The sequence below is a fragment of the Alnus glutinosa genome, chromosome 9, assembly GCF_958979055.1.
Source record: "Alnus glutinosa chromosome 9, dhAlnGlut1.1, whole genome shotgun sequence".
Lineage (NCBI taxonomy): Eukaryota > Viridiplantae > Streptophyta > Magnoliopsida > Fagales > Betulaceae > Alnus > Alnus glutinosa.
The window spans coordinates 2,102,101-2,208,802 of record NC_084894.1 but is presented as its reverse complement, the minus strand read 5'-3'; the positions used below and the strand labels follow the sequence as shown (position 1 = coordinate 2,208,802).

At 36.0% G+C, this 106,702-nt stretch overlaps 4 protein-coding genes across 5 annotated transcripts; 3 read left to right on the top strand and 1 right to left on the bottom strand.

Moving 5' to 3' along the window:
* Window positions 1-23,629: 23,629 nt before the first annotated feature.
* Window positions 23,630-25,829, bottom strand: LOC133878505 (uncharacterized). The gene is made up of 7 exons (XM_062317059.1): window positions 25,774-25,829; window positions 25,300-25,544; window positions 24,966-25,199; window positions 24,764-24,856; window positions 24,548-24,649; window positions 24,035-24,455; window positions 23,630-23,927 (listed from the first exon to the last, which is right to left on the bottom strand). Exons 1-7 carry the CDS (start codon window positions 25,775-25,777, stop codon window positions 23,755-23,757), a joined length of 1,272 nt encoding a protein of 423 aa, XP_062173043.1. The 5' UTR covers window positions 25,778-25,829; the 3' UTR covers window positions 23,630-23,754.
* Window positions 25,830-58,033: 32,204 nt separating this feature from the next.
* On the top strand, window positions 58,034-67,826 carry LOC133877380 (linoleate 13S-lipoxygenase 2-1, chloroplastic-like). The gene is made up of 9 exons (XM_062315656.1): window positions 58,034-58,421; window positions 60,613-60,872; window positions 62,591-62,828; window positions 64,475-64,801; window positions 64,900-64,985; window positions 65,140-65,250; window positions 65,441-65,742; window positions 65,980-66,246; window positions 66,974-67,826. The coding sequence occupies exons 1-9, from the start codon at window positions 58,061-58,063 to the stop codon at window positions 67,731-67,733; spliced, it is 2,712 nt and encodes a 903-aa protein (XP_062171640.1). The 5' UTR covers window positions 58,034-58,060; the 3' UTR covers window positions 67,734-67,826.
* Window positions 67,827-70,890: 3,064 nt separating this feature from the next.
* LOC133876665 (linoleate 13S-lipoxygenase 2-1, chloroplastic-like) lies at window positions 70,891-89,664 on the top strand. Its single transcript, XM_062314921.1, has 10 exons — window positions 70,891-71,268; window positions 71,357-71,625; window positions 73,997-74,234; window positions 75,555-75,884; window positions 75,980-76,065; window positions 76,348-76,458; window positions 76,930-77,231; window positions 77,663-77,929; window positions 78,049-78,125; window positions 88,678-89,664. The coding sequence occupies exons 1-10, from the start codon at window positions 70,917-70,919 to the stop codon at window positions 89,358-89,360; spliced, it is 2,715 nt and encodes a 904-aa protein (XP_062170905.1). The 5' UTR covers window positions 70,891-70,916; the 3' UTR covers window positions 89,361-89,664.
* A 4,206-nt stretch (window positions 89,665-93,870) lies between these two features.
* Window positions 93,871-101,768, top strand: LOC133877381 (linoleate 13S-lipoxygenase 2-1, chloroplastic-like). Of its 2 annotated transcripts, XM_062315657.1 has the most exons (9): window positions 93,871-94,346; window positions 94,440-94,708; window positions 96,177-96,414; window positions 98,028-98,357; window positions 98,453-98,538; window positions 98,805-98,915; window positions 99,482-99,783; window positions 100,394-100,660; window positions 100,795-101,768. In XM_062315657.1, exons 1-9 carry the CDS (start codon window positions 93,998-94,000, stop codon window positions 101,552-101,554), a joined length of 2,712 nt encoding a protein of 903 aa, XP_062171641.1. In that variant the 5' UTR covers window positions 93,871-93,997; the 3' UTR covers window positions 101,555-101,768. The 2 variants fall into 2 exon arrangements, with proteins under 2 accessions (XP_062171641.1, XP_062171642.1); XM_062315658.1 differs by lacking the exon at window positions 100,394-100,660.
* The last annotated feature ends 4,934 nt before the right edge of the window (window positions 101,769-106,702 follow it).

Here is a 106,702-nt window from a genome sequence, read left to right as displayed (position 1 = left end):
ATCGATGTGGGGAAGTTTTCCCTCAATGAGGACGAAAACGAAGGGGTGTCTTTGGATGTATCTGAAATAGAACCTATGGTTCATAGGGGGAAGGTATGTTTGATTGGGAAGATTTTGGCGGAACGTATTGTTCCGAAGGAATACTTCAAGGCGCCATTGATGCGAGTTTGGCATCCCACAGAGGGACTCACGTTCCAGGTGATAGGAGGCAATATGTTCATTGCAGAGTTTGAGCATGAATGGGATAAGGCGCATTGAAAACTAACATATATTCTTGTAATTACCAAAATCTTGCATTGAAAACTCTAAGAAAGAAAGAGTTGCTTAGACGTTGTGACCGAGACAAGATTAATTAAAAGATAGACTTAAAAAAAAAAAAATTGATTAAAAATATGACTAACAAAATGAATAAACGATTCATAAAACTACAATTATATATTCATACAAAGATAATTTCATTACAATCAGTGGGTCTTTTATTAGCATTTGTTTGTACATTTCCCCACGTGTTTTGAGAAGCTAGCATAAACGTACAACTTTAAAAACAAAATATTCGTGAAATTCTCAAAATTAATTTTACATTTATATATATTACATTAAAAAAAGTAGCACTTAAAAGGAAAAATTACAATTTTTTTTTTTTTACGAGTAGTAAAAAAACAACTTACAAAAAGAGTGATTTTTTAAAATGATTAAATCTAATATTTTTTTTAAATGAGTTCATATTTTATTTCGAGAAAAGACAAAAAAAAATTAAAATAAAATTTTACTCCACTGAGATTATTCTCAATTTAAAAAATAAAATTTTAGTTTATTTTAGTTTTTAAGTTTTTAAATTTATTTATTTATTTATTTATTTTTAAACTTAATTTTTTTAATCAAAAATGACACGTGGCAGTCAAATTGGGCATTTTTAAAACTTTTTGATAGTTTGGAACAACGTTGATAGTTAGGAGGGTTATCCGTAGAATGACTGATAACTTGATCGAGGAGCTAAATTGTAATTTTTCTTAATTAAAAAGTTCTATCTAGCTCATTCTTACGGTCAATCTAGCAGCTATAGATGATGGTATATAAAATGATCCATAAAAGAACAATTGATTTTCCTGATCAATGAACAATTGGTTGATTAATTTGTACGTACAGATCCATTGTCGGAGAAAAGGAGCAGTGGAACCGCGTATGTTCCCCGGGATGAAAGCTTCTCGGAAGAAAAGAGGCTAACGTTACGTTCTCAGCGAAGACAATATACTCAGTGTTGCATGCACTGGTACTGTCCTTACAGACTGCAATCTTTGACTCCGAGTTTGGATTCCCCAACTTCACGGCCATAGATTCGCTTTTCAACGAGGGGGTTAACCTGCCTCCCATTGAAAACCAAGACAAAGGCTTCCTCTCCACCCTCCTGCCCAGGCTCTTCAAGGCTATCGCTGATTCTGGAGAAGATGTGTTGCGGTTTGAGACCACAGACACAATGAATAGTAAGAACTAATTTACCCTTAATTAATCACCTCGATCGATCTCTAAACGGTAGTTTTTGCATGCACCATGCAGGAGACAAATTCTTTTGGTTTAGAGATGAGGAATTTGCTAGGCAAACTCTGGCCGGTGTCAACCCCTACAGCATACAGTTGGTCACGGTACGTAATGATTTTTAGACACAGTGCCGTTGGGAGTATTACGATTGTTACTACAAAATTCTTTACAAATGGATGGCGTTAATGGATTAAGAAAAACATTTAAGAGTAATTTCACACTGGCTGATATATCGTGTTTTAATTAAGTGGTTTTTCAAATTAATATGCACTTTCTCCATACTAAATATTTGTATGAATTAATTCATATGCAGGAATGGCCATTGAAGAGTAAACTTGACCCAAAGATCTATGGCCCGCCAGAATCAGCAATCTCTACAGAAATGATTGAACGAGAGATCAAAGGCTTGATGACTGCCGAGGAGTTAACAATATCGATCATGTAACTTAATTATAAAGAAAAATTTCACTTAATTGTCTTGAACTTCTATTACATTTAATTTACAGTTATCTCCTTAAACTTTAAAAACTCTCAATCATTATATTCATATTTCAATTTTTTTTTCTTCCAATTTTACCGATCCGTTAGGATTTATTGTTAAATTCTATCAAAATTTATAAAATACCCTAATTTGTTTTTAGGAAAAAAAAATTGAAAAAAAAAAATTTGCAAGGATTTAGGCGTTGATTAGGATTTAACGGAATTTGCCTATATATATTTTAAAAAAACAAGGGTATTTGGAAATTTTGACAAAATTTAACGGAAAATCCTAACGGATAGATGAAATTGAATAAAATTGAAAGATAGATACACAAAATCGAGAGTTTTTGAATTTTAAGAGGGGTTATTGCAAAAACGGTGATAATTTAAGAGGATTAAGTGAAATTTTTTCTAATTATAAAATCTTATCGACCCTGCATAATCATTTCTCTCTGACACATACATTTTTCTTGTAATTTGTATACATGCATTCAGGCCATAAATCAAAAGAAGTTGTTCATACTAGATTACCATGATCTATTTTTGCCATATGTAAGCTGATGAGTGCCAAATATTGTGTATTTGGACCCCTTGATTTGCACTAGTTAGACCTTTAACCTTGTTATTTTCTAATGTTTTTGTTAGTTTTTGTGTTTTCTGTTTCTGTAGGACAATAAGAGAGGAATGACAAATTTCATAAGGAAATAGCTGGAAATTCGGAGACCCTGACAAGTCGATCGATCGAACTTAAAATTCGATCGATCGAATATTTGCCCGAAGTCGATCGATCGAATTTTCCCAGAAACTGCTTTTGCAGAGCGCGCCAGAATGCCCAATCAGAAGCCAAAAAGCAGTCCTCCCTCTGATTTCCGCTGCAGAACACGCTGGTTTCGTGTTTATGGTTGTCTCTAGCTGCAGAGGAACCCTAGAGGAGGGTAGATGAGTTATTTCTTGCCATGGCTTGCTTCTATAAAAGCCATAGCCCTCCCCTTGTTGAAGAAGATGAATGGAGAGTAGGATAGAGCAGAAACTCTGTAGTTAGTTTTAATTTCGTGCTTATTGTAGTAGTTTATTTTCAGATACTTTCTCTTTGTAGAGCTTTTCTTTCATTTCCATGGTTGTTCATCATTTTCTTGTGGTGTTCTTAGTCATGGAAGGCTAGTAACCTTAACTAGGGTTGAGGATGAAACCTTTCCATTGATGACACTCACAACCTTGCTGTACCACTTGCACATTTAATGATATATCATTTTAGTTGTTCAAGTTCCATTCATTTAAAGCTTTATCTTTTGCAATGAATGTGGTTAGTGGTGGATAGAGGACATTTTATGTGTTTCAACCGACTAATACATTGTTTTATCCGTTTGAATGATGACATCCATTGTGATTGAATGATACATTAGATGTTTTGATTTCAATCGGTACTTTTTGTGATTTGTCAATGAGTTGGATTCATTTAATGGTCCTTGGGTTTATGGTTAAGAAACTTGAATAACACCCTAAGCTTAATGTTCTTTGGGTGTTCAAGTGGAAACCAAGAGTGTGAGTTGTAAGATTTGGTTTGGTGGATTCCTTAACCTTAGTTCCTTTTAATTTGCATATTTCATTACAATCTCTTTTATTTAGTCTTTTGTTCTTCAATCATTTCTCAAACCTTTGGAACTAGGTTAAGATGAGGTTGATTAAGCAAGATACCAATATTTGACCATTTCCCTGTGGGATCGACCTCGCACTTGCATAACACTATATTGCAAATCGATTCGTGCACTTGCGAGTACTATTTAAAACACACATCAAGTTTTTGGCGCCGTTGCCGGGGAAGTCGGTTCAAAAATTGGTTTTTGTTTGATTGATTTTGTTTTTCTACTAGTTAGATAGATTTTTGTTTCATTTTTGCTGTTGTTTAGCTTTTGTTCTGCATTCTAAGTCTTTTCTTTGTTTTTCCCGGATCTGTTCTGCAGCTTCTGCAACTTTCTGGGTGCCCTGAAGAATCGATCGATCGAAAATAAATTCGATCGATCGACTTTCGATCGGTCGACTTAGAATCTGCATTATAAAAAGACGATCGATCGACATTATATTCGATCGACCGATTTCCTGCACAGCAGCAGCTCGGAACTAGGTGAGTATCTCTGTTCCAGTACCTTTTTTTTTATCCATTCTATTCATATTTTGTTCATTTTTGTTTCTGTTTAATAGTATTTTGCTGTTTGTTTAAATTTTCTTTTAGTTCCCTATAACTTAGTTCAAATTCTGTTTAGTTTGTGTTTTATGTTATCCTAGATTTGCGTTATTTTGTTCTAGCAAAAAAAAAAAAAAAAAAAAGAGATTTTCTGTTCTATTTCTGTTTCTGGCCCTGCAAAATTTCGAATATTCGACTGATCGAATATTAGTTCGATCGATCGACTTTCGATCGATCGACCATTACATTCGATCGATCGACCTCAACTCAGAAGGCAGCTCCTGGATAAGATCAGTAGCAGAAAATTTTTACCAAAAATTCTTTTTGGTCCCAACTTGTAAGTATTCTTATCTTTATTTTTACTGCTGTCTTAGTGTAAATTGTATGCATTTGTGTTAGTCTTTCAAATTTATCTTAGTTGTGTTATTTTTCTTTGTTATAAAAAAAAAATAATAATAAAATAAAATAAAATAAAATAAAAAAAGAGAAAATATTTTGCTAGTAAGGGTACTTAGCAATCTAAGGGCAATGTCAAGGTGAATTCTGGCAAGGATTGGTCTTGGGATTTAAGTGTGTCCATTGTGACCCCCCTCACCTACCTGGGAATTAGCCTAGATTGTACTTTGGAGAACTTGGTTCCCTATTAGCAAATTGTTTTCTTTATTTTTGTTTGATTGCTTTCTTGGGATTAAACATTTGTGTATGTTTGGTGTATGCTTGGTAGAAGATCATTGAACTTAGACTTGACATCTTTAGATCCCGAAATTGAAAGAACTCTTAGGAGAAATCTTAGAAATTCTGTTGAGATGGGAGATAACATGCATGCAAATGAAAATGAGAGGAATCGGGGAGAAAACGTGGATCATACTAGAACACTTAGGGATTTGTTTGCACCCGTTGCAACAAATTCTCCTTCATGTATCGTGTTACCCCCAACCAATGCCACTCATTTTGACCTCAAGCCTCATGTCATTCAACTCCTACCCGCATTCCATGGCTTAGACCTCGAAAATCCTTATAGCCATGTGAAGAAATTCAAGGACATCTGTGCTACCTTCAAATTTCAAAATTTTTCTGAAGAGTCTGTGCATCTTAGGCTATTTCCTTTCTCACTCCATGATAGGGCCAAAGCATGGTTGGATTCAAACATGCCTGGTTCCATCACTTCTTGGGAGAACTTGCTCAACAAGTTCTACAACAAATTCTTCCCCATGTCAAAAGTCAATGAGTGTAGGAAGGAGATAAGCTCATTTACTCAAGAAGAAGATGAGAAATTTTCTGAGAGTTGGGAGAGATTTCAAGATATGCTGATTAAGTGTCCTCCACATGGATACGAGAAATGGAGACTGGTGCAATTTTTCTATCAAGGATTAACTCAATCCAATCGTAGCATGATCGAGTCGATGAACGGAGGCGCATTTCTGAGTTTGACGGGAGAGGAGGCGTATAGGACCTTAGATCAGTTATCCGACAATTTCCAACAGTGGGATTTTTCAAGCTGTCGAGATAGAGCTGCTTGCATTCAGAAAAAGGGAGGCATCTATGAGGTTAAGGAGGATGTAGAATTAAAAATGAAGATAGATGCCCTTACCAAAAAGGTCGAAGCCCTAGTTGTTAGCAAATCCATGAATGCTGCCAACCCGTTCCATGTTGACTGCTGTTCCATCTGTGCTAGTCCCTTGCACTTAGCACAGACTTGCCCATCATTGCCAGCTTTTGCCGAGTCACCAATGGAGCAAGTGAACGCTTTCAACGATTACCGAAAGCAAGCCAATGGACCTTTCTCCGAATCGTACAATCCAAGATGGCGGAACCACCCTAATTTTTCTTGGAAGCAAAACCAGCCTATGGCTCAAGGGGGAGCTCCTCACCAATCTCATACTCAATACCCCCCTGGATTTCATCAGCCGGTTCACCATCAAAGCCGTCTAGCCCAGCCAGCACCATCATACCAGTCCCCCACTCAAGCCCCTGCCTCTTCTTCACAATCATCGTCGGAAGACACTCTTAAGGCCTTCATCCAGATTACCGGCCAATCCATCAGTGACGTGAAGAATGCTACCATGGTGAACACTCAAGCTATTGCCAAGATGGAGACCCAGATCGGGCAAATTGCTAGTCACCTGGGGGAGAGAGAGAAGGGAAAGCTCCCTAGTCAGCCTGTGCCGAATCCGAAGTTGCAATTTCACGAGGGAGGATCATCAAATGTAGTGCATGGACAGGAGCATGTGCAAGCCGTTGTCACACTTAGATCAGGGAAACAAGTGGACAACCAAGTGGTTCATCCGGAAGAGAACCCTGCTGCACAAGGAGAACAAGGAAGCAGGAGCGTCGAGAAGAAAGATGCCGAGCCATCTACATTAGCTCCGACCGTAGAGACTCCTCCTCCTAGGCCGTTTATACCTAAGGCCCCTTACCCTGATAGACTTCTCACGCCCAAGAAAGGAGGAACATTCGAGGACATTCGGGAGGTATTCAAACAAGTGCAGATCAACATTCTATTCTTGGATGCCATCCAGCAAGTGCCGTCTTACGCCAAGTTCTTGAAGGACTTAATCACCGTCAAGCGGAGGAACAATGTCCCGAGGAAAGTTTGTTTGACCGAGCAAGTCAGCTCCATCCTCCAATACAGGCTGCCCATCAAGTACAAGGACCCTGGATGTCCTACCATCTCTTGCACGATAGGAGTCAGCCACATTGAGAAGGCCCTGCTTGACCTTGGAGCCAGTGTCAATCTCCTACCCTATTCAGTTTACCTGCAATTAGGATTAGGAGAATTGAAGCCCACTTCGATGACATTGCAATTGGCTGATCGGTCAGTGAAGATACCACGGGGAATTGTGGAGGATGTTTTGATTAAGGTGGATAAGTTTTACTTCCCCGTGGATTTCATAGTGCTTGACACCGAGCCGGTACAGAACGTTGGAGTTCACATACCGGTAATCCTAGGGCGACCATTCTTAGCTACGGCTAACGCCCTGATCAACTGTAGGACTGGGGTAATGAAGATCTCTTTCGGCAACATGACGGTAGAGCTGAACATTTTCACCATCAGCAAACAGCCGAGGGAGTGTGATGAGATCAACAATGTCTGGTTGATAGAGGAAATCCTGGAGGAAAGCATTGAAGAATCAAGCACTCAAGACCCCCTGGAAGCATGCCTTGCTCAATTTGGAGAGGATCTGGACTTGGATGTCTTGCTTGAGCAAGCAAATGATGTTTTGGAGTTTGCTCCTCTGGAGAGCAAGAAGGAAGAGGAGGCAGCAGTACCTGAGCCTCCAAAGAAGGAACTTAAGCCCTTACCAGACAATCTCAAGTATAAGTTCCTCGGTCCAGCAGAGACTTTGCCCGTAATCATAGCTTCAGATCTTCACACCGCTCAGGAGGAGAGGTTGTTAGATGTCTTGAGGGAGCACAAGGAAGCTATAGGCTGGACCATTGAAGACATTAAGGGAATCAGCCCCTCGGTGGTGATGCATAGGATACACTTGGAAGAAGACACCAAGCCATCAAGGGAGCCACAGAGAAGGCTTAACCCGACCATGCAAGAAGTCGTCAGAGGAGAAGTCATCAAGTTGTTAGATGCTGGCATCATCTACCCCATCTCTGACAGCAAATGGGTGAGCCCCATTCATGTCGTGCCCAAGCGAGCTGGAGTTACAGTCGTGCAGAACAAGGAAGGCGAGTTGGTTCCAACTCGAGTACAGTCTGGATGGCGAGTCTGCATTGACTACCGCAAGCTAAACACCGCCACCAGGAAAGATCACTTTCCTCTTCCATTCATTGATCAAATGGTGGAGCGGTTGGCCGGGCACGAGTATTATTGCTTTTTGGACGGTTATTCTGGATATAACCAGGTCCCTGTGGACCCTGAAGACCAAGAGAAGACGACCTTCACTTGTCCGTTCGGAACGTTCGCCTACCGACGCATGCCCTTTGGCTTATGCAATGCACCCGCTACGTTTCAGCGGTGCATGATTAGCATCTTTTCTGATATGGTGGAGCGTTTTCTGGAGGTGTTTATGGACGACTTCTCGGTTTTCGGGTCATCTTTTGAGGAATGTTTGCACCACCTCACGTTGGTTTTGGAGAGGTGTAAAGAGAAGAACCTAGTGCTCAATTGGGAGAAGTGCCATTTTATGGTACAACAAGGAATCGTGCTCGGGCACGTCATTTCTCGTCGGGGGATAGAAGTCGACAAGGCAAAGGTAGATCTGATATCCAACCTTCCTCCCCCACGGACGGTGAAAGAGGTTCGCTCTTTTCTGGGCCATGCAGGATTCTATCGGCGATTCATTCAGGATTTCAGCAAGATCGCCCGGCCCTTGTGACTATTGGTGAAGGAGGCCCCTTTCATTTTTGATGAAGATTGTAAGAAGGCATTTGGGGCCTTGAAGGCAATTCTGACGTCCACACCCATCATTCGGCCCCCAAGCTGGGGTACACCTTTCGAGATCATGTGTGACGCGTCCGATTACGCCGTTGGAGCTGTATTGGGGCAGCGCATTGACAAACTTCCCCACATCATTTATTATGCTAGTCGGACTCTGAACGACGCCCAGCTGAATTATTCGACCACTGAGAAGGAGCTGCTGGCAGTCGTTTTTGCTCTGGATAAATTTCGATCCTACCTACTAGGATCTAAAGTCATCATCTACTCGGATCACGCGGCATTGAAGTATCTTTTTTCCAAAAAAGATGCTAAATCTCGCCTCATCCGGTGGATTTTGCTCTTACAAGAGTTCGACATTGAGATTCGGGACAAGAAGGGCTCTGAAAACGTGGTGGCTGATCATCTCTCGAGGATTACCGTAGACTTCACGGAAGAAGCCGCCCCCATTTCTGAGACCTTCCCCGATGAGCAGTTGATGCATATCGCTCATGCTCACTCACCATGGTTCGCTGACATAGTGAACTATCTTGTCACCGGTCAAATGCCTTTGCATTGGGGACGGCAAGATAAGTCCAAATTTATGTCCATGGTGAAGAATTTTTTCTGGGACGATCCTTACTTGTTCAAGTATTGTCCCGATCAGATCATTAGGAGATGCATTCCCGAGCCTGACCAATCCAGTGTCATCTCCTTCTGTCATGATCATGCCTGTGGAGGCCACTTCAGTGCGAAGAAGACCGCAGCAAAGATTTTGCAGTGCGGATTCTACTGGCCTACCATCTTTCAAGACGCTCACACTTATTGTGTTGCATGCGAGCGCTGTCAGAAGCTAGGGAGTATTTCATGTCGAAATATGATGCCCCTCAACCCGATTCTTATTGTTGAGATTTTCGATGTATGGGGCATTGATTTCATGGGACCTTTCCCAAACTCCTTCGGCTATCTGTACATTTTGGTTGCTGTGGACTACGTGTCCAAATGGGTAGAGGCAGTTGCCTGCAAGACCAACGACCACAGAGTTGTGGTCCAGTTTCTAAAAGACACTATATTTGCTCGTTTTGGTACTCCTCGAGCAATTATTAGTGATGGAGGAAAGTACTTCTGCAACCGGGTCTTTGAACAACTGATGAAGAAATATTGCATCACGCACAAGGTTGCCACTCCCTATCACCCTCAGACGAGTGGACAAGTGGAGGTTTCAAACAGAGAGATCAAGAGGATTTTGGAGAAGACGGTGAACCCGTCAAGGAAAGATTGGTCTCTCCGGTTGAACGATGCATTATGGGCATACCGGACAGCGTTCAAGACACCGATTGGCATGTCACCTTACCGTATCGTGTACGGGAAAGCATGCCATCTGCCTGTGGAGTTGGAGCACAGAGCCTATTGGGCTATTAAGCAGCTGAATTTTGATCTCACAAAGGCTGGCTCACAGAGGAAGCTCCAACTCAATGAATTGGAAGAGTTGAGGAACGATGCCTATGACTGTGCTAGGATGTACAAAGCACGGATGAAGAAGACTCACGACCAGAACATATTGAGACGATCTTTTGAGCCCGGTCAGAAAGTCCTTCTTTACAATTCCCGTCTGCATCTGTTCCCAGGGAAGCTTCGATCTCGATGGACAGGCCCTTTCATAGTTCGATCAGTGTTTTCTTATGGGGCCATTGAGATTGAGGATCCAAAAAATGGCAGCACGTTCAAGGTGAACGGGCAACGACTGAAGCCATTTTTGGAGTTACAGAGCTCGGAGGTTGAGACGACCCTTTTAGAGGACCCGAGTTACTCGGAGTGATTGTCGTCAGGATGTAGAGTCTGGCTGAAGACTGAAAACTTAGCGCTTGTGGGAGGCAACCCTCATCATTTTGTCCCTATCATTTGATTTTCTTTTTTGTGTTTTAGTTGTTATTTTCAGGACAGTGTCTGCCGTTCAAGTTTGGGGGAGCGCTTCTCTTACAGTGTGCCCAACTTGCATCACCCTTCGGTATTGTATCTCTAGCCACATTGGGGACAATGTGTTATTCTAGTTTGGGGGTGGGGTAGACATTTCTGTCTGTTTTCATTTAATTCTTGCTTTGTTGCCTTGTTAATATTCATTTTTTTTTAAAAAAAATAATAAATAAATAAATAAATATGCTTTATTGTTAGTTGAGCATGGTTACATCTTACTATGGTTTGCATCTCATTGGTTTGTTTAAAATGTTAAATTTTTCATATCATTAAAATCTGAGATCTTTTGACTCATCTTTGGATTAGAGAGACTTGACATGTTTAAACTGTTCATCACAAGCACGTTAGCATTTGTTTCTGTGGGGTATGAGATTTGAATTAAAATTTATATGTCTTGAGATTTGTAGGATGACTTGTTGATGAATCCTTGGCTTATTGTTAAAAAAAAAAAAAAAAAAATGCTTAGAATAATATCACCAATTTGACTTTTCATTGAGTAACCGGGCCCCTTGCCTCATTAAGCATTGGGTGTTCACGTAAAAAGATGAAAATTTCAGTTTGGATGATTGTTTGGCTAGTTTAACTTCGTAGCCTTTTTGACTCGAGTAATTAAGCCCTTAGGGATGTTTTTACATCTAGTGCCCTAAAACCATCTGGTTTGGGAGTCACTGGCCCAACACTCGTTACATGGGTCAATTAGAAAGCTTAAAGGAGTCAAACATTGCACATCCGACACAAAATAATAATAAATGATAATAAATGTAAGATAAGCCTTGGTTATTTGACGGAAGTCCTGCGAATTTTTGGATATATATGCTTTGAGGAAAATTGAAACCCCATGATTCTATGTTATTCACACTTTACACTTTTGAACATGTGTTGTCTCAATTTTTCATCTATGAGTTGATCGATTTTTGATAACATGATAATGTGATATTCATTTTGTTAAACATACTCATGATGTGTGAACCATGTGTTTAAATGATGATTTTCGCTCAATTGATAATACGGCATTTCAGTGTTTGTGGGTACCACTTCTGGCAAACCTTCACGAGACTTCACTCGTCCACTAGGGAGTCCTAGGGGTTTAAAAGGCTTGTTGCATATGCTAAATGCAATCGTTTCTCCCACGAAAGAGGACTTATGTTTCATGCTTTGATTTTGTTTTTCATTTTGTTTTTGCTAAGGGACTAGCAAAATGTAAGTTTGAGGGTATTTGATGAGTGCCAAATATTGTGTATTTGGACCCCTTGATTTGCACTAGTTAGACCTTTAGCCTTGTTATTTTCTAATGTTTTGGTTAGTTTTTGTGTTTTCTGTTTCTGTAGGACAATAAGAGAGGAATGACAAATTTCATAAGGAAATAGCTGGAAATTCGGAGACCCTGACAAGTCGATCGATCGAACTTAAAATTCGATCGATCGAATATTTGCCCGAAGTCGATCGATCGAATTTTCCCAGAAACTGTTTTTGCAGAGCGCGCCAGAACGCCCAATCAGAAGCCAAAAAGCAGTCCTCCCTCTGATTTCCGCTGCAGAACACGCTGGTTTCGTGTTTGTGGTTGTCTCTAGCTGCAGAGGAACCCTAGAGGAGGGTAGATGAGTTATTTCTTGCCATGGCTTGCTTCTATAAAAGCCATAGCCCTCCCCTTGTTGAAGAAGATGAATGGAGAGTAGGATAGAGCAGAAACTTTGTAGTTAGTTTTAATTTCGTGCTTATTGTAGTAGTTTATTTTCAGATACTTTCTCTTTGTAGAGCTTTTCTTTCATTTCCATGGTTGTTCATCATTTTCTTGTGGTGTTCTTAGTCATGGAAGGTTAGTAACCTTAACTAGGGTTGAGGATGAAACCTTTCCATTGATGACACTCACAACCTTGCTGTACCACTTGCACATTTAATGATATATCATTTTAGTTGTTCAAGTTCCATTCATTTAAAGCTTTATCTTTTGCAATGAATGTGGTTAGTGGTGGATAGAGGACATTTTATGTGTTTCAACCGACTAATACATTGTTTTATCCGTTTGAATGATGATATCCATTGTGATTGAATGATACATTGGATGTTTTGATTTCAATCGGTACTCTTTGTGATTTGTCAATGAGTTGGATTCATTTAATGGTCCTTGGGTTTATGGTTAAGAAACTTGAATAACACCCTAAGCTTAATGTTCTTTGGGTGTTCAAGTGGAAACCAAGAGTGTGAGTTGTAGGATTTGGTTTGGTGGATTCCTTAACCTTAGTTCCTTTTAATTTGCATATTTCATTACAATCTCTTTTACTTAGTCTTTTGTTCTTCAATCATTTCTCAAACCTTTGGAACTAGGTTAAGATGAGGTTGATTAAGCAAGATACCAATATTTGACCATTTCCCTGTGGGATCGACCTCGCACTTGCATAACACTATATTGCAAAACGATTCGTGCACTTGCGAGTACTATTTAAAACACACATCATAAGCAAAGTAAGACAATCTAAAGGGACAACTCTGTATGGATCACGGACGTACGCTGTTCTTCCTAACCCCAGACGGCACGCTAAGGCCGTTTGATGCAGGGTGAAACAAGAATTAATTTGTCGTTTTAGTTTGTTTAGATTATTAGTTTTATTTGAATTTAATTATGGGCTTAGTTCAAAGTTTAAATTATTTGTTGTTCAATAATGGGCTTAGCCCAAAAGTGAGTCACATTAGCTTAGGTTATTTGTTATTTAATAATGGGCTTGGCCCTTTGCCCAAAATTAGTCGCATTAGGGTTAGGGTTAGGGTTTAGTCTATGAGGCTATTTAAGCATATTGTTCTATTGTAATAGACAGATTATGATAATTTTATGCAAAAACAAATGTTTGTTTCTATGAGGTGTGACTCATCTCTTCTTTCTTGGTGGTGAGACGTTGCCAAGGCCAGTGAGACGCTGGTTTGTTCTTTTATCTTCGTTAATTTGGTGAGACTCTGAATTAACGTAGATTTATTTTGAATTTTCTGTTTGTTTTGAATTCCTGCTGCGCCAAAGTGGTATCAGAGCATTTGCGATTGTTTTCTATCAACAATTGCGAGATCCAATTCTTGTATCTGTCATGAGTTGGCACCATCGTTGGACTTCATACAGGTATGATCAATACCCCCAACCCCCATCTAGTTACGATTACAAAACTGTCCTTCTGAGGAACATAGCTAATCCCTCCACCACCACCAACCAGCACCATGAAACAGAAAATCGCACAAAGCCCCAAAGCCTAAACCTTGCACCCAATCTGGTACTGTCAGATGCCGTCTCCCTACAAACCACACCAGATTCCACCACCACAGGGCAGACAAAGGAAGCCGAAAATCAAACAAAGCCACAAAGCCTAAACCATGTATTGAACCAGGTACGCCTTTGCACTGTACGGCTCGATGATGGTATCACAAACTTGGAGCGGTATGTCTTTTCTAGGAAACCGACAATCACTGCTGTTCATAAACCACACAAGCCATCCAAGCCACTATCGACGCACAACCGAGCGTTCGGTCTGTCCCTCACTCCGCCACCCCCCATCTCCACAAATCAAGCAAATGCCCAAACCCAAAACGAAACCCCATCAGGCATGTTGTCACACCCAATACCGGCAATACCCATACCCCAGCCGCCCTTGATCTCCACACATCCAAACATCACAATCCACCTCGAATCATCAATCTCAGCCATTCAAAACCCAAAGAAAATCCCATCAGAAAATATCAAACAGCCCACCTTCGTTCCACACCCGCGAGTAGATACCCAAAAATCAAGTCTTTTCAACATCATTCACAAAGCCATCCAGGCACAGCAATACACCATCACACTAGAGTTTTTGTCTCTGCCTCAACCCAAATCACCACCGTTACCACCCAAAAATCCAAAACCCACCACCACGCAAGAGTAAACCAAACAACCCATACCCACCGTCGAATAATCCACCATCAAGAAAACAGCAACCCCAACAGCAAATCGACGTCCTTTGGCCCCCACGGTACTGCAAGACCCACAAACAAAAGCCTACAAACCCAGCCGCACACTGCAATCCACCACTGCACCTGAAGTGGTGTTTCTGCCTCAACCCAAAATTTCATCTTTCCTGCCGGTCATCTGTGCCATCAACTGGTCCTCCGGTGATAAGCCAAAGACCGTTACCCAACCGGTCCTCCGGCGATCTGCTCCGCCAACCGCCACCCTCAATCGCGCCAGTCCGCCAGCCCACCGAACCACCTTGTAATGTTGCCTTCCATCAGCTCATCATTTGGCCTTCAAGAAGCAACTCTGTTGTGCGAGTCCAGCTGAACGAAATGAGAGAGAATTTTTAAGACAAAAAAAGAAAAAAAGAAAAAAAGAAAAAAAAAAAAAAAAAAAAAGAGCATGTTTTCAAGTTTTGTTAGAAGCAGAGCACATATTTAATTTCTTTTCAACTGGTCCATGTTCAAGCATAGTCAGCAGGCGCAACAACTATTTAAATTCTTTTTGAGACTTGAGGAGGCTACAAAAAAAAAAAAAAAAAGCATCAACAAGAGATTATGGACTTGGTCAACCGGTCAAAGCTTTTGCTTCACATGTTGTCAAAATTGCAGATTGCTTCCAGGTTTCACAAAAGCAAGAGCAAACAGAAGACAAAATTTCTATTGGGCTTCTTACAACAATGGTCATTATTCTTCGGCCCATATTCAACAGAAAGTTCAAGAATCAAAAGGAAAGTCCGTCTCAGAATTGCCAAATTAGGCTTTGTTCGAAGCATTCTCATTTTAAACTCGAGGTCGAGTTCTTTTCGAAGAGGGGGAGAATGATGCAGGGTGAAACAAAAATTAATTTGTCGTTTTAGTTTGTTTAGATTATTAGTTTTATTTGAATTTAATTATGGGCTTAGTTCAAAGTTTTAAATTATTTGTTGTTCAATAATTAGCTTAGCCCAAAAGTGAGTCACATTAGCTTAGGTTATTTGTTATTTAATAATGGGCTTGGCCCTTTGCCCAAAATTAGTCGCATTAGGGTTAGGGTTTAGTCTATGAGGCTATTTAAGCATATTGTTCAGTTGTAATAGACAGATTATGATGATTTTATGCAAAAACAAATGTTTGTTTCTATGAGGTGTGACTTCTCTCTTCTTTCTTGGTGGTGAGACGCTGCCAAGGCCAGTGAGACGCTGGTTTGTTCTTTCATCTTCGTTAATTTGGTGAGACTCTGAATTAACGTAGATTTATTTTTAATTTTCTGTTTGTTTTGAATTCCTGCTGCGTCACTGTTGGCCATTGAGCTGACTTGGCCACCAATGGATGGGAAGCCACAGTGGAAACAAGTTTTTCATGCCCTGTTGGAATGGTACAGGTGTTTGGCTTTGGAGGCTTGCAAAAGCTCATGTCCTTGCCCACGACTCCGGACATCACCAGCTTATTAATCACTGGTATGTTCTGCTTCAAAATTTTGTCTACCATTTGCCCATCACTCTCATTGTAACACCTGGTTACACATTCAGAAGATGATTAGCAGAGTGAGTAGACTACACCCTATATGTCTAGTATATGAGAAGAGTTTATGGGAGTTAAGTTTCACATTGGTTCCTTATTAAGTGATACTAGGTTTTATAAGCAATTTTAGAAAACTCTAATTGCAATTTGACTAGTCATTTTGTAGTGATAGTACAGATGTGATTAACTCAATATTTTTCTAAGTCGTTACAAATTAATGGTATTAAAACAATTTAGTAACGTCACGTGGTACTAAAATACTGTATGAAGTGGCCTTGATAAAAATGTGAGTCTTATGTTGTAAAGATGATCATTATCCTACATATTAAGTCTCGCTCACATGCATTGTGGATAGCGCAGATATAACTAGCATTTTTTCCCTAAGTTGTTACACCCACCTTATTCGATATATGCATATAATCTTCTATTAACAATATGTTTGAGTGGGCGTTTAGAGAAAATTGATCTATTAACATGGAGAGTTTTGATTTGCTTTGAAGGCTAAGAACTCATGCTGCTGTAGAACCTTATGTAATTACGACAAATAGGCAGCTCAATGTGATCCACCCAATCTATAGACTATTGCGCCCTCATTTCCGGTACACTATGGACATTAATGCTCTCGCCCGACTTATACTTATTAACAGAGGGGGATCATTGAGTCCTCTTTCTCACCTGGCGAGTACTCCATGGAGCTTAGCTTCGTCGCCTACGACCAGCAGTGGCAGTTCAACCTCCAGGCATTACCAGCTGACTTAATTAACAGGTTATTTCATAACTAACCAGCTTCTACAACCAAGCAATACAATCTTCTACGATTAATTAACTGTCCCAATATGTTCACCAAGTACTTGGTTGATTTTGGTAGGGGAGTGGCTGTTAAGGATCCAACTGCTCCACATGGCCTAAACTAAAGCTGACAATTGAGGACTACCCCTTTGCCAACGATGGCCTCGTCCTTTGGGACACAATAAAAGAGTGGGTGAGTGACTATGTGAACCACTATGATAGGGATAGAGGGTTAGATATGTTTAATAGTTGAGTTGGAATGGAATTCCAACTTCTTAAGATTAGATTATTTAATATTAGGATTAGAGCTTATTTGAATTTGAATATTTGAACTCTAAGCATTATCACCTTAGGTATTATCTACTTGTATTTCTATTTAAAGACCATTTGGTTGTTAATGAGAAAAAAGAAAAAGAATTGATATACACTTTTGTCTTGTGGTTTGATTCCAGCCTTAATTAGATTCACTTAGGGTCTGTCTCTAGCCATTAATTGGAGTTCACTATCATCTTTCCATTCCATTTCTACATTCATCCTTATTTTTCATACATCCAATCAGAAAGTGCGCATCAATAGGTATCAGAGCCAGGTTGACCAACAAGGACCAAATTGGGAAGCTTGAACTTGCCTTTCAAAAGCTTGCTGAAGAGACTAAAAAGCGGTTCGATGATCTAGAGAAGTCTTTGGAGAATATTACAAGTTCTCTCAAGAAGGGTTTTTCAGGGAGCCTCCAACGATCTATCAAAGAGATCGTGGATAAAAAATCCAGCATTGAAGACTCTTCACTGCAAAACACAGTGCAAATTTCATCGCCTAAGTCAACCCCGCTCATCCAACCCGTGACCTAGTCCACTGACAACCCACAACCAGTCCAACTGTTGAAAACCCACAACCAGCCCGCAGTCAACACACCTACTCATGCCTGCAACATCGACGTGGAAACCACCCCCAAAAACCCATACAAAATCGTCCTCCTGCGAACTAAACATATATATTCCTATCAGAGTTTTTTCTTTCAAGAAACTGGAGATGGACGGGAAACCACCAAGTGAAAGACCACCGAGGAAGCGGATGAGGAGCCTACAGATCTAGCTGCACAACCACCAAACAGTCAAACACCGCTCATGAAAAGCACCTGGAAGAAAAGCAAAGCTGAAAATTTTTGCTCTTTTTCTAGTACTAGCGGTCTAGATGCGTCAAAGAAAAAGAAAGGAGAAGCAACAAAAAAAAAAAAAAAAAAAAAGGTTGACGTGTTTGTAGAAGATCGTGGGATTCTCATAGATGTGTAGTTTTTATTTTTAATTGTGTAATTGTGTAATTTTTATTTTTTCAATCATGTGTACTAGGTTAATTTCATTTTGTTAGACCTTGAGGACAAGGTCCTTTTAAGGATGTAGGATTGATAGGGATAAAGGGTTAGATAGGTTTAATAGTTGAGTTGGAATGGAATTCCAACTTCTTAAGATTAGATTAGGATTAGATTATTTAATATTAGGATTAGAGCTTATTTGAATTTGAATATTTGAACTTTAAGCATTATCACCTTAGGTATTATCTACTTGTATTTCTATTTAAAGACCATTTGGTCGTTAATGAGAAAAAATAAAAGAATTGATATAGACTTTTGTCTTGTGGTTTGATTCTAGCCTTAATTGGATTCACGTGGGGTCTGTCTCCAGCCATTAATTGGAGTTTACTATCATCTTTCCATTCCATTTCTACATTCATCCCTATTTTTCATACATCCAATCAGAAAGCGCGCATCACACTATTACCCAAACCCAAGGCTGATAGAGTCGGATTGGGAGCTAAAAGCATGGTGGACAGAAATCCGAACAGTAGGCCACGGTGACAAAAAGGACAAGCCATGGTGGCCGATTCTGCAAACCCCAAAAGACCTGATCGAAATCATCACAACGATTGCATGGGTGGCATCTGGACACCATGCAGCCGTAAACTTTGGACAATACTCATACACAGGCTATTTCCCTAACCGGCCTACCATTGCCAGAACCAATATGCCCAATGAAGAGCCTTCCAAAGAAAGTTGGGACAATTTCTTGAGAAAGCCCGAAGGCTTGCTCTTGGAATGCTTCCCTTCACAAATTCAAGCAACAAGAATGATGGCTGTTATGGACATCCTATCAAATCATTCTCCAGACGAGGAGTATCTGGGGGACACAATAGAGTCAGCATGGGTTGAAAACCCGTATATAAAGGGGGCCCTTGAACGGTTTAAGGGGAGGTTGATGAAGCTTGAAGGGATTATTGATGAGAGGAATGCCAACAAGAATTCGTTGAACAGAAGCGAAGCTGGGATTGTGCCATATGAACTTTTGAAGCCATTCTCGCCACCTGGAGTGACTGGAAAGGGCATTCCCTATAGCATCTCCATTTGAAATACTTTGGCCCCGTTTAGTAATCCTCCTCCCCTCCCCTCCCCTCCCCTCCCCTTCCCTTATGGGAGAATATTTTTTTTGAGTGTGAGTAAAAAGTGATTGATGTGATATAAAGTAGAAATAATTTATATGAAAAAGTAGAAATTTTTTGTTTTATAGTGATTTTTTATTTAAATAATAATAAAAAATTGTTGATATGATATAAAAAGTAAAAAATGTTAAGAATGTTTTGAGTTGATGTTTTTTGGGAAAGGTAAAAATAAAGGGAATGAGGAGGGGAGGGGGTTATTTACGTGGGTAATTGACACGTACGGCTGCACATCCAATTTGTTCGAATCTTTGTAGTACGGGCCTGGTCAGGCCCTTAATAATTGGAGCCTGGCCTACGGCCTGCCCAACAATGAAATCTCAAGCAGCCAAGCTGAACACGTCCATATATGAAAAAAATAGTCAGAATGCATTCTACAATCTGCACCAGCTTACTTTCATTTGCAGCTGTTGCACAGTATTAATTTGTTTCAAACAGAATAAACCTGTAAAGAGGGAAAAGTCAAAGACTCTTTCTTTGTGAATTTCTTAAGCACTAGCTCATTTCCTTCGCCTGCAAATACTAACTTAAACATCGAAGTGATTCTATCGAAACCCTAGCATGACGCTTCGTGCTTGATGTAGGACAATCCGAGGATGCGCGTCGGAAGGTTGACAATGACGTCTCAGATATTATCCGAGATGAAATGTCAGATTCGGCACCTAGCCGAGATGTGCCGGGATTTGTCTCGATAAAATGCCATGATTCCACCTTGTCAAATAATCGAGACTCAGCTCGGTCCCTTCCAACAAATAACCGAGACCTAGCTCGGTAAATCGAAGTGGAAGACTTCTGCGGAAGGAGTAGCCGAGCGGATTTTCTGGAAATTTCTTGCGGAAATCGTGGAAGAGTTGTTGATTTTCATATTTTATTTTGATAATCATTTTGTAGTACTTTTCCTTAAATCTTGGGATTCCCCTTGTCCATCAAATCTCTCTCATTAATGAGGATTTGATGACAGCTTTTATTTATTATTTATTTCCTTTTACAAGCCTTAAGGCTTCACTATAAAAGGGAAACAATGGAAGAATGATTAACTTGCGAGTTGATTGTTTATTTCCTTTTACAAGCCTTGGGTTTTTCCCTTCTTATCAACTTGCGAGTTGATTGTCTTGTGTCTGAGAACGAAGTTTCTCTTTCACTGTTTATCCTTTCCGCCTGCGCTACGTCAATGCTCGACTTTTCTTTCCTTGCAAGTTCTCTCTATTCATGATTTGATTTACAACTAGCTAATTCTTCAGAAAATAACTACGAAGTTGAAGAGTTTTTTTTTTTTTTTTTTTTTTTTTTTTTTAAAAAAAAAAGGAAAAAGAAAAAGAAAAAATCATCTAAAAAACAAGTTGAAATTAATTTCTTAAGAATCCCTTTGGTTGCTGATAAAAAGTCAGATACAAAAGATGGAATTTTTATTCCTTTAATCTACAATTTCGAAGAGAGACACATTAGCAGGAGACTAAGAGATTGGCAGATTGAGGCCTCTCAAGGCCCAATTGACAGATTGAGGCCTCTCAAGGCCCAATTGACAGATTGAGGTATGTCATCAAGAAACATGGGTATTGGTGTATGAGAATGAGAAATATGTTTTGAGGTGCATACTTTTTGACGTGATAATTAATGAAAATTACAATTAGATTCAAAATTCAATGAAGATTTATTCAAAATCACGCCAAAGAGTGTACTTGAGAATGCATGTAGCATTTTTCTTGGCATATTGGCAACGCAATTGTCTACGGTTGAGATTTTGTTTTATCGTATTTAATGGTGTATATGATATCACGTTATTTAATTTTTTTAAATAACGTGCTAACATATTCACCACAAAATAGCATATACATCATTAGACTTGTAAAATTGAATCTATCCAAACAATAAAATAAACGGTCTCAATTTGGTTTGAAATTGAGAGAATGAATGAAAAGAAGACTTCATGAATGGAAATGGCAGGAGGAGCAATACTTCAATTTGCACGCGTATTCTTCTGGGGAACCATTGCCTTCTGCCATTATCTGTGGCTAATGCATCAACCCAAAGGCCCCTCCATCCCTTGTTCATCAGGCATGCTTGTTCATATTATTATTATTTTATTAAGAAAAATCTAATTTCACATTCTTGTTCTTAATAATGCTAATTAAATTCCAATACGTCGCTCTAAACTATTATCAAGGGTGAACCCAATATGTCTCACATGATTAAATAAATAAACAAGGAGAAATCATTTAGGAATATTGCCTGTTGACTGTTCAAAAAGGAATATTTTGGGATAAATCAGTCGGTTTGGTTTTAAGTGTCAAAATGTTTGATTTGAAAATGCTATTTTTTTAAAAAACGCATTGAATTGTTTGGCCTTTGAAAAGGCATTCCTTTATTATGATTTGAAAATATAAATTTTTTTTACGTTTTCATGCAATAATTTTTAAAATATTAAATTTAATTATAAAGAATAATACCAGAAACATAACATTACTTAGGAAACCAGCTAAACCAAGCATTTTCTTTCTTATTCCACCTCATAGCACTAAAATTATGGTTGAACTGAGCTAATTAGAGTAAGGTCATAAAAGACTTAAAGTACTCCTATTCTTTAAAGCTCTTAAAAGCTCTAATTAAGAGCTAGTTAAGGGAAATCAAAGACTTCAAAAAAGAATAATATCAAAAACATAGCACTTAAGAAACCTAGTCAAAGCAAGCATCTCCTAGGGATTATGAATCCCCCGAGGGGGAAGAGCGTGGCAAAAAGAACCGAAGTAACGATCCTTCTATCTGATAGGTTGTTCTTGTACCTATGCTCTAGTTAAGATTGATGTGACAATTTCACACTAGTTAATTTGTATGTTCAACCTCCTATATATACACTATGTCAACCAATTGTTGAAACAATTAAATTTAGATGGTGCATGTGAATCATAAGGGATTTAGGTACGTACGGACAAGAGACGGGAGAGTCGAGGATGGCAAGTTTAGGCTCAAATATTGTATGGAAGTAATTGAAATCATGCCACATATTTCTTCCTTCGTCATGGACTGATCAATTATCATCAGAATTTCCTATGGTTCAACGAATGTAGCTTCTGACATGATTGTAATGTACGTAGAGAACTGATTGATACATAACAATTGTGCATTTTTATAGACATATAGAGTAGGATCCATATAATGGGTCTCATCATATGAGTCTCACTTTACGTATTTATAAACTTTTTGAATAATGATACATTCACAATCTCTCTCACCCAACTCTCACACAATCCTTTTATATTGTATGGGTCTCATGCATGTGGATCCCACATGTAGAACCTACATAATGTGAGAGGGGATTGTGTGAGAGTTGGGTAAGAATTGTAATTTTATCATTTTTCTTTTTACATGCATGGATTGCTAATTAACGCACGGGGTTGCAAACATGAACCGTACCTACCTGGCCAGTTGAAACCTTTTACGTACGTGCAGAGTTAATTAAGGTGGACCACCTCTTCCTTTTGTTTCCATGCAGGAATCTAAGAATCTTACCTTTTCTTCTCTGATTGTATTGGACGGCCAATAGCGGGCCCTCTGTCTCTATGGACCAATAACTCGTACATAGCTAGTGTTATAATATGTATGAAAAATAGGCCGAAATAGGGCATGGCATTGGCAGCCCATATGATCCTTTACATATTAAAATGTGGATGAATATGCTTAAAACATTGTTAGGAAAAATACCCATATTTTCTTTAAACAAACATTCACTACAAAAATGTATGCACTTTGACACGTGCATTTTGACACGTGTACAGTGCTGTACACGTGTCAAACATTTAGACACGTGCACTTTGACACGCGTAAGACGCGTGTCAAATGTGCACGACATTAAGTGTACAAGTTGACACGTGTATTGAGATACACGTGTCAAATTTGACACGTGTATCTTAATACACGTGTCAAAGTGTTTTGACACGTGTATTAAGATACACGTGTCAAACCGTTTGACACGAGTATTTTAAATACTCGTGTCAAAACACTTTGACACGTGTATTGAGATACACGTGTCAAATTTGACACGTGTATCTCAATACACGTGTCAACTTGTTTTGACACGTGTATTTAGATACACGTGTCAAATTGGTTATATTTTTTTAAAAAAAATCCAAATCGAATTTTTCATTTAAATAAAATTTTAATTTAATTATTTAATTGTATTTTTAAATTAAATTAAAAATACGATTAATTAATTAAATTAAAAATTTAATTAAATAAAAAACCCAATTTGGATTTTTTTTCTTCAATTTAGTTTTGGTATTGGTTATTTAAAATTATTTGGTATAATAATTTTAATAGTTATTTCAAATTTTATTATTTCCGACCACAAATAACAAAATATTGATTTTACAGAAAAACTACACAAAATAATATTACACAAATCATAAGTTAATAACGTATTCGTTAACTAAGCAAATATTTACACATAAAAATTAATTACACAAAATATCTACAAATCTGAAGGGCGTCCCTGCGAATGAGGAGGTACCGTCCCAGGCGTGTTATCGCCAACCGGCGATTGCTGAGCAAGGAATGGTGTAGCGGGCGAAGGTGTAGCGACAATGGAATGCTGGGTCAGCCGTCGTCCAACAGGCGACAACGTACCAACCGTTGTCGAATTACCTGCAAATCATATAGACAATTAAAGTATATAATATTACTTGCAAAATTAAAGGGGTAATTAAAATAAATTGAAATTAATTTTTTCCTACACACAGTATAAATCATACCTGCAGATGCACTACTAACAGACGACGTACTACCTACGTGTGCAGGTGAAGGCGTACCAAGACATGGTGCTGATGCTCCCATGGAGGACATGAAGACCTCAACCTGTCGCAGGCGCTGCTCCAACAGGTCATTCCTCGCTCGCTCAGCCTGTAGCTCCGCTTGCATCTCTTCCATCTTCCGAGTGTTTTCGGCCCAATCCCGAGACGTGCCCTGAGATGGTCCCCCTTGTGACCGAGGCCTATATGAGAAACATGTCCCCCGAACAGGTGTGACGTTCGGCCCAACCTGCCGAACCCTCCCTGCATACTCAGGCCTCCCAACCGCCTGTTCGTAAGCGTCGTTCGGTGCCCAACGCACCGTGTCTGCGGAGACGCTTTGCGTGGCGGCTGGATCACTGGATAAACTCTGCGTCATCCTCTCCTGTACGTCGTCAACATGAACAAGTCATATATTGAATAATGACAAATCACACATAATTTTAAAAATAATAGTAAATTAAATCAGTAGCATACGCATAGGACCCGTGTACGTTCGTTCACGTGAGTGCCGTCCTTCCTTGTGTGGGTCTTCACGAACGACGCGGCGCGAGTGGGGGGCGTGCCAGATGTACATGTCTGTCGTCATGCAGTTGACATATATAAGAAACAGATAGCGATAAAAATAGTATAAATAAAAATAAAAACAATTATCAACAAATATATATAACATAAACATATATATTTTCATACCTCCTCGTGATTAAATCTGGCATAACTTTTAGATCCCGTACAATGAGGAAGGTCATTCTGCTCACGCAGCCTCTTCATCCGTTCAGAGGTTGCCTACGCATTTAACATGAAAATAAAAATGTAAGCATTGACACACTTAAATTAAAACTAAAATTAAATAAATTGTTATTAAAAAACCACAACATTTTCTTGGCCTACATACGATTTTTTGCTCACGGCACCAATCTCTCAGCAGGAACTCTACATCTTCTGCGTCATAGTTGCCAAAAAAATTGTCCGGCATTCTCGCACGGATAATCTCGGGCGTGTCACCGTCTCTAATACGTAGTTTGGTTTTGAACCTCGACTTCCACGAGCGGTGCTTACGGCCAATATCACATAAAGCCTCCTGTTGTGCCCTGCGCGCGTCTACTGATACAGGTACATAGAACTCCTCCTGCACATTCAACACATTTTTATAGGTTTAAAAACTTCAAGAAATACATTAATCTCAAGTTTAATTCAAATAAATAATTAAATTATATTCATAGACATACCATCAGCGCGTCCCACATTGCCTGCTTAATCTGCCTATTTACCTTCGCCCATTCGTCCCGCATGTGTATGTAGGACCCACTCCTGATCATCTTGCCCTCAGCCCGCCGAAATCGATTGCAGGCCCGTCCTACAGGTTGTATAGCAGCATTGTACTGCAATACAACCTTCTTACCCCTCGGGAGGACCCAGTTTCTCGCTGGGTCGTCAATCACCTCATAATAAATGGTCCCGTCTGGGTTGTACCCTAATGAAAGAAATATTCAACATTAATGTTAAATATTTAATCATAAGATTAAAGAACATATATATATATATATATATATATATATATATATATATATATATATATATATATATATATATATATATAAACAATTTCTAATCAAATATTTATTTATTTAAAAACCAAAAAAAAAAAAAAAAAAATTTGGTAAGAGAATCTGAGTTTTAAGGATGTCTAAATATGTACTTACCCATCAACCGAATCTGCTCAATCCGTATGTGCTGGGTCGCTGGGTCGCCCGCAACCTCCTCCCTAACCCCTCCGGCTTGTGGATCCTGCTGATCATCATCTGAATCCATATCCTGGGGACTACCGGGGGCCAACTGATCGGTACCCAACATCGCAACGTCCTCCTCATGGGTACTCTGGCTCCCCCCCACATCTGGCATCTGACTCTCACCGGAAAGTGGCATCTGACTCTCACCGGAAAGTGGCATCTGGCTCTCACCAGATAAAGGCATCTGGCTCTCTACATGCCTCGGGCCCTGACTCGCCCCCGATGCTGGCATCCGTCTCGGCCCCGGGCCCTGACTCGCCCCCGATGCTGGCATCTGTCTCGGGCCCGGGCCCTGACTCGCCCCCGATGCTGGCATCTGTCTCGGCCCCAAAATCTGGCCAGGCATCGCCGCCTGTGCCGGTATCTGTCCCAACCCCATAGCCGGCATCTGCATCTCCCCGGTCTGTGACAGTGGAAATCCTACATCCTGCGTCTCACTATCAGGGTTACACGTCATAGGTCCACTATACGTATACGGAAAGTACGGCGCATAACCCTGTGACCCCATCCCTTCTCGCAGCCACCATCGATATGCGTTACCCGGTTGGGTGAACCCTATCTGAGATAATGTCGGCAGCTCCGACAATGGAGAGCTGCAAGGTCCAGCTGTGCTGCTCTGTCCGTGATCTGACGTGGGCACGACCACTGTACCCGGCAACAATGGTCTATAAGGCCCGTCTGGGTGGTGTGGCCACGCTGCAGAATACAATGCCGTCGAAACAGTGGGCGTGGTCATGGGGGGCACGGGTGGGCTAGGTGCCCGATACGCATAATGAGGGGGTCTCTGGTCCATCAATACCTGCGAACAAATGCAGACAAATTAATTAGAATATATTTTTTTAATATATTTTTAATGAACATACTAAAGAACAGCGAAATTTATACAATTAATAAAAATTTGTATTCAGTACAAGCGAATTGTACAAACAATATATATATCAGTCAAGTGTATTGAGTTCAAGCTAATTATACTCACAACAAATACATCAATCATTGTATCACGGGAGCTTCAATAGGATCTACGTCGGGCCTGTCGTACTCGAATTCGTCATTCATATCTGGTAGGTCAGCAGTGGCTAGTACGAGCGGTACGCACTCATGGTAGGTTGTACCATCCTCATTACTCCCATCCCCCTGTCCAACGTCGTACACGTTGCGCGGTTTGGTCCTAACCGCACAAACCCAATTTGGGTTCCTTCCATCTTCTACGTAGAATACTTGATCCACCTGAGATGTAAGCACGTACGGCTCGTCCTGAATCTGTTCTCCCCTGTGGACGAGGTGATTGAAGTTGACAAACACTAGGCCATACTCGTCTATTGTGAATCCTCTGTCCATTGTGGGGTCTGCCCAATTGCACTTAAATAAGACGTACGTAGTCCTGTCATAGTACTCGACCTCAAATATATCGGTTAACTGTCCGTAGTACGTTTCGCCTTCAACGGTAGGAACACAGACGCCGCTATTCTGAGTCCTCCTTCCCACATCATGAGCAAGCGTGCGAAATAATTTTCCATTTACCACGTACCTGTTGTACTTCACCGCTGTCTCCTTTAGCCCTCTACAACGCATAACCAACTTGTGGCCCAATTCCTCCCTACGTTGATCGTCCAGGCCATCGACCTATGTTTTAATTACAAATAGTAAACATCACATTGGGTTATAATCCTGAACCCGCATAAATTTATCCAATTTAAAATTTACAACTATTTCCTTACATATGCACGGTACCATTCGCAGAACTGCTCATGATGTTGTGCTTCAATAAGAGCCTCCGTAATGCGACCCCTAGTGCATGATCGCCTAAGCGCGTCTTTGTGCATCCTACATTCAGCGTATACAATTATGTAATAATTGTTATTAATACTTTTACTCGAATTCTGCTAAATATAAGGTTAGGACTACTTACGTCCGCAAATTGTGAAACTCTTCAGAGTTGAACACAATATAACGATGAATCTGGTGCATTATCAACCGGTTCATGGTAACACGCGTGCCCGCTCCCTTGGATCCATCAGGATTCCTCTGAGGTCTGTTGTGGAATGTTGGTGCGTTATTCAGATACCTTGAACAGAACGTTACCAGCTCGGTCGCTATGTACCCCTCCGCAATGCACCCCTCAGGAGCTGCTTTATTGCGCACATTATTTTTGAAATTCCCCAGACTCCTGGTTTAAACACATACACGACAATTTAATTGTCGTCAATTAGGATTACAATTAAATAAAAATATTTATTTACATATTACGCCGAATTTTACCTCTCTGCCGGGTACATCCATCTATACTGCACGGGTCCGCCCAGTCTACACTCGCGCACAAGATGCACAACCAAGTGGACCATGCTGGTAAAAAACCCTGGAGGGAATATCTGTTCTAGCTTGCACAAAGTGATACAGACGTCACCCTGCAGTCGGTCCATATCTTCTTGTGATAGCTTTGTTGAGCATATGCCTCTAAAAAATGCAGAAATCTCCACAAGAGGTCTAACCACTTTATCAGGCAATGACTTACGCAGTGCAATTGGAAGAAGCTGTTGCATCAGTATGTGGCTATCATGGCTCTTCAAGCCGGAAATTGTACGGTCCTTGAGCCGAACACATCGTGAAATGTTCGAAGCGTATCCGTCCGGGACCCTAACATTTCGAAGAACCTTCAGAAAATTTTCTTTGTCCTCTCTAGACATTGTGTGACAGGCAGCGGGAATATACGTTTTACCGTTGGCGGCCGTGAACGGATGCAACTTAGGTCTCAACCCCATTTCCTGCAAGTCCAGCCGAGCTGCCAAGTTGTCCTTCGTTTTCCCTTTTATATCCAAAATAGTGCCAAATAGCAAAATTTGCACCCGTTCTTTAAGCGTATAGAACGCGTCGATTGCATACAGCAAGGACATGCCTTCGCACCCCTGTTAGGCCAACCTGATAAATCTGCATACGCTGGCAAGTCGTTTATCGTCCACATCAACTGAGATCGCATAATAAAATTTTCCTTCTTTGAAGCATCGAATGTTCGTACCCCTACATTCCACAGTTCCAGCAACTCATCAATCAATGGCTGAAGGTAAACATCAATATCCATACCTGGTGAGCTCGGTCCAGGGATAACCAAGGAAAGGATGAAGGACGACTGTTTCATGCACATCCAAGGTGGCAAATTGTACGGCACAAGCATTACGGGCCATGTGCTGTGAGATGTGCTCATGTTCCCAAATGGATTAAATCCATCTGCTGTCAAACCAAGCCGGACGTTTCTACTCTCTGCCATAAAATCTGGATGTAAAATGTCGAACGATCTCCATGCCTCACCGTCGGCCGGGTGCCTCAATACGCCATCCCTAGTGTGGCCTTCTGCATGCCATCTCATATGGGGCGCAGTATGCTCAGACATGAATAACCTCTGCAACCGTGGGATGAGTGGAAACCACCTCAAGATCTTCACCGGGCGTTTTTTTCTCGCTGATATGATCTCACCATCATCATCTACATGTGTATCAGCCCTCCACTTAGACTCTCCACATACGGTACATGAATCTAATTCTTTATTGTCTTTCCAGAATAACATACAGTCGTTACGGCACGCCGGAATCTTCTCATACCCCAGACCCATGCCACTTAGGAACTTCTTCGCCTCGTACGTGTTATCTGGCAATGCCTCATCGCAAGGAGGCAACAACTGATTGATGAATTCCAGAATGTCTGAAAAAATCTTGTTACTAATACCTCCAACGCACTTCAAGTTGTACATGTGTACAGTAGCACTCAATTTACTGTGCTTTGTACCAGGGTGAAGGGGCTTCTCGGCAGTCTTTAACAGCTCTTGGTACTTCAATGCGTCCCCGCACGACGTATCTTCATCAACTTGTTGCGGAAGAGTACTTGCGGCTTCAGGAACATCGTGCACGCCGAAGGCGTCACGCAACATGGCGTGCATGTTATCATCCTGTTCCACGGCGACACCCTCCTGTTCTGTGACTTCACCATGTTCAGTGCTATGGTCAGCGGCCTCTGTGCCACTGTGATAACTCGAACACTGACCAGGAATAGTGGACCCAGTCGTAGTCTCACCGTGCATATACCACAAATGGTATCCCGGATTCATCCCCCGACCTCCAGTCAGGTGGGCAAGAACGTAATCAGGAGTGTGACGCTGGTTATTTCGACAATACTTGCATGGGCAGTAAATTTTTCCATCGACGGCCGTACAGTTACGAACGGCAAATGTCACAAACGCCCTACACCCGTCGTTATACGTTGTCGTACCCCTAGGTGCTGACATCCAAGACTTGTCCATATTCCTCTGTATAGGGTTAAGAGGACAAGACAAATCATACGTCAAACAAATAAACGTGTAAAAAAGTTGAGCATGTCACGCAACATGGGGTGTACGAATTTATTTCCCTTTTAAAGGGTTTATGGTTAGAGTTTAGGGTTTTAGTTTTTTTGTTAGAGTTTAGGGTTTAGGGTTTATGGTTTTTTAGGGTTTAGGGTTAGGGTTTGTAAGGGTTTAGGGTTTAGGGTTTAGGGTTAGGGTTTGTTAGGGTTTAGGAGGGTTTAGGTTTTTTTTTTTTTTTTAGGGTTTAGGGTTAGGGTTAGGGTATAAATTTAGAAAGTGTAAGATTTTTTTTTTTTAAAGGGTTTAGGGTTAGGGTTTGTTAGGGTTTATGGTTAGGCTTTTTTTTTTTTAAAAAAAAAAAAAGTGTAGGATTTTGTTTTTTTTTTTTTTTTTCTTTTCTTAAGGGTTTAGGGTTAGGGTTTGTAAGGGATTAGGGTTTAGGGTTAGGGTTTGTTAGGGTTTAGGAGGGTTTAGGTTTTTTTTTTTTTTTTTAGGGTTTAGGGTTAGGGTTTGTTAGGGTTAGGGTTTAGGGTTAGGGTTAGGGTATAAATTTAGAAAGTGTAGGATTTTTTTTTTTTTAAAGGGTTTAGGGTTAGGGTTTGTTAGGGTTTAGGGTTAGGGTTTGTTAGGGTTAGGGTTTAGGGTTAGGATTAGGTTATAAATTTAGAAAGTGTAGGAATTTTTTTTTTTTAAAGGGTTTAGGGTTAGGGTTTGTTAGGGTTTAGGGTTAGGGTTTGTTAGGGTTAGGGTATAAATTTAGAAAGTGTAGGATTTTTTTTTATTATTTAAAGGGTTTAGGGTTAGGGTTTGTTAGGGTTTATGGTTAGGCTTTTTTTTAAAAAAAAAAAAAAGTGTAGGATTTTGTTTTTTTTTTTTTTTCTTTTCTTAAGGGTTTAGGGTTAGGGTTTGTAAGGGATTAGGGTTTAGGGTTAGGGTTTGTTAGGGTTTAGGAGGGTTTAGGTTAATTTTTTTTTTTTAGGGTTTAGGGTTAGGGTTTGTTAGGGTTAGGGTTTAGGGTTAGGGTTAGGGTATAAATTTAGAAAGTGTAGGAATTTTTTTTTTTTAAAGGGTTTAGGGTTAGGGTTTGTTAGGGTTTAGGGTTAGGGTTAGGTTATAAATTTAGAAAGTGTAGGATTTTTTTTTTTTAAAAGGGTTTAGGGTTAGGGTTTGTTAGGGTTTAGGGTTAGGGTTTGTTAGGGTTAGGGTATAAATTTAGAAAGTGTAGGATTTTTTTTTATTATTTAAAGGGTTTAGGGTTAGGGTATAAATTTAGAAAGTGTAGGATTTTTTTTTTTTTTTAAAGGGTTTAGGGTTAGGGTTTGTTAGGGTTTAGGGTTAGGGTTTGTTAGGGTTAGGGTTTAGGGTTAGGGTTAGGGTATAAATTTAGAAAGTGTAGGATTTTTTTTTTAAAGGGTTTAGGGTTAGGGTTTGTTAGGGTTTAGGGTTAGGGTTTGTTAGGGTTTAGGGTTAGGGTTTGTTAGGGTTAGGGTTTAGGGTTAGGGTTAGGGTATAAATTTAGAAAGTGTAGGATTTTTTTTTATTTTTTAAAGGGTTTAGGGTTAGGGTATAAATTTAGAAAGTGTAGGATTTTTTTTTTTTATTATTTTTTAAAGGGTTTAGGGTTAGGGTATAAATTTAGAAAGTGTAGGATTTTTTTTTTTTTTTTAAAGGGTTTAGGGTTAGGGTTTGTTAGGGTTTAGGGTTAGGGTTTGTTAGGGTTAGGGTTTAGGGTTAGGGTTAGGGTATAAATTTAGAAAGTGTAGGATTTTTTTTTTTTAAAGGGTTTAGGGTTAGGGTTTGGGGTTAGGGTTTGTTAGGGTTAGGGTTAGGGTATAAATTTAGAAAGTGTAGGATTTTTTTTTTTTTTAAAAAGGGTTTAGGGTTAGGGTTTGTTAGGGTTAGGGTATAAATTTAGAAAGTGTAGGATTTTTTTTTATTTTTTAAAGGGTTTAGGGTTAGGGTATAAATTTAGAAAGTGTAGGATTTTTTTTTTTTTAAAGGGTTTAGGGTTAGGGTTTGTTAGGGTTTAGGGTATAAATTTAGAAAGTGTAGGATTTTTTTTTTTGTTAGGGTTTAGGATATAGGGTTCGTTATGGTTTAAGGTTAGGGTTTGGTTATAGAAAATGTAGGAATTTTTTTTTTTTTTTAAAGGATCTAGGATTAGGGTTTAGGGTTTAGGGTTTTAGTTTCTTAGGGTTTAGGGTTTAAGGTTAGGATTTTTGTTTTTAGTGTTAGGAATTTTTTTTTTAGAAAGTGTAGGAAATTTTCTTTTTAAGGGTTTAAGGTTAGGATTTTTGTTTTTAGTGTTAGGGTTTCTTTTTTTAGAAAGTGTAGGATAATTTTTTTTTTTAGGGTTTAGGGTTTAGGGTTTAAGGATAGGACTTTTGTTTTTAGTGTTAGGGTTTCTTTTTTTAGAAAGTGTAGGATATTTTTTTTTAGGCTTTAGGGTTTAGGGTTTGTTAGGGTTTAGGGTTAGGGTTTTTAAGTGTAGGAATTTTTTTTTTAGGGTTTACGATTTAGGGTTTAGAGTTTAGGGTAAGGGTTTTTTTTAAGAACGTGTAGGATTCAAAGTTTATTTAAGGGTTTATTATTGTGTTGGTTTTATGGTTATGATTTGAAGATATAAAGTTTAGGGTTGGAGTTTAAGTATTTCTTAAAAAGTAGACAGTCAATTTTAATTTTTTTTCTTTTTTTATTCAAACCCATTTTATTTGTTGTTCCTATTTATTATTTTCAAAAGTGTCATCGTTGGTTTATAACGTTAAACTAATATCGGACATTGTTTGATTTTGTTTGACTAACAAAAAAACATTGTAATCCATAATAACACATTCAAAATATATATATATATATATATATATATATATATATATATATATATATATATATATATATATATATATATATATATATAACCTCTCAAATAAAAAATTAGGACAGGAAAAATTAAAAACATAAAAAACACAACATGGCAAAAAAGAACATGGCTTTCAAAAAAATAAAAATACATATAACACTAAATGACACAAAAATACAAACGCCTACACAATTTCTAAATATCAAATGTGTACTAACACAAAAATACATGCAGCATTGTTAAAAAAAAAAACACAAACTATAGCAAAAATGAAATACCTACTCCAAGAAAACCCCCCCAAAAAAAAAAAAAAAAACAGTAATTTAAGCTTACACTGATTCAGCAAAATTGAAAAAATAAAATATAACACAGTCCAAAAATTATTACAATTATCAATCAAGAACAAATGTCCAAATTATTACAATAAAAATTATTACAATATATATTCAATCAGTATTTCATTTACATGTTGAAAAAAAAAAATGAAATACAAATTTAAGGGGAAATTACTCACTGTCGACGGTAGGTTGTGGATTTAGGGCTCCTTCTTTATATATATACCTGCATATTCAGATATACATTATGGAGAAAGGAAAAAAAAGTTAGCAAATGTATATATATATAACACTAAATTTATCTGCAATATATATTAAGAGCACCGGCGACTGAACAGAGAGAGAGAGAGAGAGAGCCACTGACCGGACCGGAGGAAAGGGAACCGACGGCCTAGCCAACCCCTGCCGGAGGGACGTCCCAGTAGAGAGAGAAAGAGAGAGAAAGAGAGAGAGAGAGAGAGAGAGAGAGAGAGAGAGAGAGAGAGAGAGAGAGAGAGCGAGAGAGCTAGAGGGAATCGGTGAGAGAGAGACAGTCGGTGAGAGGGAGACGTGACGACACCGGAGCTCACCACACCGGCCGGCTGAGCTCGCCGGAGAGACAGAGAGAGAGAGAGAAGAAATGAGAGAGAGAGAGAGAGAGAGAGAGAGAGAGAGCGAGAGAGAAGAAATGGGTAGCTTCCTCTGGAAGCTACCCATTTCTTATATATAAATATAAGTATATAATTTATATAATATAATATATATTTATATTATTAATTAGTTTTACGTATATAATATATAATGTTTGGCCAGGTGGCGCGCGGGAGAATTCCCGCGCGGCATCCGGCCAAACAGTTGGAGACGTGTTTATAAATACACGTCTCCACATGCTATATATATTTAATATTTAATATATATATTATATCTATTTTATATAAACCCATGCAACCCTAAGTTCATGCAATGCATGTACTGCATGTACATGCACTGCATGAACTCATGTTAATTATTATTATTATTTTTTTTGGGTCTACATATATGCTTCACAAAGTTGGTTTAATTATGCATATAGTACAATATGTCAATTTAGGGTTAGGGTTTACGTACTTATAAGTACACCATATATATATATATATATATATATATATATATATATATATATATATATATATATATATATATATATATATATATTTATATATATATAACTCATCATATAAACCCTAATCATAAGTGTATGTATTTTGTATAGCAAACAACCATAACCCTAACTGTATGTACTATATATAGCAAAAAACCCTAACCCTAAAATACACGTCCCCCATAGTAGAAATTGTATTTAATTTAAAAAGTAATAAATATATCTATATATATAATAAAAAATAATTATATATAGAAATAAATATATTATTTAAAAAATAATAATTTAATGGTCCAAAAAATTAAACTATAACTCTAAGTGTATATACTATATATAGCTATAAACTATAACCTTAAGGGTACGTACTATACTAAAACCTAAAACCATAAAAAATAAAAACTAAAACCTAACCATAAAATTAAACTCTAACCCTAAGTGCTAGACTATATATAGCTATAAACTCTAATCATGAGGGTACGTACTATATCTAGTCATAAACCCTAACCCTAATCCTCTATCCAAAAGTATATAATATATATATATATATATATATATATATATATATATAGCTATAAAACTAAACCCTAAGTAAATGTACTATAACTATAACTATAACTATATATATATATCGGAACAATCTAATTTTGAACTGCTCATGATTTAACTTATATATATATATACTTAAAAGTGTACAATAATGACACGTGAAAAATATATTGACATTATTATTCATTAAACGTAAAATCAATAAAATTATAACACATAGCCCTAAGTGTATATATTATATATACCTATAAACCCTAAAACTCAAACCCTAAGTGTATATATATATATATATATATATATATATAAAACTAAACCCTAAGTAAATGTACTATAACTATAACTATAACTATATATATATATATATCGGAACAATCTAATTTTGAACTGCTCATGATTTAACATATATATATATATACTTAAAAGTGTACAATAATGACACGTGAAAAATATATTGACATTATTATTCATTAAACGTAAAATCAATAAAATTATAACACATAGCCCTAAGTGTATATATTATATATACCTATAAACCCTAAAACCCAAACCCTAAGTGTATATACTATATATATCGATAAACCATAATCCTAAGTATATATACTATATATAGGTATAAACCCTAGCCCTAAGTGTATATACTATATGCTATAAACCCTAACCCTAAGGGTATGTACTATATATAGCCATAAATTTACGAGGGACTAAACTATAAGTATTTAATTCATTATGTAGCGCAGAACTCTAAAAATAATTGCATTTACTATATATAGACATAAATAAAAAGGTTACTGTATATAGTTTCTAAACCGTTTACATGCATGCATATCTATATATATAGTATTAATTATAGGTTTTTTAACTTTGTTATGTTTAATTTTTTTTTTTTTTTTTGGTTTCTAAACGTAGATGGTGTACAAAACTAAACCCTAATTTAAACTATTTAGTTTAATTATATATTTAGCATCAAATTTGTATAATTATGCATATAGTACAATATGTAAATTAGGTTAGGGTTTACGTGCTTAATAGTATACTATATATATATAAATAAGGAACCTAAAAAGTATAAATTCCAACCAACAAATTTACATATAGCATATAGTACAATATGTAAATTAGGTTAGGGTAATCTACACCGTATTTTTGGATTAGATTTGTATGATTAATAATGTAAGGAGTTTTTTTTTTTGATTTTTTTTTTAAATAATTAATACAACACAGAATTTTTTTTTTTAATATATATTTGGCGAATTAATAAATTTTTGACACGTGTATTAATACACGTGTCCATTTGGACACGCATATGAAATACACGTGTCCAAATGGACGCGTGTATTCCATATGCGTGTCCAAATGGACACGTGTATTCCATATGCGTGTCCAAATGGACACGTGTATTAATACACGTGTCCATTTGGACACGTATATGAAATACACATGTCCAAATGGACACGTGTATTTCATATGCGTGTCCAAATGGACACGTGTATGTCATACACGTGTCCATTTTGGACGGCTTCACAAATTGACACGTGTCTAAAATGACACGTGTCAATTTGGACGCGTGTCTACAGTAACGGGTACTGTAGACACGCGTCAAAATGAAGGTGTTTTTGTAGTGATTCAATTGTTAATATTCTCTCAAACTATCAATTATGTCGTTGAAGGGTATTTTGTCATTAGGGGGGACATTGACATTTTTTAATAGTTTGAGGTAGGCTTGACAAAACGGGTTGGCGGGTTAACCCGTTGGGTTGGCGTTTAGTTAATCTGATAAAAAATGTGTCATAAACGTGTCGTAAACATGTCATAAACAGCTGGACGAGTCATAAACGAGTTATAGCCTAAATTCAAATTATATATCTTTGTGTTGAATTCGCTGGTCATGTCAAAATTGTCAACCCTAGTTTAGGGGGAAGGGGAGACATTGACACAATTATTAGATTGCCAATTGAACGGCAGTTTGAGGGGGATATATGTATTTTTTCCAACATTATTTGTCCATCGTTCAGTTCATTCACGAAGTTCGAGCAAAGAAAATGTGTTATGCATAGTTTTAAGAAAAATTGAGATTAAGATTAAGATTAGATTTTACAAATTTAATAATGCACATGCTGTTAGTAAATAACTTGACATCATCTATTAAATACACCGAAACAAAATTATTTAGAGATATAATTTGTGTCACTCTAAGACACAATTTTTGATCACCTTATTCATGTAGTAAGATAGTCTTCTTTAAGGTTTTTTTTTTAAAAAAAAAAATAAATAAAAATTACTATGTAAACAAAAATAATAAAAAATTATATCTTAAGACGGCAATAAATCATATAATTCTTTATGTTCTTCGTTTCATAATTAGAGGGGATCGTACTCTGTTGGGAGGCACGTGCACCAGTGGTCCAGTACTATCTATTTTCGTTGAATCCCTTTAATAATTATTTTTGTCTTTTGTGTTACTTTTTTTTTTTCTCCGGAAGGAAAAATTAATCTTCTGATAAATTTATTTTAAAAATATTAATATATTAATTAATAAGTAATATTATTTAATAAATTGGTATATATATATATATATACAACTTCCATATCACTAGAATAATATGATAGTAAAAAGCAGTCATTGATTTTTTTTTATTTCTTTTACAAGCACTTGTTGATCTAAATGCTTATTTTTATTGTCATGTTTTTGAGTTGTATAAAATTGTATAAAAGTCTATTAAATAATTTTTTTTTAATTAAAAAGCTGAATTTAATATCATTTTTCTTTTATCAGTTTAAATTTGTTTGTTAGATTAAACTTTTTACCCATTTAAGCTAACGATATATCGTCGGTGTCAGCAAAATAATTACGAAAATTTTGGGAGATTTTGCTCCACGTACGAAAATTTTGGGAGATTAAACTGGCCACAACTTGAAGATATATATTATTAAGAGGGAATTAGATGGGATTCCACGAAGACATTAAGGTTATCATGATCGATCTACGTACATCAAGGTGGTCCCAGATCGATCTACATGGTATGCTCAAATCATACGACAAGTTAAAATAAATGAGGTGAATTATACGACAAAGTGTTGCCATAGGAAGGTGGAAACATACTAAGCGATGTGGTACCATTCATCCTCTACTTGTAGAAGGGTACCATTCATCCTTGACTTATAAAAGGTGGAAACATATATACTAAGCAATGTGGTACCATTCATCCTCGACTTGTAAAAGGGTACCATTCATCATTAACTTATAAAAAGTGGAACATACTAAGCGATGTTGTACCATTCATCCTCGACTTGTAAAAGGGTATACCATTAATCCTTGACTTATAAAACACTGCAAAAAAAATCACAATTGGCCCCGTGTCTACAGTACCGGTTACTGTAAACACACGTCCAACTAGCCACGTATCTTTCTGACAACGTGGCTAATGGTATAAACAACCCAATTGGCCGCGTGTAATTAATCCACGAGGCCAATTGGACACGTGTATTAAATACACGCGTCCAAGTAAATGCGTGTAGTTAATACACGTGTCCAGGTAAAAGCGTGTATTAATCCACGCGTCCAATTGGACACTTGTATTTTATACATGTGTCTACCTGGACGCGTGTATTAAATACATGTGTCCAATTGGACGCGAGTATTTTTACACGCGTCCATATGTTGCCACGTGTCATAAATACATGTGGCCAACTGTTATTTTTTTCCAAATATATATTAAAAAAAAAAATTGTTTTGTGTTCATTTAAAAAAAAACTCCTTATTTTATTAACTATATATCATAATCTTAAATTTGTGCTATATATATAATTACGGTGTACATAGCATATACACATAAGGTTAAGTTTTAAGGCTATATGCTATATGTAAATTTTATACTTAGAGTTTACATGTTGAGTTCCTTATTTATATATATATGGTATACTGATAAGTACGTAAACCCTAACCTAATTTACATATTGTACTATATGCATAATTAAACCAAATTTGGTGCTATATATATATAACTAAACCAAATAGTTCAAATTAGGGTTTAGTTTTGTACACCATCTACGTTTAGAAACAAAAAAAAATTAAAAAAAAATTAAAAAAATTAAAATTAAAATTAAAAAATTAAAAAAATTAAAAAAATTAAAAAAATTAAAAAAATTAAAACATAACAAAGTTAAAAAACCTATAATTAATACTATATATATAGATATGCATGCATGTAAACGGTTTAGAAACTATATACATTTATAATGACTTGTATATATATACCCTAACCTTGCTATTTATGGTTATATATAGTAAATGCAATTATTTTGAGGGTTCCATGCTACATAATAAATTAAATACTTATGGTTTAGTCCCTTATATAGTACATACACTTAGGGTTAGGGTTTATAGCTATATATAGTATATACACTTAGGGCTAGGGTTTATAGCTATATATAGTATACAGGGGCGGTCCTACATTGGGGCTAAGGGGGGCCAGGCCCCAAAATTTTCCCCAAATTTTTTTTTTTCACAAAAAAAAAAATAAATAAAATTTACCCCCTAATTTTTTTAAGTTTTTTAGTTTTGCCCCCTCAAATTTTTTTTCTTTCGATTTGGCCCCTCCATTTTTACAAGCCTGGGTCCGCCACTGATAGTATATATACTTAGGGTTAGGGTTTATCGCTATATATAGTATATACACTTAGGGTTAGGGGTTTTAGGGTTTATAGGTATATATAATATATATAATTAGGGCTATGAGTTATAATTTAATTGATTTTACATTTTATGAATAATAATGTCAATATATTTTTTATGTGTCATTATTGTACAGTTTTAAATATAACATTAAATCCTAGATTGATTATAATTAGATTGTTCCGATATTATAGAAATTCGAATGAATTTGGCTTATGTGCTGTTACAAAAAACTACAGTATATTTACTTTAATTTTGTATGAGAAAGATTGTGATATTAAATCTAAACAGTTGGAAAAATGAAAAAAAACTATAGCGTATATCTTATAGTTTTTTTACGGTATTTAAATCGAATTTTATTCAATCAAGTTAAAGAGAGAATCTCCTCAAACAATTAAAAAATTAAAAATTAAAAAGCTAAATGTTGATTTTTCTCATTCTTTAAAGAGAAATGTTTAATTTCATTCTCTTACACATCTCTTATCCATGTTTGTACAAGAGATGTGTAAATCGATCATTGAATTTATGTACTATACGTGGGTTTTATAAATACAATATTAAATTTCTAAAAAAAAATGGGAATAAAAATGATATATATATATATATATATATATAGAGAGAGAGAGAGAGAGAGAGAGAGAGAGAGAGAGAGAGAGCCATATACACTTAGGGTTAGAGTTTATGGCTATATATAGTACATATACTTAGGGTTATAGTTTATAGCTATATATATAGTACATACACTTAGAGTTATGGTTTATAACTATATATATATATAGTATATACTTTTAGGGTTAGGGTTAGGGTTAGGGTTTATGGCTATATATAGTACGTACACTTAGGATTATGGTTTATAGCTATATATAGTATATGCACTTAGGGTTAGGGTTTAATTTTATGATTAGGTTTTAGTTTTAATTTAGGGTTTAATATAGTATATATACTTAGTGTTAAGGTTTAATTTTAGGGTTAGGGTTTAGTTTTAATTTATAGTTTACGGTTTAGTTTTAGAGCTTAGGGTTTAGCTATATGTACAGTACATACACTTAGGGCTGCATGGGTTTGTATTTTTGTTTACGTGGTTAAATTATATAAATATATATATAATTATAATATAATTTTTTTTATTAAATACAATGATTGGACACGTGTACTTAGTACACGTGTCCAATTGTTTGGCCAGGACAGCTGTGCGGGAGTTCTCCTGCGCGCCACCTGGCCGGATACTGCGAATTATATATATATATATATAAATTATTTAAAATTCAAATAATATATTATTTTATAAAATATATATATATATATATATATATATATATATATATATATATATATATATATATATATATATATATATATATATATATATATATATATATATATATATATATATATATATATATATATATATATATTTTCGAAATGGAAGCTACCCATTTCTGAGTTTTTTTTTTTCTCTCTCTCTCTCTCTCTCTCTCTCTCTCTCTCTCTCTCACAGCCACACCGGCCAGCTCCCCGGCCACTGCGCGTCTACCCTTTCTGCCGGTGACATGCCCTCTCTCCAGCTCTCTCTGCTCGGTTCTTGCTCTCTCTCTCTCTCTCTCTCTCTCTCTCTCTCTCTCTAATATCTCGCTCTATCTCTCTCTCTCTCTCTCTCTATTTCTCTCTCCCTCTCTATCTCTCTTTACCTGTCTAAACTCCGGCCGGCCACCACTTAGGGTAAGGGTTCAGTACCCTCTCTGGCCCTTTTTTTTTTTCTCTCTCTCTACCTCTCTCTCTCTCTCTCTCTCTCTCTCTCTCTCTCTCTCTCTCTCTCTCTCTCTCTCTCTCTCTCTCTCTCTCTCTCTCTCTCTCTCCCTCTCTGTAATGTAATGTTTGTTTTTTTTTTTTTTTTTTTAATTTTTTCTGTTAGTATTAATTTTTTCCTCCCAAAAAATGCAGGTACAAAAAATACAAGAACCATATATTACACCACAAAGTACAGGATTGTGAGAAATTTTCAAATTTTGTTTCCTTCATTTTTTTGCTATAATAAATTTCATACATTTTACTGTATTTGTTTATATATTTTTCTTAATTGTTTATCATTCCAGTATTACTATATATTGTTGAGTTTGTATATATATTGTTGTGTCATTTTTTTGGTTTTGCTGTGGTTGATTATTATGCATGGGAAATATGCATGCGTACAGTTTTATGTTTTTTGGTGATATATTTTACCATTTACAAATTTGTGTTGTTATTATCATTTTTGGCAATTATCATATTTTGGTTTTTGGGAATTCTAAAAAACCGAAATATGGAAAAATGACTCATAAAAATGGTCCTCATATACAAAATCACTTTTTAAAAATAAAATTATAGAATTGTTTAAAATAAAATTGAAACAAGTATATCGTACTATTTCAACATTTTTGGCTATAGAGAGAAAAATAAAATTGAAGGAACCCTTTTTGGTAATTTCTTACAAAAACCATTTTAGAACAAACTCCATATCATTTTATAATAAAATGACCGTATCCGACAATTTCAACCAAAATTAAAATCAATAATTAATGAAAAAAAAACCTTTTAAACCCTTAAAACAAAACAAAAACCCTAACCCTAAAAAAAAGACAAAAACTCTAAACCCTTAAGAAAAAACTAAAACCCTAACCCTAAAAACAAAACAAAAACTCTAAACCCTTAATAAAAAACTAAAACCCTAACCCTAAAAACAAAACAAAAACTCTAAACCCTTAAGAAAAAAACTAAACCCTAACCCTAAACCTTAAACCGTAAACCATAAACCCTAAAAAAATACAAAAACCCTAAACCTATAACAAAAAAAAAGAAGAAAGCCCTAACCCTAAACCCTAAACACTAAAAAAAAACCAAAAAATCCTAAACCCTAAACCTACAAAAAAAAACCCAAAAACTATAAACCCTTAAAAAAAAAAGAATTACAAAAACCATAAACCCTTAAGAAAAAATGCAAGCGATTGGGCCGAACACGCTCGGAAGATGGAAGAAATGCAAGCGGAGCTACGGGCTGAGCGAGAGAGGAATGACGCGTTGGAGCAGCGCATGCGACAGTTTGACGCCATGGAGTAGCGCATGCGACAATTCGAGGTCTTCATGTCCTCAATGGGAGTATCACAACCATGTCTTGGTGCTCAGTCTTCACCTGCAAACGTAGGTAGTACGTCGTCTGTTAGTAGTGCATCTGCATGTATGATTTATATTGTTTATAGGACAAAATTAATTTTAATTTGTTTTCATTACCCCTTTAATTTTGCAAGTAATATTATATACTTTAATTGTCTATATTACTTGCAGGTAATGCGACAACGGTTGGTATGTTGTTGCTTATTGGACGACGGCTGAGCCAGCACTCCCATGTCGCTACACCTTCGCCCGCTACACCATCCCTTGCGCAGCAATCGCCGATTGGCGAAAACACACCTGTGACGGTACCTCGTGCTCCGCAGGAACGCCCTTCGGATTTGTAGATATTTTGTATAATTATTTTTTGTTATTAACGAATATGTTTATTTTTTGTAATTATTTTTTGTTTGTAAAGATTTGCGTAGTTAACAAATACGTTATTAATTATTGGTTTGTGTAATTTGATTTTGTGATATTTTTGGGTAAAATAAATATTGCGTTATTTGTGGTCAGAAATAAGAAAATTAAAAAAAAAAAAAAATTAATTAATTAACCCAAACAAATTTAAAAAAACAATAACAAAACTAAATTGAAAAACAAATTTTTAAAAAAAAATTCAAATTGTATTTTTTATTTAATTCTTTAATTGTATTTTTAATTTAATTTAAAATTACAATTAAAGAATTAAATAAAAAATACAATTTTAATTTTTTTTTTAAAAAAAAAAATAGACACGTGTATCTTCATACACGTGTCTGATAAAATACACGTATCTGTCAGTCAGACACGTGTACAAGAGTACACGTGGCCAGGTGGCCATGAGTATTTGAATACACGTGGCTGACAGTCAGACACGTGTATTCAAAAACACGTGTCTGATTTGCCACGTGTATTAGTATACACGCAGCAATTTGGTCAGTTAGTCACTTTCAGATCCAACACGAGCCTCACACGTGGCCATGCACACGTGGAGAACAGTTTGCCACGTGTACTGTGTCCGAACACGTGGCAAACTGTAAGTGGCCAAATGCCTCTATTTTTGTGTGAAAGCATGGAAACATACTAAGCGATGTGGTAACATTCATCCTCGACTTGTAAAAGGGTACCATTCATCCTCGACTTGTGAAAGGGTACCATTCATCCTTGACTTATAAAAGGTGGAAACATACTAAGCGATGTGGTACCATTCATCCTTGACTTGTAAAAGGGTACCATTCATCCTTAACTTATAAAAGGTGGAAACATACTAAGCGATGTGGTACCATTTATCTTGGACTTGTAAAAGGGTATACCATTCATCCTTGACTTGTAAAAGGTGGAAACATACTAAGCGATGTGGTAGCATTCATCTTCGACTTGTAAAAGGGTATACCATTGACTTATAAAAGGTGGAAACATACTAAGCGATGTGGTACCATTCATCCTCGACTTATAATTTTTGTTTGTTGATTGAATGAGGATGCCGCCCCTACCTCACATCTTATCATGGACCACCTTGATTGTCTCTTTCCGGAGAGAGAGCCAAATGATTGAAACAACTCCCCCCCTGTTTGGTAAACATGCATTGTGGGAGAAATTTTATTTTATTTTTTTATGGAAAAGTGAACAAATTTTGTTTTGTAGTGGGTTTTTTTTAAGTTAAATAATAATAATAATAATAAATTATTAATGTGACAAAAAAAGTAAAACAAATTTAGAATATTTTGAAGTTAATTTTTTTTGGGAGAAGTTTGAAATTGATGTGATGTGCTTGTTGGGATTAAGATAAGACAATAATTAACGGAATTATTTATTGTGGAAGAGTTAATATAAAGAGAAATGATATTTACACAACAAATTTACATAATTTTTACACAACACACTCACATAAGGTGAGACCCATGTGAGTGTGACTCATCACATTGGTTTCACTCCATGTAAGTGTGTTATATAAAAGTTTGTATAAATCTTGTTTTGTAAGAACTTTGATCTAGATAGATGATTTTGACGATTTAAAATCATTTTGTGTAAGTAGGTTCTAGGTGTACACTCTTAGGGCTCGTTTGGGTGTACGATTTTTTTGTATTATATTCTACTATTTTTTATTATATTTAAAATTGTGAATACCAATAAAATTTGTTTTTTAAAATCATGTTTGGATGGTTTAACAAACCTGAGACAAAAATTATAGAAAGTTAGATAAAACTTTGAGTAAAATTTTAATTACAAAAAATAAAAAAATAAAAAAATCCAAACATGTTGAAAAATAATTAAATATAATAATAATAAAAAACAAGTATTACCCAAACATACCCTTACTTACTATAGCAGTACGAATCTCCATCCGTAAAGTTGTGGTGTACAACTTACAAATGAAAAGAGGGAAATGAGTACTGTACGGAAAAGCAATTTTAGTAGCTCATAACATTATGAAATAAATCCTATTTACCAAAATCAGTGAAAAGCGAAAAAATAAGAATGAAGTAAATAGTAAAAAAAAAAAAAAAAAAAATTACAAATACAGAAATTTATATGGTTCACCACTAAAAGCTATGTCGACCGAGTTGTAGCGAGGTATCACCATTTGTTAAGAAATAATACAAAAAAACGTCAATCACGCATAGGCTAGTAAGCCTCAGAAAAAATCCATTTAAACCATCTAGCACTTTCAACATTGAACCGAGTCGGATGCAAACCAAATCCCACATATATAGCCTAGCTAACACAGAAGGGAAAGGGTAGAAATATTTTTAGAAGAAGAGCTTTAGGATGTAATAGATATTTATACTACCATATATCACTTCAATTATCAAAATCACGAACTCAAATACGTCAGAGAAAAAAATTTACAGTAAGAATAGTAAATTACCCTCATCTTGAATCTTCAATGATTTTGACTAGGGTTGCTAAAACTATCCAAGAGAATTTAAATATGCATTGGAATGCAAACATCTAAACTTTCATTGATGAGAAATAATTCTGTACTATTATTTTTGTTTTGTGGGAAAATTGTAATTTTCTCAAATTACTACCCAAATTGTAATTTTTTCTTTAAACTTTAAAATGTTACAATTAACCACCCAAATTATCTAGTCTTTTTTTTTTTGAGCAAGTAAAAGTGTTTGGTAATTTGGGGTCAATTGGAACTTTTTACAATTAGGAGAGAACGTTATAATTAAATTGGTTAGTAATTTGAGGAGGATAAATATAATTTTTTTCCCCCTTTTTTTTTTTTTTTTTTTTTTTTTTTTTTTTTAATAAGGGCAGGTGAAAAAAACAAGTAAAATATTGCGTAAGATAGAATTAAATAATTAAGGTAATTGACAGCGGACCATTGTATTATTTTTCAATTATCTCTCTTAATCATAATTAATCTTGTTTGCTAATTCAATAAAGGAAGGTCCAATGCCGCTTCAAACGTACTGTTTTTTTTTTTTGCTTCGAGGTTTCTATTCCTTTTCCTCCATAAACAAGAATCACAAGATATTATAATCCTTAGGCATGATCAGCATGTTCAGTATTTTATTTTTTATTTTTTTTTAAAAAAAAATTAATCTTTTGACTTCTCGGAGAAGAGATATATATATATACACACATGAGAACCAATTACACCAAGAAATAAAAAAACACAAAAACCAATTACACCAAGAAATAAAAAAACACAAAAAGGCCTGGGCAACTCAAAAATAAACTTAAGAAAGTAAGTACGCAAGGGTAATGCTTTCGAAGATGCAGACCATTTAGCTTGAGGCATGGATGTCATAAAGCCGGAGTCACCATTAAAGGTAATTTGACAAGTGTATTGAGTCATAAGGACCCAAATACAAAAACAGGGGTGAACATGGGGAGAGGGGTACAACAAAAAAGCTCAGAAATACATAAAAAAAAAAAAAAATACATCACAAACAGCAGCACTTGTATGGGTTGGGTGGGAGCCGTTCCTGGAGGCGTGTGAGAACCACGCGCCGCCCAAGGGCGGCCTCTCAACAACTGGGAAAACTGGAATCATTTGGAGCCGCCGAGGGCTGAAGCGGATGGTGGAGGAGGAGGCAGGCGTGAGCTCCTCACATTGGTTGTTAAGAACAACGCTCGGGCGCGTGGGAAGCACCCGCTGACATCTAGGTGGCGATGGAGGTAGAGAAGACATCGGTGGACACTTGAGACTCTGGAGAACCCGTTGGCAAGGAGCATGTCTTGAAAGAGAGGATGGAAGTGTGAAGATCTAAGTCCAAAAAACCAAAACCAAACACTAAACGAAAAAATCTTCAAAACATGGTGGGTGATGGGGGATAGTGTGACGTCCCACATCGCCTGGGAATAAGGATGTGCTTATATGTATAAATGCACCCTTTTATGACACAACGCGTTTTAAAGCCGTGATGGCCATGAACCGATCAGAACTCCGCAGTTAAGCGTGCTGCTGCGAGAACAATCCCAAGATGGGTGACCTCTTGGGAAGTTCTGTTTGGGGAGCCAAAAGCGGACAATATTGTGTCATTGGGGGTGGGTCGTGACAAATGGTATCAGAGCCATTGCCCAGCCTGAGATGGTGGGAGCGTGCACAAGCCCAATGAGGGACGCCAGCGGGGACGCTGGGTCCAAAGAGGGGGTGATTGTGACGTCCCACATCGCCTGAGAATGAGGATGTGCTTATATGTATAAATGCACCCTTTATAACACAACGCGTTTTAAAGCCGTGATGGCCATGAACCGATCAGAACTCCGCAGTTAAGCGTGCTGCTGCGAGAGCAATCCCAGGATGGGTGACCTCCTGGGAAGTTCTGTTTGGGGAGCCAAAAGCGGACAATATTGTGTCATTGGGGGTGGGTCATGATAGATAGGCCGAAGAAAACGCATATATATATATATATTTGTATTTGTAAACAAAGACAAACCCTAACCCAGCCCTAAGTGTATGTATTGTACATAGTGCTAAACCCTAAGCCCTAAAACGTTTTAGGGTTTATATAAACACTAACCCTAAAACTAAACCCTAACCCTAAAACTAAATCCTAAACACTTAAACTAAATCCTAACCCTAAGTATATATACTACATATATAAATTTTTTAAAGTGAATAATTTAAAAATGTATATATATAGTATATATAATTTACAACGTCACAAACTATATAATATTTTGTGTAAATTTAAAATACAACATATATATATATATATATATTTGTAAAACGCAAATTCGAACCCTAACCCTAAGAGTATGTACTATACATAGTACTAATTAAGCCCTAAGCCCTAAAGCATAAACCCTAACCCAAAAACTAAACCGTAAACCTTAACCCTAAAACTAAACCCTAACCCTAAGTATATATACTATATATAGCACTACCCTAGGGTACGTTAGAGTTCAATAAATATTTATATACCCATAAAAATTATATATGTTGAAATATATAAAGTAATATTAATTTTTTAATATGAATAATTTTAAAACACACACATATATAGTACATAAAAGCAAACTCGTACTATATATACGTATGCATACTATATATAGCACAAATATAAGGTTAAGATGGTATATAAATATTATATGTACAATATAAGGAACTAAACCCTTAAACCCTAAGTATACTATTTATATATAGCACAGAACCTTAAAACCTAACCCTAAGTGTACATACTATATATAGCCATAAACCCTAAGGTTAGGGTATATACGAGTCATTATGTATGTATATAGTTTCTAAATCGCTTACGTGCATTATGCATGTATATAGTATTAATTATAGGTTTTCTATTTTATATATATATATATATATATTTGTACAATATACTTATAGCACTAAACTGGGGTTAGAGTTTTATTAGTAAAATATACCATTAACACTTATATATGTATATGTATTATGTATATATATATATATAATATACAAGGACTTATATGAGATTTGACTAAATGAGGAGAGTTGAAATAAATTAGTACTACATTGTTGAAGTATAAAATATAAAAATTTATTTATAGTACATCCACAAATGTAAACTATAACCCTAATTAGGGTTATGGTTTACTTATATTATATAAGGAACTAAACCCGTAAGCCCTAAGTATACTATTAACATATAGCACATAACCCTAAAACCTAACCATAAGTGTATATACTATATATAGCCATAAACCCTAACTATATATATATAACACAAATCTAAGGTTATGGTATATACGAGTCATTATGCAGGTATATAGTTTCTAAACTGCTTACGTGCATTATGCATGTATATAGTATTAATTATAGGTTTTCTATTTATATATATATATATATATATATATTTTGTACAAGGATTGTTAAGGCGATGGTGTACAAAACTAAACCCTAATTTGGTGCTATATATATGAGTCTTGCTACACAGGGGACGGTCATCCGTCCCTTGTGAGCCTTTTATAATATAATAATAATTTTTTATTAAAAAGTAAGCTTTGATGTCACATCAAAGGTTACTTTTTAATAAAAAATTATTATTTTATTATAAATGGATGATGGGGGACGAATGAGTGTCCCCCATCAAGCATTTCCCTATATATATATATATATATATATATATATATATATATATATGACACCAAATTAGGGTTTAGTTTTGTACAATATGCATATAGCATTGAACTAGGGTTAGAGTTCTATTAGTAAAATATACCATTAACACTTGTATATGTATGTGTGTGTGTGTAATATACAAGGACTTATACGAGATTTGACTAAATGAGGAGAGTTGAAATAAATTAGTACTACATTGTTAAAGTATAAAATATAAAAATTTATTTATAGTACGTCCACAAATGTAAACCATAACCCTAATTAAGGTTATGGTTTACTTATAAATATACTATATAAGGAACTAAACCCGTAAACCCTATGTATACTATTATATATATATATAGCACAGATTTAAGGTTAGAGTATATACGAGTCATTATGCATGTATATAGTTTTTAAACCGCTTACGTGCATTATGCATGTATATAATATTAATTATAGGTTTTCTATTTTTTTATATATATATTTTTTTGTACAAGAATTGTTAAGGCGATGGTGTACAAAACTAAATCTTAATTTGGTGCTATATACTATATATATAGCACCAAATTAAGGTTTAGTTTTGTACAATATGCATATAGCACAAAACTAGAGTTAGGGTTCTATTAGTAAAATATACCATTAACACTTGTGTGTGTGTGTGTGTGTGTATATATATATATATATATATATATATATATATATATATATAATATACAATGACTTATACGAGATTTGACAAAATGAGGAGAGTTGAAATAAAGTAGTACTAAATTGTTAAAGAATAAAATATAAAAATTTATTTATAGTACGTGATAAGTCTTGAATTATTTGATTCAAGACCCATTAATTTGCATTTGTTAGACCTAGTTTGTGTTGTACATATAACGTTTTGTTATAGTTTTGTATTATGTCTTATTTTCAGGTCTTAGTTGAAATCTAGTTCAAAACACTTGAATTAGACTTGAAAATACATCAAGGGCAATTTGGTCATTTCTAAAGTTCAAGGTTGATCCTGAAAAGATGAAAAATCGTCCAAGGCATTTCAATCGATCGATTATTTGTACAGTCAATAATTCGATCGATCGACATTCAGTCGACCCAACTTCGATCGATCCAGATGCGATCGATTGATTCTCAGCATAAAAAATCAATCGATCGATCGATCGACTTCGCGTCTTGCAGAAGGTCCAGATATTTCAAAATCTTTGTGTGATCCAAATCAAAAGTTAAGTTCTATGGGCAAAAATGGACGCCGAACTGCTCTGAATACTTGGCTAGAATTAACTCTTGTAATCTTTTTGTAAATCCAATTCTCTATTTATATGAGAATTATGATTTAGGTTTAGGCTATGCACCTTTTGAGGGTTTCGGATTTTCTCAGGTGTATCACTTTAATTTCTTGTGCCTTAGTTTACTTTGATGCAACTCTCTGGGTTGAAATCCACAGAGCTTAATTCCTTGGTATTTATTCTTTAAATTTCATATTCTTAGCTTAGTTTATTTTTCTTTTCCTTTCTTTTCTTGTAATCCAAATTTTAAGTTCAATATAGTTGTTGCTCTTCAATTTTCTAGCTTATTCTTTACTGTTTTCATTAATTTTCATGTTTAGATTAGATTCAATTATGCCTAGCTAAACTCTTTCTTAGGGTTTGATCAAAATCTCTTCCAAAGTCAAAATCTCTTCCAAAGTCATGGGGTGTTCTTGATGTTCTTGAGATTTTCTTGATATGTTTGATGATTGTGTAAGACTAGAGGATTATAAAACCCATGCTAAAATGTTTTGTCTTCAATATTCCAATCCATTTATTCATGAAAAAGAGTTATGCTTGTCTATGAGTTTTCTTAGATTCATGAATAAAATCAATATTTTTGAAAGAGAATGATGTCTTGTGCAATGGTTCTATTTGACATGATGCATATTTACCTATTAGAGTCACCTTATAGGGTATGCTAGGGAACACCGGTCATTTCACACCTTTGGTAGTCTAAAATGCTTTTCAATTGTAGAATAACTTTTACATGGAATAGATCGGTGTAAAACTAAGATACCTTATCATTGTGGCCTAACTAGGGTTTTCACGTATTGTAAATACTTGTTAGGATGTTTTATAGAGTAATAAGCTAGGGAGCATTATTCACCCCACACAGTGGCGGAGCCAAGATTTTTGTTGAGGGGGTCAAGATTTTTTTTTTGATAAATTAAAATAACAAAAAGTTAATAAAAAATATAACTAACACAATAAATAAATAATTCAACAAAATTTAATTATCGCTTAAAATATATAAATGTAACTTACAATTTCTTTTGTCACTTTTTTAAACCCTTGAGTAACAAACGAGTTTCCTCCTACATGTAGCATCTTCTAAAATATTGTATTCTAGCCAATTAACATATTCTATAAACCATGCTGGATTAAAACGACATAAAGTTTTTTCAAATAATGTTTTTGGAAAATCATGATTATGTTGACAAGTTTTTTTTGTGGATATGCTCTTCGAATTTGATCTCTATCACTTAAATGATAACCATAAATTTGTTTTCATAAGCAAAGATCTCCTAGCAGATTTACTAAATCTACCTCAACATGAGCTCGTTTAGAATTTAATTAGAGTTCAATGAAATCATTGTTGTTCTCCCTAATCGCATGTAACTACAATTATATCTTTCATACAATTAAAATATGTAACAAAAAGTTTATGTATATATTCATAAACAATTAATTTAAAATAACAATTTAAATATAAAAACTTAATCAATGTAAAAATTTAATTACATAACTCTCAAGCTTTAAAACAAAATAGTTAAATAATTAATTTGAATTGTTGAAGGCTTCAAGTAGAAAGTAACTGTCGGAAGGAATCTCAAATTGTAGAATTGTTGATGGCTTTTTTTCTTTTCTTTTCTTTAAAAAAAAAAATAAAAATTATCGGCATCCTACTTCCTCAAATTAGAGTAAAATGAATGGACATATATGGCCAAAGGCTAGCCTTTAAAACTCAATACCCAGCTTTTTGAAACAAACGTCGCATACTGAGAAAAAGCTCCAAAAGAAAAAAAAAAAAATAAATAAAAAATTCAGTTGGTGTTGATGTAATGAAATTAATGATGTTGTCATTATTGTCAAACTTGAAAAGAAGTCCCATTAAAACTTTTTACTTTAGAAGTAGATGTGTCCTCCTCTACTCCACAGAAATTGCCTTCTTTAACGAGTCTCATCCTTTATCTTTTTTCTTTTGAGTGAAGGGTTAAACGAACGCAACGTTTTATTAAAAACAAACTGGTGCGTTTTTATCAAGGCAAAAAACATATGCCTATACGTCTTCATCCTTATCTTCTTCAACCTTTGGGCTGTGGTGATTGGTTTTAGGTTAAAAAAACTAGTGAAAAAATGGCATAACGTGGTGTGACTCATGAAGCTTGATCATCTTGAAAAAAATTTGCCCCTTAATGAGTTTTTGAGGGGGCCAACTAAGACTTTCGAAAAAAAAAATTCAAGATTAGAGAAAATTTTTGGGAGGTGAGGTGGGGGGGGGGGGGGGGGGGGGCATTTGACCCCTCTCGACCCCCCCTCCCTCCATCCGCCCCTGACCCTACACCTTTTGTAGTGTAAACGTGTGCTTTATTATTTCGTCTTAACGAAAGTGTTTTCATGTCGAGGTCGTCGTAATAGTTGAATCCCATTACGCGCTCATATCATGCATGTTAGGAAGATCCATTTAGACTTTAAGTATTCCATTGGTTGAGGATTGGATGAGATCATTAACCTAAGTTTCTCTTAAATTTGTTTGCATTTTCCGTTTTTCTTCACTTTACTCATTGTAACTTCAATTTTACAACTTTACTTTTGTTTTTATTTTTAAGATTAAGTTAACTACGCTCTTTAAATATCTCGTTATGCAAAACAACCCCCCAATTTCTGTGGTTCGATAATCCTTACTATAGTACAATTGATTCGTACTATTGCGAGTGGTAAAACATATAAATTTAAAATTCACGTAGTCGAAACGACTATCAGTACGTCCACAAATGTAAACCCTAATTCTAATTAGGGTTAGGGTTTACTTATAAGTATACTATATAAGGAACTAAACTCTAAATGTGCTATTTATATATAGCACAGAATCCTAAAATCTAACCCTAAATGTATATATTATATATAGCCATAAACCTTAAGGTTATGGTATATACGAGTCATTATGTAGGTATATAGTTTTTAAACCGCTTACGTGCATTATGCATGTATATAACATTAATTGTAGGTTTTTTATTTTATATATATATTTGTACAAGGATTTTTAAGGCGATGGAATACAAAACTAAACCCTATATATAGCACCAAATTAGGGTTTAGTTTTGTACAATATGCATATAGCACTAAACTAGAGTTAGGGTTCTATTAGTAAAATATACCATTAACACTTGTATATGTATATGTATATGTATTATGTATATATATATAATATACAAGGACTTATACGAGATTTGACTAAATGAGGAGAGTTGAAATAAAGTAGTGCTAAATTGAAAGTATAAAATATAAAAATTTATTTATAGTACGTCCACAAATGTAAACCCTAACCCTAATTAGGATTATGGTTTACTTATAAGTATACTATATAAGGAACTAAACCCGTAAGCCTTAAGTATACTATTTACATATAGCACATAATCCTAAAACTTAATCCTAAGTGTATATACTATATATAGTCATAAACCCTAACTATATATATATATATACACACATACTATATATAGCACAAATCTAAGGTTAAGGTATATATGAGTCATTATGCATGTATATAGTAATAATTATAATTTTTTTTTAAAAAAAATAAATAAATAAATACAAGGATTTATATGCATAGTGTACAAAACTAAACCCTAATTTGGTTAAGGATCAAAATTTAAATACAAGCAACAATATATATATATATATATAAAATCCAATAGTTGGCCATGTGGCATATTGACACGTGGCGGACATATGGCCATGTGTCCAAAATCCACATGGCTATGTGGCCACGTGCATTTGATCAAGTGGCCATGTGGCCACATGCCCTAATCCACGTGGTTGATTTTGGCCACGTGGATTTCAGACACGCGGCCACATGGTCGCATCCCATAATTAAACGTGTCCACATGCCACATGTATTAATCCACGTGACCATGTGGCCACATGTAATTAATACACGTTACGATATGACCACGTGGAGGCGTTACACGCGGAAATATTGCCACGTGCACTAAATACATGTGGCTAGAAGGCTATTTCGTCTTTTCTGCTACATCTTGCCACGTGATCATTATGACACGTGGCTATCTGGCCGCGTGGCTACAGTAACGGCTATTGTAGCCATGTGGCGAATACCTAGTTTTTTTGTAGTGAGATGATTTGACTATTGAATAAGGAAAAGTTTAACTTATAATCTTTGAACTTTTATCCATTTTGAAAGAAGGTACCTAAACTTTAAAACGTCTTAATTCAGGGTATCCATTTTTCAGAAAGTTTCAATCTCAGTCCTCATTTTTGCCAGGAAGATTATTATTCGTCTCTAAGGCTAGTTTTTTACTCGTCTCTCTCGAGAAAACCCTAGCCGCCAGGGGGGCTCTCGTTTTGCTAGTTTGAGGAGGGGGGCTTGCCCCCCCTACCCTCTGTTTGTTTTCGACCCTCTATTCGTTTTTGTCCAGTGTTGGGCTGCTATCTTTTCTTCTCTCTCGGTGTTGTTCTATGACACCAAGAGGAGAATGTCTTATTTTCTAATCCTTCTGAGGATTGGGAGTTTGAAGTGTTCAATCTACTGTTGGGTTGTATGGGTAAGGTGCCAGTGGCCACCCATTGGAAGAAAACGTGTCACCCGATATTTTTGGCTCGGTTTTCAAGCTGCATCTTTGAAACCATATCTATGCTTTCCCGCCAGTCTCTGTATGACACGCGCCTACCCATGGCGTTCGCCGTCATCCTCGATCTGCCTCTATCGCCAACGGGCACACTTTCCACGGCCATTCGCGCACTGGAGCGTGGTCTGCACGAGCTAGTGAGTGCTCCTCACTCGTTGGCGCGTGATGGCCCCACCATTTCTTTCAGTTCGCGGTTGGCGGTTCCCGAAGGTTTCAATGGTTTCTTTGATGGTGAGAGGTCTTCTGGTGAGAGCGCGTGGTCTTCACACGCCGTCACAGGCGACTCCCTGTGGTCATCTCAGTCGGTTAATTAGTGTTGTTTTTGTTTTTGTTCTGTTGTTACCCTTTACAGCCTGTCCTGGTAGACTTTAGATATAAACTGGACTGTAATGGCTATTTTTAGATCAGAATCTGCACTCTCTTATCTCCTCTAGTGGAACTCATATGTAAAGAGAGGCCTTTACTATTGTCCATATGCTTAGGCAGTTGCTCCCAAGTCAGGATCCAGTCTCTGACTTGTTTTTAGAGAGTCTTTGTACCTCTAATCACTGTCACTGGCCATTTGGGTCTCATATTATAATGAATGATTTATTTGATAAAAAATAAATAAATCTCAGTCATCTGTTAGAATTTTCCGTTAAATTTTGTCAACATTTTCAAAATACTCCTCATTTTTTTTTAGGAAAAAAGAAAAGAAAAAAATTGCTAGGATTTAGGTGTTGGTTAGAATTTAACAGAATTTACAAAAATACCTATGCTTGAATCTTTGAAAAAATTTATAATTTTTTTTAAAAAAAATAAATAAACTTGGGTATTTTGAAAATTTTGATAGGATTTAACAGAAAATTCTAACGGAGAACTAAGATTGAAATTTTCTGAAAATGAATACCCTAAATTGAGACGTTTTAAAGTTTAGGTACCTTTTTTCAAAATGAATAAAAGTTCAGGGGTTATAAGTGAAATTCTCTCATTAAATAATTGATATGTATAAATACGTTATTACTTATGTCTGTAAGTCCCTTGTAATACAATTAGTGATACTCAAAGGCCCATAAAAAAAAACCTCTTGGCTTAGTTTTATTTGCTTTAATTTCTTCTCGTGACTAGCATATAGTTTTCTCTCTCTCTCTTTTTCACTCTTTTTTTGGTGGTCTTTTAGATGAGTAAGTTTTCGGTTGAAAGAGAAGGAATGGAATGTGGTTAATTTCCAATGGAATGTGTCGTCTTTTGAGCTTCTTTTCTAGTCATTTTACCTATATTAATTGCACCGTTGGTCCCTGTGGTATGCCATAATTATTTTTCACTCCCTATGGTTTAAAAAGTGCATGGAAGGTCCTTGTGGTATGCAATAATTACAAATTGATCCCTCACGTCAAATTCTGTTAAAATTTTTAACAAATTCTGTCAAATACCACGTCAGCGCCACATGTTCTTTTTTTTTTTTTTTATGGTGACATGTGGCGTTGACGTGGTATTTGACGGAATCTGTTAAAAATTTTAACAGAATTTGACGTCAGAGATCGATTTGTAATTATTGCAGACCACAAGGACCTCCCATGCACTTTTTAAACCATAGGGAGTGAAAAATAATTATGGTATATCACAGGGACCAACGATGAAATTATTCATATTCTTAAACTTGAAAACTCTTTAAACTACGACATGTTTTTTACTACAACTTTTTAAGTTAGCGTGAGAACATTAATTAATTGATGAATCACATATGATTTTCCTTTCATCATGCAGCTGGTTGTATAATTAATAGAGCCTTATACGTATTAAGAAAATTATGAGGATACTATATATGTTATATATACCATTTTCCTTTGTCCGTTTGTAAGGCGGCAAAGTGTCAAACTAAGAAAATGAGATGGGGATTGAATCATTCTACGCCACCATTGACTTGAAGTTCTATCACGTACGTTTTTTCTTTCTTCATATATTTAATTTCCACCCTTATTTTTTTTTTTAATTATTATTATTATCTCTAAAAGGAATATATGGACCATAGCGTACGTTGTTCAAGAAAGAAATTTAAACATGTGATCTAGGAATACTGAAAAGTCTCATCTAAATGGATATGGTTGGATTAATGGGATTAGTTGTTTTTAAGAAACATCTATGATGAACAGATTTTTTTCACAGTCGGGCTGGATAAATAGACTCTAGAAAAGTAAGAAGAAGGTCATTGAAAAAACACTAGTAGCTTGCTTCAATAACTAAGTCAGTAAAAAATTCTAAGAAAACAGTGAAATAAAAAAAGTTTTGAGCTAAAAAAATGAAATTACTTTTTATTTTTATTTTTAATGTAAAACTCTTTAGAGGTGGTTCTTGATGATCTTTCTGACTGTTTGCAAGTAATAGGCTTGTTTAATTTGGGTGGCCCTTAACTATTTATTTCCCAACTCTATATAAAAAAACTATAGGGGACAAAAAAGAAACAAGAAGAAAAGCCAAAAATAACTTCATTTTCATTATTTATTTATCCCAATATTCTATTGAATCAATCCACATAGATAATATAATATCCTTCTAACTCAATGAGGATAAAATCAAAAAATTTAGTTTGACGATTATTTCATTTGAGCCTCATTTCCCAACACGTGCAAACGACTTAACAAAAGCGCGTATGAATAACATGATCATATTTCTCAATGTCCCCGTTTCTACAGATTACGTGCGCCAATCAGCCACCATAACTCCTATAAAACCCTAACACGCGCGTACGAGCTTCTCTAAAGCCTAACCACGTACATACAACTTAAATATCTCCCACAAAGATGTTGAAACCACAGCTAACCCAACAGTCGCTGTACTCCACCCAAACCCCCTTCCTACAACACTTCAAGCCGTTCATCCATGGCCATGGCAATGGCAATGGCAATGCTTCACTTCCAATCTCAAGGCAATCATTCCACAAAATGAACAAAAGTGTTCCAGTCGGCTTCATTCCCGGCAACATAAAAGCTGTGGCAAGCTCTACCGAGAAGGCCACTTCTGTTAAAGCCATTGTAACTGTGCAATTTACTGTTGGTGGCTTCCTCTCAAACCTTGGGATAGCCCGAGGGCTTGATGATATAAGAGACTTACTTTGTAAAAGTGTACTCCAATTGGAGCTTGTTAGCACCGAGCTTGATCCTAGTAAGTACCCATTCAAGAAAATTATACCGCAACGTACAATTTAACTATATATATATATATATTCATCAAAAACAAAAAACGAAGAACGGTTTAATTTCAGTTTTTTCCCTCCATTTTGATGTATAAATCTGAAGTTTAATTGGTTTGATTTTTCGAATTTATACTTTGGTATGAAAATTTGATTCCAGCTATCAATATATATATATATATATGATCAGTTACTATTTCTTCGACTCACACTTCTCTCAAAAAATCTTCAAACTAGATTGGGGTTAATTAGTACCTTCACAGGAGGCCGGGCTCTACTGAGGATTACCTCCAACTTCATTCAGCAGTCTTTTAGAGTATATTTTAATTTACTTTATTCGGATTATGAATCCCGCAGCTATATATTTTGGGTATTATATTTTGTTTTCTTCATCAATTTTTTAACTGTTGTGAAAAATAACTTTCGAGAATTAATTCATTTATTAAACAATAATGGATTGGTTTGATAACCTTTTTTTTGTTAGACAGTATGTTTTATGTCTTAATTTGAAAAAATATTCTGATATAACATAAATGTAAAAATAATTTTTTAATTTTTATTTTTTATAGAATGTTTTATGTTTAAAATTGTTTGCTAATATTTTTACTTTAGTTGGTAGAAACGAGAAAAATGGAAGAGATCTTAATATTTCAAGGGATAATTGCACTACTGGTCCCTGTGGTATGCCATAATTATTTTTCACTCCCTATAGTTTAAAACGTTTATAGGAGGTCCTTATGGTTAACAATAATTACAAATCGATCCCGGGAGTCAAATTCCGTCAAAATTTTTAACATATTTCGTCAAATGCCACGTCAGCGCCACATCAGCGCCATGTGGCCACCCACCCCTAATTTGCTCCCCTTTTTTATTTTTATTTAAATAAGTATATTTATATATTTTTTGATAAATTTATACTTTTTTATTAAGATGGACAGGTGTCGCCAATAAGATAGCGACATGTGGCGTTGACGTGACATTTAACGAAATCTGTTAAAAATTTTGACGGAACTTGACTCCAGGGATCGATTTGTAATTATTGCTAACTACAAGGACCTCCGATGAACTTTTTAAACCATAGGAAGTGAAAAATAATTATAGCATACCATAAGAACCAATGGTATAATTATCCTAAATTTCAATCTTAAAAGAGTCGTAGGTACACACATGCATTTGATAACCCATATTTTTAAGATCGAGGAGGTTTCTGTATTTTGATTAGCAAAGGTTTGACATGACATAAAGTCGAAAGGGGTTTCGAATTTTTTTTTTGAGTGTTATGTAGGAAAATTAAATTGTTTTTAATGTTTTCAACTTTTTTTTGATAAAAAGAAAAAAATGAAAATGAAAATGAGGAGGTTTATTAACAATCAAGCCCGTAATTTCAATTTTCTCTTTGAACAGATTATAATTAAACTTATGATTTTGAGTCTTCAACCTTGCTAATTATTGAGAAAGAAAAAGATTATTAGCAACCAACTCACTCATCGAAGCGGTACAATTAAGAATATAATATCTCCACCACTCGACACAAAGATTAATTAGAGTTGTTTTGTTTTATTTTTATTTTCTCGATCAGTACACAGTTTGACCTCGTCACCAATATTGTAATTAGTACTGTACATGTGTGTTTATTTATGTCTATGTACGTCGGAGAAAGTGAGAGAAAAAGATATATCATATCGCCAGCAACCAACTTGTGAGTTTTCAAACCAGCACGGCTAGGCAGTACTGAAATGAGAGGGCATGCATCTAGTACCGGTCCTTCTCATGGTCTTCTCGTTAGGATGGATAATGCTAAAAATACAACTTTACTTAATTATTACATAATTTTAAAGCACATTAGAATAAGACCTACAAAATAGTTGACTCTAGCCAGTTGTACATGAATCAGGGTCGGCTAAGATATATAGGCAAAGTTGAAAATGTCAATGGTCCCGGCCATGTGGCTAGGATATACAGGCAAAGTTGAAAATGACTATGGTCCCGGCCAGTTTGTCCGAGAAAGCTAGGCTAGGTTTTAGTTAAGTACCAATTAAGGAAGGAGGACATGAATAAATGCAATATGTTTGTACGTGCCCAATGGGCTATGGGCATATGGCTATGGAAGTATGGATTAGTGTAAACTGTGCATGTTAATTAATGTATTTGTGTATTTTGAAGGGACGGGATTAGAGAAAGAGACAATTAAAGGGTACGCACACAGGACATGCGAAGCGGAGAAATACGAGTCAAGTTTTGAAGTTCCAGCAGATTTCGGGGAGGTTGGGGCCATTTTGGTGGAGAATGAGCACCGCAAGGAGATGTTCATCAAGGATATTAAACTCAATGGCTTACCTAATGGTCTCGTTCATATAATCTGTGATTCATGGGTTCATTCAAGGCATGACGATCCCCAGAAGAGGGTCTTCTTTGCAAACAAGGTCAGCCTGCAGCCTCCTCCTCCAAGCTTTAATTACCTCTTTTTTTCTAATTACTTGCGCGCGATGTTATATATATATATATATATATATATATATGAACACGCATGCATGCTATGTGATATGTTGCCAATCATGATATAATTATGGACTCTTTTTTTTTTTTTAATTAAACAAAAAATTACAAAATCATCAAAATGAGTTGGGTCTGATTTTTTTTATTTTTTTTTTTAAAATAATAATTATGCCAAAAAAAAATTTTTGGGCGGCATCATACGACGATATGTCATATGAGGATGAGTCTAATCAACAATGATTCGCTATATCAGTGATGTGACAATTTTGCTTTTATTTATCTTTAAGTACAAAGGAGGAGGGCCATTAAATTAATGTTGGGCTTTGATTCATGTACGAATGATTTTTCATCTAATGTTATAAATCTAGAAGATTAAAGATGATGAAAAATATGGTTTTTGTTTTTAGAGTTGGGTTTTCTTCTTCTTCTTCTTTTTTTTTTTTTTTTTTTGATAACTTGTCGCTAAATGATATGGAATTGATATTAGGTGCTAATATGAAATATGATTTTTCCCTCTCTTTTTTAATGTTATGCAGCCTATTTCTAAATGAAGTTTTAATTAAGTGTTCATGTACGTGCAAGGGTTAATTGAGGCGGGTCCGGTAATTTAGCCCACACAATAGGTTTCACCCTATTGTGTTTTGGAGTTGTACAATAGTTGAGTAGAGGTTGTAATTTTAACATTTTCCTTAGATCGATGTCATATCTGAGTGCAAAAAAATAGGACAAGCATCCTCTTTCATTTGAATAGTATATTTTTAGGAGTAAAAATAATACATTCACATTTTTATGGAATATGAAAGTACATTTTTATCCCTAAAAATGTACTAACCGGAGAGGTTCCTCTCCATTAGGATCCAAATGCCAAAAAAAAGTTGAAAGTACTGTCGTGATCTGAGTGTCAAGCCTATGAGTAATGATATATATAAATAAAATTATTTTATAACTTTTAATACGTGTCATTATATAATTAGAGAAAATTATATAATGACACGTATAATTTTAATTTTTTTTGCCCACTTTATCATTTTCTTCGTTGAAAATTTTGCCCAATTGCAAAGTGATTTTCTCTTGAACAAAGCTTTAATTAATAAAACTTGTAGTAATTATGGCACGTTCATGATGACGATTCTGTGTGAGTAAAAGAAATTAAAGAAAGAAAAAAACATACCTAACAATTTTCTTCTCAATCTTCTTTCACCCTCGATAACACGTCGCAGTAATCTAAATAAATTGATCTAATTAAGATTTTATGTAGGTAATTGTAAACGCTTCTGACTTTGGCATGCATTCACGTACTGTATGGTCCAGCTAGCGCAGGAAATTTCTCAAGTTTTTTTTTTTTTTTTTTTTTTTGAAATTCAAAATTGGTCCCCTTCGAAATGGAATATGTCCTCTCAACCACTCAATGCATGCACTTATCCTTCGAAGCAAATAAGATTCCGCATGAATTGATTCTTTTATTTTTATTTTTATTTTTTTAAGCCTTTAACCTAACCAACTTATAGAATAATTCAAAGCCAATTAATCCACCATTTTTTTTTAAGCCTTTTATGGGAAATAAATAAAATAAAATCACATGCATATCATAATTTTTATTTTTTATTTTAGATTTTGAAACTATCGTTTGATTTGTGTGAAGCAGTCATATTTGCCATTCCAGACACCAAGTGGGCTGAGGAGGCTTAGAGAAGAAGAGCTTGTGAATTTGCGAGGCAATGGGCAAGGAGAACGCAAGACCTTTGAGAGGGTGTACGATTACGATGTGTACAACGATCTTGGAGATCCTGATAGTAGTGCTGATCTTAAACGACCCGTGCTCGGCAGCAAAGACCACCCCTATCCTAGACGTTGTCGGACTGGATGGGCGCGCTCTAAAACAGGTGTCATATTATTAGTACAAACTTAATAATTTTAAAGACTTAACTACGATATCAAACACTTAATTATATTTTTAAAATTCCAAACCCTTACTTAACAAGGAAGACGATAATTGTGAGTCCCATGCAAGCAATTGTGTGGCTGTAAGATAAAGCATATGGATATGGTAGAGCTTAATATATTATCATCTCTGTGATCTGATAGTGATCAATGAGGTGACAAGGAAGCCGTAGTAGCTCGATTGCAGTCGACGCTGGGTCCATCTAGTGCATGCATCCAATTGTTGAGAGAATTTTCTAATTTAGGCCCCGTTTAATAACCCCCTTCCCTCCCTCTTCCCTTATTTTCATCTCTTCCAAAAAACATTAACTTCAAAATATTCTTAATCTTTTTTACTTTTTATATCACATCAACAATTTTTTATTATTATTTAAATAAAAAAATTCACTACAATACAAAATTTTTCCACTTTTTCATATAAATTATTTTTACTTTATATCATATCAATCACTTTTTACTTTCGTTCAACAAAAAAATTCCCCCTTAAGGAGAGGGGAGGGGAGGTTAATCTCCTTGTATATGGCAAGTTAAACATACGATGTTGAATTTGTTTTGTCCTTTTTGTCACATTGTCGTCACCTTCTCGATCATCAGTGGTTGATGTGATAATTTAAGGTATTATAAATTTTAATAGATTCATTTACAAAAATTGATACCATAGTTTATAATTTATAAAATAAATAATAAAAAAAAATGGTAAACTAACTTTTTTCTTTCATTATTATACTAATTATAAACTTTCACGTCAATTTGTATATTGTAGAGTTTGTTTGGATGTGAGAGTTTTTTTATATTGTTTTGAATTGTTTTTAAAATTGTGAATATTAAAAAAAAAATTGAAATTATGTTTGAATGTTTTAGAGGGTAGAAAACAAAACTAAGAAAAGTAAAATCAAAACTGAAAATAAAAAATAAAAATAAAAAAACTCAAAAACCTAAAACTAAAAAAATAATAATATAAGGGGTGGTTTTCGAACTATATACTCCAAGTGTTTGGAGGTAGTTGGGCCAAAAATTGTTTGAGAGTGGCTCTCGGCCACCCCAGGTGTCTGAGGGTGGCTTGGTTTAGATATTCTTTTATTGCCCCCCCCTTTTTTTTTGTCTTTTTATCTTTTTGAGATGTGCTACATATTCTTTTATTGTTTTTCTTTTGTCTTCCCATTTTAAAAAATTATTATTAGATCTGTGGAGTTCATATGAGAAATTCATATGAACTCCACGGATCTAATAATGATTTTTAAAAGTGAGAGCAATAGGATGGGAGAAGATTAATAGGAGGAAAGGAATATTTCCCTTCTAAAAATAAGTAAAAATAGTTGAAAATAATAGGGGACCCAAATTTAAGTATCCTTACTCTATTCATAAAATAGGGTTGTGCCGGAGCCCATGGTCCATATATGGTCGTCTTGTTTTGAAAGACATGAGACGCCTATGCATAGGTTTTTTTTTTATTATTATTATTATTTTTTTATCAATTTCCTAGGGTTAGGGAAAAAAAAATAAAGAACAAATAAAAATATATAAAAGAACATAAGAGTAATTCTGTAATTATAGGCATTCATGCATTTCAACTGCTTTGTTCATATAGATCCATCGTCGGAGAAAAGAAGCAGCAGCGTCTATGTTCCCCGGGATGAGAGCTTCTCGGAAGTAAAGCAGATAACGTTCTCAGTCAACACAGTATACTCGGTGTTGCATGCATTGATACCGTCGTTGGAGACGGCAATCATCGACGCTGATCTCGGATTCCCGAACTTCACGGCAATCGATTTGCTTTTTAACGAGGGGGTTAAATTGCATTCCCTTAAAAACCAAAACATACAGTTCCTCCGCACCCTCCTGCCCACGCTACTCAAGGCTTTCTCTTATTTAAGAAAAAATGTGTTGCAGTTTGAGACTCCGAAGACAATGGATAGTGAGAAAACAACATATTCATTAAACTTAATTTACGCTTAATCGATCATCTCTTTATGCTCTTCTCTCTAAATGGTTGTTTTTTGCGCGCGCATGCAGGAGACAAATTCTTTTGGTTTAGGGATGCCGAATTTGGTAGGCAGACTCTTGCTGGTCTCAATCCCTACAGCATACAGTTGATCACGGTATGATTTTTGGACATTTAATATTATGAAAGCAGTGACCATAAATGGAGGCCAAGTCTATATATATATAAATGAATTCTTAAATCTTTGGTCTAAACACAAAAGTACGATATGCACCTTCTCGATACTAAAAATTTGTATGAAAATTCTGCAGGAATGGCCATTGAAGAGTAAACTCGACCCAAAGATCTACGGCCCGCCAGAATCAGCAATCACTACAGAAATGATTCAACGAGAGATCGGTGGTTTAATGAGCGTCAAGGAGGTAAAACAATATCATATATATATATATATATATATATATAAAAATATATATATAACTTATAAATGGTAATTATTATGGAGTATGTAAGATCCTCTCCATCTGAAATGAAAGGGATAATATTCATTTTATGGTATTCAACGTTGACCTTTAATTTGTTTAAAAAAAATTTGTGTCATTTGTGTACGTACAGGCCATAAAGCAGAAGAAGTTATTCATTCTAGATTACCATGACCTATTGTTACCATTTGTGAGCAAAGTGAGAGAGATTAAAGGGACAACTTTGTATGGATCACGGACGGTGTTCTTCCTAACCCCCGATGAAACCTTAAGGCCGTTGGCCATTGAGCTGACTCGGCCACCAATCGATGGGAAGCCACAGTGGAAAGAGATTCACATGCCTTCTTGTGACGCTACAGGTATCTGGCTATGGAGGCTTGCAAAAGCTCACGTTCTTGCCCATGACTCTGGTTATCACCAACTTGTTAGCCATTGGTATATATGCTCGATCCGTTTCTAAATTTTGCTTAGCATTTGTTCTCATCTATACCCTGCAAGGTGTCGGTGTACCAATGACTATATATACTTATACCAATTTAGAAGGTGTCGGTGTACCAGAGATTTTTAATCTAAATTTTGCTTAGCATTTGTTCTCATCTAAATTTTGCTTAGCTTAATTACCAATGACTATATATATATATATTAACATGGAAGTTTTCATCTCTTTTGTAGGCTAAGAACTCATTGTGCTGCAGAACCTTATATAATTGCGACAAATAGGCAACTCAGTGTGGTGCACCCTATCTATAGACTGCTGCACCCTCATTTCCGGTACACTATGGAGATTAACGCTCTCGCTCGAGAAGCACTTATTAATGGAGGAGGGATCATTGAGTCCTCATTCTCACCTGGAAAATACTCCATGGAGTTGAGCTCCGCTGCTTATGACCAGCAGTGGCAGTTCAACTTGGAGGCATTACCAGCTGACTTGATTAACAGGTGATTTGATAACTAAACCTTTTTATGACAGGTCGTTAAATTATTACTTATCCTAAAATTTAAACTTATAAAAATAATAAATTTAAGATAAATCCAAGAAATTAACCATAATTATCATATAATGCTGATTAACTGTCACATCTGATCCAAGGGATAGTTCAGACCCATATATTAACATTGTAAAATAATTGTGGGATACAAATATAGTTTCTAACATTACTCTAAATTTAATTATTTATGGCATGTTTGAGTTTTTGAAATCTAAATTAAATTATAATTTACAGTGTGAATTTTGAGAAAAATAAAGTTAAAAAAGATGTTTAGATGGTTTAACTTCTTAAGATAAAATTAAAAAAAAAGTTAAATCGAATCTGATTTGTTTTTAAAAAAATTGTGAATACCAATAGAATTTGTTTTTGAAAAACAATGCACCCAAACATCCCATTAATCAATACCAGCCTCATGTGTGAGTTCAAACTCTCATTTAATAAATAGGGCTTAACACATGAAATATTTAACTAAGATGAGATGAATTGACGAAGACAACGTTTGAACTTATGACCTTAAATATTTACTTTAATACTATATTAAATCATTATTTATCCTAAAAGCTGAACCTAATAAAAAAAAATATAAATAATCATTTAAATTATATTATTACGTTATTCTCCATGGTGAAGACCAATATATATATGTTCACTAACTTGTTGATTTTGCTACTTGCTAGGGGAATGGCTGTTGAAGATCCAACTGCTCCGCATGGCCTAAAGCTCACAATTGAGGATTACCCCTTTGCCAATGACGGCCTCGTCCTTTGGGACGCAATAAAAGATTGGGTGAGTGACTATGTCAACCACTATTACCCGAACCCAAGGCTGATAGAGTCTGATCAGGAGCTACAAGCATGGTGGACAGAAATCCGAACAGTAGGCCATGCTGACAAAAAGGATGAACCATGGTGGCCGGTTCTCAAGACCCCAAAAGACCTGATCGAAATCATCACAACGATTGTATGGGTGACATCTGGTCACCATGCAGCCGTGAACTTTGGACAATACACTTACGCAGGTTATTTCCCTAACCGGCCTACCATTGCTAGAACCAATATGCCCAATGAAGACCCTTCTGAAGAATTTTGGAAAAACTTCTGCCAAAAGCCTGAAGGTGCACTCTTACAATGCTTTCCTTCACAAATTCAAGCGACAAGAGTGATGGCTGTTTTGGACATACTATCAAATCATTCTCCAGAGGAGGAGTATCTAGGGGAGACAATAGAGCCTGCTTGGGCTGAAGACCCGATCATTAAGGCGGCCTTTGAAAGGTTTAACGGGAGGTTACTTAAGCTTGAAGGGACTGTTGATGAGAGGAATGCCAACAAGGACTTGAAGAACAGAAACGGAGCTGGGGTTGTGCCATATGAGCTTTTGAAGCCATTCTCGACGCCTGGAGTGACTGGGAAGGGTGTTCCCTATAGCATTTCCATTTGAAGCTGAAACTAATGTGTATTTCCAGAACGTATATCAATCGTATCAGATGACCATATTAGGAGAAATAAGAACATGTATTGCTTGATATTTCAATGGGATGAACCAGATGATCTTTTTCTTTTGGGTTAATCACCTTTTTAGTCCCTGAGTTTTCACAACTTTATTTTTTAGTCCATGAATTTCAAAAGGCACCACAAATAGAACATCAATTTTAGGAAAAGACTGAATTGGTACTTCGGTTAAGTTTTCCGTCTAAAAACTAACGGTTCGCTACGTGTCAACTTTTGAAGTTGACACGTGACATTATATAAAAAAAATTAAAAATTAAAAATCTTTAAAAATTAATTAAAAAATAATAAAAAAAAAATATTAAAAAAAACTTTTGCAAAATTTGATTTTTTTTTTTTTTTTAAAAAAAATGGATAGCTCAGCCACCCCCTTGGCCACCATAGGGTGGATCGGCCACCCCCATTTTGACCAAGGGGGTGGCTGGCCGGTCTGGGGTGGCTGAACCACCCTCGTGGCCTATGTGTGTGACTGATGACAAATTTTTGATAACAATTAATTGGGTGAGGTTCTAAGAACCTGTGGAACGCTGGATGCCTCCAGTATTTCCTGGCTGCAAATTCAATTTTGATACTGCTATACGTGATACCTTCTCAGCTCAAGCCGTGGTTTGCCGAAACCATCAAGGTCATATTATTCATATGATCTCCCAAATAAGCCCTCCCTGTCTTCCCAATTATGGTGATGCCTTAGCAGCACGCTTAGCTGCTTCTCTGGCATGCTCTCTAAATTTCAATAATTTTACCATTGAAGGTGACTCTCAGGTGATTATTTTGTCTCTGCAAGATCCTCAGAACCCTCTTGACTGACGCATTTCTCCTATTGTATATGATGTCATTGGCTCTATCCCGGCATCCATTTCTTGGAGTGTTAGGAAAGTCAATAGAAGTGTAAACTTCTGTGCTCATTTAGTAGCACATTGGGCCGCAGCCAGATCTTTTTCTGGCCGCATTCCCACTGTTCCTCCTCCTCCTCTTTTTTATGTTCCTATTGTAAGTGGGAAAGATCCACCTCCCACTAGTTTATTAGGTTTATAGTTCTTTTATTTGCTTTTAGTTTGATTTGTAGTTCGGTTTCAATGTATCTAAAAAATAAAAATAAAAACTACTCTTTTATAGATCAAGTATTACATAAGAAAGCTATGGCAACCTCTAATTAACTGTGTAATCCTAGGTAGCCGTAGTACTATAGAGAACATTTTTTTTCGTAATATTCTAAATAGACAAAGGCAATAAAATCACATTTTTATTTCATAATTTAAAAATTGGTTAAAAATCAATACGAACATTATAAAATAATTAAATAATAAAGTCATAATTTACTAACAATAATAAGTGTTTGGAGGATGCGTGGTCCACGTTGATTGGAGCAGCAGATCTACATCCACACCGGCCCGCCAATTAAAGTGGTCCACGTACAGATCCGCTTGATAAAGTCCTTTCAACAAGATTTCAAAATACATATTATTTTTGACAGAAACTTCCTACAAATCGATTTCTAATAAATTTTATACAAATCATATTTAAGATTGACATGTGTCCCTTGACATGTGAGAATCACATGTTATTTCAATAGCATATACTTCTCACATATTTTTTTAATAGCATTAATATAAAAACATGTGACTCTCACGTGTCATTCTTACACGTGAGTTATAAATTTTTTTTTCTAAAAATCGGTTTCTAAGAAATTTCTGTCGTATTATTTTTGAATTTTCTTTCGAAATTATCCAAGTTGAAACGGAAACATTCTTCCACATGCCGCGCTGTGGTACCATTCATGGCCGCTATCTTTTATGTCTGAATCATTTTTTATTTGTTGCTTCTACTTATTCATCACCTAGTGTTGTCGCATACGGAGGGCGTGGAAATACCCCAAAAGGGAACAAAACGCAACTCCAATCAAGGACAAGAACGCCAAAAGCCTGTTCTCCTACGGAAAGATCGAGTTAAAGCCACTTACGGAATGAACTCTCATCCTATTCACGTACGAGGTGCCAATCAGCCACCAACAGTATACAATAATGTCTTGTTTTTATTTACTTATACGTGCCCATTTTGTGGACGGGTTCGCCTGGCCGAAGAAAAGTTTTATAATATTTGAATAGTATGTAGCTAGCAGCCTAGCCCTAATGAGCGTCAATTGGGTGGACATTGGCGGTCTATCTATAATTTTCAATGGGGAATGAGGTGACAATGAGAAGATTAATATTAATGCCTTTAGATCGAAGCAATTGACACTATTGGCCTAGCTTGTGGAACTACAAGATAGGCTTCCCAAATTTTTTAAAATAAAATTTTTATATACCCACGATCACTTAATTTCTTTTAAAAAACATTTCATTCCCATATTTAAAATCCTAATTCCGCCAGTACGGTGGAAACATTGACTCACATATATATGATTTTTCTAACCTCAAGGAGTTGGCTCAAGTGGTAAGGATTTAAGTCTTTGTAATAGTTCCATGAGGTCTAAGGTTCGAATTCTCTTGAGTGCAAACAATTTTTTGAGGCCAGTCTGTCGACAAAGTCAGAGTATTATCCGATCTATTTGGACGATTCACTTTACATGGGTTCGATGTTTATCTGTCAGTGACGGATACACGAAGTGGCCTTGTCTTAAAAGAATTCTTTGTCATAAAAAAAAAAAATTGATTTTCCTCTCATTTGACTTAATAATTAATAGAGTTACCGTACACGCATTAACAAAATAATGGGAATAGTGTGCTTTGTGATTTTCGTCTAGATCTCTTGACGTATTTGTACATTAGCAAAGGGTCAAATAAACTTTAAGACAATGAGATGGGGAATGAATCGCTCTACGCTAGCTCACCACATTCGCACTAACTTGAGGTTGATAAAATTTGGTTGGACAATTATACATCGCTTAAATTCTCCGTTGTTTTTCACGGGCAAACAAATTATTTATTTATACGGCAGGTAATTAACGTGCAAACGACTTAGCAATGCAAGATCATATTTCTCCACGTCCTATTCTACACAGATACGTGCTAAATAATTAACCAGCATAACTATTATTATATAAACCCTAATAAGATAGAGCTGCTCGATCGATCTAAGCGCAACTCAAATACTCCCAAAAAGTTCACCCAAAAACATGTTGAAACCACAGATAACTCAACTGTCGCACTCCGCCAAAACCCACTTCCTATTGCACAAGCCACTCGTCCATGGCAATGGCAATGGCAATGCTTCATTTCCAATCTCAAGGCAATCATTCCAGAACAAGAAGAAAAATGTTCGAGTCGGCTTGATGCCCAGCCGCAACATAAAAGCTGTGGCAAGCAGTACCGAGGAGGCCACTTCTGTTAAAGCCACTGTAACTGTGAAAGTTACTGTTGGTGGCTTCCTCTCAAACCTAATTGGGATAGACCGAGGGCTCGATGATATAAAAGACTTGATTGGTAAAACAATCCACCTGGAGCTTGTTAGCGCCGAACTTGATCCTAGTAAGTACCGGTTCAAGATCAACAATTTAGCTATTACATATATAAGAACGTAAACTGTATGTTTCTAATATATTTGTGTCTTTTGAAGGGACGGGAGTAGAGAAGGAGACAATTAAAGGGTACGCACATTGGGCGAGCGAAGAGGAGGAGGAAGTGAAATACGAGTCAAGTTTTGAAGTTCCAGCAGATTTCGGGGAGGTTGGGGCGGTTTTAGTGGAGAATGAGCACCACAAGGAGAAGTTCCTTAAGGACATTATCCTCACTGGCTTCCCTAATGGCCCCGTTCATATAAACTGTAGTTCATGGGTTCATTCAAAGTTTGACAATCCCCATAAGAGGGTCTTCTTCGCAAGCAAGGTCAGCCCCCTTGAACCATTTGCTGGCCTGTTTAATTAATTTATTGTGAAAATTAATTGAGCACAAGCATAATTAATTTGGTTTCCTGACAATATTGAAACATGTATATATATACTTCAACAAATATGCATGCATGCATATGTAAGTACATATCAGTACATGCACATGCTTGCGCACATGCATGGATATAGACAATTCCTGTTTGGTTGTTTGTTAATGAAAATTGATTCATCAAAAAAAGAAAAAGGTGGGGGAGAATGAGTCCAACAATGAATTGCTATCTATGATGTGAGGATATAATTGAGTTTCAATTGTAACAACTTTTTCCTTTTAGTGTATTTAATTTGAGACTGAACTCATCAGATCGGATCGAGTGCAATAAAGTCTCTACTACAAAAAAATCAGGATTTTTGGACGGTTTGAAACCGCCAGAATTAAAGTGAAAAAAACCGTCTGGAAAACGTTGCAGACGATTTTTTCTAGACAGTTTCAAACCGTTCAGAAAAATGCGTCGCTAATTCAGGTTACAGACGGTTTGGGCAAAACCGTCCGCAATTCCAGACGGTTTGGACCAAACTGTCCGGAATCTTTTTTTTTTTTTTTTTAATAATAATAATGTCTCTTGGTTCGAAGATCAATCCCGCATCAAAAAATTTCTCCTTTTCCTCGCACTCGTGAACCTCTTTTGCATCAAATTTTCTCTCATTTTCCAGTTTTGCACTCCTTTTCCCATTGGTACTTGGCGAGAATGAGAGTACTCCTAAAGATCTGGCCGGCTGTGTCCCAGATCTGTGCCTTGACACTCTTGTGCTGGAAACGATGCCGGATATCGGTGGTGGGTGGACCGAGGGGTAGTACGCTGCTGAGGGGAAAAGAGAGAGCATGAGAGAGAGAGACTCGAGATCAAAGACGTGAGAGAGAGCTAGTGCAACCTTACTTGCAGTTACCTCATGGTGGTCGACCTGGGTCGCTGGGTCGTTGAACCGCCGGGAGAGAGAGATAGAGAGAGAGGCGTTAGGGGAGGAGGCCGAGTGTATGGGGAGGGTCGGAGGGACATTGGGGATTTTTGCAGGGAAAGTAAAGGAAGGGCAGGAGATTAAGAACGAAAAATTCATAAAAATAAATCCAGATGGTTTGATTCAAACCGTCTGGAATAAATTGAAAAAAATTTAAATTTATATTTTTGGACGGTTTTTAATCAAACCGTCTGGATTTTTCCAGACAGTTTGATTAAAACAATCTTGATTTATTTTTTACAGACGGTTTTCAAAAAAACCGTCTGTAAAACTTTAATTCTAGACGGTTCTAAAAACCGTCTAGAAAAAAAACCGTCAAGAAACGGTCATTAAACTATTATATATCTCTATATGTTGCCTTTCAAAAATTTAATTAAGGCGAAATTTTACTTAAGCCTCTTTAACTTTTATCATATTTGCAATTACCTCATCAATCTAAAAAACTCTCAATTTAGTGTATTACTCCTTCTATTTTAGTTCCAATTTCACAAATCTATTAAGATTTTACGTTAAATCCGGTCAAAATTTTTAAAATACCCCTCATTTTTCTTAGGAAAGAAAAAATAAAAAAATTGCAAGGGTTTAGGTGTTGGTTAAGATTTAACAGAATTTGCAAAAATACACATACCCACGCCTAAATCTTTGAATTACTTTTATATATGTTATTTTTTTTAAAAAAAAAATGGGTATTTTGAGAATTTTAACAAAATTTAATGAAAAATCCTAATAGATGGGTGAAATCGAAAAAATTGAAAGTTTTTAAGTTTATGAGTGTAATTGCAAAAACAGCGACAATTTGGTGACTAAATGAAATTTTCTCAAAATTTAACTTATTAGGTACATACAGTCTTCAAATAATCTAAATTTTTAAAGATATAAAATTTGTGAAGTGCAGTACTCAAGTATTATTTATTAAGAAGTAAGAACTGTATATAATATTATTTTGGTTCAAAATCACTTTCTAAATAAATTCAGAATGTCTTCCGTATAGTTATCATTTGGAAACAAAATATGAAAAAGAGTACGTAGAAGCTAAAAATTAATTAAGCACAGCTTCTATATATACTTGCAAAAATTAAGTTCTATGTTGATTGTGACCATTATACTCTCTGTAATGATCGAGTTTCTTATTTTATTTTAAGCCTTTTATGGGAAACAAAATTAATAAAATCACATGCATATATGTATGTCATAATTTAACATGCAACAATTAATATTGGAAATTTGGAAGCTAAGTTTATTAATGTTGTCTCTTCTAAGAAGAGTACTTTAATATCGATTTTCTTCCTTTCTGGATTAATTGTGACACTTATGCGAGTATGTCTGTTCTGTGTGGTGGACTGGTACTGGAGCAGTCATACCTTCCACCCCACACACCAAGTGGGCTGAGGAGACTAAGAGAAGAAGAGCTTGTGATTTTGCGGGGCAATGGGCAAGGAGAACGCAAGAGCTTTGAGAGGGTCTACGATTACGATGTGTACAACGATCTTGGAGATCTTGATAGTAGTGTTGATCTTAAACGACCCGTGCTCGGCGGCAAAGACCACCCCTATCCTAGACGTTGCCGGACTGGACGCCCGCGAACTGAAACAGGTGCCATATTATAGCATGACTTATATAAGGGATCTTATGGTAGTTTATCACCTTTTAATGTTGGTGAAAGGGATCTGATAGTGATGATCAGGCGACAAGGAAGCTAGCCATACTAGCTAGCTAGGTTGCTGTCAGTGGGTCTTTAATTAGCATTTGATTGTACGTTTCCCCACGTGTTTTGAGAAGCTAGCATTAACAACTTTAAAAACAAAAATATTCGTGAAATTCTCAAAATTAATTTTACATTTATATATATTACATTAAAAAAAGCAGTAATTAAAAAGAAAATTTATAATTTAGCCCTCCAAACTATCATTGCTTGGACTTTGACCCTCAAATTAAAAAGAAGTTTCAAAAAAGCCCACTTTGATAAAAATGCCTATAATAACCATGTTATGTGTCATTTTTCAATTAAAAAAATAATATATTTTAGACAGATTTTGGCCATCCGCCTTCATAGTTCTTTGTTGTAGGTCATTGGATTGATAAGGTTATAAATCAATAGTAATTTATCGGTTAGTAAATCCAAAAAAAGTGATGACCCATGTTTATGATATAATTTTTTCATAATCTAGTATATATATCAAATATAATATGTAGTGTTTTTTTTCCTACCATTTTAGATATATAAAAGCATAACTCTTTTAGTGTATTTATAAAAACATTGACTAAATTGAATGAAATGTAATTTGGATCGATCACAAATTTTGAATAAAGATTTTATTAAAATTGGTCGATAGATTTAGTATGCAATATTTATTAAATAAAATTTGTGTTTAGAGGGTGATATGTTGACTCGCTGATATAACAAAATTCTGTTAATAATTTTTTTGTTAAAAAAAAGAACTTACTAAACGAGTGATTTTTTTAATGATTAAATCTTCTTTCTTTTTTTTTTTTAAATGAGTTCATATTTTTATTTTGAGAAAAGATAAAGATAATAAATAAATAAAATTTTACTCAACTGAGATTATTCTCAATTTTAAAAAAAAAAATTAGTTTTTTTTATTAAGTTTTTTAGTTTTTTTTAATTTTTTTTTTTAATTGAAAAATGAGATGTGACAGGGGTATTATAGGCTTTTTTTTTTGTCAATTTGGGCTTTTTTGAAGCTTGTTGGTAGTTTAGGAAGCCATAATCTAAGCGTTTGTAGTTGGGAGGCTATCCGTAAAATGACCGGTAGTTTGGAGAGCTAAATTATAATTTTCTCTAATTAAAAAGTTGTAGCTAGCTCATTCTTATGGCCGATCCGGCAGCTAGATGATGGTATATAAATGATTTTCCTGATCAATGATCAACAACTGGTTGATTTGTACGTACAGATCCATTGTCGGAGAAAAGGAGCAGTGGAACCGCGTATGTTCCCCGGGATGAAAGCTTCTCGGAAGAAAAGAGGCTAACATTCTCAGCGAAGACGATATACTCAGTGTTGCATGCACTGGTACCGTCCTTACAGACGGCAATCTTTGACTCCGAGCTTGGATTCCCCAACTTCACCGCCATAGATTCTCTTTTCAACGAGGGGGTTAACCTGCCTCCCATTGAAAACCAAGACAAAGGCTTCCTCTCCACCCTCCTGCCCAGGCTCTTCAAGGCTATCGCTGATTCTGAAGAAGATGTGCTGCGGTTTGAGACCACAGACACAATGGATAGTAAGAAAACAACGCATTATTCAACTAATCTACCCTTAATTAATCACCTCGATCTTTCTCTTCGATCTCTAAACGATAGTTTTTGCACCATGCAGGAGACAAATTCTTTTGGTTTAGAGATGAGGAATTTGCTAGGCAAACTCTGGCCGGTGTCAACCCCTACAGCATACAGTTGGTCACGGTACGTAATGATTTTTAGACACAGTGCCGTTAAGGAGTATTACAAACTAACGACGTTAATGGATTAAGACAAAAATTTCAGAGTAATTTCACACCGATTGATATATATATATATATATATATATATATATATATCGTGTTTTAATTAAGTGGCTTCCATTTCGGTCATTTAAACAAAAAAAAAAAAAGAAAGAAAGAAAGAAAGAAAGACACTTCTAGCATTTTTCAAATTAATATGCACTTTCTCCATACTAAATATTTGTATGAATTAAATCGTATGCAGGAATGGCCATTGAAGAGTAAACTTGACCCAAAGATCTATGGCCCGCAAGAATCAGCAATCTCTACAGAAATGATTGAACGAGAGATCAAAGGCTTGATGACTGTCGAGGAGGTAACAATATCGATCATGTAACTTAATTATACGGACAAATTTCACTTAATTGTCCTAAACTTCTATTACATTTATAATTATTTCCCTAAACTTTAAAATCTCTCTATTTAGTATATTAATCTTTCAATATATATATATTTTCCAATTTCACCAATCCACCATTAGGATTTATTATTAAATCTGGTCAAAATTTTTAAAATATTCTCATATGTTTTTAGTGAAAAAAAAAAATAGTATTTTAAAAATTTTGACAAAATTTAACGAAAAATCCTAAAGGATAGATAGAATTGAAAGATGAATATACTAATTAAATTGAGAGTTTTTGAATTTTATGAGGGGTAATTGTAAAAACAGTGATAATTCAAGAAAGATTAAGTGAAATTTTCTCCAATTATAAAATCTTATCGACCCTGCATAATCATTTCTGTCTGACACATACATATCTCTTGTAATTTGTATATATGCATTCAGGCCATAAATCAAAAGAAGTTGTTCATACTAGATTATCATGATCTATTTTTGCCATATGTGAGCAAAGTAAGACAAACTAAAGGAACAACTCTGTATGGATCACGAACGCTGTTCTTCCTAACCCCAGACAGCACGCTAAGGCCGTTGGCCATTGAGTTGACGCGGCCACCAATGGATGGGAAGCCACAGTGGAAACAAGTTTTCATTCCCTGTTGGAATGCTACAGGTGCTTGGCTTTGGAGGCTTGCAAAAGCTCATGTCCTTGCCCACGACTCCGGACATCACCAACTTATTAATCATTGGTATGTTATGCTTTAAAATTGTGTCTACCATTTGCCCATGACTGTCACTATAACATCTAACTAGTCATTTTGTAGTGATAATGCAGATGTGACTAACTCGATCTTTTCCTAAGTTGTTACAAATTAATGGTATTAAAACGTACAACTTAATAACACCATGTGGTACTAAAATATTGTATAAGACGTGAGTCGTCCTATATTGGAAAGATGATCACTATCCTACATAGAGTAGTTAGTGGGTATGTAGATTATAAATTAAAGGAGCACGTGTTTCTGTGCTAAGTCTCGCTCACATGGTAGATAGCACAGATATAAGTTGTTATGCTTACCTTGTTCGATATATGCATATAATCTTCTATTAACAATATGTTTGAGTGGGCGTTTAGAGAAAATCTATTAATTAACACGGGGAGTTTTCATTTGGTTTGCAGGCTAAGAACTCATGCTGCTGTAGAACCTTATGTAATTGCGACAAATAGGCAGCTCAGTGTGATCCACCCAATCTATAGACTATTGCGCCCTCATTTCCGGTACACTATGGACATTAATGCTCTCGCCCGACTTATACTTATTAACGGAGGGGGGATCATCGAGTCCTCTTTCTCAACTGGCGAGTACTCCATGGAGCTTAGCTCCGTCGTCTACGACCAGCAGTGGCAGTTCAACCTCCAGGCATTACCAGCTGACTTAATTAACAGGTTATTTGATAACTAACCTTCTACAACCAAGCAATGCAATCTTCTACGATTAATTAACTGTCCCAATATGTATATATATGTCCCAATATGTTCACCAAGTACTTGGTTGATTTTGCTAGGGGAATGGCTATTGAGGATCCAACTGCTCCACATGGCCTAAAGCTGACAATTGAGGACTACCCCTTTGCCAACGATGCACTACTAAAAAACCTGATTTTATGGACGGTTTTATCATAGACGGTTTTAAAAACCGTCTATAAAAAAAATATTATGGACGGTTTTTTATTAAACCGTCTGAAAAAAAAAATTACGGACGGTTTTAAAAAACCGTCCTTAAAATTCAGACGGTTTTATAAAAACCGTCTGGAATTAGAAAATTCCGGACGGTTATAATAAAACCGTCTATAATTAGAAAGACGGTTTTAGAAAAACCGTCTGGAATTTTCTAATTCCGGACGGTTTTTATAAAACCGTCTAGACCTAGCTTGTAAAAATAGAAATCCCTAGCTTGATCCATGCTCTCCCGCTTACACACACCCAGCTGCTGCGCGCCTTAGCTTCTTCCATTGAGCTTCTCCGGCACTCTCTCTCCCTCTCTCTCTCTCTCTCTCTCTCTCTCTCTCTCTCTCTAGCTCAGTTCCCCCCTAGCTATCTCTCTCTGGCTCGCGCGTATTCGATCCCTCCGGTCCCTCTCGATATCTGGAAGTCGATCCCGCCGGCTGGCCCTTCATCGTCTTCTCCGGCGCCATCCCTCTAGAAGTCGACCCCGGCTGGCCCTACATCGTCTTCTCCGGCGACGCTCCGACGCGTCTCAGCTAGCCCACGCCCCTTCCCGACGTACGCCGGCCCACGTCCGGTTTAAAGGTTTGATTGATTTTTTCCTAGCTTGCTATAATTTGCAATTATTTATTGGACTTGGTTATTTGTATTTTTGTTTTGTGGGTTTTTTGTTTTTCTGTTTGGGCAATATGGAGATTTTCGACAATCTCCATATTTTGGACTAAATTTATTGGAAATTCAGGGAATACGAATCTCCATATTGTGGACTAATTTTATTGGAAATTTAGGGAAATTTAGGAAAGATGCATGGAAGTTGCTTCGGACCTATAATGATAATCTGCTAGTGACGGCCTCTTCCTGAATATACCATTTTCCCTTAATTTCATGTGTCGTGATTTATTTAGTTTATAGTGGTATATATTGGTAAGACTTTTCTGAGAATTCCCCAAAATCTTGAGCACCTATCAATTATTATTTGGTTTTAAAAAAGATACAAAGTGATCGACACATATAAGGTTGACAACCGGTCAGTAGAATTATGATAATTTCTTTCTAGTATTTATATAAGTTAGAGGCTCACCAATATTCACTAGGTTTTACGAGGAACTCCTGTTTATATGGTTATGCTGGATAAAACCTAAAACTAAATTATGAGGACTTTTTTTCCGAGCATTATTTAGTTTTTGAAAACGTGCACTGTTGTGATTTGTGTAATAGTGATGGGCCTCACTGCTACTTGATACTGGTTGCAGTGCATATATGAAAATAAAGGCACAAGTTGGAACAATCTTGCAAGAATGTGTTCAAGGGCTTGAATGATAAGATCACATAGATCTAGTTAGAGGTGTGCAAACCTTTCCTGATGGTGCCTTATAGAAATCTAACTTGCCCCTGTCTGAAGGTTTGCCATTTTCATTCCAACACCACCCCTCCAAAAGAGGACTAGATATTCCCACTAGTACGCATCCGTCTCCTAAAGATATTGGGACCATAAACCACCAAATGATTATAAGAATACGAACATCATTAATAAACACTTGCAAAAATGGGCAATATGGCAAGCATATGCACACACACACTCCCCCTTTTGTAAGAAAAACAATAGGCTCCTTTATTTGGCAATTATATCTTTATGTGGTGATAATGGTAAAGTTTTAACTCTATAATTCACAATATTATATAAAATAGCTTCTGCTTCATTTTATTATGATCAATAGATAGAGATGGCCTTTTAAGCCTATTTGAGTTGAAATTTTCGCTTTTAATAATTTTTATTTTTATTTTTTATAGGTAATAATTTATATCATACTCAAAGATTAAATTGTTGCAGTAGAGTAGTTTCAATTATGTAAGTCTTTGTACTGATGTATAAGTTTTCAAGCTATCATCATGGGTGCTAGATAATCTATCATCCGCTTCCAATATCTACATTCAAAATTAAAAAGGAAAATATTGTGATTTGTGATTTAAACTTATTTTATTCATTTCCAAAATTCTTCCATAATTTAAAACATTTAAACTGCAATTCTTCCTTCTTCTTTTTTTTTCTGGCCTAATAAAGACCCACAGCTAAGCAAAATTGTAAACCATGATCCAGAAGCTCCCAATAGTAATCCAACTCACAATAAACAATGAGGCAAATTGAGATAAATGGTCATAGCATCTCAATATATAATATATAGAATTTTGGATTAAAGAAGTCGGATCCACGTGAGGCTAATTAGGTCAAGGTCGTTGTCGGAATAGTAATTCTAGTTACAAAAGTAATCCACGTTTTATACAGTGGAAGCGAATTATATATTTTATTCTTAAAATTACTAGATACCATGTTATATTATCACCTATTTCAAAAAATATATGATAAATCATATATTTTTTTATATCTCGTGAAAACTCAAATCCCATGTTCAAGGGACCAAGAGTAGAAGAAGAGTTCCCAAATTCTATGATTTAACAGTTACAAATTCTATGGATTAATAATAACCTTTTAGATATTTAATAGAATAATTGAACTCAACTTCCTTTCTCATTGAAATTTTCAAATTTTCTAACTTTAGTATGAAGTCTCATAAACTTTTAAAGAATAGAAAGAAAAGACAAGGAAAAAATAAAAATGAAAATATGAGTTTGTTTGTGCCAATGAGCTCTAGTTCAAATGACATTACACTCTCTTATTAAAAAAAAAAAAAGCTAAAATATATTTTGGTCCTTCCAAGTTTGGGCTTGTTGTCAATTTAGTCCCTGTAGTCTATACTTCTAGGTACAGGTAGATCATCTCAATGTTCACTCTCTCATTCAGAAACTTAAATATTTTTGTGGGTTACACCAAATAATTCACTTTAACTATAGCTACCCCACCACTCACCCCTACGTGATTCCTACTAGTGAGTGTCATGGCATGGCTTATTCCTACTAGTGAGTGTCATGGCATGGTTTTGTGTATCTTTTTGGTTTGTATGATGATGGATGAATGAATGTTCAGACCACCAATGCATGACTGTATCCATGTCTTTTCAGTTCTCAATATTTTTTTCTTCTTCACATGATGTAGTTAGAAAGATGGATAAGAGTTGGATGAAGTTGCCACGAAGTTCGCGAGAGTATATTCGCGGAGTTATGGCGTTTGTGAAATTTGCACGTGAACATGAGAGTAGACAAGGGGTCATTGTGTGCCCCTGTAAGAAGTGTTTGTTGGGCAAATCATGGTCTTGTGAAGTTGTATTTGCCCATTTAACGTCAGGTGCCGGGATTATTGAGGGTTACACTGAGTGGATAATGCATGGGGAATTACCTGTCCCTCCCGTTCATAACGAGACAACACATGAACGGGGGGGGTCCAGTGGGATGCAAGACATGCTTACTGGGGGGTCCAGTGGGATGCAAGACATGCTTACTGACGTTTTTGCGATGCACGATGTTTGTGTAGAAGTCGGTGGGCCTGAAGTGGGAGTTAACGCCGAAGCCGAATCCGAGTCTGTGGATGTTGCGGTTGACGACTCTAACAGGGTGCCGAATAAGTTAGAAGAATTGCTAAAGGATGCCGATACGCCACTCCATGCAAATACAAAACATAGCAAATTGGGAGCTATTGTGCGTCTATATAGTATTAAGTGTATGAGCGGTTGGAGCAATACATCATTCTCCATGTTGCTTGAATTCATCAATGAGCTGATGCCTCCGGACACAAGTTTGCCTAAAGACACATACGAGGTAAAAAAGTACTTGAAAGATTTGGACCTTGAGTATGAGAAGATATCAGCTTGTCGCAAAGGTTGTATGTTGTTTTGGAGGGAAAATGAAAAGTTGGACAAATGTACATTCTGCAATGAGTCCAGGTGGAAGGATGACTTAACTAATGAAGATGGGTCGACAAAAAGTTTGAAAAAAAAGCCGGTCAAAGTGTTGCGTTGGTTTCCTCTAATACCAAGGCTGCAGAGGTTGTTTATGTCCCATCATACATCGCCACATATGAAGTGGCACGCTCAAGGCCGTACAAAAGACGGTGTGTTGAGGCATCCGGCCGATGGAGAAGCATGGAAGGCATTCGATTCACGTTACCCAGTATTCGCATCAGACCCGCGAAATGTGAGGCTTGGTTTAGCGGCAGATGGCTTTAATCCTTTTGGGAACATGTCCTCTAGTCACAGTACTTGGCCAGTAATGTTAGTACCCTACAATTTGCCTCCTTGGATGTGCATGAAGCAACCGTATTTTATGTTAAGCTTGATTATCCCTGGTCCGAATGCACCAGGACAGAATATAGATGTGTATCTAGCACCCCTTGTAAGTGAGTTGAAAAAACTATGGGAAGAAGGGGTAGAAACTTTTGATGTAACATCGAAAAAATATTTCACAATGCATTCGGCCTTGATGTGGACAATAAATGATTTCCCGGCATACGGTGATTTGTCAGGTTGGAGTACACATGGCCGGAAACCATGTCCTTGTTGTAGGCATGAAACTCAATCAACGTGGCTAACTTATGGTAAAAAATTCTGCTTTATGGGACATAGGCGATGGTTGCCTCCGGATCATCCATGGAGAAGAAACAAGAGACGATTCAACGGTGCGCAGGAAATGGTTGGTCCTCCCAAAGTGCCGGATGGCGATGAAATCATGAGCCAGTTAGAGTGTGTTGTCAATCGGGCAAGGACCGGGCAGAAGCTGCAGGTTGGGGAAGTAGATTGGAAGAGGCGAAGTGTATTATATGATTTGCCTTATTGGAAATATCAATTACTACGCCATAACATTGATGTGATGCACACAGAGAAAAATGTGGTTGATAACATACTTGGCACGCTATTGGACATGAGCGGTAAAACCAAAGACAACCACGAAGCACGTCAAGACTTGCGTAAGATGAAATTGAGACCAGAACTCTGGCCATTTATCGCGGAAAACGGTAAAACATATTTTCCCGCAGCTTGTTTCACAATGACGAAAAAAGAGAAGACTGACTTCCTGCAAGTGTTCCATGATGTTAGAGTGCCCGATGGATATTCTTCAAATGTATCACGTTGTGTCAAGCTCAAGGAATGTACTGTTGGGGGTTTGAAGAGTCATGACAATCACATAATCATGCAACAACTCATGCCAATTGCACTTCGAGGAAACTTACCGGATGATGTTGTGAGGCCTTTGATTGAGCTATGTGGGTTCTTTAGGGATATTTGTTCAAAAACACTGAGGGGGGAAGATCTGGATCGTCTAGAGAATCAAATACCCATAATCTTGTGCAAATTGGAACGAATATTCCCTCCGGGTTTTTTTACATCCATGGTACACGTAATCATACATTTAGTACGTGAATGCAAACTGGGCGGACCGGTACACTACAGGTGGATGTATCCCGTTGAGAGGTAATGTTAAAATTCTGTGAACTTGACATTTGTTCAACCGAATTACCTATTACAATATATATGTCTTATGTGATGGTCTCATGGTCTGCCTTTAATGTAGGTGCCTTGGTAGATATAAACGTACCGTTCGTAATAAGGCCGCACCCGAAGGGTCTATTGCAGAGGGTTACATTGCAGATGAATTGTTGACATTTTGCTCGCGATATTTAGTGAACGCGCCAACGGTCCACAATAAGGCCCCAAGACACCAAGAGGAATCGAGAGGGGCGACCAATTGGATAAAACTTGATAATATCACGTTTGAGCAAGCACACCGATATATTTTATTCAACTCTGACGATTTCCTTCAATTTCGCACGTGAGTGACATTAGTAAATACGTATTATACGCCTCTAAATACAATGAAAAGTAACCTATACATCTTTTGTTGACGTATAGGATGCACATGGAGTCGCTAATGGAACAAAACAACCGGGAACGTATCTCGCATCAACAGTTGGAGAAGCAACAGAGGGACCAATTCTGTAGTTGGTACAAGTCATACGTAAGAGAATTGTTGGTTTGAATAATTATTTGCCTATAAAAGCATCATGAAACACGGATTAAACAATGTGTCTAAATCACAGGTTGATAAGTTGGCTGAGGCGGATAGAAGGACATTGGGAGAGAAACTTATAAGTCATGCTAAAGGCCCAATGTCTGATGCTGTAGAATATAAGCGGTATGTGGTTAATGGCGTGTTATACCGCACCCTGAATGTCGATGAAGAAAAAAAAAGTCAAAACAGTGGACTGTGTGTCACCACTGAAGATGGTCCCACCTACTACGGTAAGCTCACTCGAATAATCGAGGTTACATACTACGACTTGACACGGTATGTGCTTTTCAAGTGCGATTGGGCCGACATTCAACCGAATAAGGGATACAAAAAAGACGAATATGGATTCGATCTTGTTAATTTCAAGAACCTAATACACACGGGTGCGCGAGTAACCGATGATCCGTTCGTACTACCAAATCAAGTATCGCAGGTGTATTATGTCGAGGATCCTAAAAATCCAAATTGGGCTGTTGCTGTAAGGACAAAACCTAGAAATGTGTACGATGTTGGAAGTGGTGAAAGTGATGATTATGTTGAGGCTGACAGTTATCATGAGCACGAGCCGTTCAACGTCAACGTAACGGGTGACGTTGGTTTTGATGACATTGATTGTGCACGTGCGGATGTACCGGCCACACAAGTACCATAATAATTGTATGTTGTCTAGAATGACTTATAGTCGTCTTACTTTTATTTTCTTTGCATGTCGTTTGTGTTGCAAAAAATATTGAATACTTTTATTTACTATTAAATGTGACCAATTTTCATGTGTTTGTAGGTAGACATGGCCCCTAAACAAAGAATGGGGCGACGAGGAGAGGATTTTTGGACGCCTATAGACCGCACACCGAGTGAGCGACCGGTTGTAGGGTCGGACGATACGACACAAGACCCTAATGAGACACAGGGGGGCGTAGATGCTCAATATGTACTACATGAGCGACCGGTTGTAGGATCGAATGATACGACACAGGACCCTAACGAGACACAAGGGGCAGCACATTCTCAGCATATAGTACATGACCAACCGGTTGTAGGGTCAGACGAAACGACACAGGACCCTAACGAGACACAAGGGGTTGTAGATTCTGAACAATGTGTAGCACCTGATATGGAGTTTGGATCATCAGCACAATCAGTACCCGAGACTTCACAACATAGTGGTACTACTCGGTTGCCGCGTATATTACGGGATGGGAAAGTTTACACAATAGGTATGAATTATTTTTATATTTGATGGTAGTCAAACACTTTAGTAATCTTTTACTATTATAGTAATAATCAAGTGTGACTAACATTTTTTTTATGAGTTGCAGATGAGCAGGGTAGGAAGAATGTTAGGACTGTTGGTAGTCCTAAGGACATATGGCACATACCTGATGGGGAAAAGGTGGTGATCGAATTCAACCTATCCTACCAACCAACCGGCCCGGGGGTTGAGAAATTTAGAAGAATTTGTGGGAAGATCATAAGAAGTGGTAAATTCGTACAGCTGCATGGTAACTGGAGGACATTACCATTGGAAGGAAAGGAAGATATGTGGCGCACCCTAACGGTAACAAAATTTCTATTTCCATGTCAATAATTTCTTATTTATAGTTTTGTAGTCTTACATTTCCAATTAATTAAGATATGGGATATCATTTTCTGTGTAGCAAAAATTTTATTTTGAGCCTATTCACCTACTTGCGCACATAAAAAGATTAACGTTGATGGACCTAGCAAAGAAAAGAAGGCAACACAGGTACGAGGTGAAGAGGAGTCTAAAGTTGAAACAAGGTGATACCGTACAATCTGTGGTCAGTAGGGCTTCACCAGCGCCAGTGTTCGATGCAGAAGACTTCGAAATGCAAGTTGAGACGTGGTTGTCTTCAGCTGATAAGGTATTTTAATGTATTTCTTATTGGTCTTTTCTTTGTAGAATAAATCAACATATTTACATTACCAAATTTATAGGAGAGAGCGTTGAAGTCCAAGATAAGCCGTGGCCAAAACGCACTTCTTCACACTTTGGGATCGAAGAGCATCGCACAGGTTGCACGAGAAATGGTACGTCTAATAGATAAACGTTAACTGCTTGTACGCACTGCGGTAATATAATATGCTTATAACTGATAATGTTAATGATATTGCAGGAGGAAGACATAGGAGAAACACCGAACCGAGATGATATGTTCATTGTTTCGCACACGAAGAAAGATGGGAACCCTGTGAATGCGGCGGCTGGAGAAACTATCGTAAGTGGTAAATACAAAATATTAGTTCTAGGTTCAAATTCTCACCCTTGGATGTTTTGTGCAGGAGAAGATAAGAGAAATTATTATAAATCAGTCGCCTGCAGAACGAGTGTGTTCACAGGGGTCAATCTATTGGTCGCATAACGATGCGTGTGCACAAGTGCTAGGACGAGAACATCCCGGTCGTGTACGCGGGGTAGGGCTAGGGCCGACTCCCGGTAAATCCACCTCTTATACCTCCGGACAAGGATCGATCTCTAGTGGGCCTACTCCCAAAGAACAAGAAATGGCTGCTGAGATGGAACGTTTGAAGACTTTGTACGAAGCACAACAGGAAGAGCTTGCAGCTGTCAAACGTATGGTAGCCTTGATTATGGCAGAGAAACAATCATCAATGGGAAACAACGAAGAAGGTGATGTTTTGGTTTACACTTAACTTTGCCATCTTCAGTCACTAATTGTCCCCTCTTACTGTTCATTGGGATTGTTATATTTTTATTTCAAATTTCACTAGAATAATTTATGGTTAAAGATGAATGCTAATAGTTAAGAGTTTGTGTTAACTATTATATGCTTAGGTTGAATATTGGAATTCTCGTCAACATGTCTTTTTAGTTATTGGGGGAAAACGTCGTCAAACAATTATATGTATCATTTTTTTCTTTTAATTAATTAATTCATTTTTTTTTATTGTGTGGTAGGTTTTAGACTACTGTCATCATCAACTTTTAATTGTTGTTTTGGGACATTCATCAAGTGGGTGAGTCATGTGTGTACTTTTGTTGCATACAGGGTGGTCAATATTGTTGGACCAAAACTTTTATGGGTTCAGAGTAGCGTTTCTGATGGGATCCTCCAAATTATGTTTTTATAGTGGTTTTTATAGTGACAATGCTGTATGGCAGTGGTGAAGCTAATGTGGGGGTGTTATAGATTGGAGTGCATTAAAAATGATACAGATATATATATATATATCTGTATTTTTTTTTTTCAAGTTAAAAATGATACAGATTGGAGTGCTTTATGGTTCATGATGAGTATATGTAATTTGTTTTCAAATATGTACTATTAAGAAACAGATATTAGGCTTACAGTGCATGGAAATGGGTAAAATCATAGTGATAAAAGATGAATTGGTATGCAAAGTTTTACACAAGAGTGAACTGCTGATGCTACTAGTTTGATTTATGCAGTTGCTTTATATTCAAATGATGAGATAGGCTTGTTTGTACAAAACTTTTAAACACCTTCTCATTACTTGTGTTTAGTTTTCACCTAATGGCATGTTAATCATCTTTTCAAGAAAAAAAAAAACATGTTAATCATAACTTCGTTAAGATGATTCTTACCTAACAATTTGATATTTGTATACCTATTGCAGCAAACACTGGAAGCAGAAATGAACAAGATGGTTGAAGCAAGCAATGCACACAGGTCGTAAATCAGATTAATTCTCCTATGGGCCGGCTTGCATGCATTGATGATTATAATTGTGTATGGAAACAACTTGTTTTAATATTTTTGGATTTTTAGTTATGTATTTATATTTGAATTCTGTAATAGGTTACGTTGTGAGTTGTTTAATTATGTTTTAAATATGTAAGCTATTTGGACTATTGTTATGTTGTGAGTTGTTTGAATTTGGAAATAGATTTGGATTTGAATTTGTATTTGTATTTGAATTTAGATTTGAATTTGGAAATAGATTTGGATTTGAATTTGAATTTGTATTTGTATTTGAATTTAGATTTGAATTTGGGATTTCGGAAATGGATTGGAAAATGTTGTATTAGGTTTTTTTTTTTTTTTTTAAAATATTAATTTTTTTAAAAAAATAATAATTCTGGACGGTTTGGGCCCAAACCGTCCAGAATTATTCGGTAAAAGCCTATATAAATCCCAGACGGTTCGGGCCCAAACCGTCTGTAAAATTACGGACGGTTTGGGCCCGAACCGTCCGTAAATAGATACGGACGGTTTCGGCCCGAACCGTCCGCAATCTTTTTCGGACGGTTTTACCCGAACCGTCCGCAAAATATTGCGGACGGTTTTATAAAAACCGTCCGAAAAATATTACGGACGGTTTTTTTAAAACCGTCCGAAATTGCGGACGGTTCGGGTAAAACCGTCCGCAATATTTTTTACCGACCAATTATCCTGGACGGTTTTAAACCGACCAGAAAAAACCGTCTGGAACTTTTTCCAGACGGTTTTTTCGGATTTACGGACGGTTTAAAACCGTCCAGAAATCCCATTTTTTTTGTAGTGATGGCCTCGTCCTTTGGGACACAATAAAAGAGTGGGTGAGTGACTATGTGAACCACTATTACCCGAACCCAAGGCTGGTAGAGTCGGATCAGGAGCTACAAGCATGGTGGACAGAAATCCGAACAGTAGGCCACGGTGACAAAAAGGACGAGCCATGGTGGCCGGTTCTAAAAACCCCAAAAAACCTGATCGAAATCATCACAACGATTGCATGGGTGACATCTGGACACCATGCAGCCGTAAACTTTGGACAATACTCATACACAGGCTATTTCCCTAACCGGCCTACCATTGCCAGAACCAATATGCCCAATGAAGAGCCTTCCGAAGAAAGTTGGGCCAATTTCTTGAGAAAGCCCGAAGGTGTGCTCTTGGAATGCTTCCCTACACAAATTCAAGCAACAAGAATGATGGCTGTTATGGACATCCTATCAAATCATTCTCCAGACGAGGAGTATCTGGGGAACACAGTAGAGTCAGCATGGGTTGAAAACCCGTATATAAAGGGGGCCTTTGAACGGTTTAAGGGGAGGTTGATGAAGCTTGAAGGGATTATTGATGAGAGGAATGCCAACAAGAATTTGTCGAACAGAAGCGGAGCTGGGATTGTGCCATATGAGCTTTTGAAGCCATTCTCACCACCTGGAGTGACTGGAAAGGGCGTTCCCTATAGCATCTCCATTTGAACTACTTTTCATGGGTAATTGACACGTACGGCTGCACATCCAATTTGTCCAAATCTTTGTAGTACCAGACGGGCCGGGCCTGGTAAGGCCCTTAATAATTGGAGCCTGGCCTACGGCCTGCCCAACAATGAATTTCAAGCAGCCAAGCTGAACGCGTCCCTAGCTATATGAAAAATAGTCAGAATGCATTCTGCAATCTGCATGAGCTTGCCTACTTTCATTTGCAGCTGTTGCACAGTATTAATTTGTTTCAAACAGAATAAACCTGTAAAGAGAGAAAAGTCAAAGACTCTTTCTTTGTGAATTTCTTAAGCACTAGCTCATTTCCTTCACCCGCAAATACTAACTTAAACATCGGAGTGATTCTATCGAAACCCTGGCATGACGCTTCGTGCTCGACTTTTCTTTCTTTGCAAGTTCTCTCTATTCATGATTTGATTCACAACCAGCAAATTCTTCAGAAAATTAATAACTATGAAGTTGAAGGTCCTTTACTGCCACATCCGGAGGAGGCGCGAAAGTCCTTTGCTGCCACATCAGCCTTTCCAGTACTTAGAGGGGACGGTCCTAAGGTCTTGGTCGTTGAAGCTCTTGTGCTCCAGCCAGATGTTGGTGTTGATGACTCTAATGATGAGGTCAGAGTCGAAGTTCAACTATTTGAGGAGGCCAGTGTTGTCGAAAGTACTGAGGCCCAAAAACTTAGGGGAGAACTTGTTTGAGAATGAGTTGAAATCCCATTTACATAAAAAGGCCTATCAAAGATTCAAAATTGTAATTGAGAATTGTATTATTAGGTGTTTTAGTAAATCTAATTACAATTTAATGCTCCGTTTGTTTTGACGTAAAATGGTTTCCGTCGTAAAATGGCTTCAGAGAAGTCATTTTTCTGAAAAATATTTTTTGCCGAAAGCATTTTTCGGTGTTTGGCGCGTACAGAAAATCACAAATATTTTTCATATTTTCATTCAATCATATTAACCTATAAAAATTAATTTTTATTCAAAACATATAAATATTAATATAAAATAATATAAAAATCATCGATAACGAGATTCGGTCACTGACCGACAAGATTCTGGCCATTTTTACCTGATTCTGACTAATATAGCCAGAATTCGAGATAAGGGCCGGAATCCGGACAGTTTCGTCGGAATCTGGAATAGCCGGATTCCGGCCATCTGGCCGGATCTGGTCAGAGAGGTCGGATCCCGGCAGGCTGGCCGGATCTGGCCAGATCCGTCCGGCCAGCCGGCCGTTCAGGCCAGATCCGGCCGAGATCTGGCCTCTCTGGCCAGAGCCGGCCGGGAACCGGCTTCTCTGGCCAGATCCGGCCAGATGGCCGGAATCTGGCTCTCTGACCAAATCCGGCTAGATGGCCGGAATCCGGCCTTTCTGGCCAGATCCGGTCAGATGGCCGGAATCCGGGCGGTCTAGCCAGATTCCGGCCAGATTGGTCGCCAGAATCTGGGCTGACCGGATTCCGGCGAAGGTGGCCGGATTCCGTCACCAGATTCCGGCGACATTAATCGGATATTGTCGGATTCCGATACCGGCAATATTTCGATAGTGGTCGGCTGCTTGAACGTGAACGTCGACTGTGTCATTTAAAATAGATCGACCGCGTCTAACGTCTTCGGAAAACGATTTACGCTTTTAAAAAGCGTAAATTATTTTTCGAAATTTACTAAGCATTTTTGGTCAAACAGAAATCATTTTCCGGTTGACTATTATTTTCGCCCCTACCAAACACCGGAAAATGCCAAAATCATTTTCCAAAATTCATTTTACGCCGAAACAAACGGAGCATAAGTTTTATTCCAGTGTTACAACCAAACCAAATAATATAAACAACTATTCAATTTCACATTCTTCTATTTATAGGAATAACTATTTATTTTTCTACGGAAATACCTATTTTGCATACCAGACATTACATAAGAGTCAAATTCTCTTTCCTTTTGAACTCTCTTGGCTTGATCCAATTCTAGTCCACACCTTTATCTTTGAATTAGTCATGGAAGATGCCCTTAAAAAACTTAAGCCCGACACTGCCATTAATGGATGTTTCCACTACCATTATTAACAAAAGTCATAGTAATATTATTTTTTATACATAATAGATCGAAGCATAATATATAAAGAGAACAAAAAAAATTATATATACTGCATGTCATTACATTTGATTTATTTTTAACTCCTCCCTAAACACGAATTCATCATTCTTCCACTATATACATATATATAAATTATATGAATTAAATATAAAGACAAGTTTAGTAATACTAAAACTACTCTTTTATAGAGTATTACAGAAGAAAACCATGGCAACCTCTAATTAACTTTGTGTAATCCTAGGTAGCCGTAGTACTGTAGACAACATTTTTTTTCTTCGTAATATTCTAAATAGACAAATTAATGCAATAAATCACATTTTTATTTCATAATTTAAAAATTGGTTAAAAATCAATAAAAACATTATAAAATAATTAAATAATAAAGACATAATTTACTAACAATAATAAGTGTTTGGAGGATGCGTGGTCCACCTTGATTGGAGCAGCAGATCTACATCCACACCGGCCAATTAAAGTGGTCCACGTAAAGGTCCGCATCATGAAGTCCTTTAACAAGATTCCAAAATACATATTATTTTGGCCAGAAATTTCTAACAAATTGTTTCCTAAGAAATTTTATATAAATCATATTTAAGATTAATGTGTGTCTTTTGGCATGTAAGAATCATTTATTATTTTAATAACATTAATATAAAAACATGTAATTTTCTTACATGTGGGTTGTAAAAATTTTTCTAAAAACCCGTATTTAAAAAATTTCTGTCCTATTATTTTTGGATTTTCTTTCGAAATTATCGGAGAGGAAACGGAAACGTACTTCCACATGCCGCACTGTGGTACCATTCATGGCCGCTGTCTTTTATGTCTGAATCATTGTTTTTAGGAGTAATGCTACACATCATCCCCTTGTCTTCCTTTTATCTACCCTAAAATTGATGTGGCTCTTAAAATCACCATTGAATCTTTGATATATCACTTTTGGATTTTGATCCAATTGTAATTTTAAGAGCCACATCAATTTGGGGAGGACAAAAGGAAGACAAATGGATGATGTGTAGTATTACTCTTGTTTTTAGTTGCTTCTACTTATTCATCACCTAGTGTTGTCGCATTCGGAGGGCGTGGAAATACCCCAAAAGGAAACAAAACGCAACTCCAATCAAGGACAAGAACGCCAAAAGCCTGTTCTCCTACGGAAAGATCGAGTTAAAGCCACTTACGGAATGAACTCGATCTCATCCTATTCACGATCGAGGTGCCAATCAGCCACCAACAGTATACAATAATATATGTCTTGTTTTTATTTAGGTTTTGATTGAATTTCAATTTTTAAGTGTTCTTTGAGAAGGAGATCGATCGAGAGAAATTAAAAATAAAATTCAATCTAAACATGCTGTTAAATTTCAATTTCCATACAGTATCTAAGCCAAATTCCTTGTTAGCTAAGCTCGGCTACCGAAGCCGTTCAAGCTATCACTTATCTGTGACCATTTTGTGGACGGGTTCGCCTGGCCGAAGGAAAGTTTATAATGTTTGAATAGTATGTAGCTAGCAGCCTAGCACTAATGAGAGTGAATTGGCATGGGTGGCGGCGCGCGCACATTGGCGGTCTATCTATATTTTTCAATGGGGAATGAGGTGACAATGAGAAGATTAATATTAATGCCTTTAGATCGAAGCAATTGACACTATATATTGACTTCGAAGCAATTGCTTGTGGAACTACAAGATAGGCTTCCCAAATTTTTTAAAATCAAAATTTTATTTACCCACGATCACTTTCTTTTAAAAAAAATTTCACCCCCATATTTAAAATCCTAGTTCCGCCAGTGGTGGAAACATTGACTCAGATATATATGATTTTCCTAACTTCAAGGAGTTGGCTCAAATGGTAAGAGTTTTGGTCTTTATAGTAATCTCATGAGGTCTAAGGTTCGAATTCCCTTGAGTGCAAACAATTTTTTGAGGTCAGTCTGTCGACAAAGTTGGAGTATTATCCGATCTATATGGATGAGGCGCTTTACATGGATCCGAGTTTTATGTGACAGGGATGGATAGACGAAGTAGCCCTACCTTACAGGGTTCCTCGTCAAAAAATAATTCCTCTCATTTGACTTAAAAATTAATAGAGCTACCGTACACGTGTTAACAAAATAATGGGAATAGTGTGCTGTGAGATTTTCGTCTATATCTCTTTATGTATTTGTACGTTAGCAAAGGGTCAAATAGACTTTAAGACAATGAGATGGGGAATGAATCGCTCTACGCTAGCTCACCACATTCGCACTAACTTGAGGTTGATAAAATTTGGTTGGACAATTATATATCGCTTAAATTCTCCATTATCTTTCACGGGCAAACGAATTATTTATTTATACGGCACGTAGCGTGCAAACGACTTAGCAATGCAAGACCATATTTCTCCGCGTCCTATTCTACAAAGATACGTGCTAAATAATTAACCAGCATAACTATTATTATATAAACCCTAATAAGGTAGAGCTGCTCGATCGATCTAAGCGCAACTCAAATATCTCCCAAAAAGTTCGTGCACCCAAAAACATGTTGAAACCACAGATAACTCAACTGCCGCACCCCGCCAAAACCCACTTCCTATTGCACAAGCCACTCGTCCATGGCAATGGCAATGGCAATGCTTCATTTCCAATCTCAAGGCAATCATTCCAGAAAAAGAAGAAAAATGTTCGAGTCGGCTTCATGCCCAGCCGCAACATAAAAGATGTGGCAAGCAGTACCGAGGAGGCCACTTCTGTTAAAGCCACTGTAACTGTGAAAGTTACTGTTGGTGGCTTTCTCTCAAACCTTGGGATAGACCGAGGGCTCGATGATATAAAAGACTTGATTGGTAAAACACTCCACCTGGAGCTTGTTAGCGCCGAGCTTGATCTTAGTAAGTACCGGTTCAAGATCAACAATTTAATTAGCTATTATATATATATAGAACGTAAACTGTATGTATCTAATATATTTGTGTATTTTGAAGGGACGGGAGTAGAGAAGGAGACAATTAAAGGGTACGCACAATGGGCGAGCAAAGAGGAGGAGGAAGTGAAATACGAGTCAAGTTTTGAAGTTCCAGCAGATTTCGGGGAGATTGGGGCGGTTTTAGTGGAGAATGAGCACCACAAGGAGAAGTTCCTTAAGGACATTATCCTCACTGGCTTCCCTAATGGCCCCGTTCACATAAACTGTAGTTCATGGGTTCATTCAAAGTTTGACAATCCCCATAAGAGGGTCTTCTTTACAAGCAAGGTCAGCCTCCTTGAACCATTTGCCTGTTTAATTAATTTATTGTGAAAATTAATTAAGCGCAAGCATAATTAATTTGGTTTCCTGACATATTTAATTTGCCTGTTCAACAAATATGCATGCATGCATATGTAAGTACATATCAGTACATGCACATGCTTGCGCACATGCATGGATATAGACAATTCCTGTTTGGTTGTTTGTTAATGAAAATTGATTCGTCAAAAAAAGAAAAAGGTGGGTGAGAATGAGTCCAACAATGAATTGCTATCTGTGATGTGAGGATATAATTGAGTTTCAATTGTAACAACTTTTTTCCTTTTAGTGTATTTAATTTGAGACTGAACTCATCAGATCTGATCGAGTGCACTAAAGTCTCTAGAAAACTATTATATATCTCTATATGTTGCCTTTCAAAAATTTAATTAAGGGAAAATTTTACTTAATCCTTTTCACTTTTATCACATTTACAATTACCTTATAAATTTAAAAAATTCTCAATTTAGTGTATTCATTTTTCTATTTTAGTTCCAATTTCATTAATCTGTTAAGATTTTACGTTAAATCTAGTCAAAAAAAATTAAAATACCCCTCATTTTTCTTAGGAAATAAAAAATAAAAAATAAATTGCAAGGGTTTAGGTGTTGGTTAAGATTTAACAGAATTTACAAAAATACATACCCATGCCTGAATCTTTAAATTTTTTTATATATGTTCTTTTTTTTAAAAAAAAAAATGGATATTTTGATAATTTTAACAAAATTTAATAGAAAATCCTAATAGAGGGGTGAAATCGAAAAAAAAATTGAAAGTTTTGAAGTTTATGGGTGTAATTGTAAAAGCAACGACAATTTAGAGGTTAAAGTGAAGTTTTTTCGAAATTTAACTTATTACATACAGTCTTCAAATAATCTAAATTTTTATAGATATAAAATTTGTGAAGTGCAGTACTCAAGTATTATTTATTAAGAAGTAAGAACTGTATATAATATTATTTTGGTTCCAAAATCACTTTCTATATAAATTCAGAATGTCTTTCTATTCAAAATATATATATATATATATATATATATATATATATATATATATAAATTCAGAATGTCTTCCGTATAGTTATCATTTGGAAACAAAATATGAAAAAGAGTACGTAGAAGCTAAAAATTAATTAAGCACAGCTTCTATATATACTTGCAATTAAGTTCTATGTTGATTGTGACCATTATACTCTCTGTAATGATCGAGTTTCCTATTTTATTTTAAGCCTTTTATGGGAAACAAAATTAATAAAATCACATGCATATATGTATGTCATAATTTCACATGCAACAATTAATATTGGAAATTTGAAAGCTAAGTTTATTAATGTTGTCTCTTCTAAGAAGAGTACTTTAATATCAATTTTCTTCCTTACTGGATTAATTGTGACACTTATGTGAGCATCTCTGTTCTGTGTGGTGGACTGGTGGAGCAGTCATACCTTCCACCCCACACACCAAGTGGGCTGAGGAGACTAAGAGAAGAAGAGCTTGTGATTTTGCGGGGCAATGGGCAAGGAGAACGCAAGAGCTTTGAGAGGGTCTACGACTATGATGTGTACAATGATCTTGGAGATCTTGATAGTAGTGCTGATCTTAAACGACCCGTGCTCGGCGGCAAAGACCACTCCTATCCTAGACGTTGCCGGACTGGACGCCCACGAACTGAAACAGGTGCCATATTATAGCATGAATTGCACTTTTTCTTTTTCTTTTTTTATTAATAAGTCGTGATTTAACATATTTGATATTTCTTTTTTAAAAAACCACACATACAAAAACATGAAGTGGCCGGCCGGAAGTCCATTGCAGTTGTGACTTGTGAGTCCGTGACAACCGATAGATAAGGGATTGTATTTGTGTGGTTCTAAAGATCGATAATTAAGGCATGGATCTTATGGTAGTTTATCACCTTTTAATATGTTGGTAAAGACCTGATAGTGATGAGGTGACAACTGACAAGGAAGCGAAGCCATAAGAGCTAGCTAGGTTGCTGTCAGTGGGTCTTTAATTAGCATTTGTTTGTACGTTTCCCAACGTGTTTTGAGAAGCTAGCATTAACAACTTTAAAATCAAAAATATTCGTGAAATTCTTAAAATTAATTTTACATTTATATATATTACATTAAAAAAAAGTAATTAAAAAAAAATTATAATTTAGCACTCCAAACTATCGGCGCTTAAACTTTGACTTCCAAACTAACAAAAAAAGTTTTTAAAAGGCCCACTTTGATAACAATGCTTATAATAACCATCTCATGTGTCATTTTTTAATTAAAAAAAAATAAAAAACTAAAACTTTATTCTTTATTTTTTATTTTTGCCAAACGAAAAAAGAAAAAAGAAAAAAGAACAATTATGTTTGTGGTGTCTGCCGCACCATACCCCCTTGGGGAGCCACTGCCAAACACTAATTTTATATATATATTTTGGACAGATTTTGGCCATTCACTTTCATAGTTCTTTATTGTAGGCTGTTGGATTGATAAGGTTATAAATCAATAGTTAATTATTGGTTAGTAAATCCAAAAAAAAGTGATGCCCCATGTTTATGATATAATTTTTTCATAATCTGGTGTATATATCAAATATAATATGTAGTTTTTTTTTTCCCTACCATTTTAGATATATAAAAGAATAACTCTTTTAGTCTATTCATAAAAATATTGATTAAATTGAATGAAAACGTAATTTGGATCGATCACAAATTTTGAATAAAGATTTTATTAAAATTGGTCGATGGATTTAGTATGCAATATTTATTAAATAAAATTTGCTTTAGAGGGTGATTTGTTGACTCGCTGATATGACAAAATTCTGTTAATAATTTTTTTTTTTTTTTTAAAAAAAAAACTTACAAAACGAGTGATTTTTTAAAATGATTAAATCTAATATTTTTTTTTAAATGAGTTCATATTTTTATTTTTAGAAAAGATAAAGATAATAAAAAAAAAAGTAAAATAAAATTTTAATCATTAAAAAAATAGTTTTTTTATTAAGTTTTTTAGTTTTTTTTTTTTATTATTATTATTTTTTTTCATTGAAAAATGACATGGCAAGGGTATTATATGCATTTTTTTTTTTGTCAATTCGGGCTTTGTTGAAACTTGTTGATAGTTTAGGGAGTCAGAATTCAAGCGTTTGTAGTTAGGAGGCTATCTGTAGAATGGCCGGTAGTTTAGAGTGCTATATTGTAATTTTCTCTAATTAAAAAGTTGTAGCTAGATGATGGTATATAAATGATTTTCCTGATCAATGATCAACAATCGGTTGATTTGTACGTACAGATCCATTGTCGGAGAAAAGGAGCAGTGGAACCGCGTATGTTCCCCGGGATGAAAGCTTCTCGGAAGAAAAGAGGCTAACGTTCTCAGCGAAGACGATATCCTCAGTGTTGCCTGCACTAGTACCGTCCTTACAGACGGCAATCTTTGACTCCGAGTTTGGATTCCCCAACTTCACCGCCATAGATTCTCTTTTCAACGAGGGGGTTAACCTGCCTCCCATTGAAAACCAAGAAAAAGGCTTCCTCTCCACCCTCCTGCCCAGGTTCTTCAAGGCTATCGCTGATTCTGGAGAAGATGTGTTGCGGTTTGAGACCACAGACACAATGGATAGTAAGAAAACAACGCATTATTCAACTAATTTACCCTTAATTAATCACCTCGATCTTTCTCTTCGATCTCTAAACGGTAGTTTTTGCACCATGCAGGAGACAAATTCTTTTGGTTTAGAGATGAGGAATTTGCTAGGCAAACTCTGGCCGGTGTCAACCCCTACAGCATACAGTTGGTCACGGTACCTAATGATTTTTAGACACAGTGTCGTTAGGAGTATTACAATTGTCACTACAAAATTCTTTACAGACTAACGGCGTTAATGGATTAAGACAAAAATTTCAGATTAATTTCACACCGATTGATATACATATCGTGTTTTAATTAAGTGGTTTACCATATCGGTCAATTAAAAAAAAGAAAGAAAAGAATGACACTTCTAGCATTTTTCAAATTAATATGCACTTTCTCCCTAATAAATATTTGTATGAATTAAATCATATGCAGGAATGGCCATTGAAGAGTAAACTCGACCCAAAGATCTATGGCCCGCCAGAATCAGCAATCTCTACAGAAATGATTGAACGAGAGATCAAAGGCTTGGCGACTGTCGAGGAGGTAACAATATTGATCATGTAACTTAATTATAAGGACAAATTTCACTTAATTGTCCTAAAGTTCTATTACATTTATAATTATCTCCCTCAATTTTAAAAACTCTAAATTTAGTATATTAATCTTTCAATATATATATATATATATATATATTTCAATTTCACCAATCCATTAGGATTAATTTATTGTTAAATCTTGTCAAAATTTTCAAAATACTCTCATTTACTTTTAGGGAAAATAAAAAAAAAAATCGCAAGGATTTAGCCGTTGATTAGGATTTAACAGAATTTGCAAATATATATATATATATATATATTAAAAAACAAGGGTTTTTTGAAATTTTTGATAAAATTTAATGGAAAATCCTAAAGGATGGATAGAATTGAATAAAATTGAAAGATGAATACACTAAATTAAGAGTTTTTGAATTTTAAGAGAGGTAATTACAGAAACGGTGATAATTCAAGAGGTTTAAGTAAAGTTTTTCCTAATTATAAAATCTTATTGACCGTGCATAATCATTTCTCTCTGACACATATATTTCTTGTAATTTGTATACATGAATTCAGGCCATAAATCAAAAGAAGTTGTTCATACTAGATTACCATGATCTATTTTTGCCATATGTGAGCAAAGTAAGACAAACTAAAGGGACAACTCTGTATGGATCACGGACGCTGTTCTTCCTAACCCCAGACGGCACGCTAAGGCCGTTGGCCATTGAGCTGACGCGCCCACCCATGGATGGAAAGCCACAGTGGAAACAAGTTTTCATGCCCTGTTGGAATGCTACAGGTGTTTGGCTTTGGAGGCTTGCAAAAGCTCATGTCCTTGCCCACGACTCCGGGCATCACCAACTTATTAATCACTGGTATGTTCTGCTTTAAAATTTTTTCTACCATTTGCTCATGACTCTCACTGTAAGTCTATAACACCTGGTTACACATTGAGAAGATGATCAATTAGCAGAGTGAGTACGCCTATATGTCTAATACATTGGGAAGATGATCAGTATATATCCTACATAGAGTGGGTATGTAGATTATAAATTAAAGAAGCTCATGTTCGTGTGGTAAGTCTCGATCACATTGTAGATAGCGCAGATATAACTAGCGTTTTTTTTTTTCGTAAGTTATCCTAAAGAGATCCCACTTCCTCATGAATTTATCTTGAATCGGGATCTCTTCGGATAACTCGTCCAATCCAAGGATAGGATGCAAAGCGAAGAACCTTACCAGGGCTTGACATGCCGCGAATCCTCTTGAAAGAGAGGGGTTTTTCACAAAAAAGATTATCTTTATCCCCCCTTAGAAGGAAGGGTTTTTCTTTGATGACAAGTTTTCTATATTTTTTGATAGTTAGAATTGACTGTACGTACCTATCAAAAAATCTAATATATAATCTTCTATTAACAATATGTTTGAGTGGGCGTTTAGAGAAAATCTATTAATTAACACGGGGAGTTTTCATTTGGTTTGCAGGCTAAGAACTCATGCTGCTGTAGAACCTTATGTAATTGCGACAAATAGGCAGCTCAGTGTAATCCACCCAATCTATAGACTATTGCGCCCTCATTTCCGGTACACTATGGACATTAATGCTCTCGCCCGACTTATACTTATTAACGGAGGGGGGATCATCGAGTCCTCTTTCTCACCTGGTGAGTACTCCATGGAGCTTAGCTCCGTCGTCTATGACCAGCAGTGGCAGTTCAACCTCCAGGCATTACCAGCTGACTTAATTAACAGGTTATTTCATAACTAACCTACCTTCTACAACCAAGCAAAACAATCTTAATTATGCTATTGTAACTAGGAATTGGAATTCTACAATTAATTAACTTTCCCAATGTGTTCACCAAGTACTTGGTTGATTGTGCCAGGGGAATGGCTGTTGAGGATCCAACTGCTCCACATGGCCTAAAGCTCACAATTGAGGACTACCCCTTTGCCAATGATGGCCTCGTCCTTTGGGACACAATAAAAGAGTGGGTGAGTGACTATGTGAGCCACTATTACCCGAACCAAAGGCTGATAGAGTCGGATCAGGAGCTACAAGCATGGTGGACAGAAATCCGAACAGTAGGCCACGGTGACAAAAAGGACGAGCCATGGTGGCCGATTCTAAAAACCCCAAAAGACCTGATTGAAATCATCACAACGATTGCATGGGTGACATCTGGACACCATGCGGCCGTAAACTTTGGACAATACTCATACACAGGCTATTTCCCTAACCGGCCTACCATTGCCAGAACCAATATGCCCACTGAAGAGCCTTCCGAAGAAAGTTGGGACAATTTCTTGAGAAATCCCGAAGGCGTGCTCTTGGAATGCTTCCCTTCACAAATTCAAGCAACAAGAATGATGGCTGTTATGGACATCCTATCAAATCATTCTCCAGACGAGGAGTATTTGGGGGACACAGTAGAGTCAGCATGGGTTGAAAACCCGTATATAAAGGGGGCCTTTGAACGGTTTAAGGGGAGGTTGATGAAGCTTGAAGGGATTATTGATGAGAGGAATGCCAACAAGAATTTGTTGAACAGAAGCGGAGCTGGGATTGTGCCATATGAGCTTTTGAAGCCATTCTCGCCACCTGGAGTGACTGGAAAGGGCGTTCCCTATAGCATCTCCATTTGAACTACTTTTCATGGGTAATTGACACGTACGGCTGCACATCCAATTTGTCCAAATCTTTGTAGTACTAGACGGGCCGGGCCTGGTAAGGCCCTTAATAATTGGAGCCTAGCCTACAGCCTGCCCAACAATGAATTTCAAGCAGCCAAGCTGAACGCGTCCCTAGCTATATGAAAAATAGTCAGAATGCATTCTGCAATCTGCACGAGCTTGCCTACTTTCATTTGCAGCTGTTGCACAGTATTAATTTGTTTCAAACAGAATGAACCTGTAAAGAGAGAAAAGTCAAAGACTCTTTCTTTGTGAATTTCTTAAGCACTAGCTCATTTCCTTCGCCGGCAAATACTAACTTAAACATCGGAGTGATTCTATCGAAACCCCGACATGACGCTTCCTGCTCGACTTTTCTTTCTTTGCAAGTTCTCTCTATTCATGATTTGATTCACAACCAGCTAATTCTTCAGAAAATTAATAACTATGAAGTTGAAGTTTTTCTTTTTTCTTTTTTCTTTTTTCTTTTTTCTTTTTTTTTTTTTTTCTTAAAAAAAATCCATCTAAAAAACAAGTTAAATTCATTTCTTAAGAATCCCTTTGGTTGCTGATAAAAAGTCAGATACAAAAGATGGAATTTTTATTCCTTTAATCTACAATTTTGAAGAGATACACATTAGCAGGAGACTAAAAAAATCTGGCTAAGCCAGGCCCAATTGACAGATTGAGGCCTGTCAAGGCCCAATTGACAGGTTGAGGTATGTCATCACGAAACATGGGTATTGGTGTATGAGAATGAGAAATGAGAAATATGTTTTGAGGTGCATACTTTTTTACGTGACAATAAAAATTACAGTTAGATTCAAAATTCAACGAATATTTATTCGAAATCACGCCAAAGAATGTACTTGAAAATGCATGTAGCATTTTTCTTGGCATATTGAGTACGCAATTGTCTCCGGTTGAAATTTTGTTTTATCGTATCTAATGGTGTATATGATATCACGTTATTTAAATTTTTTTAAATAGCATGCTAACATATTCACCACACAGGAACATATGCATCATTAGACTTGTAAAATTGAATCGATCCAAACCATAAAATAAACGGTCTCAATTCGGTTTGAAATCGAGAGAATCTTTTTCCTTTTCATTCAATGAAAAGAAGACTTCATGAATGGAAATGGTAGGAGGAGTAATACTTCAATTTGCACACGTATTCTTCTGGCCAATGGTCCACTAGGGGACCATTGCCTTCTGCCATTGTCTGTGGCTAATGCATCAGCCCAAAGGCCCCTCCATCCCCTGCTCATCACGCATGCTTGTTCATATTATTATTCTTAATGTTAGGCATTATTGTTCTTAATATTGCTACATTCCAATACGTCGCTCTGAACTATTATCAGGGGTGAACCCAACATGTCTCACATGATTAAATAAATAAACAAGGAGAAATCATTTATGAATATTGTCTGTTGACTGTTCAAAAAGGAATTTTTTTTGGGATAAATCAAACGGTTTGGTTTTAAGCGTCAAAATGTTTGATTTGAAAATGCAATTTTTTAAAAACGCAATGAATCGTTTAGCCTTTGAAAATGCATCTCTTTTTATTACGATTTGAAAATATAAATTTTTCTACGTTTTCATACAATAATTTTTAAAATGTTAAATTTAATTATAAACTAAGGGAAAGGTCATAAAATACTTCAACTCCTATTCTTTAAAGCTCTAATTAAAGACTTGAAGAAAGAATAATACCATAAACGTAACACTTACGAAACTCAGCCAAAGCAAGTATTTCTTACAGTGATTGCTAATTAACGTACGGGGGGTTTCACGCACAGAAACGTGAACCTACCCGGCCAGTTGAAAGTTGAAACCTTTTACGCACGTGCAGAATTAATTAAGGTGGACCACCTCTTCCTTTTTGTTTCTGTTCATGGCCGGGTTTGTCACAAAATATGGACCACTTTGAATATATAGGCTTAATAATATACAACAAGTCTAGTCTTTCCATGCAGGAATCTTTATCTTATCTTCTCTGGTTGTGTTGGACCAATAGCGGGCTCTCTCTCTCTCTCTATCGACCAATAACACGTACGCAGTGTTATAATATGTATGTAAAATAGGCCGAAATAGGGCTGGGCATTGGCTGCCCATGTGATCCTTTACATATTAAAATGTGGATAATGCTTAAAACATTATTTTAAAATATATATATATATATATATATATATATATATATATATATATATATATATATATATATATATATATATATTAAATTATCAGTTGTGTCAATAAATGATATTTTGTCATTAGGGAGGGCATTGACACAATTGGTAATTCGAAGAGGACATTGATAATTGAATAGTAGTTTAAGGGAGATATGTATAATTTTTCCAATATTATTAATTTGTCCATTGTTCAACCCGTTCACAAAGTTCGAGCAAAGAAAATGTGTTCCGCATAGTTTCAAGAAAAATGTAGAGAGAGTATTTTATGATTAAGGTTAGATTTTATAAATTTAATAACGCACATGCTTTTATTATTTAAATAACTTGATATCATCTATTAAATACACCGAAACAAAATTATTTAGATATATGACTTTTTGTAACTTCAAGACATAAATTTTGATCACCTTATTCATGTAGCAAGATAGTCCCATAACTAGCTTTAGGATTTTTTTAAAAAATAAAATAAAAATTGCTACAATAAACAAAAATGGATATATATATATATATATATATATATATATATATATATATATATATATATATATATATATATATACACATATATATAACTTCTATATCACTGGAATGATATGGTAGTAAAAATCAGCCACTAATTTTTGTATTTTTTTTACAAGCACTTGTTGATTTAAATATTTATTTTTACTGCTATGTTTTTAAGTTGTATGAAATTGTATAACAGCTTATTAAGTAATATTTTTTAAAAAAAAAATTGAAAAACTAAATTTAATATCATTTTTCTTTTTCTCAGCTTATATTTGTTGTTAGATTAAATTTTTTAGCCATTTAAGCTAACGATATATCGTCGAATAATTACGAAAATTTTGGGAGATTTTGGTCCACTTACACAAATTAAACTGGCCAGTGGCCACAGCTTGAAGATATATATTACCAAAAGACTGAAAAAGGGAATTAGATGGGATTCCACTTATCATGATCGATCTACGTACATCAAGGTGGTCCCAGAACGATCTACGTGGCATGCTCAAATCATACGACAAGATTCAAATAAATGAGGTGAATTAAATGACAAAAAGTGTTGCCATTGGAACTTTGGAAGTTGGAAACATACCAAGTGATGTGGTACCATTCGTCTAATCATCCTTGACTTTATAATTTTTAATTAGTTTGTTGATCCAATGTGGATGCCCCTACCTCACATCTTTATCATGGACCCACCTTGATTGTCTCTTTCCGGAGAGAGAGCCAAATGATAGAAACAACCACTCTCCCCCGTTTGGTAAACATTGCGGGAGATTTTTATTTTATTTTATTTATTTAATTTTAATAATAATAATAATAAATTATTGATGTGATATATTGCGTAAGATAGAATTAAATAATTAAGGTAATTGACAGCGGACCATTTTATTATTTTTCAATTATCTTTCTTAATCATAATTAATCTTGTTTGCTAATTTAATAAAGGAAGGTCCAGTGCCGCTTCAAACGCACTGTTTTTTTTTTTTTTTGCTTCGAGGTTTCTATTCCTTTTCCTCTATAAATTAAACAAGATATTATAATCCTTAGGCATGATCAGCATGTTCAGTATTTTATTATTTTTTTTTTAAAGAAAAAAAAAATTCAATCCTTTTACTTCTCGGAGAAGATATTTTTTAATGTTTACTTTGCATTATTAGTGGATTTCAAGATTGATGAGTGTGATTTTTCTGTATCCTACTCCCATAGGCCATAGGACGGTCAGCTTGTTTTTCTTAAATTTCTATTATTTATATTTTAGTTTTACCTCAACTAATTAAGATTAAAATATGTGTTTTTTGGTAAGATATTAATTAAATAACTAAATATATTACATTTTATAAATTTAAATTTTTAGAATAAATAATAATTTAATATTATATATATATAAAATGCTATGAATTCAAATATAATCTTCGCTATTCATTATCCATCCCAATCAAATATCTATTAAGTATTGGGCCTCCCTTGGTATATACATAATACAAGCACCTAATTGATCACCATTAAAGCATCTTCAACAGAGTTGCTATTTTAACCAAAATAGTCAAATTGTTTTGGGCCTTTTTTTTTTTTTTTTTCCTCTCTCTCCAGCAGATTAGCCTCTTTAGCTTTTTTTCCTTAACAGTGAATAGTGAATAGACAATGTTACCTATTCACTATTCATCAGCTAAAACTTTGTTTATTAATATTTTCTCTCTCCATCTCTCCCTCTTTGTCCCTCTCTCCGTCCACACCGCTATCACCCCTTCCGTCGAGTCTCCGACGGCACGTGTAGCCGACTCCACCGTCTCCGTCTCTAGGAACTCCACAATCTCCGACTTCCGCACCGTCAGATCACCCACCGGCCACATGGTACATAAACACCGATACCATTCTCAATCTCTCGTTTGTCTGCCGAGAAACACCAAGGAAAAGCAAAGAAAATTTTGAATCTGGCTTCTCCACTGTCATCTCGCCCACCACATGGTACAGAAACACCAATACCATTCTCAATCCCTCGTTTGTCTATCGAGAAACACCAAGGAGAAGCAAAGAAAAGTTGAATTTAGGACAAATTACCTCAACACACCGCACCACAGACAATTAACCACACCAGCCACCATCGACCGCACCAACCACCATCCGGGTGGGCAAGGCTAGTTTGGTTCTGGGTCTTGGGTGTGGGTGGGTAAGGCTGGTTTCAGTGGTTTGGTTGTGGGTTTGATGGGGTTGGCCGGTTAGGAATGAGGACGGAAGAGAGAGAAAGAAAATAAAACAATAAAAAAAATATTAAAAAATATTATTTAAAGAAAATGAAGAGTAGAATAGAGATTAATGTTGGAGTGTTTTTAAGAAAATTGATAGTTAAAATAGAGATTTGTACTTTTTGAGTAGTTACTTTAACTATAATTGCTAGAGATGCTATTACAAGCTATTTTTT

What these genes read in the sequence shown, in the direction of transcription:
- LOC133877381 (XM_062315657.1), top strand. Translation starts at nt 93,998, where the DNA reads ATGTTGAAACCACAGATAACTCAACTGCCGCACCCCGCCAAAACCCAC. An exon ending in GACCACAGACACAATGGATA is followed by an intron (nt 98,358 to 98,452) that starts GTAAGAAAACAA and finishes TGCACCATGCAG; the next exon opens with GAGACAAATTCTTTTGGTTT. An exon ending in ACAGCATACAGTTGGTCACG is followed by an intron (nt 98,539 to 98,804) that starts GTACCTAATGAT and finishes AATCATATGCAG; the next exon opens with GAATGGCCATTGAAGAGTAA.
- LOC133878505 (XM_062317059.1), bottom strand. An exon ending in CCAGATTTAATCACGAGGAG is followed by an intron (nt 24,650 to 24,763) that starts GTATGAAAATAT and finishes GCATGACGACAG; the next exon opens with ACATGTACATCTGGCACGCC. An exon ending in AACGTACACGGGTCCTATGC is followed by an intron (nt 24,456 to 24,547) that starts GTATGCTACTGA and finishes GACGACGTACAG; the next exon opens with GAGAGGATGACGCAGAGTTT.
- LOC133877380 (XM_062315656.1), top strand. Translation starts at nt 58,061, where the DNA reads ATGTTGAAACCACAGCTAACCCAACAGTCGCTGTACTCCACCCAAACC. An exon ending in TAGCACCGAGCTTGATCCTA is followed by an intron (nt 58,422 to 60,612) that starts GTAAGTACCCAT and finishes TGTATTTTGAAG; the next exon opens with GGACGGGATTAGAGAAAGAG. An exon ending in GGGTCTTCTTTGCAAACAAG is followed by an intron (nt 60,873 to 62,590) that starts GTCAGCCTGCAG and finishes TGTGTGAAGCAG; the next exon opens with TCATATTTGCCATTCCAGAC.
- LOC133876665 (XM_062314921.1), top strand. Translation starts at nt 70,917, where the DNA reads ATGTTGAAACCACAGATAACTCAACTGTCGCACTCCGCCAAAACCCAC. An exon ending in GGGTCTTCTTCGCAAGCAAG is followed by an intron (nt 71,626 to 73,996) that starts GTCAGCCCCCTT and finishes GTACTGGAGCAG; the next exon opens with TCATACCTTCCACCCCACAC. An exon ending in CTACCCCTTTGCCAACGATG is followed by an intron (nt 78,126 to 88,677) that starts CACTACTAAAAA and finishes TTTGTAGTGATG; the next exon opens with GCCTCGTCCTTTGGGACACA.